This window comes from Arvicola amphibius, chromosome 4 (genome assembly GCF_903992535.2).
Source record: "Arvicola amphibius chromosome 4, mArvAmp1.2, whole genome shotgun sequence".
Lineage (NCBI taxonomy): Eukaryota > Metazoa > Chordata > Mammalia > Rodentia > Cricetidae > Arvicola > Arvicola amphibius.
Genome location: NC_052050.1, coordinates 106,369,000 through 106,509,978, shown reverse-complemented (window position 1 = coordinate 106,509,978; position 140,979 = coordinate 106,369,000). Strand labels below are relative to the sequence as shown.

The following is a 140,979-nucleotide window of genomic DNA, read 5'->3' as shown; positions in this document are numbered from 1 at the left end:
TTTCATTGCTGCTGATTTAATTGCATCTGAATGTTGACAAGTTTCTGTACCACCAGAAGGGGCTGGTCATACCTGACCAGAATCAAAATACACTATGGAGAATTAGTTTCTAATTATAAAGGTAGATCAAAACTTTTTAATCCAGTACTCCAAAAAGAGTTGCATAACTAAATGTGAGAGTAGGAAAAATTCAGAAACAATGAAATGTTTATGAACACACAATAATTAAAAATTAATGCAGCTAGACGGTGGTGACAACACGCCTTTAATCTCAGAACTTGGGAGACAGAGGCAGACAGATCCCTGTGAGGCCAGCCTGGTTTATAAGAGTTAGTTCCAAGACAGGCTCCAAAGTTACAGAGAAACCCTGCCTCGATAAACAAAAAAAAACAAAACAAAAAATTAATACAACTGCCAACTGGAAAAGGGGGGCATTTCAGGGTCACCAGAAACCTGGTGCAAGGAAAACTCCAAGAAATCTTAAAGGTAGACTCTCGATAGGACTCCTAGTAATTTCAGATATGTAACCTGACCTGGTCATCTGTGAACAGGCAAGACTTCTAGTGGAGGGACTGGGACACTAATCTAGCCACATAACCTTCAACCTACAGGTTATACTACCTATGGATATGCTGAAGTAAGGGCACTTCAGAGATCATGGGAGTGGCCAACGAGTGACTGGTCCAGCCTGAGACCCATGTCATGAGAGTGAGTTCACCCCTTGCATTGCAGAGGATCCAAGTTTGGTTTCCAATATACACGTGAGGACACTCACAACTGCCTGCAATTCCAGCTCCAGGGAATGCAACACCCTCTTCTGGCATTCCCAGGAACTGCACGAGCACACGTGCATGTGCGAGCGCGCGCGCGCGCGCACACACACACACACACACACACACACGAGTAAATCTTTAAACTGAGCCCCTCACAAAGTCTCAGAGCAGGAACAAAATGTCCATAAGGTCTTTGCCAGTGTGTCACACAGGTGTGTGTGATGACTTTCTCTCAGAAGATGCAACACGCACCCGTACTCACCATGACAGACCAAAAGTAACGATTGCACCAATGTCCAATTTAGCCAGGCAATGAGTTTTACTGGGGTTACTAATGGGATATAGGAAGGGGCCTACTTACAGGGAACAGGGATGACTCAAAAGCAGCTGCCTCACTAGAAACCCACCCCAATGCAAATGACTGCACCCCACCCCAAAGTAGGTGACCGCACCCCACCCCAGAAAGTTCCTGAAAAATAAAGCTCACTGGAGCTCGGTATGCAGCTCGCAGGCATCTCCACAGTCGGAATATCTTTCTGTGTGCAGTGTGTCTGGTCAGTCTCTGTCCAGCAAATGTTTACCCCTTTTTAAATTGTTGGGTTAAGAGCCCCAAGAATCCCCTAAACTTCTGTTCCTCCTGAGGTGCTTTTGCCTCCTTTCCTTTCTGTATAAAATGTTTCAGTTAGGAAGAAATGTTGCAGTTTGGAGGAAAATTCCATAGAATAGGTAGCCTCTACTCCAACTACAAGCTCCGTGTTTTTTCCCATGTAAAGACTCCTGAGCACAGTAAATTACCTCCTGGGCACAGCCATTACCTCACGGGCACAGCCATTACCTCACGGGCACAGCCATTACCTCACGGGCACAGCCATTATTTCTAAGTGCAGCCATTACTGTCTGAATTCTCATCAGATTCCTCCAGGACCCCTATGACTCTGTGTTAGTTGTGTCTATGAACCTGGGAGTGAAAGGAGGAAGGACTTGCTCTGCTCCAGGTTTCAGAGCATCCAGTCCATGACTGCTCAACCCACCCACTCGATGTTTTACATCGCGGCAACAGCAGCTATGGTAGGAGACTTCTTTACCTCACATGGACAGGAATCAAAGAGAGATAAGAAATAAGAAAGGACAGAGGACAAGACACCCCCAAGAGCCCATCCCTAGTGATCTATGTCTTCCAACTCTACCCTGCCTTCTGAAGTTTCCAGAACCTTCAAACCAGTGTCACCATTGGGTGTTCAGCACGGGCAGGGTTGGTATATGTAGCATGACAGTTTCCTCTAAATTGAAGCACTCCCTCTGGGAAGCTGGGGAGAGGCTCATGAGACCACAAGGTAGACAGGCATCAGGAGTCTGGAAGGTGGAAATGCACGAGCTGTCAAAGCTTGTCCTGGGTAAACAGCAGTTAGCTCATATTTCCCCCAAGTCTCTTGCCAGCACCATGTCCACCCTGGCTTTGGAAGGTAGATTTTCTCATCCCCTGCAGTCCCAGCATCGGAGGCAACCACAAGAGGGAACTCACATGGAGAGATAGTGTGGTCTCAAGACTTGTCCCCAAGGTATCACATATCCCTCCATAGTCTAGGGGGCCCATTTTTATATGACACTTTTCCATCTACGCCTAACAGGATGTCATTTCCAATGCTTCCTGGTAGTCATGGCAACCTCAGCAGAATACTAGAGTAGTAGCCAGGCCAATGGTAATGGTGATAGAGTTTTTAGAGTCCAGAGAGGGGGTCAGGAGACCCTCTTCCGGTACTCCAGCTAGGACTCTCCCCCCAGCAGTAGGTGATATTTTGGGATATGCTAGAGTCTGGAGAGACCGTATCTTCGGATATGCTAGAGTATACAGGAAAAGAAGGATTTTTAAGTCAGGACTCTGTGGTAAGTCAGGTACAGCCTCCATGAAGCTGTCTCTCAGGATGGGTGGGACCTTATAAGTTGTTTGGAGATCACCCATGATCCTATAAGTAAGCCCTCTCCTATTCTCTGTCAAAACACCTAATAAACCTATTGTTCTCACCAAGCTGGACACTAGTGGACCAGGCACTTGAGTGCCTCATTGGGGTGAATACACACTTGTCCACATCTACCCAGGAAAAGCTAGTGTGACACCCATGTAGCCTCTGACTCCTCCTGCTAGGAAGGACTACATTGGGGAACTTGTAGCCTTGGCAGACCCCAAGAGAGTAGAGGTGACCCCCAGGTCTCCACCAGGGTGGCAGCTCTCACCCGTCATCTGGTGATACCCGGCTCTGGCAGAGCAGCCTGTGGTCTAGCTGAACCTCTGCACCCTGGCACCGTGCCATTTACAAGGAAAGCAAATGTCACCAAATCACACAGAGGGAAAAACAGATCTAAGTCAACACTGAAGGTGTGGTGTGGAGGATGGGTTCTGGGAAGGAGTCTGAAAGGGGAAGCCAGTGACAAGCTCATATCTAGATTGAGCAACAGGGCTCATTGGTACATCTCAGTAGAGAAGCCAGACATAAGGGAAAGACACTGAAGGGGGGCAGGAAATCAGACCTCAGAGCTCGCCCAGCCCACCCAAGTCCTGGGTGTGCCTGGGTGGGATTGCAGTTCATTTTTGTGACCAGTGAGAGGCCAGAGATGTGCTGAAAAGATATGACAGAGGCAGGGGAATGGTCCTGATCTCCCCTCGGGAGGCTTTAAGCTGGGCACAGAGAACCTGAGAACACCAGGGTCCTCAGTCTGTGGAGCCCTTGCTGGGAGCCCTGCAGCATGACCATCCGTGGGGAAGACAGCTAGAGATGGATGCAGAGAAGACTCGGGGTGGAAAAGGCTCAAAACCTTTTCCTTGGAATGATGTCATTCTGCTTTCCCCAGCTCCCTGAGCCCATTCCAACCTCCTCTCAATTTCTTCCACCCTGAAACCCACAGGCCCACCTCACTGCCACACTCACCAGGCCCAGGTGACCCAAGAGCCAGTTTCGTTTGGGAGGCTGAGGGAAACAGCGAAGGCGCTGAGAGGTTTCATAGGCAGTGTAACCCTGGACCAGGATGTAAGCCAGGAGGCAAGAGGCCCCAGCCAGGGGTAGGAGCAGCCACAGGGAGGCTACTGCAGGCCCCAGGCCCAGCCAGGACAGGTTCAGCTGTGGCATCCTGCAGGGCAAATGGACACAAGGTGAGATCCTGGGGCATGGGACAGGGTTGGAGATAAGGCCTGGGGAGGTAGGGAGACCCAGGGCAGTGCAGGGGAAGGGCAAGGAGGGGAAGAGGAAGAAGAGAAGGAGAATGAGATGGAGAAGGAAGAAATGGAGGAAGAGAGGAAGATGGAGGAGGAAAGATGTTGGTTTTAGTCCTAGTCATACACTGGTGGCCAGGCACTACGAGCCAGAAATCAACACCTGATGCTGACTTCCTGTGCTGCCCCAGCCTAGGACAGCCAGCCCCTCCCACCCCAGGCCAGGGCCCCTCAGCCCACCGATCCTAGCCTGGTACCTTCTCTGAGGAGCTCTGTGTTCCCAGGTCCTTCTCTCACTGTCTCTGGCTCCTGACCAGGACGGGCTAGAGGAGTCTGGGCTGGGCCATGCAGCCACCACGTGGGGGCGGAGCCAGCCTGGAGCAGAGGGGGAACCAGTCCGGACCCCACACTCAGGGTCACACAAATAAGTCCTGGGTCCCCAGCATTTCATACCTCTCACATATCATAAGTCACATTGATTGGTTTCTTTTCAGTCTTTTTATAGTGCTTATAATTTATCACACAGGGTGTGCACAAGAGAAGTCAGACGTTCAGAGCCTGTTATCTCCTCACTGTGTGGGGCCCAGGGACCAAACTCAGGTCGTCTGTCTGGGTGGCAAGCGCCTTTAGTCGTTGAGCCATCTGCCAGTCCGGATCAGTTGGTTTCCAAATGATGAAAGATGTCTGGAATGGGTCATGATGCATCACCTCTGAGAAGTTTATTGGGTTCCCTCTGCTAATGTTTTGATTATAATTTTTGCACTTTTATTCTTTTTTTATTTCTGCTGGGGTTACTGTTTTTGAGACAGGGTCTCATAAAGTGCAGACACCCTTGAACTCCTGAATCTCTTGTCTCAGCCTCACACATCACGGCATGGCCCCACCTGGCTGCATCTCTGTTTCTGACTGTAATAGGGATGGGTCTGCGGGTTCTCAGGATATTCATCTTGGCGCCAAAGTTGCTGCAGGCCTGCTGGGATGAACGATGAAGGCTTCCCTCTTTCCCTCCACTCTGAAGGTGCTTTAATACGAGTCTCATCCCCCATTTAAGGAACTCTTGGCACTTAGCAGCTTCGGTGTGGGGGGGTGGGTACACTTCCTGTGGAAGTGGGCTGCATGCCTGTGTTCATCTAAGCAACTCTAAATGACTCACTGATTTTTCAAAAGTCAAAAAGGGATGTGACAGTAGAAAGTGGGGCTGGCTGAAAGGGGAAGGAAGGAGATCTTTGGAAATGGGAGGGCACAAGAGAGGGTGACAGGCCAGGGAGATTGCTCAGCTGATAAGGTTGCTTGCCACAAAGCTTGACAACCTAAGTTTGATCCCTAAAACTCACATGATGGAAGAGAAGGTAAATAATGTAAGTATGATCAAACACATTACATATGTGTACAAGAGTGTCTTAATGAAACACGTTATTTTTTTAAATTGTTTTTATTGAGCAAAACATTTTCCCCACTCCCCTTCATTTCCTCCCTTCTCCCTGTCACCCCTCCCCATTGCCCTCCATGCTCCCAATTTACTCAGATTTTGTCTTTTTCTGCTTTCTAGGCAGATCCATGTATATCTTCCTTAGGGTACTCTTGTTGTCTAGGTTCTCTGGGGTTGTGGACTGTAGGCTGATTGTCCTTTGCTTTATGTCTAAAATCCACTGATGAGTGAGTACATATTATATTTGTCTTTCTGAATCTGGGTTACGTCACTAAGTATGGTTTTTTTTTCTAGTTCCATTCAGTTGCCTGCAAATTTCAAGATGTCATTATTTCTTACTGTTGAGTAGTACTCCATTGTGTAAATGTACCACATTTTCCTTATCCATTCTTTGGTTGAGGGGCATCCAGGTTTTTTCCAGGTTCTGGCTATGACAAACAATGCTGCTAAAACAGAGTTCAGCAAATGTTCTTGTGGTGCAATTGAGTATCCTTTGGTTATATGTCCATTAGTGGTATTGCTGGATCTTGAGGCAGATTGATTGCTAATTTTCTGAGAAATCACCATGCTGATTTCCAAAGCAACTCTGCAAGTTTGCTTTCCCACCAGCAATGGATGAGTGCTCCCCTTACTCCACATCCTCTCCAGCATAAGCTGTCATCAGTGCTTTTGATCTTGGTCATTCTGACAGGTGTAAGATGATACCTTAGAGTTGCTTTGATTTGTATTTCTCTGATGGCTAAGGATATTGAGCAATTCTTTAAGTGTCATTCAGCCATTTGAGAGTCCTCTGTTGAGAGTTTTCTGCTTAAGTCTGTACCCCAGTTTTAAATTGGATTGTTTGTTCCTTTTATGTCTAGTTTTTTGAGTTCTTCATATATTTTGAAGATCAGCCCGCTGTCAGATGTGAGGTTGGTAAAGATCTTTTCCCATTCTGTAGGCTGCTGTTTTGTCTTGTTAACTGTGTTCTTTGCTTTATAGAAGCTTCTCAGTTTCAGGAGGTCCCATTTATTAATTGCTGCCCTTAGTGTCTGTGCTGCTGGGGTTATACTCAGGAAGTGGTCTCCTTTGCCAATGCATTCAAATGTACTTCCCACTTTCTCTTCTATGAGGTTCACTGTGGTTAGCTTTATGTTGAGGTCTTAGATTCATTGGACTTGAGTTTTATGTATGAGGATAGATATGGATCTTTTTTAAAATATTTGTTTGTTTTTTATTTGTTTTTTATTATTAATACAATATTCTGTCTGTGTGTATGCCTGCATGCCAGAAGAGGGCACCAGACCCCGTTATAGATGGTTGTGAGCTACCATGTGGTTGCTGGGAATTGAACTCAGGACCTTTGGAAGAACAGGCAGTGCTCTTAACCTCTGAGCCATCTTTCCAGCCCCGATATGGATCTTTTTTATTCTTCTACATATTGACATTCAGTTATACCACCACCATTTGTTGAAGATGCTTTCTTTTTTTCCATTTTATAATTTTTGCTTCTTTGTCAAAATTTAGGTGTTCATAGGTATTTGGGTTGATATCCAGGTCTTTGATTCAATTCCACTGGTCCTCCTGTCTGTTTTTATGTCAGTACCAGGCTGTTTTCACTACTGTAGCTCTGTAATAGAGTTTGAAGTCAGGGATTGTGATGCCTCCAGAAGTTCTTTTATTGTACAGGATTGCTTTGGCTATCCTGGGTTTTTTTGTTTTTCCATATGAAGTTGAGTATTGTTCTTTGAAGGTCTTGAATAATTTTGCTGGGATTTAATGGCTATTGCATTGACTCTGTAGATTGCTATTTTTATTACTTTAATTCTACCTATCCAAGAGCATGGGAGGTCTTTCCTTTATCTGACATCTTCTTCCATTTCTTTCTTCAAAGATTTAAAGTTCTCATCATACAGGTCTTTCACTTGCTTGGTTAGAGTTACTCCAAGATATTTTATGTTATTTGTGGCTATTGTAAAAGATGATGTTTCTCTCATTTCTTTCTCAGCCCATTTATAATCTGTATATAGAATAATCTACTGATTATCTTGAGTTAGTCTTGTATCCTGCTACAATACTGAAGTTGTTTATCAGTTGCAGGAGTTCCGTGGTAGAATTTTTGATGTCACTTATGCATACTATCATATCATCAGCAAATAGTGAAAGTTTGACTTCTTCTTTTCTAATTTGTATCCCCTTGATCTCCTTTTGCTATTGTATTGCTCTAGCTAGAACTTCAAGTACTATATTGAATAGATATGGAAAGACTGGACAGCCTTTTCTTATTCCTGATTTCAGTGAGATAGCTATGAGTTTCTCTCCATTTAGTTTGATGTTGGCTGTGGACGTCCTGTATATTGCCTTTATTATGTTTAGGTATATTCCTTGTATCCCTGATTCTTTCAAGACCTTTATCATGAAGGCGTGTTGGATTTTGTCAAAAGCTTTTTCAGCATCTAATGAGATGATTACGTGTTTTTTTTTTCCAGTTTGTTTTTATGGTGGATTACACTGATGGATTTTCGTATGCTGAACCATCTCTGCATCTCTGGGATGAAGCCTACTTGGTCGTGGTGGATGATTTTTCTGATGTATTCTTGGATTTGGTTTTCCGGTATTTTACTGAGTATTCTTGCATCAGTGGTCATGAGGGAGACTGGTCTGTAATTCTCTTTCTTAGTTGTGTTTTTGTATGATTTGAGTATCAGGGTAACTATAGCCTCATAAAAAGAGTTTGGCTATGTTCCTTCTGTTTCTATTGTGTAAAATAATTTGAGGAGTATTGGTATTAGTTCTTCTTTGAAAATCTTGTACAATTCTGTGCTGAAACCATCTGGTCTTTTCATTTTTTGGTTGGGAGACTTTTGACAACTCTATTTCCTTAGTAATTATAGGCCTATTTAATTTGTTTATTTGATCTTGATTTAATTTTGGTACACAGTACTTATCCAGAAAATTGTCCATTTCCTTTAAGTTTTCCAATTTTATGGAGTACAAATTTTTTTAATATGACCTGATGATCCTCTGAATTTCCTCCGTGTCTGTTGTTATGTCCCCCTTTTCATTACTGATTTTGTTAATTTAGCTATTCTCTCTCTGCCTTTGGTTAGTTTGGATAAAGGTTTGACTATCTTGTTGATTTTCTCAAAGAAACAACTCTTTTTCTTATTGATTTTTTGTATTGTTTTCTTTGTTTCTATTTTATTGATTTCAGCTTTCAATTTGATTATTTCCTGTTGTCTAGTCCTCCTGGGTGAGTTTGCTTCTTTTTGTTCTAAAGTTTTCAAATGATCTGTTAATTCACTAGTGTGGGATTTTTCCAGCTTCTTTATGTAGGCATTTAGTGCTATGAACTTTCCTCTTAGCACTGCTTTCATTGTGCCCCATAAGTTTGGGTATGTTATGTACTCATTTTCATTGAATTTTAGGAAGTCTTTTTTTCTTTTTTTCTTCCTTGATCCAGTGGTGATTCACTTGAGCATAGTTCAGTTTCCGTGAGGTTGTGGGCTTTCTGCAGTTAGTGTTGTTGTTGAATTCTAACTTTAAGTCATGATGATCCAATAAAATACAAGGGTTTAATCTTTTTTTTTTTTTATCTGTTGAGATTTGCTTTGTTACCGAGGATGTGGGTGATTTTAGAGAAGGATCCATGAGGTGCTGAGAAGAAGGTATATTCTTTTGTGTTTGGGTGGAATGTTCTATAGATGTCTGTTAAGTTCATTTGAGTCATACATCTGTTAGTTCCCTTATTTCTGTGTTATTGTTCTGTCTGGCAGACTGGTCCATTGGTAAGAGTGAGGGTTGAAGTCTCCAACTATTAATGTGTGGACTTTTTAAAAAATATTTATTTAATTATTATGAATACAGTGTTCTGTGTGCATGTATACCTACAGGGCAGAAGAGGGCACCAGATCTCATTGTGAATGGTTATGAGCCACCATGTGGGTGCTGGGAATTGAACTCAGGTCCTCTGGAAAAACAGCCAGTGCTCTTAACTGCTGAGCCATCTCTCCAGCCCCAAGTGTGTGGGCCTTGATGTGAGATTTAAGCTTTAGTGGTGTTTCTTTTATAAATAATGGTACTTTTGTATTTGGGGCACAGATGTTCAAATTTGAGACTTCATCTTGATGTCTTTTCCTGTGACTAATATGACATGTCCTTCTTCATCTCTTTTGATTGATTTTAGTTTGAGTTCTATTTTGTTAGATAGTAGGATAGCTACACCTGCTTGTTTCTTAGATCCATCTGATTGGAAAATCTTTTTCCAACCCTTTACTCTGAGATAATGTCTGTTTTTGAGGTTGAGGTATGTTTCTTGTTTGCAGCAGAAGGATGGATTCTGTTTTTGTATCCAATCTGTTAGCCTGTGTCTTTTTATAGGCAAATTGAATCCATTGATATTAAAAGATATTAATAACCAGTGATTACTAGTTCTGGTTATTTTCGTTTTTGTAAGTGGTAGTGTTTGTGTGTTTCCCTTCTTTAGGATTTACTGGTGTGGGATTGTCTATCGCCTGTGCTATCATGGGTACAGCTAATATCCTTGGGTTGGAGTTTTCCTTCTAGTACTTTCTGTAGGGCTAGATTTGTGGATAGGTATTTGATTAAATCTGCTTTTCTCATGGAATGTCTTGTTTTCTTCATCGATGTTGATTGAGAGTTTTCCTGGATATAGTAGTCCAGGCTGGCATCTGTGGATTCTAAGTGTCTGCATAAGGCCTGACCAAAGCCTTCTGACTTACATTGTTTCCATTGAGAAGTTAGTTATAATTCTGATAGGTCTGCCTTTATATGTTACTTGGCCTTTTTCCTTTGTAGCTCTTCATATTCTTTCTTTATTCTGTATGTTGAGTGTTTTGATTATTATGTGGTGAGGGGACTTTTTTTGGTTCAGTCTATTTGGTGTTCTGTAAGCTTCTTGTATTTTTATAGGCATGTCCTTCCTTAGGTTTCCATGATTTTGTTGAATATGTTTTCTGTGTCTTTGAGCTGGAGTTCTTCTCCTTTTTCAATTTGTATTATTCTCAGGTTTGGTCTTTTCATGGTGTCCCAGATTACCTGGATATTTTGTATTAAGAATTTATTGGATTTAACATTTTCTTTGACTGATGAATCTATTTCCTCTATTATATCTCCAACTCCTGAGATTCTCTCAATTATCTCTTGTATTCTGATGTTTATGCTTGCATCTGTAGTCCCTGCTTATTTACCCAGATTTTCCATTTCCAGATATTCCTTGTTTTATGTTTTCTTTATTGCCTCTATTTCAGTTTTCACATCTTAAACCATTTCTTTCACCTGTTTTATTGACTTTTCTTGGTTTTCTTTAAGGTATTTGTTGATTTCTTCCAATTTTTTGTTTTTCTTTTCCTCCACCTCTTTAAGAGAACTGTTCATTTCCTCTTTAAGGGCCTCAATCATCTTCACAAAGTTATTTTCAGGTCATTTTCTTCTGCTTCATGTGCATTGGGATGTTCAGGTCTTGCTGTTTTAGAACTACTAGTTTCTAGTGATGCTGTATTGCTCTTTATATTGTTGAGTGTATTCTTACCCTGTTGTCTTCCCACCTCTTCCTCCAATTGGAAGAGGTAGAGCCTGTGTGTCAGGGGAGTCCCTTTTTCACTAAATGGTGTAGTTGGAAACTGTGGCTGCATTGAGGGCTCCTTCATGTATAGGCAGGGTACAGCCTTTGGGGATCGCTCCTCCAGGTACCTGTTGGCCCTAGGCTCATATGCTCACTCCTCCAGGTGCAGGCAGAGATGAGGTTGAGGCTCCAGTGGTCAGATAATGTCAGCCTGCCACACTGCTGATGCTGCTTTCAGCAGGCTAGCCTGGACATCCTGCTGCGCTGCCAACTCTTCCCCCATCAGCCTGCTCCATCTACTGCTGCACTCATAAAACACATTATTACATGTAATTAATATATAATGATGAAAAATTTATCAAAACTAAACCAAGGGGCAGAGATATGGCTCAGAGGTTAAGAGCACTGGCTGTTCTTGCAGACAACTCCAGTTTAGTCCCTAGCATCCACAGAGCAGCTCACAATCACCTATAACTCCAGTTCCAAGGGATCCAGCACCCTCTTCTGTACTCCATGGCTACTGCATACACACACACACACAAACACACACACAGAGAGACACAGAACACTATAGAAAACTAAAGATAGTGTTAAGCATGTCTCACTTTTCCCATATGTTAATTCAACAAGGAGCCCATATGATAGTGGGATTCATATTTTGTAGGGATAATTTTAGTAGCAATTTCAGTATAGTTCATAGATGTGTAATCATTTTTTATTTCCTGTTGTAAATGGTTTTGTATTATCTTAATTATTATGCCTTAAGTATACATCTGTCTACAGGTCATCAGAATGTCTCAGAGTGTAAACGTTCTTTCTGCCAACTCAAGCTCAATCCCTAAAACCTGAGGTAGAAGGAAGGAATGCGTCCCAGAGGTTGTCCTCTGACTTCACACACGATGTGATACACGCACACCCACCCCTACACACACAAATCAGTAAATGTCAACATAATTTTTAAGCTTTAAGCACATGTGCCTCAAGAGAACAACACAGAGCATGGGATGCTCGAGGCAATGTCCTTCCACAAGCATTAGCCCAGCCCTTAGGAGTTAGATTTTTGTGGGTGTATCCATATAAAATTAAGAAAAAGAGAAAAACCAGCTCTCCTGAGCCTTATTCCCACAAGAAAATGCATAAAGAGTTTTAAGTTGTCGGCTACAATTGGCTTTGAGTCCATCAATGAACTGTTTCCCAGAGTTGAAAGTTGAAAAGATTTTCCAAAATCTTCCAGGAGGAATTTCAGTCTCTAGGGCCACAGCTCCCAGAGCTATTAATTTTCCATCTAAACAAAAAACCCGAGAGCTAAAAGGAAGGGTCCTGATGCAATTGCATCCCCAGGGTCTCTATCTTCAGAGAGCATTTTTAATGGCACCTCAGAGCAAAGAAAGTGATATCGGCGAGGACTGTTTCTGAAAAGGTTCTGTCAGGAAGACATTCTAGAAAAAGTGTGGGCAGGTGTGTATGGACCTGGGCATAGAGGGAGCTGGACAGGGACTTTGGGACTCCTGGGTTTCTCTGTAAGAATAGGAAGGACTTGTTGATGTCCATATTTCATTTCATGATTGGACCAGGTTCGAGGGTATGCAGGCGTTGGCGAGGATAAGAAGATGCATTGACTTCATCCCCAGCTCCCACCAGAGCCTGCGAGCACTCAGTGAGTCTCATTTGATTTGTTTCTGCTTCAGACGTGTGTCTGTGCGTGTGTGCAAGCACATGCCGCGGAACTCACATGAGGGTCAAGGACAACTTGCAAGAGTCAATTCTCTCCTTTGGGTCCCAGGGACTGAACTCAGGCCAACAGACTGAGCAGTAAGCCCTTTCCCCACGGAGTCATCGCTATAGCACTTGTTCAGTTACATTTATTGCAGTCTGTGAGCCAGATGCCATTTTATAAGTCCACTCCTGAGCTTCCACTGAAACCAAGGAGTTGGGAAGATGAACTCTGGACAGCTGCTGTGGAATCCAAAGTACCCTGGGCAAAGGCTAGGCAACCACTGTTGCTTCTGCAGACCACTTTAGGCTCCCAGTAATTTTTGTTTTATTTTTCATTATGTGTGTGTGGTGGGAGGGTTGTGCATGTGAGCTCAGGTGTCCTCAGAGGCCAGAGGTATGGGATCCTCTAGAGCTGTCTGTATGCTGCCCACTGTGGGTGCTGGGAACTAAACTCGGGTCCTCTGCAAGACTGACACAAGTTTTTAACTCCTAAGCCGCATGTCCAGCCTCACCAGAATAACATTTTAAAACACATTTTATTGTTGGTTTTAATTTAAGTACACAGAAACTCCAGGATGGGTAGAATCTTCTTTCTCCACCTGAATTTCAAAGAACTTAAAGCAATTTTGCGGAGCTAAAGCCATAGTTTTAGAGAGCTTCACTTGGACCTCATTATCTAGAGCGCTGGTATCTCCGTGGGCAGAGTGCTTGCCTAGCATGCACAAGCGCTGGGTTCATCCCCAGCACCATATAAATCAGACAGACAGATGCTTGTCCCAGCACTTGAGAGATGGAGCCTGGAAGACCAGGTCCAAAGTCAAGCTTAGCTACACAGTGGTGCGTTAGGGCCAGCCTGAATTAAGGAGACTGTCTCAGAAAAGAAAAGTAGGCAAGGTTCCCATGAATGGTGATGTCAGGGATGAAGATGTAGAGCAGGTTTTACTGGCACAGGGCCAGCCAAGCCTGGCGCCTCTCTTCATCTCTCGTTCTCAGCATCAGATCTTAAACACACAGCAAAGGAGCCGTGGAAGGAAAGATCACTAAAGTCAGTCCACGAAACCTATGACAGCCAGGCCCTGTGACACAGCACTGCCATCCCAGCTGCTCTGGGACTGAGGCAGGAGGATTGCTAGTTTAAATAATGCCTGAGGCACAGAAAGCAATTCAACTAGACTGGAAAAATTTTGAGATCCATTTTCAAACTGTAGGGAAAAAAGGGAGGGGGCATCAAGAAGGCTCCGGGGTCAAGGTGCTCACTGTGCAAACCTGTGGCCGCGGTTAGTCCCCAGAGCTCCTGTGTTGGAAGGAGAGAGCTGGTCCCAGCTAGTCATAGTCTGACCTATACCTGTGGGCTGTGGCACACCTTCTCCCACCATCATTTATGTGAGAGAGAGGGGAAGGGGAGAAAGAGACAGCGACCTGGGGGAGCAGCTATAGATCCAAAGAGCACTGCAGGTGTGGCTCACTGGCAGAGCTCCTGCCTGCCTGTAAGACCCTGGACCTGGGCCTGAGGCAGGGACTCTTCTGAGGAACCCAGGGATGTGGGGGAGGGGCGTTCAGTGAGTAAAAATGTTTACCCGACAAAACCAGCTAACTGAGTTGGATCTCCAGAACCCACGTAAAGGCGGAAGGTGAGAACTAACTCCAGAAAGGTGTGCTCTGACCTCCACACAGGCTTCAAACAACAAGGAAGTTATAAAAAGAAAGCAAGGCCCGGGCCACGCCCACCAGCCTAACACAGGGGTGGACTTGCTGGGAAGAAGCACTAATTTTCTAAGGCAACCTTTGACACACAAAGATAACATCACAAGGGCTGGAGATATGGCTCAAAGGTTAAGAGCATTGCCTGCTCTTCCAAAGGTCTTGAGTTCAATTCCCAAAAACCACATGGTGGCTCACAACCATCTGTAATGGGGCTGGTGCCCTCTTATGGCCTGCAGGCACACACACAGACAGAATATTGTATACATAATAAATAAATAAATATTTTTTAAAAGATGACATCACAAGGGCTGGAGAGATGGCTCAGAAGTTAAGAGCATTTACAGCTCTTTGCAGGGGACCTGAGTTCAGTTCCCAACACCCACATCAGGGAATCTCACAACTTCCTGTAGCTCCAGCTCCAGGGGAATCCAACGCCCTCTTCTGGCCTCCAAAGGTAACACACACACACACACACACACACACACACACACACACGACAGTAAAAAAAAAAAAATTAAATCCTAGTCAAAAGCAATCTGCAAGAGATTCCAGACCCTGGTGGGGGTGCACATTCCTAGATTAGCAGTGGGGCCACCCAAACATTCCAGGAGACAACAGGAAGTCATTGAGACATCCCCAGCTGTTCTTTACAGGCAGGGACCCAACATCCAGAAGCCAGCAGTCCTGAATTCAACTCCTGTTCCTGAGTCTAAACTCTCAGAGGTAAACCAGAGCCCACCTGCACACTCCTTTCTCAAGACTGAGCCTGGACCACTGTCTGTGACTCTGTGACCAGGGATCCATTAGCTGAGAGTATCCCAGGACCGACCCAGGTGAGTCCTCCAGAGAAGGGAGCGGGGACAAAGATGGGGAGGCAGTGTCTGTCCCACAACAGGAAGGATTTTTATGTATCACATCTTATTTAAAGTCACAGCAAACATGGAGGTCAGAGGACAACTTTTAGGAGTCAGTTCTGAGAATCTAACTCAGACTCTCAAGCGTGGAGGCGAAGCCATTTACTTCATGAACACTCTCCCCAACCGGGTAGAAACATTAAACAGAGAGGCAGGAGAGCAAGGGCAGACCTGGGGAAGTGTGCTCGACTTAGTTCCAAGGATTAAACTCAGGTCTTCAGACTTAGTGGCAAGCACCTTTACCCACTGAGCCGTCTTGCCAGCCCTCATCCACCTTAAAATGTCAGTGGTGCCCAGGTTCAGAAATGCCCCAACCCAAACCCATGCATCCTTATTGCGGTTACTTGCTGTGGAGTAAGTCCTTGGTCCTTTATGGTCTGGGGATGGGATCCCGGGCTTCCAGCACGGTAAGCAAGCCCTCATCTACTGAGCTGCATCCTACCAACTATTTGAATGTTTACATTTCTTTAACGATATAAATAATACTTCAGAACTTGATTCAAGAGTGTAAACTCCTTCTCTAAGTGTGGTGGGTCATACCTGTAACCCCAGCTTCTGGGGAGACTGAGGAATTAGTCAAGGTTAACTGGGCCGTACGGCAAGACATAGGGAGGGCAGTTATTGGATCCTCAGTGTCGGTGAGGAAGGGACTTTTTACCATCATCTAACTTTGGGTAAACTGAATCGAAGGGTGTTCATAACCTGCTCAGATCCCAAGATAGTTGGGCTAGCACCACCTAAGCCCAGGGGCTTTCTCTCAGCTGAGCTCACAGGGATAGACAGAACCTCCTTATTCTCTTCCCACATCACTCACTGGCCTTCCAACGTCTCCTGTGACACCATGTGTTGATTGATCTCTAGTCTCTGGTCCACAGTTTTCTCAAAGCACACACACCATGGAAAGTAGAACTTCTTTTCCCTTTGGGGCTTAGAAACGCTCACCTCCCCCACCTTCCTGGCCCAGAACTGGCTGTAAGGACCCTTGACCTACTTTGTGAGTGCCGTGTGCAGTGAGACCCAGGAGCTCGGCCCCTCCCAGTGCAGACACACAGAACCACAGGGTTGTGGGAACCGTGGAGCCCGGCCAGAGCAGGGGAAGACACTGGGTCTGGTGGCTGCACACAAAGCAGCAATCTTGAGTACCGTGATTGACAGCTGAAGTGGGTGCTGTGGGCTCAAGGACTTGTGATTGACAGTTGAAGAGGATGGGTAGGCTTAGGTGCTTGTGATGGACACTGGCAGTGCATGCAGGAAGGACAGCGGAATTGACCGTGTGGGAATGTGCAGTTGGCTGTGGACTGGGACAAGGGAGAGCTCTGGGATGGAACCGCTGTCTCTGGGTCTCTGGCTGCTCTGCAGATTAGGACGTCCCACGTACAGTGTCTTGTAGTGTGGGGACAGAGACTCACCCACCTGGTCCAAGGCAGCTGTCTCCTAGTGTACACAAGGAGAAATGGTTCCCCCTACCCTGAAGAGTTTTGGAACCCACTTATCTGTCAGGCAAAAGCCCGGTGCGGGCCCTCCCTGGGGACTGAGGCACCAAGGTTCCCCCTACCACTGCAACCTTTACTTATCACTAGAAAGTTATTTGCTTACCTACCCGCACCTCAAAAAACTCCAGGAGTCTACAAACCACGTTAAAGGGTCTTTCTGTCATCAGCAGGGATTTTGTGTATGTTTGTGCAGTGCCTGCAGAGGCTGAAAGAGGGCGTTGCTATGCCCAGATCACAGAGTCCCCCAAAAGCCAACTAGATGACAGAGTCCTGTTTATAAAATCAAAAATCAAAGAGCCTTTATTATTTTTATTAAGATTTTTATGTATACAACATTCTGCCTCCATGTATGTCTGCAGGCCAGAAGAGAGCACCAGATCTCATTACAGATGGTTGTGAGCCACCATGTGGTTTCTGGGAATTGAACTCAGGTCCTCTGGAAGAACAGTCAATGCTCTTAACCACTGAGCCATCTCTCCAGCCCAAGCCTTTATTCTTATTCAAGTTCGAACTCAGACTCTCCATGTGTCCAAAGTATTGGTGCCATCTGACAATCCCGAGCTCATTTGGGGTGTGTTTCTTATAATACCAGAGGTTGGGTGAGGAATTTCTAAGGTTCAGGACCCCTGATTGGCTGACATTTGTCTAGGGGTTTCCTGGTGAAAAGCAATGGGTGTGTGCTGGCAGGTGATCCTGTCTACAATGGTTGGAACATTAGGAATTTCCTTTGGATGGTCTGCTCCTGGGTGGTGCCTGGGTGATCTCAGTTTGTGGTCTTTCTCAGAACCAGGTGTTGCCTTAGGGTAAACTACTGAGACTCAGGCCTCTATTGAGCTTGTCATGGCTGGGTCCTATGGATCCACCTCTTAGGATACCCTGGACCTTGAGTTACAGAAATTTGTGAGTAAGTTACAGAAATTGTGATTAAGAGTATATATACTCTTAATCAATGACCCACTCTCCAACATACATTCTCTTCATCTTTTAGGGGCCTCTACTTAGGCAAACCCAGAACCTAAATTTGAGTTAAGGATCTTCTTAAAAATATAAAGAGGCTTGGCGGTGGAGGCACATGCCTTTATCACAGCGCTTGGGAGGCAGATCTCTATGAGTTCAAGGCCAGCCTGGTCCACAAAGTGAGTTCCAGGACAGCCAGGAATGTTACACAGAGAAACCCTGTGTCAAAAAAAAAATAGAAAGAGGTGGCAAGCAAGAAGCTGGGTGGGTAAAGGCATCGTGACAAGCCTGCTGTGCAGTGGCAATCTATGGAAGGAGAGAACAGACTGCTCGACACTGTGCTCAGACCTCCTCACCCTCACAGGCAAGCCCGCACACAGATACACAGCATGTACACACACCAATAATAAATATTTCTCTTTTTAAAAATAGAAAACCCCTTAAGAGAAGAATGAATGCAGACAGGTAGGCGTGGGTGTGGACTTCTCTACAAAAGACACAATTGTAGCACAAATAATAAAAACACATAGACAGATATTACAGTTCAACCCATAAATCAGAAAAGCAAAGCAGCCAAGCTACTAGAGAAAGTCTTACCTCTACCAAGGCTGGGTGACCGCAGACTAAACAGACTAAACAGACTAAACAGAATAAGCAGACTAAACCTCTCCTCCCATTTTATATTCCCTCTAGTGCTGGGATTAAAGGTGTGTACTTCCTAGTACTGGAGTTAAAGGTATGAGCCACCATTACCTGGATTTGTTTCATCATTGATCTTGTGTAGCCCAGGGTGGCCTTGAATATACAGAGATCCATCTGCCTCCGTATCCCGAATCCTTTAAAGGTGTGTGCCACCACTGCCTGGTCACTAATGGCTTAGTTTTGCCCTTCTAATCTTTGGGCAAGCTTTATTTATTAAAACATAAATAAAATATCACCAAACACAATTCACTAAGAGATATTTCTGCCGTTATTCTTAACTATGAAGATTAAGAAAAAAGGGGGAACCTCTCAGAACAGAAATGAGGTGTCTGTGGGGAAGAACTCTTATAAGAGTCTCAGTAAAGCTCCCAGCATTGGCTGTGTAAACCAGTTTGGCGGCTCTCAAACTACAATTCAGAGGGTTGCTAGGAAACTTCTCCCCCCCCCCCCATCTTGATAAGGGAGAGGGCTCCAGGCAGCCTTGGATGAAACTATAATCTGATAAAACCAGGGGCCACTGGGGGTGCACAAGGAAGTGAGGATCGAGTTCCTGGTGAGATTCCTGGAAAACTGAGGTTTCCTGCAGGCAAAGAAGCAGTGATAACTGTGTCAAGGTTCTTGCTTCCAGCCAGACTTCTCAGCCAGACACCCTCCCGCTTCTCACATCCCAGTAACTGCCCCTTCTTCTCCATCCTTCCTCAATATTGCATGTTGTCCAGAGATTGGATAAGACAGACACCACTGTGGAAGCTCAAGTTTTAATAATAATCCCAGGTTTTAGCTTATTTGATCTTTTTAATATTTAATTGACAGATAAGGTTGTATATATTTAAGACGTTCATCTTTCTGATTTATATATGGTCATGGTCATTAAAGCAGTTCAACTAGCACATAGATCTCCTTCTAGGCTGTGCACCAGAGCCCAGAGTGGCTGAGAGAGAATCAGCTAGCCAGCATCAGCCAATTCAGGCCCCGGTGACCTCTGCTCCATTTACTGCTCTGTTCTCATGGTTGGCTACTTGGTTGGTTGGACAGTAGGAAGGTCAGCCAGTTGGTTAGATTGGGGATGTTTTGTGGGTTTGGTTTTTGTTTTTAGGATTTGTTGACTGTATTTCATTTCGTGTGTATGACTGTTTTGCCTGCATTTATATCTATGTGCCATGGTTGTGCCTGGTGCCCTCAGAGACCAGAAGAGAGCAATGGATCTCCTGGAACTGAGGTTACAGATGGTTGTGAGTGTCCTGTGGGTGGGTACTGGGAATAAACAAGGTCCTCTGCAAGAGCAGCCAGCGCTCTAACCACTGTGACACCTTTCCATCTCCGTGGGTTTGGAGGCTTTACTGTTGTGGTTGGCTGGTCCGTAGGTTGGTTGATTGGTTGGTTGGTTGATCAGATCAGTTTGTTGGTTGGTAGGTTGAATTGAGGTTTTGATCAACCATAAGGCTGGTTTATCGCTTGGTTTGGTTTCTCTTCCTTTTGTTTATAGTTGGTTGTTTTGTTAGTTGTTTGGTCACTATCAGCTGTGGTTCTCAGAGACAGAGTCTCACACTGTAACCCAAGTGAGCCTCAAACTCATGACTCCTGCCTCAGCTTCCTGAGTGCTGTTCTTCTTTTTCGGCGTGGGGTGTATCGTGGAGCCGGAGGAAGGGAGACCCAGGACGCGACCACGTGCGTGGGAGGATTGTTTATTAAGAGAAGGGGGGTGCTCCACAGTGTGGGTCAAGGGAGGGAGGAAAAAGGGAGAGAAAGATAGAAAGAGAGAGAGAGAGAGCACATGGAGGGGTTTTTAACTTTTAAAGGGGTACGGTGTTCCTGGGAAATGTAGTTTTTGGGTCTGGCGGGGTGAAACTGCGATCTGCGCTTGCGCGCAGGGGCCTTCTGCTCACAAAGGCCTTCTGGGAGGTGTAGTCCTCATCCCATGAGAATCACACTGAGTACTGAGGTTATATGCATGATCTACTACATTCAACCCAATTTTCTGTTTATTCAGTGGCTGTAATAGTATAAATAAAATGCCACAGGTTCCCAAGTGGCCCATGGGCCATGAGGGCCAGCGAATCCCAGGCAGGCAAGGAGCCACATGGCGGGTGAGAGACAAAGATGGATAGGCACGCCATGCAGAGTGAGGCTGGATATTTATTTAGTGGGTTATGGAAGGGAAAGGGGAGAAGGGGATAATAGAGAAGAGCAGAGAGAGGCAGAAAGAGAAAGAAAGAGAGAACGAACCAGAGAGAGAGTGAAACACCTGGATTAATCCAGGTTCCCCCCCCCCACCTCCAGCAGGAAGAAAATAGCCAAAAATCTAAGCAGGAAGAGAAGAATCAGAAATCTAGGATTAGCCAGTTCAATGGCTGTGTTTCAGGGAACTAACTGAAGATAAAGTTAGATTGTAATCTTGAGAATAATCTTTAGAAACAGGGAGTTTCCCCCTTGTGAGTATCATTGGTATTTTGGAATACTGTGTTTTAGGAACTAGCGGATTATGACCCTGAGAGTGATCTTGGGAGGCAGGGAGTTGCCCCCTTGTGATCATCACTGGTATTTTCGGAATTTTCTACACCCTCCCTGCCCCTTTCAGATCACTGGGCTGTGGTTTCTTCCCTTAAAAACTCCTTCTCCCGGTAACTGGGGGTCGAACTCTTCCCCTGTGTGGGTTATGAGTCTCAGCGCCAGTGCATTGGCTCCCGCCTCATCTCATCATTAAACCTCGTGTCATTGCAGCAAGGACAATCTCTCGTGAGTTACTGGGGGGTCGTGTTATCCCAAGACTTGAGTGAGAGTTTCCCCACACTGGAGGGGGAGAGAAAGAGAGAGAGAGAGAGAGAGAGAGAGAGAGAGAGAGAGAGAGAGAGAGAGAGAGAGAGAGGAAGAAGAAGAGGAGAGGAGCAATGGCAGCAGCTACCTCTGTGGGAGAGAGATGGAAAGAAAGGACTCAGACTGGAAGCAGAGGGAAGATCTGCCTGCCTCAGCAGATGGGGGGAGGTAGTGGGTGTGGTTTGTCTCTTAAAGGGACAGGATAGATCATTACATTCCTATCTCTTTTATAATAAAAAGGCAGAAGGTTAGGCACAACAGGTTAAAGGAATTGGGGCAGTGGATTCTCAAGACTGCTTCCAGCTTATTTCTGGGTGCCGTCTTGAGGGGGAACCTAAGAAAGCTGGGAGCTGGTCAAATCCTGGAGTAACTGGTCTCTTTGCTCCTGTATGGTGTTTGTTGTATGGAAATGTCTGGTGTCTCTTACATCTGTTTAATGTATTGGCAGAAGAGAGAACAAAGTTAAGTTTGGGGGGCAGAATTAGAAGCGGGGAATTGAGAAGGGTATATCTGACCTGTTTAAGGTGGATCCTTCAATTCAGGTCCTTGGAACTCACAAGAAATTTTTTGGGTTTGTGAAAACAGAATTTTTAGACAGTAGCATACTTATATCAGAATGACTGTGACAGAAGTTTTTACATAATGAAAAGTATCTTTAAGCTATGGAAGGTAGAGTGAGAAAGATTTGATAACTTGTACTTGTTGAAATTTGTTTGGTGTGGCTGTCCTTTTAAACAACAAAACCTCTCAACTGTCAAAGTTCATCAGAGATAATTTAAGACTGATGAAATTTTACTTGAGTTATTGATTTAAAAACAACAGAGGACTTATTTGGTTGGCACCTAGAGCTACTCCTCAGGCTTCTCCATGGTCGCCAAAGATCATATTTGCATTTTGCTGTTTAGTGCAGGGCCTGCCAGGCTCTCAAAGATCCTGTGGGCTAAGAAATCTGTTGGAAGACAAGCCTACTTTGACCTGAACAGCTAGGCTGTCAATTCCAGCAATTCTTTCCACTGTCTGGAGATCTTGAGTTTAGATGAAAGGCAGTTTTTCCCAATGGTCAGTGCTTGACACTTGAAGAGAATTGTGGATGATGTTGTTCTGTGCCCACCTGTCTTCTGTCTTCTTTTGAGGAAGCAGTGTGCTGCTGCTAGGAGCCAACCTGTCTCTTTTTGTTATGAAAAGTTTTTTAATAATTAAATATTTAAATGCATATTCCCCAGATCACTGAGAAGGTAAGGACTGTTTACTGGCTATATATCAGTTATAGAATCTGTCTGGAGAGCTGGGTCCAAGCTTGACTGTACTGGCTCTCAACAGTTGATATTTACACTTGTAAAAAGACAGAAAGAAGCAAAAAATGCTTGCAATAGAAGGTTAATAGAACTGACACTAGTAGAGAACAGCTTAATATATATTAAATCAAGGTTGGACTACATATATAGTATTTTTGTAAGAGACTTAAAAGTACATACCAATTTAAATATGAGACTTATTGCTATGTAGTCTGGAATGAGATACAATGAACAGACAATTATAACATTTAACAGAAAACATAGGTACATTTAAGTTACACCTGTGTACACACACACAGAGTGAACAGGAATTGGGTGAAGTGGATGCTCTTGGTGGGCCCTACCAAAGGCATGCAGCTGCACAAAACACACAGGTAACAGAGTCAACACCAAAAAACCAGGCATGGAATAACTCAGTAAAGATGGCAGGACTTGGTCACCTGACCTGGCTCTCAGTTAAGATGGTGCTGAAGTCACCTGACCTCAGCTAAGATGGTGGTAAGGTCACCTGACTTCAGTCAAAATGGCAGCAGTCACATGTTGAATGGAAGAGAGACCTAGAAGTGTGATCTGCCATGCCACAAGCCACGGCAGGGAGCAAAGGCTGGAATTGAAAAGAGCTGTCTTGTGGATCTGACCAATCTTGTCAGTAGCGGTGGCAGGGACAGTTTGGAAAAAAGTGGAGCTTGTGGGACACTGGTGGAGCATAGTTTGAGGATGTATACCTTATCTGAAAACATGAAAACCCTTGAAAAACACCACAGGGTCCATAGAAGAGCATCGTCCTCTCTCTACAGGAGGGGTGTTAAAGCCTGAGTAGCTCTGGTCTGGACAACTTGGAAGCCAGAGAGGCTAGAGGCTGCTCCGAGGAGTCTCTCATGGAAGGGACCACTTACAAGTGGTCAAAAAGAAAAGAACAGAAAAGAAAGGAGAAAGAAAAACCTGAGGGACCCTGGCCCCCAAATTGAATGCACCACACAGCGTGTACAGTGCTAGTGCAGGAGGACAAACCCTGGGTTGTCTGGTCACGTTTTTAGCTATGTAAACAACCAGAGATGAATGTCAGCAGCGAAGGGCTCAACCATAGCTGTGAAGGCTGTAGATGGAAGGGGAAAACTCACCAGCAAAGGGGATGGTGTGCATAGAGGTGGGCATTCAGGCAGATAGAATGCAAAGCTGTTGTAAAGAAACCCATTTATGGAGCCCAGGGTTCCATGTGTCCTCAGCCGGCCCACCTGCAGGAAGGAGGGAATGTGGAGAGCCTGGCCAAGTCACAAGCACCAATGTAATCGTTTAAATAAAATACTGCAGGTCCCTGAGTGGCCTGCAGGCCACAAGGGGCAGCAAGTCCCAGGCACGGAGCCACGTGACAGATGAGAGACCGAGACAGATGGGCACTGAACGAAAGAGGAGAAGAAGAGAAAGGGGAAGAGCAGAGAGTGGCAGAGGCAGACAGACAGACAGACAGACAGAGAATCAGAGTGGGCTGGGAGAGGAGCCATGGCAGCAACTACCTCTTTGGGAGAGAGATGGAAAGGAAGAGCTCAAACTGGAAGCAGCGGTTGTAGGGGGATGGAGTGGATAGGGCTTGTCTCTTGAAGGGACAGGGCAGATCATTACAGTGGCATTAATTGCCTTCCTGTGCCTATGTTATATCACTTAACATCATGTACTCAAGGTCCATCCACACCATTCCAAATGGTAGGGTGTCCTTTCTGTGGCTGAATAATGTATCATTGTTAATGTACATCCCATGCATGCAATTTCCTGTTCTTCCTCATGTGTCTGTGGACACTTCGTTCTTTCCTTCCTTAGTTCCTTTGCCTGGAGACACAGTGATCTTGGGAGTTCAGATATGTCTTCCACACACTGATTTTTTTCTTTGAATATTCCACCACTACCAGCGCTCCGAGATCCTAAGGTGACTCTACTTATGTGAGGAAGTTCCAGAGTTAGCTGCACACATGGCAGACAGGCCCTGCTACCCTTGATACCACTGGATGAATCCTGGGGCAAAGCTGGCTCATACAGGAGTTCTAGCTGTAGTTCGAGACCCCCTGACTGGTTGCTGTGGTGGCTGTGCTGGTTTGGACTCCATAGTGTGTAAGGGTCTTCTCCTTGTCACCAGCATCTGTTATTTCCTTGGTTAGAGCCACTCTCTCTAGGGTGAGTCTCCATGTTACTCTTTCGATTTCAGTTTGGAGTCAAGGTCTTGCATGGCTGAGACTGGTTTTGAACTCCTGATCCTCCTGCCTCCATCTCCTGAGAGCTGAGATGAGAAGCATTGTGTGACATTATTACTGGGTACATGAGCAAATAGTTTCCTGTCACTCCAGAGAGGAAACTGACAACAGGACAAATTGCAGATACCACCAAAGTCCAACTTGTTGGACCATGAGTTTTATTGAGGTTCCCTGCAGGAGCAGAAATGACTCACAGAGAGCTGCATCACCAAAGTCCACCCCAGCATGGGTGACAGCTCACAAAGCCAGGGGCCTGGAGTGCACTGCACAGCCTGCAGGCAGCCTGACAGGTTGGAGAGAGTCCTTCTAGGTCCCTCAGATGGGAACCTCTTCCATGAGCTCGGCTTGTCTCTATAACTCAGCAGGTCTAAATATCTTATGCCCACTTGAAGAAGGAAGGGTCTAGTCAACCTTGTCGCTTTGGAGGACTTCCTGAAGCCTTTGAGTTGTTTACTTCCTGTGCTTGACTAAGGGTTTCCCAGCCTTTAGGTTGTTTACTTCCTGTGCTTGACTGAGGGTTTCCCCTGGGTGCCAGGAAGTTCTAATCTCAGAGGAACCTTCCAAAGGGCAACCATCTTGCTGTGCCTCCATGCCCACTTCTCAATGGACTTTTGGGATATGCATTTTCCAAAAGGCTAAATACCATTCTCACAAATGTACTGATCTCGTGTCTTCTTCTGAAAACTAACTGTTCATCCCTCACGCCTGTGTGCACTGGCTGCTTTGCTTTTTTGTTTGATTGTTTGGAGTTCCTCATATATGTCAGGCAAATGCTAACAAAGACTTCCCATGTCGTGGGCCACTTATTCCCCCTGCAGGTCTGTTTCATTTCCTCAGCTGTATGAGTACTTTCCAAATTGACAAGCCTCCTTTGTTGTATTTATGGAAGAAGACATTTATTCATTTATTCCTTTATTGCTTTCTTGTTCTCATCTCCTCAAAGGGGTTCTGGGCCTTCTGGAATCATCTCTGTCTTTTTCACCCCCGGGTTTCCTTTATGTTTTAGATTTATTTTGTATGTGTATGTGGGTGTGTGCACATGTGTGCAGTGCCCCAAGAGGCCAGAAGAAGGCATTGGGTTCCCTGTAGCTGGAGTTGCAGGCAGTTTGAAGCCACCGTGGGTGGTGGGAACCTAACTCCAGTCCCTGACAAGAACAGCAGGCACTCTTGACCAGAGGATTATCTCTCCTGCCTGACCCCAGGGTTTCCAGACCTCCTTCAGTAGCTGAGACATTGTAAGAGTAAACAAGTGTTACCAAGAGAGAGAGAGTGATCTGGAGTCTTAGTATAGCAATAGCACGCAGTGGGGAAGAAGTCTGAAACATTTCTAATCTTTATATACCTTCAATCACTCTCTTATGCCTTTACATTATATATTTATGTACCTTAAATTACCTTCTTTCTTTTTTTAAAGATGTATTTATTTATTAGGTATAGTGTTCTGCCTGCATGTATGCTTCCAGGCCAGAATAGGGCACCAAATGTGAGCTGGGATGTGTTCGCTGGGAATTGAACACAGGACCTCTGGAAGAACAGCCAGTGCTCTTAACCTCTGAGCCATCTCCAGTAATCTAAAATTACTATCTTAGACCCTTACAACTTACATAATTTTAAACCTTTTCTTTCCATCCAATCATTTATCATGAGAGACAAGTGGTTGATTGTTGACAGAGGTTTGTGTCCTCCCCAGTCCTGCAGCCATTCAGTCCCAAAGAAAGACACAGAGGCTTACATTAATATAAACTGGTTGGCTTATTAACTCAGGATTTCTTTTTAACTAACTCTTACATCTTACATTAACCCATAATTCTTGTCTGTGTTAGCCACATGGCTTGGTACTTTTATCAGTGACAAGGTTTCATCTTGCTTCCTCTGCGTTTGGGTGACAACTGCAGACTGAGCCTTTCCTCTTTCCAGAATTCTCCTCCTCTGGTCGCCCTGCATATACTTCCTGCCTTGTTATTGGCCAATCAGCATTTTATTAAACCAATACAAGTGACAAATCTGTACAGGGTTACAAGAGCATTGTCCCATAGCAAGTTGATTACTGAGAGTAACCACTGTGAAACAAGTACCTTTTTTTAAAAAAAGAAATAAAAAAAACCTATATTGAACCAGGTGATGGTGGCACACACCTTCAATCTCAGCACTCGGGAGGCAGAGGCAGGTGGATTTCTGTGCATTCAAGGCCGGTCTTGTCTACAGAGCCAGTTTCAGGACAGCTAGGGCCACACAGAGAAACCCTGTCTCAAAAAACAAAAAAAACAAAAAAAGAGAGGAGGGAGGAAGAAAGGAATAAAAGAAAAAAAGGAAGGAGGGAGGGAGGGAGGGAAGAGGGAGGAAGGGAGACAGAGAGAGAAAGAGAGAGAGAGAGAGAGAGAGAGAGAGAGAGAGAGAGAGAGAGAGAGAGAAAGAAAGAAAGAAGAAAGAAACCAAAACACAGACTTAACATTTCTTGGGGAATCAAACCTAAGTATAGAGGACTCAGGCAGCAGCGTTTCCGGAAATCCTCACCCACAGTGGGTGGCACCTCTCTGGAGGTGTCATTGCTATGTCGTTTCCTGTGACTGTCATCGTCTGCCCCGCCCTGTCATGTGTGTCATGCCTCCCCTCACACAGCGAGTGTTAACACTTCACTGCTTCTAAAACCTTGCAATGGGGCCTTGTCAATCTTGGCTGTACTTCCTGGGCTTGGGAGTGTCTGGGGGAATGTTTCAATTGGGAAGATATAGCTGCATGACAGAATGGCTTGGGAAAGGGGAATCAAAAGGCCATTGCCTTCGATGATTTGAAGTTGAAAGTACAAATAAAACAAGACAAAATAGACAGAAGTGGAGAGAGGACAGCAGTTAAGCAAAGGAAAATGCTACCAGAGGCTTTGGTGGGGGATACCCACCTTGACAAGGGTGTGAAGTCCGAAGACAGCTTGCAGGAGCTGGTTCTCTCCCGCTACCATGTTGTTTCTCAGGGCTTGAACTCAGACTTGTCACCAAGCATCTCCATCCTCTGACTCATCTCACTAGGCCTTTGCCAAAATTTATTATTATTATAATCAATTTATTCATTTTATATCATATGCATGTGCGTGTGTATGCACTCAGAGACCAGAGGTGTCTGATCCCCTGATGCTGGAGATACAAGGGATTGTGAGCCACTTGGTATGGGTTCTAGGAACCAAACTTGGGTCACCCAATATTGACATCTAGCCTACACACACACACACACACACACACACACACACACACATGCATCCACACACATACACATACACACAACAGAAACTTAATAAGCAGGCTGATATTGTATCTCCTCTATCACTGGGAACACTTAGCCCAACCTGCTGACTCTCCATCTGTCTTGAACCATCACAAATATCCCATTTCTGGCTGTTATTGATTTTCAGATCTTCTCTCTGACAACGGTATGGAAATGAGGCTTTCTTCACGGTTCCAGACATGTCTTGATCTACCTACATCATCTTGGACAAGGTCTCCCACTTGGATTCTTGACCTCTTCAAAATCTCACACCTGATTCATCCCCAGGGCGTCTGGTAAGCTGTGTCCCTGATCTCCCACTGGAGCTATCTTGTGCTCTTTACCTTAGAGACAGACTTCAGTTGTAAATATTGTTAGATTGCGCTTGCTTGAGAGGTACCATGATGATATCTCTCAGATACCAGGGTGGAATTAATTATCTGTGTTCTGATCACAGGTGGATTTTAGGCAGAGGCTCTACTCCTGAGCCACTCTACCAGCCCCTGACTGGGGAAATCTAGGCAGGGCTCCACCCCTGAGCCACGCCCCCAGCCCCTCACTGGGGAATCTTAGGCAGGGGCTCCACCCCTGAGCCACACCCCAGCCCCTCACTGGGGATTCTAGGCAGGGCTCCACCCTGAGCCACGCCCCCAGCCCCTCATTGGAGCTGAACCTGGATTTATTCATAAATTTTCATCCCCTTCCAAGTGAGACTCCGGTGGGGACCGGGAGGGCCTCCACCGAACAGTTGCAGTATGATGTAAAATTATCCCACTGGGACCCTTTATCAAATCACCTGTGCTTCCATGGACAGTGATGCACTCTGGGAGAATGGGGGCATCCAATGTGTCAACAACCTCAGATTTTACCCTCGTGGGGCTCTTCAGCCACACAGGACCTCATCTCATCCTCTTCTTCCTCGTGGCCACCATGTTCACCACAGAACTTCTAGGCAACACCATACTGATTTTCCTGATCGCCACAGACTCCAGACTCCACACACCCATGTACTTCCTGCTCAGCCAGCTCTCACTCCTGGATATTGGCTTCCCACTGATCACCATCCCCAAGATGGTGGCTGACTTCCTGCAGGAAAGAAACGTCATAACCTTCGGGGGATGCGCCACCCAGATGTTCTTCCTCATGCTCATGGGTGTCTCTGAGGGTGTCCTTCTTTGCTTCATGTCTTATGACCGCTACGTGGCTGTGTGCCACCCCCTGCATTACCAGGTGCTCATGAGAGGCCAGGTGTGTCTGGTGATGGTGGGCGCATCCTGGTTCTCGGGTGCACTTGTGGCCTCCGTCCTGACCTCCATCACCCTGACGTTCCCCTTCTGTGCCTCACACACCGTGGACCACTTCTTCTGTGAGCTGCCAGCTCTCCTCAAGCTGTCGTGTGCGGACACTTCCGCCTATGAGTTGGCACTATCCGTCTCCGGGGTGCTGATCTTACTATTGCCCTTGTCTCTCGTCTTTACCTCCTATGGCCATGTTCTGGGGGCTGTGCTGCGCATGCGCTCAGCCGAAGCTAGACACAAGGCTTTCACCACATGCTCGTCACACATGGCTGTAGTGGCTCTCTTTTACGGGGCAGCCGTGTTCATGTACATGGTCCCGGGCAGCTACCACAGCCCACAACAGGACAACATGGTATCCCTCTTCTACAGCCTCATCACACCCACCCTCAACCCCCTCATCTACAGCCTGAGGAACAGAGAAGTCCGAATGGCCTTCGTCAAGGCCATGGGCAGGGCAGACTTCAGGGTGAAGCAGTGACGTTCTGGGATGCTGGTTTTCCCAGGAGTCCTTCTGTGAGGCTGTATACATGCGTGGTTTACTGCAACTGGCCAGCTTCCTCCTCCAGGGTGCATGTCTCACTTCTGTGTGAAAGCTAGGAGTTACACTCCAGCTCGGGGTGCATGCCTGTCATCCCTGCACTCGTACAGGGGCACCAAGGCAGGAAGGGCACCTCAAGTCTCAGCCAGCATGGGACACATAGCAAGAAGCTGCCTCAAAAAATACATTTAGCCAGGCAGTGGGGCACATACCTTTAATCCCAGCACTCAGGAGACCGAGGAAGTTGGACCTCTGTGAGTTCAAGGCCAGCCTGGTCTACAGAGTGAGTGCAGGACAGCCAGGGCTACACTGAGAAATCCTGTCTCAAAAAAACATAATAATAATAATAATAGTAATAATAATAATAATACATTAAGGGGAAGGCTGGTGAGTCAGTCGTTTAGAGCACCTGCTGGTCCTGTATAGGACCTGTGTTGGGTTCCCAGCACCCACGTCATACAGCTCACAACCGTCTGTAACTCCAGCTGCAGGAGATCCAAATTTCTCCTCCAGCTCCACACACATATGGCACATACACACATAATAAATGTTTTGTAAATTATTTAAATAGGAGGGCAGGTGTTTTAGGCTGTGCATGGTGAAGCACCTGTCACCCCAGCACTGGAGAGGTGGAGGCAGGAGGATTGGGATTTCACAGTCAGCCCGCAGAAATGGCTGCAGCCCTGAAGTACTTGCCACATAAGCAGAATAATGTGAGTTCAGATCCCCAGAGCCCACACAAATGCTGGCTGGTCGTGATAGCCCACCTCTAATCCAGCCTCCAAAGGCAGAGATGGGATTCCCCAGAGCAAGCTGGCTAGACAGACTAGCCACATCAGTGATCTAGAATAAGGTGGAGGAGTGGAAGAGGAATCCTAACATCAACCCCACATGTGCACACACACATACATATATGCAAAAATACATACACACATTAAAATAATGGTAAATACAAATTAAAAAGCCGCCAGGCGGTGGTGGCACACACCTTTAATCCCAGAACTCAGGAGGCAGAGGCAGGCAGATCTCTGTGAGTTCGAGGACAGCCTGGTCTATAAGAGCTAGTTCCAGGGAAGGCTCCAAATCTACAAAGAAACCAGGTCTCAAAAAACCAAACAAACAAAAAACAAAACAAAAAATTAAAAAGCCGTCTAAGGTCATTCTCGGGTACATATTGAGTTTGAAGCAAATCTGGACTGTTTCCAAAAAAGAACCATTAACAGATGTGGGCCTTCAACCTTGTATTCACAGAACCACAAAGCAAAATAAACCTCTTTTCCTTATAAGTTATCAGTCTACAGCACTGTGTTATAGTCACAGAAAGTGAACAGCGGCAGCTCTAATAGTGAACCTTCCTCACCCATGACTAACATTTCTGCAGTCGGGGAGAAATTGTTGTCTGATGATTTCCTCCAAACTCCTGGAGAAAGGACGAAGGTTCATATCATATGTGAAGGAAATAAACAAAATTTACAAGTCTCGGGAAACTCCTCAGATTTGCAGTATTTGCAAGGCCCCTCCTCGAGGTTATAAAGCAGTTGGAACTTCTGGGGGGGACTATAAGATGGAGCTGCCTGCAAGAGATGCAGCCTTTGAGAGTCGACCATCATCGGGGTGAACTTGGGGAGCTCCCTTGAGTCACCCATACTCTCTAGGTGACCCCAGGGAACGCATTGGTGCCATAAACTAGACTGGGTAGAGTGATTTCTTTGGTCTGTGATCAGTGTCTATCAAGACTGAACAAACTTTTCTCTCTTCATTTCTTTCTAGGAAAGTCACAGGGTGTTGGGGAGGCTGACCAATCCCTTGTCTGAGGGGCGTGGCCGCTCTAGGGAGAAAAATACCTTTAAAAGAACCAGGTTTTGGTAAGCCCTTCCCGTCTGGTTTCCCTGCTCTTCACTGTAACCTTGGCTCTGTAAGCATACCCCATTTTCCTAACTTTATTAAAGCTGATTAATTCGGATAAGGCTGGTTTTGATTATTTCCCATTGCCGCCCGATCGCCACGCTTCAACAGGGCATGCAGGGTATGGTGCACACACCTTTGATCCCAGCAATCTACAGAGAGAGGCAGGTGTGTATCTGTGATTCGAGGGCAGCCTTGTCTACTTAGTGAGTTCCAGGCCAGCGAGGGCTACACAGTGAGATCCTGTCTCAAAGAAGGAGGAAGAGAAGGAAGAAAAAAGAGGAGACGGAAAAAGAAAAAAGAGGAGACAGAAGAAGAAAAAGAAGAACCAGGAGGATGAAAAGAGTGAGGGGGAGAAGGAAGAGGAGAAGGAAAGAAGTCATCACAGGCCAGGACTCCAATATCCAACGTCTAAAATCCACAAAGAACAGCCAACAAGACTCTGAAACTTCCAGCCTCTGCTGACCTTGGCAGTAATTTTGCTTAGGTCAGATTTTACCTAAGTAGAAGACAGTGAGTCAGGGTGACCCTAGCTAGCCAGGCCATATACGAATTATTCTGCTGTTTTGATAGTGATCGAGCTGAGTGGGGGAATGAGAACTCACCAAGGGCTATCAGCTCTGTCACTAATTGATGCTGCCATTTGTTTCTTTGTTTGTTTTTCAAGTTGGGTTTCTGTGTAGCCCTAGGTGTCCTGGATATAACTCTGTAGACCAGGCTGGCCTCTCCTTCCTGAGTGCTGGGATTAACGGCATGTGCCACCACTACCCAGTGGTGCTGCCATTTTTAAGCTTCTGTTATCATTGACAGGAGACCCAAGGCTTCAGTAAGATTGCTCAACTCAGGATTTCAAGTGGAAAGTGTCTGTACTGCTATTAGTGGCTTAGACAGGGGCTTGATATGTGAGCCATGGCCCAGTCACTCACTGGGGGTTATAGGCAGGGGCTCTACCCCTGAGCTACATCCCCAGTTCACCTTTTTTCAATTTCTTTTGGGACAAGGCCTATCCTTGAATTCACTCTGTTTTGTGATTCTTCTGCCTCAGCCTCCCAGAAAACTGGAATAACATGTCTGCATCACCATGTTTAGAAAAAGGTCAAAGTGTCTTGATCTCAGTGGTGGAGTGTTTGTACACATTAGCAAATCTTAACAGTCAAACTAAATAGGTTTGTTTTAAATTACTTATTTATTACTAGTAATGTATTTAGCTGGTGTGCGTGGGGTCAGAGAACAACGTTCGGCAGTCAGGTGTTCCGCCATGTTGATCCCAGGGATCAAAATCAAGTCAGCCTTGATGGCCAGCCTCTGTCCAGCATGTCCTCTCACCAGCCCTAAATTTGTTCTTATGTCCTCAGTGTCATGAAAGATGAGCATCCACAAGACACACGGTGTCCTGGTCACTTTGCTCAGCTTGACCCTAGCTAGAGTTGTCTGAGCAGAGGGAACCACAACTGAGAAAATGCCTCTGGATGAGCTTGTGGGCAAGCCTGAGGCACATTTTCTTGACTGATGTGGACAGACAACATCAATCCTGGGCTGGTGGTCCTGAGTTCCATAAGAAAGCAGACTGAGCAAGCCATGGGGAACAAACCAGGAAGCAGCACCCTCCATGGCCTCTGCTTCAGCTCCTGCCTCCAGGTTCCTGCCCTGCTTGCGTGAGTTCCTGCCTTGGATAAAACCCAAAAGTATAATGAAGCAACCCTGTCACCATGGTACAGCTATCATGCCACGACCAAGGAGGTTAAGGCAGGAGAATAGTCCTGCCAAGCCAGCCAGGGTTACATAGTGAGACGTACACACTGAACGTCTGCCTTGAGCTAAGACTCTCAAAATCTCAACGACTTTGGAAGGAGTTGTAGCTGTGTGTGTGGTTCAGTAGAAAAGTACTTGCCTGGCTTGTGATGGGTCCTGGGTTCATCCTCTACACACGAAAAGGGGAGGAGAAGCTGGGAGGAGAGGAGAGAAGATGGAGGAAGGAGAGAGAAGGGAAGAAGGAAAGAAGGAGGGATAGAGGGAAGGGAGGGAAGGGTGGGAAGAGGAAGAGGGAGCTGTGGTTGAAGCATCTGTGCTCTGTACGGTGCTTCTCACTGTGGCCGCTAGGGGGCGGGGTGTCCCCTCCAATCCGCACAGCCTCAGTGTGGCTCATATCCAGAGTTGGGGTGATGCCTGAAGGTCCTGAAGTTTCCCTCAAAACGCTGGAGACCTGGGTGGGGAAAGGTTTAAAGTGACACAATTTAGCGTTTTACAACATCAAAGCACGCAACAAAATAACATTTATGAAGGTACTGGAAGGCCATGTGATGGGGGCAGGCCTCCGGATACCCCTGCTGGAGGACCAGTGTGCAAACGCCATGCCTGGCTGCTCAAATCCCTTTCTTCCATTTTTTCTTTTAAAAAGAGTTGTTTTGTGGGGCGGTGGTGGCGCATGCCTTTCATCTCAGTACTCAGGAGGCAAAGGCAAATGGATCTCTGAGTTTGAGGCTAGTCTGGGCCAGTGCAACACAGAGAAACCCTGCTTCAAAAAAAAGCAGAGTTGTTTCACTTTTTGACGTATGTGTCTGTGTGTTTGTCAGGGGGAGGGCACATACATGTGTGTGCAATGTCCTAAGAGCCCAGAGCAGGAGCTAAAATTACAGGCCATTGTGAACTAGAAGCTGGAACTGAACTAGGAGCCTCTGCAAGAGCAGAAAATTCTCTTACCTACCAAACTGTATCTCCAATCTCTCCATATTCTCTCTCTCTCTCTCTCTCTCTCTTGCTCCCTCCCTCCCTCCCTCCCTCCCTCTCTTCCTCTCTCTCCCTCTCTTCCTCTCTCCCCCCTCTGTCCCTCTCTTCCTCTCTCTCTCCCTCCCTCCCTCTGTCCCTCTCTTCCTCTCTCTCTCTCTCCCTCCCCTCCTCTCTCCCTCTCTCCCTCCTCTCTCTCTCGCTCCCTCTCTCTCTCTCTCCTCTCTCTCCTCCTCCCTCTCTCCTCTCTCCTCTCTCCCTCCTCTCTCTCTCCTCTCTCTCTCTCTCTCTTCTCTCTCTCTCCTCTCTCTCTCTCTCTCTCTCTCTCTCTCTCTCCCAGGGCTGGAGCCCAGCACCTCACACATGCTCGTAGGCACCTATCCTTCCCCATCTTAGACACTTCTTGAGGTACCCTGTCTGAACTCCAACCAGTTCATATTGGGTTCATTGTGATTTTGAGCAGAACACATGCTGTTCAAGCCACAGTGCCTCCAACCAGAAGCTCCTGTGGTCCACTGGGAACAAGTGCAGTTTCCCAGGTCACTCTCCCGAAGGCTAGCTTGTTCCTCACAGCAATGGGCCCTCTCCTGCCTCAACACCCAGTCCCAGCTGAGCAGTGTTTGGACAGCAGAGAAAGCTCAGCCCAAGCCCTGTGCTTGAGAAACTCCAGACAGTGAGAGCAAGAAACACAACAAACATCTGCAGGTTGTGGGTTTGCGGGGAGCCCAGAACCAGGTCCCCAGCATGGGAAGCAGCTCAGAGAAACGGGTGCCCTGCAGAAGGGACTTGGGATAAGCCAAGAGAGCACAGCTCGATAACAAACATGCAGAAGATGTGGAGGAGTCCCAGCTGCAGGACCCAAATACGTGATCTGGGGTCTCAGAAAACCTGCTTTAGAAGAGACTGGGAGACGGGGAGTGGTTATAGTCAAAGCTAGTGAGGTCGGTGGGAACAAGACCTCACATGAGGGTGGGGTACACCCCTCAGCAAGGAAACAGAGACAGCTGCTGTCAAAGGAAGGCAGGAAGCCATTCCCGGAAGAATGGGGTCAGGCGGAGAGGAATGGAAGGGCATTAACCACAGGAATCATGCCCACTACTGACAGTGTGTCCCTCGTCCCCCCAAAATATAACAAATGTTATCTTTGTTAACAAGGTTTGAATAGGCTATTGGTTCCAGCAGAAGGAAGCCACGAACCTATGCCAGGGTCTGGGCAGGACTGTCGGTGTCAAGGAAATCCTACTGAACCACGCTCTTCAGGGAGCCACCCAAAGAGACACTGGCACCACAGGTGTGGAGGGAAAACCTGGAAAGCAGCTAAGGTGTCCTCTGCCCCTGAGAAGCTGGCCTGATAGGAACAGAACACAGAACAATTAACCAGCGTCCTAACAAGACCATGGGGACCAAGCCCAGGATGTGAGGATGAAGGTTAAATCTTGCTCTGCCAAGGCCTTGCACACTCCTTTGTGGGGATAAAGAGCTGCATCCACAGGCCACACAGTGTCCAGGACCCTTTCCTAAGAAGCGCTGGCTCAGCTCCCACCAGGAACCCCAAGGCCAGAGGGACACTTCCCATAGGTGAGTGGAGATAGATGAGCTCAGCAGAAGGAGAAAGAGGTCACGCTAGGCAGCAGGCTGTGGAGGGTACAGCCGAGCCCACTGTGCGACCCTTTCTAAGGCCTCGGTAGGTTGTGGCTATAAAAAAGACGACAAATGGGCGACTCTGCTCAGTGGACACAGTATGGGCCCCGCATGGCATTGCTGTTCCTTTTCTGCTCATTTTGAGACAAGCGCTTATGTAGCCCAGGCTAACCTGGAGCTTGTAATCCTCCTGCTTCGGCCTCCTGAGTGCTGGGGTGACAGATGAGCCCACCATGCTCAGGCTGTCTAGTGTTGTGTTTATCACGTGCTGAGCCACTCATAGTTTCCAAGTCCCCTCAGTGCACAGATGCAGATAAAGAGACCTCAGCTGCAGTGCTGAGTGTGATGAGGGGCTCCATCCATTCCTCTTCATGACCTTCTGTATCAGCAAGCGTCTCATAAACGGTAGAAGCCAGTGAAGGATTTTACAGAGGAGAGGCAGGTCCCCTCACCCTGATCCGGTATCTTTGTACAGAGTGACCCAGAGTAAGCCTGGTGCCAAAGAAACCAGTGAAGGGGTAAGGTTGCTAGTCAGCAGAGTCAACAGCGACAAGCTGAGAATCAGCACAGGGAGGGAGGCTGGGTGTGGTGACCCACGCCTATCATCCCAGCATGTCGGAGACCGAGGCAGGACTGCGCAGATTTCCAGACCAGACTGGACTAGAGTGAGACCCCAGTCTCAACAAACCAAAGTGGAGGGTGTGGCACAGTGGAAGAGGCCCAGGCAGCAGAGTATCCACCTCCAGCACCGCAAACAATAACGATCATCTTATTTAAAAATTGAAAAAGAGGGCAGAAGTGGAGAAAGAGGAGGGGGAGGAGAAAGAGCAGGAGGAGGATGAAGAAAGAATGAGAAGGGAGAGGAGGAAGCAGAGGGTGATGAGGAGAAGTGGCAGACAAGATGGTCAGCACCCTTGGGCAGCCAGTGGCCACCACTGTCCACCTGAGCCCTGCTGGGCAGCTCTGACTGCAGTGGGGATGAGGCTAAGCCAGGGAGCCCAGAGTCAGGCCAGACACTGAGATAGGGTTGACATAGCCTCTGGGGATCTGAGCAAGCCCAGCAAAAATCAGGACACCTGAGGAGTTAAGGGCCCTTGGGTGACAGCTCACAGGAGTTACGACCTTGAGCACAGAATGGTGCTAGGGTCTGAAATCAACTAACCAATTCAGGCAGGTGGGGCTGGAAAGTGGGTGAAGATAAGAAGTGGGTGAAAAAAGGGTGTGTGTGAGGGGGGGAGGGAGAGACAGAGAGAGAGAGAGAGAGAGAGAGAGAGAGAGAGAGAGAGAGAGAGAGAGAGACTGACTGATTTTCAGGCATCCAAGAAAACATGGATAATTTCAGACTGTACAGTTTTAGTGGTGCACACCTTTAATCCCTGCACTCTGGAGGCAGAGACAGGCAGATTTCTGTGAGTTTGAGGCCAGCCTGGTTATATATCAAGTTCCAGGACAGTAGGACAGCCGGGGCTACATAGAGATCTTGAATTAAAATTAAAAAAAAAATCGGGTGGATAACCGATTACATTCATTATTCAAACTCAGGAGGAGAAAATAGTCCAAGGAAAGCCAGTGCTGTGTGATGTGTTCCCCACATCCATCTGCAAAGAGCTCATTCTCTCTATCTACCTATTTATCCATCTATCTAGCCTCTCTCTCTCTCTCTCTCTCTCTCTCTCTCTCTCTCTGTGTGTGTGTGTGTGTGTGTGTGTGTGTGTGTGTGTGTGTGTGTGTGTATAGGGAGATAGGTAGGTATGGAGGTCAGAGGAAAATGTGTAAGATTCTTTTCTCCCTTCACTGTCTGGGACTTGGAGATCGACCTCAGGTTGTCAGACTCGGCAGCAAGCTCCCTTACCCCCTGAGCTGTCTTGCTAGCCTGGATTCCCTTCTATTTTAAGCAGACCTGCTTCTGGTCACACATCCAGGAAATGATCAGCAGGGCTTGGAAACACATTCCTGTCATCCATGCACTGGGAGGTGGAGGCAGGAGAATCAGGAATCCAAAGTCAGCCTTGGAACATAGAGTTCAATACCCATCTGAGTTACAAAAGTCTCTAAAAGACAAAACAACACCAGCAAAAGAGCAAATGAAATCATTGTCCATTAAACCTTGGATCTGGAACTCCCTGCACAGACCCAGGTGTTAGAGGCTGGAGAAGAGGCTCAGTAGAGCTGAGCTGATTTGTGTTGCTCCTACAGAAAGCCCCTCCGTTCCCAGTGCCCATGTCAGACAACTCAAAAACCACCTGTAACTCCAGCTGCAGGGGAACCAATGCCCTCTTCCGGCCTCCTAAGGTTCTGCATACACACACACACAGAGAGAGAGAGAGAGAGAGATCGAGAGAGAATGAGAGATGCGAGGAGATGAGGAGCGACGATAGAGAAGACCGAGAGAGAGAGAGCTAGCAGAGATCTATAAGCTCGTGTCGGTCTTAGAGCAGTATTTAGATGAGAGATAGAAGAGAGACTGAATGGAGTGGGAGGAGATGGAAAAACAACACTGGAGCCAGACAATGGGTGGTGCATGTTCTATAACCCAATCACTGTGAGCTCAAGGGAAAAGCCAGTAACTATATAGTGAGACCTGTATCTTAAAGAAAAAAAAATAAAAACAAGCCAGGCAGGGATAGGCAAAACAACTTTAAATTCCCAGCACTTGAGGCATAGGTAGACAATGGGTCTCTGGGTTACAACAGCCAGCCTGGTCTACAGAGGCGAGTTTCCAGGACAGTCTAGGACTAACGTAGAGAACCCTTGTAATCGAAATCAAAATAATAGTAAATAATAATAGTAAATAAGATGTTAATAAAAATACTCGGTCATCGCCCTTTGTCACATATCGGGAAACAGTGACACATTTAGGGGGCAGAGCCTAGTGGGAAAGGCACTGGGGCACTGGCCCCCTTCCTTCTCCTCTCTTCCTCGCCACAGCCCACCACAGCAGACTGTTTTCATCCACACTGCCCCAGCCAGGCACAAAGGGCTGGGACGGAGCCGCGGGTGCTCTGAACCTAGAAAGCTGTCCTGCTGTGCATTGGTTGTCTCAAGCTTTTTGTGACAGTGTTGGAAATCTGATAAACGCGCTATCTCAGACAAACGTACCCGCTCCATACATAGCGCTGCTTGTACCTTTTCCCCTTCAGGAGCCTTGTGCATGCTAAGAAGAACACTCTGCCACAGAGTCAATCCCACTCTATTACCTGTGGGAACTCTAAGGCAGAGGCTACTACTTGCAGAATCTCCAAAGAGGGGGGCTGGGGGCGTGGCTCAGATGGTGGAGCCCCTGCCTAGGATCCCCAGTGAGGGGATTGGGTGCGTGGCTCAGGGTGGAGCCCCCTGTCCTAGAATTCCCCCGTGAGGGTTCTCAATCTTGAGTGCAAAGAAAGGGATACAATCTAGGTTACCTAAACGGGGGTGAGGGTTGGTGGGGGGGCACGAACAGACAGAAGGACGAACCTCGTCAGCACCGTGGCACAGATCCAGTTCTCACTTATATCTAGGACTGCAATGGAAGGCGCACAACCTCAGCGGGGGTCTCCGAATTCCTGCTGCTGGGCCTGTCACAGGACCCCAGGCAGCAGGAGCTGCTCTTTGCAGTCTTCCTGAGCATGTACCTACTCACAGACCTGGGGAACCTGCTCATCCATCCTGGCCATTGCCACTGACCCCCAGCTCCACACCACCCCATGTACTTCTGGTCACTTTCCGGCCAACCTGGCCTTTGTAGACATCTGTTTTGTCACCTTCTTACCACCCATCCCCAAGATGCTGGCCAACCACGTGTACAGGACACAAAGCATCTCCTACTACTCTGGTTGTTCTCACACAGATGGTTTGTCTTCATCTGGTTTGCCGGCAATCGACAGCTTCCTGCTGACTGCCATGGCATAGTGACCGCTACGTGGCCATCCTGCCAACGCCTCTACACTTACCTATACTACGTCCATCACCGCACCGGCCTCTGTGGCCCTCCTGGTTACGGCCTCCGGAGGGGGGGGGGGGGCTGGAACTCTCAGGCCTTTGCAAATGCCGCGGGACGCCACAGCAGGCCTGTCGGACTGCCCGCTCATGCGGTACCCGCAACCAGATCCCCAACTTCTTCTAGTGAGACGCAGCCCCGCTGCGGAAGCTTGGCCTGTTCAGATACGTCGTCCTCAACAACATCATGGGTGTACAACCGTGGGCGCACTGCCACATCAACCAACCCCATCAACCCCCTGTCGTGGGCATCTTGATCTCCTACACGCACAATCTTTGGCAACAGTGCTGAAGAGCCCATCATTGCGGGGGGAAGAAGAAGGCATTCTCCACCTGTGGCTCTCATCTCTCCGTGGTATCCCTGTTCTACTACGGGACACTCATTGGGGTGTACTTCCAGGCCCGACATCCTCCCACACAGCCCGAAGGACACAGCAGCTGCAGTGATGTACACCGTGGTCACCCCCATGCTGAACCCCTTCATCTATACCCTGAGGAACAGGACATGAAAGGTGCCCCTGGGAACCCTATTTTCCGAAGGAAAACAGTCTTTGTTGGGTAGCCTTGGGTTGGGAGTTGTTCAGAAGGGGCAGAAGTTAAGCCCCTTTCTCCTGAACTGCCCAAACATTCACCACATGGCTTTAATTCACCAATTTTATTCTCCCGCAGTTGTCTACAAAACAGTTGTTTGCTTTAGGCTGTGTGTGTGTGCGCACATGCAATGCATGCATGTGTGCGGTGCCCATGGAGCCTAGAACAAGGCATTAGACCCTTAGAACTGGAGTTACAGGAGACTGGAGTCACCTGAATGTGCTGGAAACCAATTCAAGTCCCCCAGAGGAGCAGTAAGTACTCTTGGCTACTGAGCTGTCCTTCGCAGAATGGCCCTCAACCCTGGTGGATGAGAAAGAGCAAGGCAAGGAGGGAGCAGAGGAAGAAAGGAGGGAGAACAGACAGCTTTAACAGCTAGCCTCCCCCATCACATACCACATTTTTACAGTGATTGGGTCACTCCTGTAATTCTAGTTTAGAATTAATCATTTCTCCCTAACTGTGCTATTCTGGACACACCAGATCTTGGTCCAGTCTTGGAGCCAAGCAGGATGGACAGAGGTTAATACTTGGGTGAAAGAATTAATTTTTAAGAATTATTTTTTTTACCTGGGTATCTGGTATATTGTGTGTATGTGTGTCTGTGTGTGTCTGTGTGTGTGAGTGCAGTTTGTCCAAAGGAGCCAGGAGAGGGCAGCGTTAGATCTCCTGGGTGCTGGGAACCAAACGCAGATCCTCTGCAAGGGCAGCAAATACTTTTAACCACTGAACCATCTGCTCCAGCTCCAAGATGGAATCAATTATCCATTCAGTGTTGTGGACCTGATCACCTCTCACTGGCCACAACTCCCGTGTGATCCACTGGGGGTTCCGAGCTCCTTCCTTCTTGCTTTCTCCTCCAGTCCTAGTCCTGCCCTATCTGTGCCCTGGGCCCTGGCTTCTGTCTATCCTGCACACTACACAGGTGCCAACCTCTGGTCTTCCCATCACACTCCTGCTTCCTGCAACTTCAGTCAGTCAGCAAGCAACATGCATGGCCCAAACAATGTCAAGTAGAAAATTCCAGACTCTAGGCTGTCCACCCAAGCTTGACCACCTGGACTTTGGTCCCTGGGAACTCGTATGGTGGAAGCAGCAAATGGACTCGTCTTTGCATAACCTTGCTCTGAGTCCACATGTCTGCCACAGCAACCACGCCCACATGTGCACCACAAAATAATTCATTAAAATGCAAAAGAAGCGCTGGGCCCGTGGTGGCGCATGTCTTTAATCTCAGCACTGGGGAGGGCAGAGGCAGGTGAATCCCTGTGAGTTCGAGGCCAGCCTGTCTACAAGAACTAGTTCCAGGACAACTAGGGACTGTTACATAGGGAACACTGTCTCGAAAAAAAATAAATAAAATAAAAGCAAAAGAAAAAAAGGAAAGTTCAAAAAACAAAACTCTAAGAGTTAAATTATTTTATTTTATTTGTACGTGTATGAATGCTTACCTACATGTGTGCCTGAAGCACCACGTGTGTACAGTGACCGTGGAAGCCAGAAGTTTGTTGGCTCCCCTAGAGCTGGAATTACAGATGGTTGTGAAACTCCATGTAGAGATGCTGGGAACTGAACCTGGATCCTCTACAAGAGCAGCCAGTCAGTGCCCTTCACCATGGAGCCGTATCTCTAACACCCAAATTCCCAATCATTTGGCATTCTCCCACGTGATTATATCTTATGCTGTTCCACTCCATCCCTCCCAGGATGGGAGTGCCCTCTCTTCAGTGTGCCCATGCTATACCACCCATGACTTAACTATCTCAGTTTCAGGCTAAGCATCTAGGCACTGGTGCTTATTTTCAAATAGCATCTCCATGCTCTGTCTCAGAACCTATGCCAAGAGCTTCCTGTGGCCACAATACGCATCCTGTCATCTCCTGATATCCCAAGATGGACAAGAACAATATGGGACATAGCTGAAAGCTAAGCAGATGGAGCCCACCTGGGGGGAGTGCACACCTGGGAACGTAAACACCTGGGGGGTTTACACATGAGGGGAGTGCACACCTGGGGGATGCACACCTGGGGGTCCACACCTGGGGGTGCACACCTGAGGGTGCACACCTTGGGGGTGCACACCTGTTCACCTGGGGAATGCACACCTGGGGGGTGCACAATCTGGGGGCTGGCTGGGAGAGTGTGGAGTTTAAGGCCAGCCTGGGATACAGAGTGAGGTCTTGAAGAGACAGAGAGTGGAAGAGAGGTAGGGAGAGAGGAAAGAGACAGGGAATGGAAAAGGAGAGAAGAGGGAGGGAGAAAGAAGTAAAAAAAATGGTAAGGGGAAGAGAGAGAGGAGAGATCGTGTTCATAATAACTTTATCACTGTTTATTCTGTCACTAGTTATTTATTGTAGGGCAGTGGTTGTGCCCTGACTTATAAATTCATCTTTAACATTTTTTACAGTGTGTACGTATGGAAGTACACCTGTGTCAGGACACCTGGTTGGAGGTCAGAGGACAACTTGTGGATGTTGTTCTTTCCTTCGAAGTCAGGTCATCACAAGCACCTCTACCCCGCTGAGCCATCTCAAATGTAGTCCCTGGCTGCCCTGAAACTCACTCTGTAGACAGGCTGTCCTTGAACTCACAGAAATCCTCCAGCTCTGCCTCCGGAGGGCTGGGATTAAAGGGGTACACCACCACCACCCATCTTAGATTAATCCTTTTTTAAAAAACATTGTTTATTCTGTTTGTGTGTGTGTGTGTGTGTGTGTGTGTGTGTGTGTGTGTGGTCCCATTTGCAGCTGGAGTTTACAGGTGATTGTGAGCTGCCAATGTGAGTGCTGTGATTTGAACTCTGGCTTCTGTGCTAAAACAACAATCACTCTCAGCCACTGAGCCGTCTCTCTAGACCACTGTTATATTTTGTTCTTGATGAAAATAAAAGCCTAATTATGAGCCTGGCTAGTCTGGAACTCCTCTATCTAACCAAGCTGGACAGACTGCAGCTGCCAGGTCCCAAAGAACACCTGAGACAAGTCTTGCTCAGTCCCTGTGACTCCCCCTCTCCCACTGCATTCTCACCCCGCCCCTACCCTAAGCCTCTCCAGTTCCCCAGTGTCCCCTTCACTCAGCCACTTTTTTCTCTCGGCCTTCCTTTGTGTCCCTTCTGTCTTCTCTTCCTCTCTCACTCTCACTGCCCCCATGGCCCAGTTCAGTCTGGGCCCTTCCGATACTCGGCCCATATTCTCCCACCTGTCTGAAATAAACCTCATCCCCAAAGCAAGCCATCATGCCCTCTAGGATCCCTGAGAGCTGAGATTACAAGTGTGTGAAACCATACCAGTGACATTGTTGGGAGGGGGGCTGGTGGCAAAGATTTTGTTGTGGTTGAATGTAAGATACTCCCACACAGGTTATGTGTCTGAATTCTTGGTACCAGCAGGTGGCAACTATTGGATAGCTTTATGCATCTTTAGGATATGAGGCCTAGCTGGGAGAAGGTAGGCCACAGGCCGAGGCCTTGATAATAACACCCACTTCCTACTTCTCTGCTTCCTCATCTGCTTATGTTAATAAGTAACAGCCACAAGATCACACCTCCCAGATGGAGACACTCCTCCATGCCTCCCCTGATCACACCTCCCAAACAGAGACATGTCTCCCTGCCTCCCCTGATCACACCTCCCAAACAGAGACATGTCCTCCATGCCTCCCCTGATCACACCTCCCAGACAGAGACATGTCTCCATGCCTCCCCTGATCACACCTCCCAGACAGAGACACTCCTCCCTGCCTCCCCTGATCACACCTCCCAGACAGAGACATGTCTCCATGCCTCCCCTGATCACACCTCCCAGACAGAGACATGTCTCCATGCCTCCCCTGATCACACCTCCCAGACAGAGACACTCCTCCATGCCTCCCCTGATCACACCTCCCAGACAGAGACATGTCTCCATGCCTCCCCTGATCACACCTCCCAGACAGAGACACTCCTCCATGCCTCCCTGTTATGTAGACTGTATCCTGCAAACTATGGGCTGAAATAAATGCTTCCTCCTCTCCCATGTCAGTAACGAGAGCAGTCACTACACACATTGAATCAAAATGAATGTATTTATTTATAAAATCATTCCTGAGATGTTTTGTTGTGGAGAACTGACTGGCATAATCTTGAAAGTCTGAAGGTGGAGAATGGGCTGAGCGCACGGAGCAGCAGTTCAGTGGATGAGAGCACGGGCTGCTCTTGCAAAGCGCCCGGATTCCATGCCCAGCACCCACTTGGGTGGCTCACAAACACCTGTAACTCCAGCTCCAGGGCATCCAAACCCCTCTCCTGGCCTCCTGATCACCTACACCTGCACATACTTCTCTCCAGACATACGCAGCAGGGCCCAGGACCTTAGGAGGCCCCCAACCTTAGCACAACTGACTCAATGGTAGAAGTGCCACTCAGGCTAGAGAACCCAGCCAGAAGCCAGCACCCACCTGCTAAAAGTGAAAACAAAGACCCTAATTCACCAAAGTTCTGGGAAAGTCCTGAATGACTAACCTTGCTCTTTGGCTTCTGGCTAATTGTTCATGCTAAACTGAAGTCTATCAACCCAAAACATGGTTTTTGTTCTTAAAAGTTCTCCCTGAGAAAGGTTCAGGGCTGCACTGGAATCCTGACCACCCAGGGTAGTTGCCACCTGGCTAATAAAGAACTCTATTGCTTAAGCTGGTGTCTGATGTGGTCTTCTCTGGTAGGTACCCCACAACACATACATGTAATTTTATCAATAGAAATTATTTTATGTGCATTGCTGTTTTGGCTTGAAGTATGTCTGTATGACAGTGTCAATTCCCCAGGAGCTAGAGTTACAGACAACTATGAGCACCATGTGGGTGGCTAGAACTGAACCCAGGCCATCTAGAAAAGCAGCCAGTGAGTGGTTCTCAACCGATGAGTCATCTGCTCTATCAGAGACCTGGCTTCACACCCTGTAACACACACTCAGAAGGGTCACAAATCTGTAACTACAGATCTGAGGGATTTGACACCCACTCAGCATTCCTAGGGACCTATACGTACACACACAGAAAAAACACACAGGTACATTAATAAAAATAACTAACTGGGTGACTTTCGGGCTCCTAACCTGGAGTGTCTGTTTTTTGCTTAGGAAGAGTCAAAGGGAAGCTGCATCCAGTGGCTATCCCCCAAGCATGCCTTTTTGGTCTCCCTTCTCCTGTCTGGGCGGGGTTTTGGGAGCCCCTCAAGCACAGCCTGGATTTGGGGTCAACACACATACATAGATGTATGTAACAGTAAAAAAAAGTCCTGAGAGAGAGCAAGAGAAGAGAAAGAAGGCCACAGACCCCCTCCCTGCAGAGACAAGGTGTGGTGGCATGGAAGCAGCCCCTGGAATGCAGCTCTGCCAGGAGAGAGCCCAATGCTACAACGGAGACTGTTCCACACAGCTGCAGGACCACGCAGTCCATGGTTCCGAGGGAGCCACCAGGGAAATGCCAGCCCCCTCCCACGTGTTGCTGGATCCCGGAGAACCCTGAGGCTGCAGAAACCAACAGCCCTTGCTCATTCTTCCTCCACACAGCACAGAAACCAGCTGGAAGCCGGAGGGATCGGAGGACTTCACCTTTAACTCAAGAAGCTGCCAGTAATTATCTCTGTAAATGAGCAAGGCTCTCAGCCTGGACAGCGGGGGGACCTCTTTCCAGAGTGGGCTGCAGTTTCATACTCATAGCTGGCCAAAGGTCTGAGATTAAAGTGACCGTTAAGTACTCAGCCAGAAATGGGCCATCTCCATTGCCACCTCTCTCCTGGAGTTCAAAGAGCACCTCAGAGGAGGGGGACAGAAAGATTGTAAGAGCTGGAGGATGGAGAGGATGGGGAGAAAGGAGAGGACTGGGAGGACAGGGAGGATGAAGAGGATGGGAAGGATGGGGAGGTCAGAGGGACAGGGAGGATGGGGAGGACAGAGAGGACAGGTGCCACGCACCGCGTCCACCACCCCCCCCCCCCAGTCTGCGCTCTATGCGCTAGAACCTAGTTCGCGAGCTTCAGGCAAGGGGCTGGAGGTTGAGAATATACACGCAGAGACAGACCGACACACAGACCTTCCAACACTGGTACCAAAAGCCCCCTTTTAATAACACCATGGAGGCTTAAATACCCTGCAGTCAATGGCCAACAGGTGAAAATCCCATCCTCTGATTCTCTAGGCAAAGCACAGCTTTTAGTACCTTCAATTAGAAGGCTCTAGACAGGGAAGTGCAGCTGAAGGCCAGGACACATTAGTCCCAACAGACAGGGAGGATGGGGAGAACGAGGAGGATGGAGAGTACGGGGAGGACGGAGAGGATGGGGAGGACAGAAAGGACAGAGAGGATGGGGAGGACAGGGAAGATGGGGAAGATGGGGAGGATGGCAGGATAGGAAGGATGGAAAGGACAGGGAGGATGGGGAGGATGGAGGGGACAGGGAGGATGAGAAGGACAGGGAGGATGGGGAGGTCAGAGGGAATGGGGTGGATAGGGAGGACAGGGAGGATGCGGAGGACAGGGAGGATGGGGAGAACAGAGGGGATGGGGAGGATGAGAAGGGTGGAGGATGGGGAGGACGAGGAGGATGGGGAGGACAGGGAGGAGTGCTGGGAAATGCTGTATTTTGGACACAACAGGTCCATTGCACTCATGAACTGACTGCAGCTGCAGGAACTACTCAGGATCAAGCCAAGAAGAGAGTTGGCATTTCAACAGGCAGTGTTAATTGCACTACGGGTTATAGACATACATACATACATACATACATACATACATACAGAGAGAGAGAGAGAGAGAGAGAGAGAGAGAGAGAGAGAGAGAGAGAGAGAGAGAGAGAGAGAGATATTGCAGGGAGTAGGAGGGAGACATGTTGAAAGGTGGCCAGGGAATAGTAGAAGGGGATTCATGGGATCAAGCTATATTGTATACACATATGAAGTCAAAAAGGGCCACCAAGATGGTTCAGCAGGTAAAGGCACTTGTTTGCCATGCCTGATGACCTGAGTTTAATCCCTAGGAGCCACATAATAGGAGAGAACTGTCTCCTCCAAATTGTCTTCCTACACACACACACACACAAATAAATGTAAAACAATTGTCTTAAAGAAACTGGAGAAAGGTAACCATTAACCCAGCTACAAAACCTGAGATCTACTATGGTGACCTGCCCACATGAAATGCCTGGGCAATAGTGGCACAAAAGTTGTGGAAGTAACCAACCACTCCCTGATGGATTTAAGGTCCATCACATGAGGTGGAATCTGTTCCTGACACTGCCCCTATGGCCTGAGACTAGATAGGTCATGAGGCTAGGGTAAAACCAAATGCTGTTGGTTCGTTAAAGAAACACAGCAATATAATGTCTTTTAATGACATTCTACTATAGCCATAGATCAGTGTCTTGCTTAGCCATCATCAGAAAACCTTCCTCTTGAGTGGGTGAGAACTAACACAGAGACCCACAACTGTACAATGTGTGGAGTGTGGGAGACCTTGGGGCAACTCAGTCATAAATGCAAAGTCTTCATCAAACTCAGGCTTCAGAGAGCTCTGCAGAAGAGGAGGCAGAAGGGATGGAGGGCACCAAGGAAATGGGTCTTCTAGATGGAGCAGGACCGATGTAGATATGAACTCACAAAGACTGTGCCAGCCTACACAGCGCTGGATAGGTCTAAGCCAGATGGGGTTCCAGCGCTGAAGGGAGAATGAACATGAACCCCCATTTCTAGCCCAGAAACTACCTCCAGTTGACACCTGCTTGCAGAGGGAACACTTTGTTTTCCCCGGGGGAGTTTCGCTGGATACACAAACCACACTTAAGGGAGGCCCTGCACCCAGCAGTAGATGGCCAATGTGAAAACAACTCAATGATAATTTTCAGAATTTTTACTCATATTGCTTTGGTTTTAATCATTTTGTTTGTTTTACTAGTCTTTTGTTTGTAAATTATGGTTGCCAATTTGTGTTTTCATGGGACTGTATATGTGTGTTTCTTGTGCTTTTTTTCTTCATTTTGTTTTTTATTTCTGGTTTGTTTGCTTTTTTTGTTTGCCTATTTGTTTTTGTGGTTGCTGTTTTCTAAAGAAAGAGAGAAAGAAGGAATGGAGTTGGTGTGGTAGAGAGGCTCTGGGAGGAATTTAGAGGGGGCAACCACAATGATCAGATATGTTGAATGGAAAATTTTCAAAGAAAAAAATAAAACTATTCTTTACAGAGTAAATTCCAACTTTTATGTTGGAAGGCAGACATTCTTCGCCCACCCTCAGGTCCCAAGAGGAATATTATTATCTCTACAGTAACCAACAAACCTGCCTTCTGCTTCACAAGGGGAGGCTATGCCCCATAGGCAACACACTGCTCCAATCAGGGGAAGCTATACTCCATTAGGCAAACACCCTTGGAGCTAGCTGGAAACCTCGGGGCAGGCTGCCACACCCCTGGGGCCAGATATTAGAGTCATGAATGGAACTGTCCTCTGATAGCAGCAATGACACCCCTTGACTGACCACTGTGAATAATCTTAGCTGGCCCTAGACCAGAAGAGGCTGTCCATGACATTGGCTAGTGCTCTGTGTGTGGACTCTGAAGTCAAGACCCCCATGTTCAACATCCCAGCTTTGACACTTGAGTAGACTACTAGCTGTGAAAAGCATTGGCGCTCCTACAGAATCCTGGGTTCAGTGCCAACACCTACACTGGGTAGCAGGCTCAACAGACACCTGTAACTCTGGTTCTAGGAGATCTGATGCCCTCTTCTGGCCTTCAAGGGCACTGCATGCATGTGATGCACAAACTACACATAGATACACACACACACACACATATATATATATAAATACTAATACGTACATATTTTATATTTTCAAAAGTAAAACACAGTGTCTGTCTCTGGGAGATTGTAAAACTGCATGCAATTCAATTGAAGGCACTTGGCAGAGAGCCGCAGGCACAATGGGGCCAATCAATGTTAACTGTAATTATTATTAATTACCCCACTATGCTGCCAAGCCTGTGGCCCTGCCTGTTTTGTAGCTCTCTAAACCACACAGTGCTGCTCAGCATTTCAAGGACATCAGACCACACCCACACAACCTATGTTGATCCTCTCAGCCGTGCTGGAAATGAAATCCCAGGGCTGACACTGGGGACAGAACCTGGGGTTCACATGCTACTCCTGTGCTCTGCCACAGATCCAGCATGCCAGTCCCTCGGGTTCTTCTTAATAAGAAGCATCACGGTTTCTAAATCAGACACTCCTGTTCAAATCCCAACTTGCTACAAACCTGCTGACTGGCCCTGGGTGAGCAGTTTTCAGATGTGGAAGTTAGGTAGAGCCCATGAGATGATAGCCTTAGGTACAAAGCAAAGCCAGAAGCCAGGGCAGATGAAGAGGGTGGCCAGCAGCGTTAGCGTTAGCGAGAAAGTGCAGTGCTGGGCCCACCCATTTCACCACCATGGCGGCAGTGAAGAGGGGGTGCAGTAGCTCTTGATGTCACCGGGAGAAGGCTGATACAGCTAGCTTCTTCCTTTCATGAATATGTAGTGGGTGGAACAAGGTGGGTGACTAGGGTCAAATGACGTAAGAGAGTCTTTTCCCTACCTCAAAAGTGGCATGTAGGGCTGGAGAGATGGCTCAGTGGTTAAGAGCACTAGCTGCTCTTCCAGAGGTCCTGAGTTCAATTCTTGGCAACCACATGAAGGCTCACAACCATCTGTAATGGGGTCTGGTGCCCTCTTCTGGTTTGCAAGCATACACACAGACAGAATATTGTATACATAATAAATAAATAAATACTTTTTTTAAAAAAAATGTGGCATGTGGAGACCCGGGGGACAACCGACTTGATGAATCACACCTGTGTTATCATCCCAGCACTCAGGAGTGAGGGCAGGAAGAATGCATGGGGGCTAGCCTTGGCTGCGGAGCAATACCCCGTCCCATAAAAACTAAAACACAGGCCACACATGGTGGCACAGTCCTTTAATCTCAGCATTTAAGGTGGAGGCAGGGTGAATTTCTGTGAGTTCAGGCCAGTCTGGCCTACATAGTGAGTTCCAGGCTCACTTGGGCTGCATAGTCAGATGATGGGGAGGGGGGGTCTCAAAAAAAAAAAAAAAAAAATTAGTCACAGAAAACGCTGGCCAATCACAGATCACAAAGAACAGGGACTTGTGGAAAAGACGTGCTCTCTGGCGCCCCAAGAGTCTGGATGTCGTACTGCAACCCCATTGAACCTGGTAGTAACTGGTTATTTGAAGGTTGGGATCTCCTGGCCTCACTGTTCCTATGTCTTTGGATCACCTCCCATATCCACCCCTGATATCTTGTTTCAAGATTGCTTCTGCAACACCCAAACTGAGACAGTTGTTTGCACTGTTGAAGTGGTCAGCCTCACCCCACAAGACTGAATCACTCACTGTGTCTACCATGTGACCCAAACCTCACACTGGGCAGGAAAGATGGCTCAGTGGGTAAAAGGGAGAGAGAGAGAGAGAGAGAGAGAGAGAGAGAGAGAGAGAGAGAGGAGAGAGAGAGAGAGCAGGAGAGAGAGAGAGAGAGAGAGAGAGAGAGAGAGAGAGAGAGAGAGAGAGAGAGAGAGAGAGAGAGAGAGAGAGAGAGAGAGAGAGAGAGAGAGAGACAGACAGAGAGAGACAGAGACAGAGAGAGACAGAGAGACAGAGACAGACAGACAGAGAAAGCTGACCCAGCCTGGATCATAATTCTGTTCCTCTAACGACTTCAAGTCTCATGTCCGAAGTCTATCCTCAAGTGGAGTAAAGGGGACCACACTCTTTTTGAGCTATATAAATGATATCTTCTAACTGGCCCTTCGTCGGTGCACACAGACTGGACAGTCACCCAAGACTCCCCTCGGAGACCAGGAACTCCAAATGTCCCTCCACCCTTAGCCAGGACTTCCCAAATGTCCCATGGGGCAGAGACACAGAAAGGCTTCATGTTTATCCTAAGGCTACAGGGCAGAGGACAAAGAGGACACGGCTGGGGGACAGGGGGCTCAACCCCCTAGTCCATTTCTTGGCATAGGTTCCACCCTGGAGCTCCCTGAGCAAGGGACAGGTTCAGACACCAGGGCCTGCTCTGTGAGGCATACCCAGGAAAACGGGTTCTCTGCGGAACGGATCCCCTTCCTGAGCCGCTGCTGTCAGACCAGGAATTAGCCACAGCACCTGCGGTGGCAGGCGCCTGGGGCAGTAGGGACCGAGCCAGGTTACCTTGGATGACTCAGTTGTTCAGCCACTTCGGAGTGGGCGGGAGCTAAAGACTCTCATGTCAGCCCAGAATGAGTCGAGTCACTGAAAGCTGGGTGGTCAGGAGGGAGCTAGACCTCAGGTCCCTGTGTGTACACTGGGGAGAGGCAGGATGCCATGTGGCCCATAAGCAGAACCCCCTGGCTAGAATCCCCAGTGTAGTCATGAGTGGGCTGAGAAACATTTACTGAGTGTGGGGTAAGACTCTGAGTTCCACACAGCACTGCAAAAACTCTGGTGAAGTGTATGTAGTGTGTAGCCAGGGCTGTGGTGAGGTGTGAGACCCCAGTACTCCCCCAGACTCTGTGAAGTGTATGTAGTGTGTAGTCAGGGCTATGGTGAGGCCTGCATCCCCAGTACTCTGCTAGACTGAGAGGAGAGACTCATGAGTTCCAAAGTAGCCTGCACTACACTGGAAGATCCTGTCTCAAAGTGGAAGTGTCTCCCTGTTAGGCCTGTGACAGATATGATGTGCCAGCAGTCTCCTTTGGGAGCCTTGGTGATCTGCCCCTGAAGTTTTTTCCTTGACACTCTGAAGATATATTTAACACAGTCTGCTTTTGTCACAAAAGAAAACTGAGTCTGTGTGGTGAGAACACAGATCAAGGGAAGGGGTAGAGGAAGGACTTAGGGGAAGGTCTGGGCTAGGCCTACCTAGGTCCTGGACCAAGAAGGTCTTGCTGCTGCCGGGCCGGGAGTCCAGGGTCTGGCTTTTTAGGGGACTGGCACGGGTGGGAAGTGTGGAATCTAAGCCATTTGCTGTTTCTGTAGGTACTGGGGAGACACAGCAGGTTCTGAACAAGGAAGACAGAGTTTGTAGGAGATAACCCATGGCAGCTGATGGACCAGGCTTCTCGCTTTGGTGAACTACGTCTGAGAAAAACCACAGTGACAGGAGAGACAGGTAATGTAAGAGAGACAGAAAGGAAATGGAAAAGAATCAGAGAAGGAGAGATGGTGTGGGGAGATGGGAGTAGAGAGTAGAGACAGGTGCCAGGCAGGGGACCGAATAGAGACAAACTTGGCCCTAAGAACCCTCAGGCATACTCCAGGACGGGATTGCAGACAGGCATCCCTCCACAGCTGAGGCAAAGATGAAGCCTATTCACAAGCTTTGATTCTTCCCTGGAGCCAGGGAAACTGAGGCTTGCCAGGGCTACCCAAAAGAATCTCCAGAGACTGCCTGTTGCCCGCAGTCTCAGTGGGCCCCATACCTGCGTCACCACGTTATAAGTAAAGCCTAGATCCAAATAAGGTGAGAGTATTTGGGCCGGTGAGCTGGACCAAGTCCTTGAGAGTGGAGCGGAGTGGTGGCTGGCCCGGCAGTTAGAGTTGGGCCTCCTCCAAGACTCGCCCGCAGTAGGGCGGGCACGCACACAAAGGCTATAAGGCCTGGTCCTCTACCCTCGGCTGCTCACTCAGCCCTGTGCCCACACCACGTAGAAGCCATGTGAAGCCATCAAGAAGAAAATGCAGATGCTAAAGCTGGACAAGGAGAATGCCATCGACGGGGCTGAACAGGCCGAGGTCAGACAGGAAAAATAGCTGAGGACAAGTGCAAGCAAGTAAGAGCCCTGTGCCCCGCTGGCTGGCTTCCGGGCTTCCAGGAAACTCTCTGTGCTGATTCTTTTCTGTCTCAGGCTGGGCCTGAGAGTGAGCATCTCAGGAACTCTGGGGGCCTTGCCACTGCGGGAGGGGGTGGGGGTTGATACTGGGGAAGGAAAGGCAAGGTGCCAGTGGGGAGATGGCTCAGTGGTAAAGGGACCTGCCTCCAAGACCGATGACCCGCGTTCAGCTCCCTGGGATCCACAGAGTGGGAGGAGAGAAGCGCCAGCAGTCAGCTGCCCTCTGACCTCCGCACTTGCACCATGACACTAAGAGGCCGTAGTTTTCCTAACAAAGAAAAGCTGAGGGGAGCCCCGTCCTTCCTAGGAGGCTGTGGGCATATCGGCCCAGGTCGAGCTCTCATACAGCACGGGAGTCAGCGCCTTAAGCCTGCAGTCTTCCAGAGCCCCCACCCGGGTATGGCGCTCTCTGAGGAAAGCGAGAAAGGAGCGGGCCCCCGCAATGGTCAGGGTGTGAGTCAGGGGCCGCTGTGTGTGGAGGGCTCCTCTCCCATGTGCGTCACCATCCATTGTGTATGCGCACTTGGGTGTGGTGTGCGAACGTCGTGTATTCCTCACTACAGGGTCGAGGGGTGAGGACGATAAGACGGTCTGTCTGTCTGTCTGTCTGTCTGTGTGCTTCTGTCACCGCCACAGGATGATCATATCTTGCTGGGGCTGTAGTGTCTGGACTCGCGTCCATGAGGTCTTATCAGCATGGCCATTGTGCCACAGTGTGTGACAGCTATTGTGGAGAGAGGTGACCTGTGACCCGCTACAGTGTGGCCACAAGTCTGGGTCCAGGGAGAGGAGCACTGAGCACCCCGTTATAACCACCTGCCTCCCGGTCCGTGACAAGGTCAGAGATCACTTCCACCCAGACAGCTTTGGAGCTGACAGGAAGTTTGGGGCGCAAATGCCCAGGAGGCCTTAGGGGATTCCCTGAGGAGCCGATGGGGGAAGAGGGGGTAGCAAACACTGGCCAGGCTCAGCACTCACAGATAGCCACTGCAAATTCATTTGTTCCAATGTCCTGTCCAGAGCCACAGTGGAAGGAAGGAAGGCAACTCTGTCCCCCACTCCGGGAGTGCCCCACTCTGCCCTCAGGGTGTACCCACCACATGGTCACCTGAGAGCCCACAGAAGCATCTGCAGCCTCAATAAACCCAGGGATCCCTTGCCCAGACCAGGGGTTAGTTCAGACAGAAGCCTTCCTCACTGTGTGAAGCACAGGGACAAGCACAGTTCTCTGTGCCTTTGTGGCCTCCCTGTAAGGTGGGGAAATGACAGAGCCACCTCCCCAGCTCACATGGAGGCTCATGGGTGATGGTGCAGGTGAAACTCTTGGCCCAGTGCCACGCTCAGAGTAAGCACTCAATAAATGTGGGGTTATATCCTGTCCCGCCTGACTTCCCCGTAGGCCTCCCATCCCCCACTGTCCCAGAATTGCCTGGAAGCCTGTGTGTGTGACACATATGTGTAGGCCAGCTCCACCCCTCCTCCTTCCCTGGTCCTCCCTGACAACCATAGTGGCCCTGTCCTAGACGGCCTGCCCGTATCTGTGTGGTGTGTGAACACCCTCAAGTCCTCGCCATGAAGGGTTTGGCTTGGGAAATAGAAAAGTAAGTCTGCAGCTCTACTTCTTATTAAATTGTGACTGGTGATCTAGTGAATCTCCCAAGGGAACCTAGTACTCAAAAGAGAAGATTCTCACAGTCCCCAGCCAGCTATGTGACCAAAATAGTGGCTGTCTGTCCTGCTTCTTGCTGGATTTTTCTGTGTGTGTGTGTGTGTGTGTGTGTGTGTGTGTTGTACACATGTCTGTATCCCAGGCGGCAGAGGAAGACGCCTGGTATCCTGCTCTAGCACCCCTTGAGGCAGGGTCTCACTGGCCTTGGGGCTAGCTTGGTGGCCTCCTGTTACCCCACATAGTGCTGGTCACAACACATGCACAGCCATATTGGGGTTTTTATATGGGTGCTGGGGATTTGAACTCAGATTGTCATGACTGTGCTGCAAGTGTTCTTGACCACTGAGCTATCTCCCCAGTCCTGGACTACTACAACTACAACATCTTCTTCTTCTTCTTCTTCTTCTTCTTCTTCTTCTTCTTCTTCTTCTTCTTCTTCTTCTTCCCCTCCCCTTCCCCTTCTTCCCCTTCCTCCTCTCCTCCTCTTCCTCGTCCTCCCCCTCCTCCTCCTCCTCCTCTTCCTCCTCCTCCTCCTCTTCCTCCTCCTCCTCTTCCTCCTCCTCCTCCTCCTCCATCATCATCATCATCATCATTTTCCAAGTCTTTTTCTCAAGCAACCTGCTAGGAGTGATCTGGGTTCAAACCCAAGTCTCTCTCATTTTATTTGCATTTGTGTTGGGGAAGGGCACATGTGAAGATCTGAGGACAGTTTTACGGGTCAGCCCTCTCCTTCCCCTGATGGGCTCCAGGTCTGAACTCAGGTCTCCCCGGTTCCTGAGCCCCTTTAGTCACCGTGTCGTCTGGTTTTCTGACACATGATCCAACATGTAGCACAGGCTGGCCTGCAACAGAGGTCCCTCCCGTCTGAACCTCCCAAGTGCTGGATGACGGGTGTCCACCACTGTACTTGGCTTGCAGGCCACCATCTCTGCTCTGAGCCCTTAGTGAAGTCTTGGGATGCTGAGGCTAAAGAGTCACTCCTGCCTGGTGATGGAGAACTGCAAGGGGTGGGTAAACACTGTGTGAGGAAAGAGAGAGCCATCAGGATCCACCATCAAACCAACCCCTGCCCCTGTGCCTACCGGGGACCTCCAGCCATATCCGTTCCTGGCTGTGCCTGTCCAGGGTGGAAGTTAGAATGGAAAAACTGGCCTGGCTGTTTCCTGCCCACCTCCCAACTCAGGGCAGCAACATCCGTGGGACTGCTGCCTTTTTGACCTCGCATCCTGCCTCTACCTCACTAAACTTTGTATCCATGACCACTTTACTGGAGGGAAACTGAGGCCTGAAGTACAAGTACTTATCCAGGGAAGGCTGCACACCCACATGCTTTGTGCATGAAATTTAGACAGAAGTAAAACAACCCAGGTTCCTGTTGGAGTTGTTCATTCTTCAGACCAACCGCCTCCCACCGGAAGGCTTTTGGGATGTGTCACCAATCCAGTCAACACACTCCTGAGGGGCTTGCGGACAGCAGGGAGGGGAAAATGCCTGCCACACAAGCAATGAGGACCTGAGTGTGGGTCCCAGGTCCACATAAAGCCGAGCACAGGCAGAGCAAGCCTGTAACTCCAGCACTGGGGGATCGGGGGCTCCCTTGCCCTGCCAGGCTAACACATTAGTGGACTCCAGTTCCCGTGAGCGACAGAAGTAGATTGCCTGATGTTAACTCTGTCTTCCACCTGCACACATGAAACAACGGCACGCCCTGCTGTGTTCTGATGCTGGGGCCCATGGTGACTGTCAGCTGCAAACCTGGGTGGCAGACTCCAGATGCCAGAGGGAGGAGGCTGGGACACTAGAGATAAGTGGGCCGGACAAGCAAAAGATGTGGCCAGCAGAAACCTCACATTCAAACCAGAGCTGACATCCAAGTTCTACCATGGACCCCTGGAGTCCAGTCCCCTTTCAAGGGTCTCAGTTTGGCCACTCTGTAAACATGGGGCTTCAGTGAGCCTGTATGTCTGTCTCAGTTCTTGTTCAAATGCTGTATCCCAAAACATGAGGAACTCAGTAAGGGCCCAGGGCAGGTGAGGGGATGCATGCCTGTCACCTCAGCACTTGGAGGTGGAGGCAGAAGGGTCATGAACTCAACCTCATCCCCTGCTGCATAGAGAGCTGGAGGATAATCCTGCCTCAAAAAACAACGGATTCTGGAGGCAACGGGAACTGTTGCTAACAGCACTGACCTGCTCTCGGAGGGCCTGAATTCAGCTGCCAGCACCTGGGTCAACAACTCCAATTCCTGGTAAGTCCAGCTTCCGGAGGATACAATTCCTCTTGGCAAGTTATCCTGCACTATATGTTCACATAGACACACACACACACACACACACACACACACACACCTCTTTTTTTTTTTTTTTTTGGTTTTTTCGAGACAGGGTTTCTCTGCAGCTTTAGAGCCTGTCCTGGAGCTAGCTCTTGTAGACCAGGCTGGTCTCGAACTCACAGAGATCTGCCTGCCTCTCTGCCTCCCGAGTGCCTTGATTAAAGGCGTGCGCCACCACTCACATGCCCGGCCCACACACCTCTTTTTTAAAAGCATAACAAAAACCCCCTCAGACTCTCTTTGCAGGCTCTGAGTCCAGTGGGGGTCCTATCTGTTTCACACTGAGAGAATACCCATGTGTGGTATACAGTAGATGCTCAATAAATACCCCACAGGTCCAGAAGGAAGATGGGGATGGGTGAGGGCTGGCCTTGCTCTGGGAGTTGTCTTTAAGGAAAATGACTCACTCTTAGTCAGCTTCCTGCCTGAGTGGTTCAGAGTTCACCAGACCAAGGTTTCCATTCTGCAGATGGGGAAACCAAGGCCAGAAAAGGGGGCCAGGAGTCACATATCTAGGTCTGGGAGCCAGACTCCAGGCTCTCTGCCTGGGGGTCAGGGCCCTGGCTCTAGCCTCAAGTGCTAAGGAAGATGGAGTGGCCCAGACACATCCATCACAATGGCAGATGTCACACAAGCCAGCTGAGCCTGCTCTCCGCTGTGTTGTCCCGGACTCCTGGGTGACTTCAGGCCTGGCTCTTCCCCCCTAGAGGGTGGGCTTTAATTCCTACCCACTGAGGAGTGCCTCGGGACCTCCTAGGTGGCCCCTCTTACAATGCACTCCCAGGAGGGAGAGAAGAGAACAAAGTCTTAACCCCACTGGAGGGAGACAGATGCAACAGATCTCTGAGAGCTCGGAGCCAGCCTGATCCACACACTGAGACCTGGTTTCCCCCTCCCCCCAAGAAAAGTGGACAGCAGCCAGCCTTTAATGCCAGTTCTTGGGAGGCAGAGGCAGGTGAATTCTTCTGAGTTCAAGGTCAGCCTGGTCTATAGCGTGAGTCCCAGTACAACCAGGGTCACACAGTGAGATCCTGTCTTGAAAAACAAGGAAAATAAAAAAAAGAAGTGGGCGGCATTTAATGTTCTCTTGCCTGCTTGGTGCACGCACGTGTGCACACACACACTTGCACAATGCATGTTCAGCTGGTTATCATTTTAGTTAACACTGTCCTCAGCCATCAGTCTTGCTGGGAGCATTCAGTACCCAACAAGGTCATCTTGAGAACTGGGTTCCAGTCCTGCGCTGGGTAACTAGGGGAGGCAGCCACCCTCTGTGCTTCCCGCTGAGGGAGTCAGAACAGGATGCCCCGGTTAGGGCTGCCCGCTGGGGATCCACTAGAGTAGACACAGGAGTGGCCCTGGCAGCTAGGAGGTGACGAGGCTGGGTGGCTTCCTGAGCCGACCGTGAAGAGCTGGGTGACTTTGAGAGGAACGGATGGAACGCCTCAAACGGGAAGTGGGGGACAGACCCTCGGGACAAACAAGACTAGAGTCTGGAGAAGGTTAAGGGACGTGCTAATTAAAGCAGATACACGACAAATGTGCAAAAATTGGAGGAGAGCGAACCTGAGTTTGGAAGGGAATTGGTCTCTGAAAGGCGAGTCTCCTTAGGCACAGGAACAGGTTCAGGGCTCTCCAGGGCAATGGAGAGCCACAGAAGGTTCTCGGCAGGGAGACGGGCCTGCACAGCAAACTCGGCAAGAGCCCCAGAGGCTCCACTTTGCTTAAACAGCGATCACCTGGAAGCTGTAGTCCGAAAATGGAAATGCAGGATGGAATTTGTAGTGTTTACAAGCAAAGGGAGGCTCTGACTTCCTCAAGAGTGGGGATGCTGTGAGTTCAAGAAGTCAGTAGTGCACAATTACTTAAATGTGTGTATAATTTATTTTTATTTTATGTGTGCGGGTGTTTTACCTGCATGCATGCCTGTGCGGTGGTGTCATGGAGGCCAGAGGAGGGTGTTGGATCCCCTGGAAATCCTGTGTTCTCTGTAAGAGACCTGTCGACATATACTTTTTACTTTCTGCATTAATGTGGGGGTGCGTGTGTGAGGTCAGAAGGCAGCTTGTGGGAGTGGGTTCTGTGGATGGCCTCCGGGTGGTGTCTGACTTGGTGGCAAGCGCCTTTACCCGCTGAGCCATCTCACCAGGCTTTATGTTTCTTGGCAGAGCCTCAAACTCCCGATTCCTCTGCCTCAGCCTCCCAAACACTCACTGGGCGACAAGCGTGCACAACTAACATCCATACTTTACGGATAAGGAAACTGAGGCCCAGAGAGCTGGGACCCAGAAGCTGACTTGTTCTCCTCTGTGTCCCCAGGTGGAAGAGGAGCTGACGCACCTCCAGAGGAAACTGAAGGGCACGGAGGACGAGCTGGACAAGCACTCGGAGGACCTGAAGGACGCGCAGGAGAAGCTAGAGCTGGCAGAGAAGAAAGCCTCCGATGTAAGCACGGCTGCGGGTGCCCGCTCGGGCAAGGCGGGGCGGGCCGCGCGGGAGGACCAGGAGCCCTCAGGGCAGCGGTGGCCAGCGGTGCCGACGTCAGCCCTCTCCCCCCCTCCCCCGGTGCTGACGTCGCGGGCCGGCCGGGGTGACCTCATCGGCCCGACGGCAGCGGCCGGGGGGCGGGGAGAGGCGGGGGCGGCCCCGGCGTGGCCAAGGCTCACGGGCCCGGGCGCGGCCGCCCAGCTGTCGCCGGAGCCCAGCGGAGCGAGCGCGCCATGGCCGGCCTCAACTCGCTAGAGGCGGTGAAGCGCAAGATCCAGGCCCTGCAGCAGCAGGCGGACGACGCGGAGGACCGCGCGCAGGGCCTGCAGCGCGAGCTGGACGGCGAGCGCGAGCGGCGCGAGAAAGTGAGCGACCCGGGCCGCGCCGTCCCCGACCCCCGCGCGACCCCAGCCTTCGTCCCGCGCTGCAGCCCCGCGCACTCCGGGGCCGCGCAGCGTTTCCTTTCTTTCCGGCTCCGCGCGCTTCCAGCTCTCCCTCCGTCCGTCCCTCAGTCCTCCGCCTGGGTCATCTGCACCCCGGGACCCAGAGCGGGCGCTGTACGGGGGGGGGGGATGGGGCGCGGAGCAGTCTCGCGTGGGTCTCTGCGGGGCGGCCGGGAGGACGCCGCGCTCCCATTGTCTGCGGCCGGACCGCGGTGGGGGCGGGGGCGGCGCGCGCTCTCGCGCCTTCGCGCCCGAACTTTTCCCGGCGCGTCCCTGGGGTGCGGCGGCGACGTGTCCGCCGAGGGTGGGGTGGGGTGGGGTCGAGTATCTGGGCGCAGGCGTATCTGGGCGCAGGCCTGCAGCACCCTTTCACCTTGTCTCCTCCAAGCCCCTGAAAATATCCACTAGGGGTCCTCCGGGGTCGGAGCGCCCACTGTGTGCGCCTTCGCAGGAGTCCGGGGACCCGGGTGCACGAATACCTCCGAAAGAGGAAGCAACCTCCTCTTCATTCCTGGATCAAGCCCCGGGCCGGAGGCGGATCTGGGTTCTAACCGAGCTCGGGCACCCACAATTCGATTCGCGTTTCTCTCCCAAAAGTCCGGTGGAGATGGGTGGCCAGACAAAACCAGGGAGGTGAATTCGGGACGGTTCTGGGACTCCGAGAGTCCCCAACCTGGGTACTAGAGCCACTTTTGCTGGCTAAGGAGCCTCTCAGACAAGGGGGGGATGTTGAGGGGACGTCTAGGGACCCTGAAAGCCTGAGTGTAGGGACTAAGGACGGATCCTAGAAACTGCCAGGCCAGATAGAGTTGGAAGCGCAGGAACCGCCTGGACTCCTCCCAAGGCTGCTGGCCTGAGTGGCCACCTTGAATTCCTCAAGGGCCGCTTTGGCTGGAGGAAGCCTCAGAACCGGGTGAGAGCTCCACACAGTAGCTGTTCTGGCCTTTCACACTCCAGTCCCACCCTAGACAGCTCCAAAATGGCCCCGAGCCTCCAGCCAAGCCAGGAATTTGGCGGCTCGGGAGTAGGGTGCGGGGGATGCTTTTTGGAAAACTTGGGGTTTCTTTAAAAGTTTGTGTAACAAAGTGTGCTTCTCTTCCTTGTGGGGAGACGTCTCAAGTTGACTACAGGCCAGAAGCACCCGGACCAGAAATGGGGTGGGGGAAGCATGTGGTAGACTCTGGGCCTGTCTCCCAACAGCTGGTTTCATTTAGATTTTTGTGTGATTAACCGACGTCTTCCTGTTCCTGGGCCACAAGTATCTAGCGAGCCTCTTTTACCTTATAAGGGAAACCCTTTGTAGCCCGTGGAAAGCTTTGATTGCAGGAAGGGGCGGAACTCAGGATGACTAGCCTGGAAGGGAGGAGTGAGTGAGAGAGAGGGAGAGAGAGAGGAGAGAGAGTGTGTGTGTCGCGTACCCGCATGTGCTGCCGTTAATGGATGTTTATGAACGAAAGCTCTTTCGATTTTTAAGCAGTTGAAAATGTGCCAAGATTCAGAATGTGCCTCATCAATCTAAATTCTTTCTCTTTTCTTTGAAACAACTCCTGACTCAAGAAACTCAGTATGGCTGTGAAAGTTGATTACCACCCCGGGTGTGGCCTTGCACCCCTGCAGACTCTTCTAGAGGCTGGGGCTGTCCCTGAGTGCTACAGTGCTTGCTTAACGTGCACAAAGCCCGGGTCCCATCTCCAGGACAGGGTGAACTGGGTGAGGTGCTCCCAGCACTTGAGGTTGAGGCAAGGAAATCAGAAGTTCAAGGCTAGCCTGGACTACAAGAGACCAGGACTTAGAAAAAACACTAGTGACTGCAGGCTGCAGATGGGTACAAGGTTCTTTGGGAAACAACAGAAGTTAACAAATCAGCTAGTAGTCCTAGCTGCATACTTTTGCTAAATATACTAGAAACTCAAGTAGGCAGGAACCAATCGTGCCCTAGTTGTTGGAATCTGATCGGCACTGAGATGGTTCAGCGTGGTACAGGTACTTGCCACCAAGGCTGACCCACATGGTAGGAGAGACCTGAGACACACAGGCACACATGTTGACTTGTGACTATGTCTGCGTGTTGACAGGCAGCCTGGCCCATCTGTTACTTTCCCCCGCTGTGTGAACAGGGGCAGGGAGGACCCAGACTCCCACTTATTTTTATGGCTGTCCCCATGTAGTGGTTACCCCTGAAAGGGAACCGATAGCCTAACTTCTTCTGTGTCCCCTTCAACTGAACCCCATGCACCCGGACACACATATGTGTGATGGAATTCAAGTCAGGTCTTTACGCTGTGCAACAGGAACTTGCTATATAATAAGTAGTCCAGGTTTTATCCTTTGGCTTCATTCCCCTAGAGCTGGAATCACAGGCATGTGTCACCATGCTCTGCTAATTGAGTCTCATGTGACCAACTTTTTATGTTCCTTCTTGAGGTGGCCACCCCTAGGTAACTGGCCTGGCCTCCAAGCCTCTGAGGGATAAAGGAAGAAGGGCCTTACCAGCCCCAAGTCACTGAACAAAACCACTGCACTGGTGGGGCCTTGTGTCTCCACCCATAAGATGGGTGAGACTTGAAGATAAAACAGTACCAGGGCCAGGAAGATGGCGCAGTTGTTAAAGGTGCTTGCCAACAGCTGGGCTGCCTTGAGTTTGAATCCCAGGCCACAGTGGAAGGGGAGAACTAACTCCCAAAGCTGTCATCGTGACTATTACACAGGTCCCTGCTTACACACACACACACACACACACACACACACACACACACAGTGAATGTAATTCAGGAAAATAATGACAAAGCAGAGTGGTCAGAGCCCCCGCCCCCACAGCCTTTCCCTGTGTTAGGGATGAGCCATCTCATCGCCTTTGGGCATAGCCCTTAGCCCTGAGAAGTTCAGTCTTTGATAGAGGCATAGACAATGACACACACACTTGACCCCAGAGCTCCTGCTTTTCTGCATGCTATGAAAGGGCCTCCAGGAAGCCTGCTAACAGGGCAGCTCTGGGGCAGCCTGCTTCCTGAGTGTTCGCAAGGCCCCAGGTCCCTCTCCCACTGGGAAACAACAGAAAACACCAAAAAGCCAGTAGTACTACTTGGTCTGCCCCATGCCCTTAGCACAGCCTTCCTTCCGTTCTCATCCTATCCAGTTTCACGGCCTCTCAGTGGGACTGGACTGAGCCTGTGTAGGGGAGCCGACTCGGAACATGCTGAGCCGGGTCCCTGTAAACCCGGTGACTCGCAGCCTTTTTGAGAGTCCTTGAGCCTGAGAACCTTCTGGAACTTACCCTAATACTGAGTCTGTTGTAGGTTGTGGGTAACCTGGATTTCATAGTGGGTTCTGTAGCTGAAACTGGCCTCCATCTGGCTATCCTTCTGCCTCAGCCTTCAGAGTGCTGAGATGTTGGGCTGGCGTGAACTCACAGAGATCCGCCTGCCTCTGCATTCCAAGTGGGCCACCAAGGCTTGGGTTTCTTTCCCATTGCAGTTAGATTCTTAGTCAGCACGTGATAGCTGCACAGGTGGGCTCTCCTATGTTGACTTGCTTGGCCATCAGTCACAGAGTGACTCCCCCGAAGTTCTCAAGGAGACTGGGTGCTTAGACTTGCCTATGGTGTCACAGCAGCACCTGAGAGACTGAGGCAGGGGGATCCCTGAGTTGGAGACCAGCCTGGCCAGTTTGTGAGGCCCTGTCTCACAGATAATCATTTTTAAAAATCAAATTTAAATTCAGATGAGAGTGAATTCTCTTGAGCCACCCCTGGGGTGGGCTGTGGCTGGGTGTCAGGGTCATGGAGGGAAGGTGGTGGGGGCTGCTGCTCGCCAACTTGCCATTTCTTAACCCAGCTGTGCCTTTGACTTCCCAGGCTGAAGGAGATGTGGCTGCTCTCAACCGCCGCATCCAGCTGGTGGAGGAGGAGCTGGACCGGGCTCAGGAGCGTCTGGCTACAGCCCTGCAGAAGCTGGAGGAGGCCGAGAAGGCTGCAGATGAGAGCGAGAGGTAGGCTAATGCATCCGGCTTGCCTCCCTGTGTAAGGGCTGAAATCAGCAGCGTCCGTGTGAAAACACTACTGTGTTTGCACAGGACACTGGGGCTCGCTGGCTGCCAGCCGACCTCCAGGCTCAGGGAAGGACCCTGTCTCATAGAGCAGGACACCGGATGTCCTCCTCTGGCCTCTATATGTACAAACAAATTTTAGATGGAAAAAAATTGTTGACTGGTGACCTCAAAGCTAAAGGGAAAGACAATGGGATTTTACAGATGCGTGACAGCCCTATAAACACCCCATTTGTGTGGTGACTTTTGGGATTTGTTTTGTTTTGTTTGTTTGCTTGCTTACTTTTAATTCCCTTTTCTGTTTTATTTTGTTCGAAGCAGGGTCTACCTACGTAGCCTAGGTTGGCCTCAACTCCTAGCAACAACCTTCCTGCCTCAGCTACCTGAGTGCTGGGTTGACAGATGCTCTCTCATGTGCCCATCTTGGGTTTTTTGTTGTTGTTGTTGTTTTGTTTTGATGGTGGCCTAGGAGAACACATTCTAACAGGCAGAGAAAAGCAAAAATGAGCAGGTTAGGGCTGGGGCCTCAGTGGTCTGCTGCTTCCTGGGGAAGCCACAGTGGCTCATCCCCATTCTAGAAAAAAGTTCCTGGATGACGATGAGAAAGGGGCAGGGGCAGCAGTGCGCGCGTTTTATCTGTTGTTTGGTTTGGGTTGGTTTTTTTTTTTTTTTTTTTTGGTTTTTGAGGTTTTTTTTTTTTGTTTGTTTGTTTGTTTTTGAGACAGGGTTTCTCTGTGTAGCCCTGGCTGTCCTGGAACTCACTTTGTAGACCAGGCTGACTTCGAACTCAGAGATTTACCTGCCTCTGCCTTCTGAATGCTAGTATTAAAGGCGTGTGCCACCACCGCCCAGTTAGCAGTGCACATTTTTATTTCAGAACCAGGGTGATCTCCGTCATTTGCATAAATGGCTGTCCCCATGACTGGCAAGCTTCAGGCTTCCGGATGATGACAGCTGTATTGGGGGACGGTATATAACCAGCCATCGCTGTGTGCAGCTGATTGTGCTGCTGTAGTGGCATCTCTGCTTCCACGGGGAGCTCTGTCCCACTGTTCCCCGGAATGAGTGACTCTGGTGTCTCTGCTTGGAGGGATGAGGGCACACTGCATGGCTACAGAGGCCCAGCACTGACGGTTTACCAGTGCAGGCTCCTGCCAAAGAACTGAGTTCAGACTGCACTGCTGTGAACACAAACCAGACACTAGACACCAACTAGGAGCTGGGCTGCTCCTGCCTAGCATGAGAGAAGACCGGGCTCTGTGCTCAACACTGGGAAAAAGTCCACTTAGGCTGGCGGGGTGGTCCGGTGGGTAGAGGCCCTTGCTGCCAGATCTCATGACCCGAGTTCAGTTCCTGGGTCTCACATGGTGGAAGGAGAAAACCAACTCCTGCAAGCTGTCCTCTGCCATCCACATTTGTGCCATGCACACCCTTGAACACACACAGCACCTATGCTGGGCAGCTCACAACTGTCTATAACTTCAGCTCCAGCGAACACAGTACCTCTGACCTCTGTGGGCATCTGCACTCATACACACACATAATTAAAGATAATAAAATAAAGCTGGGCAGTGGTGGCACACACCTTTAATCCCAGCACTAGGCAGAGGCAGGCGGGTCTCCGAGTTTGAGAACAGCCTGGTCTACAGAGTGAGTTCCAGGACAGACTCCATAGCTACACAGAGAAACCCTGCCTCGGAAAATAAAATAAAATAAAATAAAATACCAAAATAATAATAAATGATAATAAAACCCAAAAGCAATAGATCAGTGAGATTGCCCAGTAGGTAAAGGCACTTGCTGCCAAGTGTGACATCCTGAGTTCACTTAGTGCGCCACAATGTTGAGGAGAAGCAACCCCTGCAGGTATTTTCCAATTTCCACACTTATGCTGGGGCACATGCACTCACACACAAATAAATGTAAAATTATAATAAAAAATAAATACGGTGTTTTATCATATTCCAGATTTTAATAATGTGTGTCACCAAGCCTTGTGCCCAGCTTCCATCTGGTTGTTTGGTATGTGTGTGTGGGGGGGTAGGGAGTCCAGTCTGTCCTGGGACTCGCTATGTAGACCAGGCTGGTCTAGAACTCACAGAGAGAGATCCACATTCCTCGGCCTCCTCAGTGCTGGGATCAAAAGGCGTGCTCCATGCCCCACAGCACCCGGCCTCTTTTTTTTTCTAGTTGATTATATTTTGCTTGTGTGTGCCAAAGAAGATGTGTAGAGGCTGGAACATCTCACAGTACTAGTGGTGACAAGTGTTACCTCACTGAGCTATCTCTCTGGCTAGCTCTCCTTCTTGTTTTTTGAGACAGGGTCTCTCAATGAGCCATACATCTGGTCAGCAAGCTCCAGAGATACTGTCCCCATCTTCTTGGCAGTGGTTTTTATGTGGTGCTGGGGAGCGGGACCAGGTCTCATGCTTGTGTGGAGGAGACCTTGACCCACCGCCAACTCCCTAGCCCCATGGCCTCTCTGTTCCACTCCAGCTGAGTTGTTCTGACCGCCCTAGGACATCCTCCTTTCTGACCTGGGTGTACTTATGCGTCATTTATCTGAAATGATTGGGGCAGAACGTACTTAGGAATTTGGTTGTTTCTAGATTTGGAGATATTTGCATATGCATAATGAGATATTTTAAACGGGGGCGGGGGGATCCAAGTCCAAACAGAAAGTCCATGAGTACCCTAAGCCCCTTCTACCCAGGGGCCAGGGTCATTTCATGCATTTCTACTGTTCACTCCTCTTAACAGCAGCCTGGTGCGTGAGGGGTTTTCCATCTGTGCTGTAACTGTACTCACAGGTTCAGGTTGTGGGTGGGCCTTAGTGGAGAACTCTTGCTTAGGCTTCACAGTTTATTTTGAAAGCCAGGCATGGAAGTACATGACTTTCATTTTTGAGCACTTTGGGCTGTGCAGGTTGTGCCTGCCTTTCCTGTAGTCTTTGTAGTGCAGCTTGTCTATTTTGTTTCCATTCAGCCCTGGCTCTGGAAGCTTCCAGTAATTCCCTTCCACCCCAGCATAAACATTCTGCCCATCCCGGGCATGGACATGTTCTTGCAGTTCTGTGCCTCTGTGTGCTTTTGGTTTTTGTTTTGTTTTTCTGGATGTTCAGTTGGTTGGTTTGGAAGTTGTCTCTTTGTTTTACACAAAGTCTCACCCTGGCTGACCTGGAGCTCACAGGCCCCTTGCCGTCCGCCTCGAGGGCTGGAACTAACGGGGTGCTGCTCTGGCTTTACTGTCTGCTTTTTCTTCTTCTTCTTCTTCTTCTTCTTCTTCTTCCCACTCCTCCTCTTCCCTACTACTCCTCTTCTCCTACTTCCCTCCTCCTCCTCCTTCTTCTTCCTCATCCTACTTTCTCCTTCTCCTCACTCTCCTCTCTTCTCTTTTTTAAACTTTTGTTTTATTGAAACAAGATCATGCTATAGAGCCAGGCTTGCCCCGAACTCAAAGGCCAGTCTCAGTCTCCCAAGTGCTGAGACGACAGACATGGGCCACTCACCTGCCAGGCTCCTCCAGTTCAGTTCTCTCCTCACCCTTAGCTAAGCCTCGTGCAGATAAGGGCTCTAGAGAGCCACCGGTGGCTCCCAGTTCCGACTACACCTCCTCCTCACCATTCCTGTAGGTGTCACTCCATAGTGACTGCTGATGCTCAGGCTTGTCTTCAGTGAGAGGAAGAAGAAAGGGGTGCACCCTGAGGAGCCGGACCAGCTCTGCTGCTTAGCAGCTTCATAACCTTGAGCCTTTCTTTGCCTCAGTTTCTTTTATCTGTAAAGTGGGGATAGTATACCCGCCACATGGTGTGATTGTGAAAGATAGGGTTTTGCTAGTGTCTGGAAGTCCACCAGACGTGGTAATGACGTATGCCTGTCATTCTAGTGTTCCCCAAAGCTGAGGCAGGTGTAGCCCAGGCTAAGTAGCAAACCCTGTCTTCTAAGAGCTAATAAAAGGGGTGTTGGGGGGTAGGATTGGAGCTCAGTTGGTAAGAATGCTTGCACAAAGCTGGTTCAATCCTCAGCACCACATAAGCCAGGTGTGATGATGCAAGTCCATCGCCCCAGCACTGAGGAGGTCAAGGCAGGGGAATTGAAAGCCATCCTTGACTGCTCAGTGACTTTGAAGTCAGGCTGGGCTGTGTGAGACCCTGGCTCAAAAAATAAATAAATGGCCGGGCGGTGGTGGCGCACGCCTTTAATCCCAGCACTCAGGAGGCAGAGGCAGGCGGATCTCTGAGTTCAAGGCCAGCCTGGTCTATGAGAGCTAGTTCCAGGACAGGCTCTAGAAACTACAGGGAAACCCTGTCTTGAAAAAACCAAAAAATAAATAAATAAGTAAATAAGTAAGTAAATGAATGAATGAATGAATGAATGAATGAATGAATGAATGTGAGTCTGGGGAGGTTGTTCTGGGTTAAGTGCTCGCTGCCCAAGCCTGAGCTCCTGAGTTAGTATCCCCATCCTCACACAAAAGCGGGACATGGGTGTGTGTGCCTGTAATCCTGATACTGGAGAGGCAAAGGCTGTAGGATCCTGGGGTTCCATGGCCAACCAGTCTACAGAGAGCAGCAGGCTCTAGGTTCAGTGAGAGACCCGGCTCAAAAAGATACCATGAGCTGGAGAGATGACTCTGCAGTCGAGAACACCGGCTGCTCTTGTAGAGGCTCTGGGTTCAGTCCCAGCAGCAGGTGGCTTCTCAATGAAATGAATATGGAAGTTGATAGTAGGTCCTCATCCTTGCCTGACCTGGCTCTGACACCTCACCCCGTTTGCAGAGGCATGAAGGTGATAGAGAACCGAGCCATGAAAGATGAGGAGAAGATGGAGATCCAGGAGATGCAGCTCAAAGAGGCCAAGCACATCGCCGAGGAGGCTGACCGCAAGTATGAGGAGGTGAGTGAGGCCAGTGGGGGCGGCCACAGGAAGTGGGAGGAAGTGGTGCTGCCGATAGGAGCCCAGGGGAAGGCACTCAGGACGATTCCCTCTGTGGGAACATCTGTGTCTCCAGACACGGCCGCTTAGCTGGGAAACTATCTAGACGGGTGCCCAAAAAAAGTCCTGTGACCACTTGTCTGAGTTACTGGAGGACCAGCTCATCCGCTCACTCCTCTTGTTCCTCAAGCTCGATGTGAGACCAGTAGCAAATGCTGGGGCCATGGCTGCCCGTCAGGCTCTGCTGCCCCTTTTTTATCCTGGACATGGGATCTCACACTAGCTCAGACTGGCCTAGAATTCCTGATGCCTGGGCTAGCCGTAAACTCTTGACTCCGTGTCCACTGCCTCAGCTTTCCAAGTGCTAGGATTATAGGTATGAATCACTATGCCTGGCTATCTTGTTTTTGGTTTTCCAATTTTTTTTTTTTTTTCTGAGAAAGGTACTTCTGTAGTCTAGGCTGTTCTCCCTATGTAGAAGAGAATATAAGAATGGCCTCTGAAGTCCTGATCCTCCTGCCTCCATCTCCAAAGTTAGAGAAGGGGTCTAAGGTATCTCAGGCTTGCCGCTAACTACCTTTTATATAGCCAGGGGTAACCCTTAATTCTTGTGTTTTTTTTTTCTTGCCTCTGCATCCCAAATGCAGGGATTACAGGCTATCATGCTTGGTTTTGTTTTTTGGGGGGCCTCCCAAACAGGGGTGAGCGTGTCCACCACACTGGGCTCTAGTCCTCCTCCCCCCTCCATGTTCAGTGACTCAGCTCTACCTTCCTGCCTGCCTCACTTTGGGGGACCTGACATTTTCCATCCCTTGCAGGCTCCAGAGCTCTTAGATCTGGAGGGAGCGGCATCTGAAAGGAATGGCCCATAGTGGGGTGAATCTCACCTGGCCCTTCTGTCTCTGTAGGTAGCGCGGAAGTTGGTGATCCTGGAGGGCGAGCTGGAGAGAGCAGAGGAGCGTGCGGAGGTGTCTGAATTGTAAGTGGCAGAACGGGGCTGAGCTGCTCATCCGGCTCCGGGTGGAGGAGGGAGAGTGGGCTGTGCTAGTAATTGCCTGCAGCTGGGGCCTCTGCTCAAGGGCCTGGGCATCCAGGGTTCAGGGTTCATCCCTCCTTTTTTGCTTCATCAGCTGACAGAACATGATTGATGGTTCTTACTACCAAGGGAACGTTTGCCCACCAAGAGACTGGGAAACTGAGTTGAGACCCCAGGACAGCCGAGAGGCCCCGAAATTTCCTTCTCCCAGCCAAGACTACTGTGTTTTGCTTTGCTTTCTGTTTCTGTTTTAGATTTTTTGATACAGGGTCTCTTGTAGCCTGGAACGCCTGATCTCCCTGCCTCTGCCTCCCGGCTACTGGGATGACAGGCACACACTACCACACTGAGCTTGTAATTTTTTTGCTTTTTTGAGACAGGCTTTCTCTATAGTTTTCAAGCTTTAAAATTTTTGTTCTTCACAGTTTATACAGATATATATATACAACACACACATACATTTTACTTTGATCACATCACACCTCCTATACCTTTTATCCCTCTCCCACTGACTGCCCCTCCCTTTCTTCTTGTGTGTGACCTGCTACAGTTATTAGATACATATATTAGTATGAGCATGGGTGGGGGTTATTCACCTGAGCAAAGCAACTTGCTGAAGAGCTACCCCACTAAAGACTGCATCTCCTCCGCCCCCAGAGACCGTTAACTACTGATAGCTACTTGGGCAGGGTGGGCCTCGTGAGCCCATGCCTCCTCCATGATGGAATGTTGACAGCCCCATCCTGTGCATCTTGTGCAGAAGACAGTATTTCACAGCTCTCCCTCCCATCCTCTGGCTCTTACACCCTCCTCTCATTCACCTCCTCAGTGTTCCTTGTTGGCTGGTTTTGTTTTGTTTTTGTTTTTTTGTTTTGTTTTTGAGGCAAGGTTTTACTATGTAGCCAGGCTGGCTTGGAACGTGGACTTTTCCTACCTTAACTTCACTTACCCAGCCAGGCCAATGATCTTCACAGAATGCTGTCTGTAGATGGCAGGTGCCCCACAAGCGGTTCAGGGCTTTGCTTCTGATATTGGTATTGGTGCTTGACACATTCCCGTTGGGGTAGCTCAGCTAGAATCCCACAGGTTCCAACAAACAAAACACCTCTCCCCTTGGCCTTGGAAGAGGGATCCAGCTCCTCAGAGAGCCCGCAGGGCTGGGAGCACCCAAGTTTCAGAGATGCATTCTAGGCTTGCTTCCTGGAGTGTCCAGTATGAACTCCAAATGCCATCTCCCACCTCCTGGCTTCATCTCATTTGCACACCTTCCTGGGAAAGCCTGGCCAGTCACAGATTTCACAAGTCCCTATTTCCTCATCCCTGGCAGGTGCCCAGTTTGCTTTACAAACCCTCCAAGTGCCCTCCTGCCCTGCCGCTGCCTGTACCTGGCAGGAGAGGCTTTGATAAGCTCCCAGCATTCCTTGGGGAGTGGGGGTTTCTTGGAAGAGAATTGCCTGCTGTAATGTGAGAAGAAACATAGATCTTTTGTCTTGATGCAGAAAGTGTGGTGACCTGGAAGAGGAGCTCAAGAACGTCACTAACAACCTCAAGTCACTGGAGGCTGCTTCTGAAAAGGTCAGATGGAGGGGAGCTTGCTGCGCTTTGTTCTGTTCTTCAGTCCAGGCGACCTGGCATGTGCCGGGGTGTCGGCACGCAGACCTTTGTTAATGGGAGCCTTGCTGGGGCAGGCTCTCTCACTGAAGCTCATCTATTTGGCTAGTCTAGGTAGCCAGCTTGCTCCAGGAATCCCATCTCCACCGCTGGGCTGCCACAACCGTCCAGCTTTTATGTGGACGCTGGGGTCTTCACTGTTCACTGCCAGGCTACTCTTCACTCACTTGAGTCATTGCCCGTTTTGAAAGTCTTTATTTAGTGTGCATAAGTGTTTTGCCTGTGTGTATGTCTGCACTGTAGGGTGTCAGGTCTCCTGGCACTGAAGTTACAAATGGCTGTGAGTGTCCGTGTTGGTGCTCAGAACTGAACACCGCCCCACCATAAAAGCATCAGGCGCTCTTAACCTCTGAGCTGTCACTCCAGTCTCCTTTCCCCTCTTTTTAAGACCTGCCTTTTGGTTTCTCCCACAGTATTCTGAAAAGGAGGATAAATATGAAGAGGAAATTAAGCTTCTGTCTGACAAGCTGAAGGAGGTGAGTGTGGCTATGCCCAGCCATGGCCTACATTTTGAGGGGCTGATCTGAAGCAAGGTAGTGACTCTCTTCTTTCCCTAGGCTGAGACCCGAGCTGAGTTTGCAGAGAGGACAGTTTCCAAACTGGAGAAGACAATCGATGACCTGGAAGGTAGGAATCCCCACCTCCTTACGCGACACGGGAAAAGCTGGGCGAGGGACAGAGCTGGCCTTTGTTTCCAGGGAGGTCTTCAGAATTCTCAGAGATGCCTTGCATTTTTCAAATGCCTCCAGTTCTTGCTGGCCTGTCTCCCAGAGGCAACGCTTATCTTAGTGTGAAGAAAAGGAAAAAAGGGGGCCTACAGGGCCTCGGTTCCCTGGGGCAGCACATAACTCAGCATTTATTATTTTTTTCTTCAAGATAGAGCACGGAAATTCCAGACACTTGGGGTTGGGATCCTCTAGGCTGTCTCATCCAGGAAGGGAGGGAAACTCACGCTTCATTCTTCATATCCCTTATCCATATAAGGGAAAACACTCCCTTCCAAAGGGTGACCTATGGGAGGGTGACATCATTAAACGGCAGAAGTCATCTTGGGCCCAGTGATGATGGTAGTGGGGGTTATTTATATTGAGATAGGGTCTTATAGTATAGACGAAGCTGGCCTTGCCTCTGCCTCCGAAGTGCTGGGATTAGTCGTGTGCTACCAGGCCCAGCTCACCATTATTTTAAGAGCTCATCTAGGCTATTCCAGTTGAGAGACCTCTTAGTAGTCACTCCATAGATCTGTTTGTTTGACACGGGCTCAACTCTGGCTTAGTCACACCGTTTTCTCACTTTGCTCCTCCTGTTTGTTTCATCTCAACCCTCCATCACCCTGTAGACAGAGTGCCCAAAAGCTCAAGTAAATAGTTATCATGAAGGATCTGAACCAGCCCTCAAAGACAAGCCTCTCTGAGGGCACACTGTGTGCCACCCTGGGTCCTAGCCATCTCCAGGGACCCACCTCCTGGTATGAATGTTAACCTTTTCCCATGTGTCAGACTCTGATCGGAATGACAACAGGCATCTTCATCTTCTGTCCCTGCCATCTCATTTTTGAGCTGGAGCCATGTGCCTTTGACCATGGCTGGGATGAGAGGTAGAGGCTTTCTTTACTCAAAGGAAAATGAGGCCCACGTGGTCCTTTTCTGAAAAGAATTCCAAAAGCCAATCTGGTAGGGGTCCTCAAACACAGCAGTAGCTAATCAGAGTGGCAGCCCAGTCTTTCTCTCTTTCTTTCTCTCTCTCTCTCTCTCTTTCTTTCTTTCTTTCTTTCTTTCTTTCTTTCTTTTTTTCTTTCTTCGTGTTTTTTCGAGACAGGGTTCTCTGTGTAGCGTTGGAACCTGTCCTGGAAACTCACGCTTCATTCTTCATATCCCTTATCCATATAAGGGAAAACACTCCCTTCCAAAGGGTGACCTATGGCAGGGTTCCTGTTCAAGACCAGGCTGACCTTGAACTCACAGAGATCCGCCTGCCTCCGCCTCCCGAGCGCTGGATTAAAGGCGTGCGCTATCACTGCTCAGCAAGTCATTGTTTCTTTCTGAAGAGTGTCTGACGTCAGCAGGTGAAAGGAGGCTGCCTTGACTGGGGTTAAGACTGTGAATCCTAGTGGTTGCAATAGCTGTGGTCTCTGGATTTGACTCTTGTTCTCTCTGTTAAACTCTGAGGATGATGACCAGGGTCCCCTTGTCCCCATGTCTCCACTGTCCAGGGAACAGTCAGTCAATGCCCTGTCCTAGGGAGAAGATCACCTCCACACCCTGCCATTAGAAAGCCACTCAAGGGATATAACACCCATTAGCAGTACAAGGAAGTTGAACCAAGGTGCTGGGCATTTGGAGGCTGAGGCAAGAGGATTTTGAATTTGAAGTCTGACAACACAACCAGACTACCTATCTCACACATACCTTCCCAAGGAGAGTCAGGGAGGGAGATGACTCAGTGAGTAAGAGTGCTTGCTGAGCAAGTAGGAAGATCTAAGTTCAAATCCCCAGCTCCCACATGAAAACTGGACATAGTCCACAGTCCTATAACTCCTGCAGTCAGGGATGTATAATGGTGAAGTCAGGGTCACTGGGGCTCCCTGGTGGCCTACCTAACTCCAAGTTTGGTATGAAACCCTGTCTCAGGTAGAAAATTAATTGATACACCCTCTGTCCTCTGTACATGCACAAGTGGGGGGGGGTACAATAAAGTGGGGTTTTCCTCTGAGTTCCAAAAGTATTTTCTCCTAATCTTATCACCACCAATACTTCATAGTACCCCTGAAACACTGACTTTTGTTTGTTTTGTCAGTGAAGTGCTAGCTTTTCAAGCATAAGGATTTGCATTCAGTTCCTGTAACCAAAGTAAACAGACTGGGGTGTGACTGGGTTTGTAGTGCCAGTACTAGGGAGAAGGGATTTGCTGGCCATCCAGTCTAGTCTCCCGCGTGAGTTTCTAACCAGTGACAGACCATGTCTCAAAAGACAAGGTAAGGAGGCTGGAGACATACATTTCCAGCATGCAAATGAAGTAGTTCACAACTACATGTAACCCCAGCTTCAGGGGATCTGATACCCTCTCCTGGCCTCTGCAGGTACCTACATACATCTTCATAGACACACACACACACCAATTTTTTAAAAAGGTGGATGGCATCTAAGGAAGAGCAGCCAGTGTTGACCTCATTTCTCCTACACTGCCCTCTCCACCTTCAGCCTTCCCATTCTTACTGCCATTTACCCTAACCCAATTTGAAAGCAGGATGGTGCTTGCGCACGCCTTTAATCCTAACACCCAAGAGACAGAGATAGATGGAGCCTGGTCTACAGAGCAAGTTCCAGGGTAGCTAGGGCTACACAGAAACCCTGTTTTGGGGGTGGGGTGAACATTTTGTAAACCCTGCCCTATATACCTTGTCTTGCATACGCCCTAGGATAGTTTATAGAGACCTTGCGAGTGGGTGGGGTGCTTTTGTTGTTTGCTCTGTATTTCACCAAGATTTTTCCAGACATGAATCGCCTCCACCCTTTGAAATAACCATCCCTTCCTGTCTGTCTAATCTTTCCACTAGAGCCCTGCAAGCGCTTCTACAGACTTGTGCCTTAGAGCTCAGCTCTTCCTGTTGTCTGAGCAGTATTGAGGGTCTCAAAGACAGGGAGCACTTTGGGACTGGGGCGTGGGGGCCTCTTTCATCTCAGACCTAACTAACAACATGCTAGAGGAGGGGTAAGATTGACGGTAGAAGACCTGGGTTGTATCCCACCTTTATTACTGGAGCTGTGCTGCCTTGAACAAGCCGCTTAGCTTTTCCATTAAACAAACCTGCAGTCTGGATTACCAGGTTGCTAAGAACATGGGGCAGCTAGCTCCCAGGAGCACCCAGTTAACAAGTCTTCGCCCAACCTGGGTGTCCAGTCACGGTTGTTTGTCACAAAAGCTTCAGAGGCTCTAGAGAGGCTGCCATCTTCTGCAGTCTGAGGTGTTTTTCTTTCTGAGAATTTCCAGGTTGAGCCTATCACAGTTTAGGAGAGGCCTTTCACTTTCTTCCAGTATTTTAATGGCTCCTGGCTAGGTCACGTGAAGCAGTTTTCTCTCGTGCTTGGTCACGTAGCGCTCTCAATGGCTTTTACAAATTATTGTATTGATTTATTTGGGGGTGAAGGGAGCACACAGAGGGATCAGGTTTATCTTACCGTGTGGGTCCTGGGGATGGAGCACAGGTCTTCAGGCTTAGCAGCAAGGAACCTTGGCCATCTTTTTATTTTCTTTTTTAAAATTTATTTAACCAGCTCAGTTATTGAATAGTTTGCCTGCAGTCTGACTTAGGCATCAGTCTTATGTCATTTATTTACCTGGGATTTGACTCCGTTGCCAGAGGCTTACAGACAGTGAGCACTGTGCCTAGGATTAAAACAGTAATCCTCAGACACTCCAAAGGAAAAATGGGTTACAGGATTTTACATTTTCTTAACAAATGTTCTGAGTCACCTGTGCCTGGGACCAGTATCTTTTATGTGTACAGCACCATCTGAGTTCTGAAGCATGTCCAAGTTAGTGCTCCTAAAGCCTGGATCACACTCACTAGCTAGTCTACTTCACAGATGGACAGACTGGGACCTAGAAAAATTAAATGGCTCACTCTAATGATACAACTCAGGGCTTCAGCCCAAGTGCTGCGGCTCAGGAACTGCTGGGTTTAGCAAAGGAAAATACAGAGCAGTAGGTCAAATTTGAGTTTCATCAAGGCAAAGAATTTCTTTTCTTTTCTTTTTTGGTTCATCTTATGAAACATTTGGAATGTTGAAATTTTATTTGTAGTTTATGTTCATGGGGGAGGTGCTCATGTAACACAGTATGAGTCGCTTCTATATATGAATCCCGGGGATAAAATTGATCATGGAAGCGGGGACACACACCTTTAATCCCAGCACTCGGGAGGCAGAGGCAGGTGGATCTCTGAGTTTGAGGTTAACCTGGTCTACAGAGCGAGTTCCAGGGCAGCCAGGGCTACATGGAGAAACCCTGTCTCAAAACAACAACAAAACCCTGATTATCAGGTCTGGCAGCAAGTGCCTTTTCTTGATGAAGAATCCAAACAACCCAGGATTTTGCTTTGGGTTGGGGTGGTGGTGAGACAAAGTCACATGTAGCCTAGGTTGGCCTTAGCCCAGGATAACCTTGAACTCCTTAACCTTCTAGGTGCTGGGGTGTACAACAAATCCAGGCATTTTTATTGTTTGTTTTTGAGACAGGATCTAACTACACAGCTCTGACTAGCTTGGTACTTGCTGTGTAGTTCAGGTTGATCTCAAACTAAGAGATCTACCTGCCTCCTGAGTGCTGGGATTAAAATAATGCACTACCATGCCTAGCCATATTTTATCTTGTCTGGTCCTTGATCTCTATTCCTCCATGGTATTCTGTGTGATTAGAACATAAAGTACTTTCTTAGCTGTGACTTCCACTGACAGTTTGAAGTGCCCCCCCCCACCCTTCCCTTCCTTTAACAAAAATACTTATTAATTCATTTTTCTTTCCTGTCTTAATCCTTACCAGAAAAACTTGCCCAGGCCAAAGAAGAGAATGTGGGCTTACATCAGACACTGGACCAGACACTAAACGAACTAAACTGTATATAACCCAGAAGAAGAGTCCTGTTCTGAGACCAACTCGACTCCAGACAGTGTGCTATGTCTTCCTTTTCTCTCTTGTCAGAAGTTCCTCTTGTTACTGTGTCTCCACCTTGCTGGAAATGCCAAGCAGATAATGAATTCATGACCAAATATTTTGTATCAGACAAGCTTTGAGCACCAGTTAAGTTTCTTTCCTTTTCCTTTCAAATGGCACCAGCTTCTTCAGCTACTCTTATTCTTAAATTGCATTTATTCTTAAAATAGGTAAGGAATTTCACACCGAGTGTAGTTGCTTACGGCTGAGAGCATTTGGTTCCTGGGAATTAGTCAGCCCCACACTTTGAAGCACAAAGGCTCATGTATCTGATAGGATCTGGTCACTGTTGGGGAAGTTATGGGAGGCTGGGGGTTGTCACATGAAAAAGTGTGAATATTTTCCACCCAGAGCAAAAATTAAAGACGGGCTACTCTGAGAAGTAAAGCCATAGCGAGATTAGCCCAATCATGCTGAGTTAGCTCCACATTCCACTGTGCAGGACAAACTTCCTTTAAGCATTCCAAGTGAGGATGCTGGAGTGATTGCCCATGTGTTTTCTGATAGATCCTTGATGCTGTCCCATGCACATTTTCCTTTCTCTCCAAAATTGTCCTCTGAGGAGCAAGCGTCCTATTCCAGGGCTTGTCTGCTGTGGTCTAATGACATGCTCGCAAGAGAACATGGCAGAGTCCAGTCCTTTCCAGATCAGTCATGTCAAAGGTTGCTAGCAAAGCCAGGCACAGTGATGCTCACCCTTAATCCCAGCACTCGGGAGACAGAGACGGTGGGTCTCTGAGTTTAAGGCCAGCCTGATCTATAGAGTGAGTTCCTGGGCTACACAGTGAGATTCTGTCTCAAAATAAAAAGATTGCTAGCCACCAATACATTGAGCAGACATTTTAACAAATGTTGGGCAACAAAAAGTGTCTCCAGCAAAATGATAGAAAAAGAAATTGGTTTAACTTCATCTCCATTGTTCAGGGAACAACAAATAGGAGCTTGACTTTGCCAAGACTTGAATTCCTTCGGGAATGACACTAATAAAAGACCAAGAAACTCCTGATTGAACTGGATGTGGAGTGTTCTGTAGGCTGCACATTTTTTGGCTCTGTTGTAGTTTTGCTTTCTCAGTTAACATCTCAGACTGAAACATTCCACATTCCCTAGCAGTGTGGGGACAACTCAAGTTTACAATTCCAACTGAAAAACCACCCTGCTTCTAGCTTAGCTGAGCCCCTGCCCCTCACTCCTATTTATTAAGCATCACACTACCAGGGAGACGAACTTTTAGCAAACTGTGCAATTGAATAAGACCTACTCTGTTCTTTAGATTCTTGCAGTTGTATCATATGTGATAATATCACTTTTTCTACATTTTGGTCAAATAAATTTTTACATAAACAATGTGTATGGGTTTATTCTTTTTAGTTCTTTGGCAATTTTGTGGTTATATGTAATATCTTGTTATCACACACACACACACACACACACACACACCCTTATCTCCTTCCCACACCTTTACCTCCTACTTCCATCCCTACCAGTCTCTTAATTAAACCAAGGCTGTCTGTGATTGTTGGTTTGGAACTTTCCACTGGAGCCTGGTGGGATCATCAGTGGGTACACAACTATTTCCCCTTTTCCTGAATCTATCATCAAACTAGTTCCATACTGAGGGATGAGGTTCCCAGGCCCCTCTTCCAACACCTGGCTGTTGATTGTCCCATTTTTGTGCAGATAAAGTATGGACATAGCAATTCAGTTACGATGATGGCTGTATCTTGCCCAGACGCTGTCATTTCCCAGCCCTCCTCCATTCTGGTTCTTACATTGTTTCCAACCTCCTCTACAGTGATAAGCTGCCACGGACCGGCTCAGGAGAGCCACTCAGACTGTGGGAGAAGCAGAGTCTTGGTAACAGGAAGGCACAAGTTCGGCGAATGACAGACAAACACAACACACAAGAGAGTGGTTGGAATCTGCTGCGATTTTACTGAATTCATGTTTTCATTATATACAAACAAAGAACAAATCAGAAGGTCATGTATCATTGGTTGGCACAGTATGAAAGCTCCTTTTAGTCACATCAGCAATATTTAAGAAAAGTATATTATCAGGAACAGGTGTTAGACATAAAGCATCCTTAGAAGAGGAAATCTTGTCCTTGGGAATGTAAACCTCAGACAAGTGGTTTCATCTTATGAATAGAAAGTTTCTGTCTCATTATCGCTATCATGGCCCTTCCTCTTTCTAACCCTTTCTTCATTTCATCTAGTGACCAAATATGCCTAATCAGTTCTCTGAGCTTGTTGAAATATACTTTTTAGTACCTTCTTATGCAGCAGACACCATGGGGGTTGGGTTCTAGCAAGCCTATCCATAAAGTTCAAAGTATAACATAACAGTCTTTGTCCATCAACATTAACCCATCTATTCCCTTGCTCATCATACACCCTGTGTGTGACAAGGGTTCTGCTGTAGTCTTGTACATTTCCATACTGTGCTTCCCTATCTCAGAGCTGTTCCTGAAGAGAATGATCCTTGTCTTGTAGATATATAGAATATCATTATTATAAAAGAGTTTGTGCAAAGCCCATATCCTGCATAGCCAGCTACTCGAGGAACCTGTCTATGCTTCAGCGGTGGCTAATACTGGGCCATCTGCTATTGACCTCCAGGAAGCCTAGTCCCATAGGACACGTAGCTCCCATCTGGCATAATGACATACGTTATGTCACACAGATGACACTGGAGTTGGTGTGGCAATAAGCCTCTTTTTGTGTAGATTTTTTTAAAATATCTGTGTATTGTGCGTGTACTTGTGCATTGAAATGTATACCATGGACAGTATATGAAGGTTAGGGGACAACCCAGAGTAGTTGGTTCTCTACTCACCATCTGAGTTTTGGGGTCTTCAGGCTTGGCAGAAATTGCCTTTTCCCACAGAGCCCAGCTGTGTATTTTAAGACGTGCAGGTGCACAAACCATCTCTGTTCAACAAATGTTAGAATGTAAAATGAAAGAGACTGCCATGAGCTCTTTTTATAGCTTCTTTGCCTTCCGCGGTGACTTCACGGTACAAAGATGATAACCACACTTCAGGTGGGAGCACACGGCTTGTCACTCCGGATGTCCCGTCCTTTGTGATTCCTGATCCTGCCTAAGCTGGTTTGAGCAGAGTGGGAAGGATTTTAATAGATGGTGAGAGAAAGGTTTCTACAGTCCTAGTTAGGAAGGTGCAAGGCCTGTTGGGACCAGGCTTCCTGTGGCACACGCAAAGCCAAGCAGAAAATAGAAGAGTGAATGGTAGACTGGGTCCACGTGATAAAAACTGGAACTTAGTTTGGTCAGAAATGGAAATAAACAGCAGTATTAGGAAACCTGCTTAGCATTTCATTTCAGAAATACTGTGACTGGTTTTACAGGCAGGAAGGCAAGGTGGGAGAACATCACTGGTGCAGGTAAAAGTGCTTTCTGTGTAAGGCTGACCACCTGAATTGGATTCCTGGATGCCACTGTGGAAGGTGAGAATCAACTCCCCAAAGATGCCCTTCCAGGGCTGGAGAGATGGCTAGGCAGTGAAGAGCACTTGCTGTTCTTGAAGAGACCTGGGTTTAGTTCTCAGCATCCACACTAAGCATCTCACAACTATCTGTAAACCTGGTTTCAGAGAATCCAACAACCACTCTGGACTCAAAAGGGCATTTGTACTTATGTAATACATATACAGATAGATAGGCATACACACATATACATGAAATAGAAATAAAACTTGTCCTCTAAACCAGGCAGTGGTAGCACATGCCTTTAATCCCAGCACTTGGGAGGTAGAGGCAAGAGGTTCTCTGAGTTCAAAGCTGCCCTGGTCTATAGAGTGAGTTCCAGGACAACCAGGGCTACATGGAGAAACCATTTTGAAAAACCAAAATAACAGGGGGCCTTTGACCTCAACTTATAAACCACAGTATGCATGCACCTGTACTCACACGAGATAAGACATGTTTGTAAAGGGGAATATCTGCAATAGCAGTTGCTAAGAAGGGGAAGTGATCTTCCTGTTTGGCTGGGTGGCAGGGGACATGGAGTAATAGCCTGTCATTCACTACAGTTTCACTACTGCAGTTATTTTAATGTTTTGTTTCAAAATCTTACCTTCAAGGGGATCAAGAGAGTGAAGAAAATGGAGGTTTTGGGGGGCTGGAGACATGGCTCAGTGGTTAAGAGCATTGCCTGCTCTTCCAAAGGTCCTGAATTCAATTCCCGGCAACCACATGGTGGCTCACAACCATCTGTAAATGAGGTCTGCTGCCCTCTTCTGGCCTGCAGGCATACATGCAGGCAGAATATTGTATTCATAATAAATATTTTTAAAAAAAGAAAATGGAGGTTTTGTTGGTATATTGCTGCAGGCTAGCCTAGGCTAGAGTGAGAACCTGACTCCCCAAGAGTTAGATGGGGAAAAAAAAGTTAGATGGGGTGGTTCACACCTTTAGTTCCTGCACTCAGGAGATCAGCAGGCAAGATCTCTGAGTTCCAGGCCAGCTAGTAATGTTTGAGACCCTCTATCAAGACAGAGAAATGAAAGTCTTCAAAACTTTAGTACAGAATGCAAACCATTTTCTTAACCAAATATAATTAAGAGCTTCCCTAATCAGTGTGAACACCATGAGTTTAGATGGTACAGATTTCTTTAAATAACATAATCCTTTCCTCTGAGTACCATACTATTATAAGATCAAAGTTCTTACTTCATGTGGTCTTTGCTCCTTCCTCATCCCACTGGGTTGAATTCTAACTAAACTCAAGATGGTTTCAGTCACTTTTGTGCCTCAGCACTTGAGGCTTTGCTTACCATCACAATGGGAGAATTGGAGCCAGTGAGGTGTGACTGTAATTGAATTTTTTTTTCTCTCTGGTGATGACTTAGAATATACTTAGGTTTGGCAAGTTTTGACAGACACTAAGGCTAAAATAACAACAAAATGGGTCTGGTGTTTGCTGACTTGTCCCAGTCTTGAGGGGTCCCCAATCCTCTGAATTATGGATAGAAGAGAGTGAGGTTAGGATCAGATTGTGAGGGGTGGACAAAGGCAAGGATGGATTGGGTGACCATTAAGAATGAGCACACAGGGTGCATTCTAACATGGGCAAGAAGGGGTATGATAATGTGACTATAGTAATGGGAATGGATTTGAATCTCTAAGAACCAGAGTGTGGGCTAGGGAGATGACTCAGTCAGTAATGTGCTTGTTGAGTAAGCATGAGAACCTGAGTTCAATCTTTAGCACTCATGTGAAAAAGCCAGGCATGGTGGTCTGCAGCTCTAAGCCTAGCACTGGGGAGATGGAGACAAGGCTCTCTGGCTAGGAAGTTTAGCCAAATTGGCAAGCTTTAGGTTCAGTGAGATCCTGTCTCAATATGGTGGAGAGTGACTGAGGAAGACAGCTGACAAAGTGAACCTCTTGCCTACACACACAGTCACACACACCAAGATAGAAATACACAAAGAATCAGGATATGAGATTTTTAAAAGTTTCAAAAATTATTTCAGTTTCACCCACAAGGTAATTTAGAACAAGCTAGTCTGGATAATGACCAGAAAGCAATTAAACCTGGGCAATGTATGAGTAATTTATTTTTTTAACACTATTTACTCATTTATTATGTATATGTATGGGTCTGGGTACATGCTGCATGCCATAGCATGTTTATAGATGTCAGAAGACAACTTGCAGGAATTGAGTCTCCTCTTCCACTACTTGAATTTTTTCATCAGTTTGTTTACTAAAAATATAGAATGATAGTTCTGTGCTTAAATGTCATTGTGAGTACATGAAGAATTCCATCAGACTCTTCATAAACACACTCTGAACAGAAGTAGAGATGTAAACAAAAATGACTGCCAAGACAGTACCAATGCAGACACAATCATCTTATACTCTGATACTACTTACAATTCCATCAACTCACAGGAGACACCACAGGGCTAAGGACGGACTATCACCACAAGATAACTTTTTGCACTTCCCAAATGGTTCTATATTTCAGCTGTTAATGTCAGTTCCCACAGCCCAACTTGTTTTTGTTGTTGTTATTTATTTATTATGTATACAATATTCTGTCTGCGTGTATGCCTGAAGGCCAGAAGAGGGCACCAGACCTCATTACAGATAAGTTGCGAGCCACCAAGTGATTACTGGGAATTGAACTCAGGCAGGACCTTTGGAAGAGCAGGCAATGCTCTTAACATCTGAGCCATCTCTCCAGCCCCACCCGACTTGTTCTTAACAGCAGAATGTTTATGTCTGTTGAATCATTCTTACACCTTTCTAGGCCACATCATCTACAGGCAGGAGAAACTGTCACTAGGTCCTTCATGTCAGGCATCCACATGTGACTTCCAATCTGTATATGCTTTAAGATACATGGAGAGACTTGCAGTAGAGCCACATAGATGTGGAAGTTCAGACTGGAGGAGATCATATCCGTATGCATCTTCTGCTTCAAATCCCTAGTCCAGCTTCGGCCCAACACTCTTGATCCAGCACATCAAGGCTTCAGCTCCACAGCTTACAGGTACCCCACCCTGCTTCCCCTTCCATATTGGCCACCTTGAACCCCCACCACACAGATCTTAAGACTCTAATTCAAGTTGTCAAATTTGGTGATTCACAAAGTTATCTCACTGGTCCCTGGATGAGGTATTCAGAATTATCACTATGGAGATATTAGAAGCTACATGAAAAATCATCCAGAAAGAGTCATATGGAAAGAATCATACAGAACACCAATATTGAAACACAAACAGGAATCTACAGACATCTGCAGTACGTAGTGAAGGGGAGATGGAGATGAGAGAAGAGAGAGGCAGCTACCGTAAGAGAGTACCAAGAAAAAAGAATTTGCAGAGGTAGTCAAGAGAAGCAACTATCACAGAGGCTGAGGCCTAGAAAGTGGGCATCAGTTCTGATGGAAACTTCCCAAGCAGAAGCAGATGACTACAGTAAGCTGAATGAAAAGGGAGAAGAGGCAGAGGCCAGCTTCCTGCATGTCCGTAGGTCAATCTCTGCCTTTCTAATGTGCCGCAGTAATCTAAAAGTAGACTACCTCTAAGGAGCGAGAACCCACAGGTTACTCCATGGCGGTCTGAGCTCAGAAACTCAGTTTCCAGACTGGGAATGGGTCAGCATCAAAGCACTTGCCTGGCATGCAGAAGGCCTCCTTGTTTTTATAGGTGCATCCCAGGCACAACTGCTTGGATTTCCAGGCTCATGTGTATACCAGGACAAAGGATTGCACCAGGGACATAAAAATAGACAGTAAGAAAGAGATAGTGCTTTTGAGAATGAGAGTAGACTTGTGAGCAGAAAAGAGGCATCCTCTCAAAAACTACAAGACTCATGACCAGCCTCTCCCAGATATGTATATGGTGGCCTTTTCTGTACATGCTGTTTGTTACAGAGAGTCCAGGTAGAGAAGAAATTCCAGTTCTCTCCCACTTGGCTTTCTGTACATCATCCTGTTGAGGTGTGTGTGCCCACATGTATGTGAAGGTCAAAGGACAATCTCAGAGTCGGGCGGTGGTGGCGCACGCCTTTAATCCCAGCACTCGGGAGGCAGAGGCAGGAGGATCTCTGTGAGTTCGAGACCAGCCTGGTCTACAAGAGCTAGCTCCAGGACAGGCTCTAAAGCTGCAGAGAAACCCTGTCTCGAAAAACCAAAAAAAAAAAAAAAAAAAAAAAAAAAAAAAAAGGACAATCTCAATCTCAATTGTTGTGCATGCCTTCCATCTTGTTTGAGACAGGGCTTTTTTGTTTTTTTGTGCACTGCTGCCAGGCTTACCTTTGAGCTTCCGAGAGTCTCCTCCCTGCCTTCCATTTGACCTTAGGAGTATTAGCATTACACATGAGTGCTACCACACTCTACCTTATGTGGGCTCTAGGGATGCAAACTCAGTCCTCATCTCATTTGAGCTTCCAGGGGATACCGAGACAGATTATCCTTTCAGGAAAGAGATTTATTAGAAGAGTTATTAACACATACCAGCAGGGCAGTTCAGATCCTATGGCCATAGGCAGGCAGCCAGACAGCATGGTAGAACTCAGGATCCAGGCCAATATGGTGGAATAGGGTGGCCTTACCTACAGGTTTTATAGGGAGGGGGTGGTTCCATTCAACGAGGTTGAGTAGTCTACAGGAAGAGCTTGCAGCTGGTCTGTCTCTGATTCCCAGCTGGCATAATGTAGGGGAAGTGGGAAGAGGTCCATTTTAATTAATGGTGTTCCTCTGAGGAGGCAGTATCAGATAACTTGGTGTGTATTAGCCTGGGGCCTACATACATAATCAGCTATGAGGGTAAGGAGAGACACATTTGGAGACAGACTTGACCTAAGCTGCTCTGTGAGCTAAGATTCAGCCAGTGTTTCACCGACTGAGCCATCTCCTCAGCCCTCATACATATAATAAACATATAATATTTTAATTGCATTTGTTTAGTTAGCATAGGTCTACCTGTGGAGGCAAGAGAACAAGCTGTAGTAACTGGTTCCCTTCTTCCACCATGTGTCTTCTCAGGGATCAAACTCATGTTGTCAGGCTTCACAGTGAGCATCTTGACCCGCTGGGCCATCTTGTTGGTCCCTAGTGTTAATCTTTTTTTTTTTTAATTATTTTAACTTTATTTTATGTGCACTGGTGTAAAGGTGTCAGCTTCCAGGGAGCTGAAGCTACAGGTAGTTGTGAGCTGCCATGTAGGTGATGGGAATTGAACCCGGGTCCTCTGGAAGAGCAGCCTGTGCTCTTAACCGTTGAGCCATCTCTCCAGCCCCCAACTTCAGTGTTAATCTTGGTGATGCTTTCCACAGATTTTTATCTTTTGGGGAGAAGAGGAAGGGTGGCACAGGACCTACGTGTAGAGGTCAGAGGGTAACTTACACGAGTTGGTTCTCTCTACTCCGTGCGTACCAGAAATCGAACTAAGATCCTCAGACTTGACAACAAGAGCCATCTCTACATTTTTTTTTTTGAAGCACATATGAAAAACAGAAGGGAAAAAAGTGCCACTCTGGGGGGCTGGAGAGGTGGCTCAGAGGTTAAGAGTACTTACGGCTCTTCCAGAGGTCCTGAGTTCAATTCCCAGCAACCGTCTGTAATAAGATCTGGTGTCTTCTTCTGGCTTCAAGGACACATGCAGGTAGAACACTATACTAAATAAATAAATAAATCTTTTTTTAAAAAAGTGCTACTCTGAAGCCTGGGAAAGTCATTTCACCTATAGCGTCAATGCCCTTAGCACAGAACGTGGAACTGTCACGGTGCTATCAACCCCTGCCCGCGCTGGGTCCTCGCTGGGTGGCGGGCTCGTCACCCACGCGGCGTTAGCCTGGGCTGTACCTAAATGTGTCCAGTGGTGCACGCCATGGCCAGGGAGCGAGTCTGGAGCCCGCCCTAACCAGCGCCACTTTACCTCTGCCGAAAACCTCCACGGAGGAATCAGCACAGCCATACGGCGACTTCCCGCGCTTCGCCTCAGCGCCTACTGCGACTGCGCGGGCTGTAAAGGCGGGAAACTTGAGGCGCCCACCGCGCGCGTGCGCCCTCTGCTGGAGCCAAACCGTCTTCCCAGTACGCATGCGCATTCCTCACCAAGCCCGCCTCCAGCTCTACCTCAGCAGCTAGCCCGCGGAACTGTTGGGGTTCCCCCTCCTTCCCCGCGGTCGGAGGCAGGGCGAGGCTACCGAAGGGGGGGGGGGGGAGGTAGAGGGCGGGGCCAGGATATAGCCACACCCACCGCTGGTCATTTGAGGCCCTCACCCTTCAACTCTCCACCATTAGCCAATCACAAGCCTCCCTATCCCAAGGGTCAGCCAATGAGCTAAGCGATCCGGCTGCTTCCGGCTCTGCGCCGGATTCGCCTCTTTCCCCTGGGCTCCCTGGGACAGGCGGGGCTCGGGAGGGCGGGCGTCGGCCTTGGTGACGCGCTGCGGGCCAAGGGCCAATAGGGGGCGGGATCTGCGATGATGGACGGGTTTACCGACCAGTGGCGAGGCGCCGGCCGTACTTCCCGTCGGGGAGAGAGTGTAATATGGCGAAGACCTACGATTACCTGTTCAAGCTGCTGCTGATCGGGGACTCGGGGGTGGGGAAGACCTGTGTCCTGTTCCGCTTCTCCGAGGACGCCTTCAACTCCACGTTCATCTCCACCATAGGTAGCGGGGCCTCGGGGCGGCCGGGGTCTGGGCTGGGCGCGCCCCTGTGGGGCTGGGCTGAGGGATCGACTCAGGATCCACCCGGGCCGAAGCTCCGGGAGGGTCGCGGTCCCTGACGGACAGCCGCAGCGGCCTTCACCTCCCCGAAGGGATCCCAGGCGGTGGCGGGGCGCCGGGGAGCGAGGTGCAGACAGGAACACGCAGGCTGCTGTCCTGGGCTGGGGTCCTGGCGCCTGTCAACGCCGTGTCCTCACAGCAGCCCTCAAGACTGTTCTTTGGGGGAGATCTCCGTCATATAAAAGTGGAAACTGAGGCATGGAGGTGACCCCTGGCCCGTGCATCACTTCGCTCGGCCTGTGCAGTATCAAACATTGTGGTGCTCTCGTTGTTGGGTGCTGTGTCGCTGGAGGAGGAATTTGAAACTGAGGGAGGGTGTGGCACGCACTGAAGGGCACAGTCTACAGGTGTCAGGGATGGGATTTGAACCCAGGTGTGCCTGACTCCAAAACTAAGGCCTAGCTGTCCTAGCTGTCTTACACCTTCACGGGGCCAGCACCGTCAATCCACCTTTAATCAGGACTCCAATCCAAAGTAGCACCTGTCATCCTGTTGGGGTTATGAGGGGGAAAAGTTCCAATGGGAAACTAAGATCAGCCGTGGCCACGTGCAGCCTTGACTTCCCTATCACAGGCCGTGGACGCCACCTGCCACTCTGAACAGCTTTCCCCCAGGGCTGCCTCACAGTGCAGCTGAACGGAATTGGCTTGTGATAGCCCAAGCCGTGACGTCAAAAATGGCGCAGACCTTGCTCCTTGCCTTGAGTAGTCATGGCCCAACTTGAGAAGGCTGGGCCTGAAAGTAACTCTGTCAGACACAGTGATCTGCGTGCTCTATGTCCGTGGATCAAGAGGTTGGTCCCTAGGCCTGGTTTATCCCAAGCCAAACCGTTGTTCAGTTGTTGCAGCTCTGGGTTCCATCCCCAGCACCCTGGAACCAGATGTGCTGGTGAGCAGGACAGCCCTAGGGAGGTGGAGGTAGCAGGGTCAGGAGTTCAAGGTCATCCTTGGTTACACAGACCGGTCAAGGCCAGTTTGAGCACAGGGGACCCTGGCTCAGAAAAGGAAAACTTTAGGGAATGATGTCTATGTGATGTCAACTATGCTGTATTGTCTCCCTGCCCTAGACCACTGTGTGCTAATGTCCTCGAAGCTCTCCTTCCTGGTGGGCGCTAAGGCAGTCGTATATCTGGTGTCATACCTGGACTCCAGGTGCTGTTCATCCTTGAACAAGCTCTAACCCTCTCTGATCTGACTTGGTTTAGAGGAGATGTGGCACTGTTTGTCTTGGCTGGTGCCCTGGGCTTTTAAGAATTAGATCTGTACAAGTGAAGAGGTTCATCTGGAGGACGCAGAGGGTTTAGGCACCCCTGTGCATGGGTGCATCTGAAGCTTCTCTCCCCACCCAGACATCCAGCTTTGGAGTCACCCTTGAGTGAGGACCAAGCAGGAAATGCAGTAGCTGCCCACAGGCTCTGACTGCTCTCAACACAGATCTCAGTTTCCCGGCCTCAGACACTTCCTCGTCACTACCAGCATTGGTTCAGGATGTTTTGTTTGCTTAATGTGTGTGTGTGTGTGTGTGTGTGTGTGTGTACACGCGGAGAGAGACAGAGACAGAGAGGGTGTGTGCGTGTGCACACTTTCTCATGCATGCATGTGCACATGCACACACATGTATGAGTGTGAGTGCAGGAAGCTGGAGGTTGACAATGGGGTTGGCTTTCACTCACCACCTTTTTTTTTAATTATTGGGAGGGTACATGCGTGCTGGTGCACATCTGGAGGTCAGAGGACAACTTATGGAGTCTGTTCTTTCCTTCCACCATGTAGGTCCTGGGGACTGAGCTCAGGTTGCCAGGCTTGTCACCAGCTCATCTTTGCTGGGTCTCACTGAACCTGGATCTCACCAAGTGGTGAGGACCCTTTCTCTGTGTCACCAATAATAGGATTGTTAAATTCATGCCATCATGTCCAGGTGTTTTTACAGGGTGTTAGGGGTCAAACTCACGTCCTCATGGTTATGTGGTAAGCACTTTATGGACTGAGCCATGTCCCTAGACTTTGTTTGGTTGGTTTGTTTGAGACAGGCTGACCTAGAGCTCACTGTGTAGACCATGCTGTCCTGGAACTCGGGGAAATCTTCCTGCCCCTGTCACCCGAACACTGGAATTACAGATGTGAGCCACCCTGCTCCACTGGTTTTGTTAAATTTATTTAGTGTATGTGCACATATGTTATGTCAAGTCAAGAGACAGCTTGTGGGAGTTAGGTTTTTTTCTTCCACCTAGTGGGTCTCAGGAATTAAACTCAAGTCCTCAGTCTTGGTGGCAAGTGCCTTTCCTGCTGAGCCTTTTTGCAGGCCGGTAATGTGTACTTTATGTCTCACATGTGTTTGTTCAGTTTTTCTTTTTGAAGTACTGAATATGGAGCCCAGAGCCTCACATTGGTTGGCCGCACATCTGACCACTGACCATCCATCTGGATGGTTTAAAACTCTCGGGCAGAAAACCAACCTAGTTCTTCAGGGTCCCTGGGAGGCAGCCCTCCTTTCCAGTGAGGGTGTATCTCAGTCAAGACCATCACCCAGTGAGGCAGAGGTGGCCCTTGAACCAGGACCCCTCCTCCCCAGTCATCCTCCCTTCCCACAGACTTCCATCTTCTAGGACATTCGTCTCCTTGGCTCTGAAGTTAGAGCCTGATTCTGGAGCCTCATGAAGTTACAGTTCCAAACTCAACTCTTGTGTTAATAGAAATAGGAGAGCTCATGGCCAAGCAGGACTCGTGGCCAGGGCTGCACAGTGACCCTGGACTTTCGTGTGTCACTGGACACGTGTGACACCTTGGGGACTGCCTCTGGGAGAGTCTACCCTGGCCACTTAGTCCTGAAATTATGCCGGAAGGTGCATCTATACTGAGCCAGCTCTTCTTGCTGTGTTCATTAATGGGCCAGGATTGAGTGCTGTTTCTTTTCTGGAAGCTGTGCCCCTGTGAAAGATTCTTCTCCAGAGCCGCATGAATTATTTGTGATGTGAACCTGGTCCTGCAGCGCCCTGAAGTCAGTTCTCAAGCCAGGCTCAGAGCCTGGCCACTTCCTCGGGCCCATTCATTTGGTTTCGGCAGACACTGTAGTGGTGTTACCATCTGACCATCTTTTGTTTGAGATGGGGCCTCGTAGCCCAGGCTGACCTCAAAGTCCTTATGTAGCTGAGGATAACCTTAAACTCCTAATCCCCCTGCCTCCATCTTCTGAGTTCTGGGATTGCTGGGATACACCAGCACACTCAAGTTTTTGGGTCCTAGGGGTAGAGTCCAGGATACTAGATAAGCAGTCTACCAAATGAGCCCCATTTTTTTTTAACTTTGACCGCATTTATTTACTTGTGTGGGGCGTTCCTGCCATGGTGCATATGTAGAGGTCAGAGGACAACTTGGCTGAAATCAGTTCTAGCCTTCCATCATGTGGGATCCTGGGCCTTAACTCACTGAGCCGTCTCACCAGTGTGAGTGAGTGTGTGTGTGTGTGTGTGTGTGTGTGTGTGTGTGTGTGAGAGAGAGAGAGAGAGAGAGAGCGCATGCGCTCAGGCTAGCCTAGGACCCTTAGGCTTAATCTTTCCTCCTACCTTAGCCTCAGATTGTTTGTAGCCAAGGCTGGCCTTGAACTCCTCCCTTTTCCTTCTCCCTCCAAGTGCTGGGGTGACAGGTGTGCACCTTCACCTCTGGTTTATGTGGTGCTAAGGGTGGAACTGAGTGCAGACTAGACAAGCCTTCTGCCAGCTGGACCACAGCCCCAGCCCCAGCCCCATATTTTAAAAAGATTTTAAATAACATTTATTCAGGCCCCAAAGCTACAGAGAAACCCTGCTTCAAAAACAATATATATATAAAACATTTATTAATTTGGTTGGGGTGTGTGTGTAGACATGTGGCCAATGTGTGGGAGTAAGACATCCTGTAGGAGCTGGTTCTCTACTTTCACCATGTGGATTCTAGGGATCCGGCTCAAGTCATTGAGCTTGTTGGCAAGCATCTTTACTCATTGCCCTTTGCCAGCCTGAACAGCGGGTAATCTGTGTCTCCTCTAGACAGAACTGAAAATGTACAGAGGACCCAGGCATGGTGCTTGTAATCTCGGCACTTGGGAGGCTGAGGCAGGAGAATCACTGAATTTCCGGTCAGCCTGGGCTGCGGGGTTTGCTGTGGTGCTACCCTCTTAAGTGTAAGAGCCACCCCCTGCCCAGACAGGGTCTCTCTTTGTAGCCCAAGCTAGTCTCAGATTCACACCTGGCTATCCATCTTAGAGCCCTGATAACTCGACTGTTGGCCTTCCCTGAAGGTGGGCTAGGGAGGCTCAGTGTTGGCAAAGCCAATGCTGTCTGCTGCTTCCGCCTGCACCTCCTCCCAGCGCTCAGTAGTTGTGTCCCTGCTACAGGAAGTCTCAATGAGTGCGGAGTACATAGTGTGTAAGGCTAAATGTGGATTCTATTCATGTAGCGGTGGAGGTCTGTCCTGCAGCTTTCAGTGACCCCCTTACTGTGCTCTTGTTCACCCAGCTGGGCTTGGGTGGAATTTGGTCTATTGTTAGACTTGAAAAGAGGCCTGTTTGTATCTCCAGGAAAGTTCATGAAACTGAGGTCCGGTCTAAAAGGAAATGTAGGCCAGTGAGATGGCTCAGCAGGTGAAGACCCTCGCAGCCGAGCCTGACAACCTGAGTTCAGTTCCAGGTCCCCACACAGTGGGAGGAGAGAGCTGCTCCTGAAGGGTATCCTCACCTCCCAGAAGTATGTATTAAAGAGAACCTGTGGAGTATGGTCAGAGTTCCTGTGTAAACAACATGGCATAGCATGAGAAGGATTTGAATACCATCAGGCTTTAGTGTAGGTAGAGGATCCATAGCCAGCTCTCTTGCATGCCATGGAATGGGTGTTTATAGTATGTCTAGTGTTGGTGTGGTAATGGTGGAAGGTCCCCACAAAGCCATTTTGAACAATTTGAGCAAAAGGGGGACTGGTGACTATGTAAGCAAAGAACATTCCGGAAGAGAGAAGAGCCCCTAGAATACTTAGGATGTGTAAGGTACTGCCAGGGAACCAGCATGGCTGCACAGAGGGCCGCTGTCATAGTCATTGTTGTATTGCTGTGAGGAGACAGCATGGCCAAACTGGGACTGGTGTACAGTTTTAGAGGCTCAGTCTGTTATCATGGCAAGAAGCGTGGTGGCATGTGTGGCACTGAAGCAGTAGCTGAGAGCTGCATCCTGATCCACAGGCCAAGAGAGAGAGAGAAACTGGACTTTTTTTTTATGTGAATGGGTGTCAGGTCCCTGGGACTGAAATTATACACAGTTGTGAGCTGCCATGTGCGTGCTGGGAATTGAACCTGGATCCTCTGGAAGAGCGGTGGTGCTCTTAACCACTGAGCCATCTCTCCAACCCTGATTGGGCTTTTAAAGGCTCAGAGCCCAACTCCAGGGCCACACCTCCTAATCCATTCAAACGGTTTCACTCTCTGGTGACCAAGCACTCGAATACATGAGCCTATGGGGGCCAGTGATGTGTGGGTTCCAGAAATCAAACCCAGTTGTGAGGCTTGACAGCAAGTCTGTATATATGCTGAGCAAGTCTATATATATATATGCTGAGCCGTCTTGCCAGCCCTTAAATTAAAAACAAAACTTTATTAGAACTACATCTGATTGATCTGCCAATTTACAGTAGCACCTTTTAGTATGCTTTGAGTTGGACATCCATTACCATAATAAATTTCAGAATGTCTCCTTATGCCAAAAAGAAACACCAACACCCTCATGCCCCCTGGCCTGGCAACGTCAGGCACTGTCCTCTTCTCCAGATTTGCATGCTCTGCCAACCTAGTCACTCCGTATGTGTCCTTCCTGTCTGGCTTCTCTCACGTAGCATTGTGTTTTTGAGGCTGCTCTACAGTTATCTGTCATGTGAGTCCTTCATTCAGCTCAATGGCAGAGTAATATACCACCACAGAGATGGTCTGTTGCTGGGCATCCTGCCTGCTGCTGGGCCCACTGGAAGCTCTGGGGTCGAGACCAGCTTCAGTATATACTTAGACTTAGGGTTGTTTTTGGTTTTTTGTTGATCTTGAGGATGGCCTCTGACTCATTATGTAGGCAAAGGCAATCATGAACTCCTGATCTTCCTGCCTCCACCTCCTGGGTATTGGTGTGCTGGCACAGTTCACCATATTGCCCTCTACCCTGCGGCTCTGGATGGAACTCCAGGCCTTGTTGTAGATGCTATGCAATAGCTCCATACCTGAGCTGCATCTGAAGACCAAGGCTTGTATTTTTGAAGGCTGGAAGGGGCAGAGAAGTAATAGTGGGCACCAAAGAGCTTCCAAGTCGCTCTCAGCAGAGGGGAATACAGAGGTAGAGAGTTAGCACCATCACAAAAGGGGTCTTAGGAGGTGACATTGGTGCAGGGCTTTGACAGGTAGCTGGTAGACCATCTGTACAGAAGAAAACCTTTATCTGTATATACCAGATTTGGAGAAACATATCTATAATCCCAGCCGTTAGGAAGTGGAGGCAGAAAAATCAGGAGGTTAAGGCCAACCTGAGCTACATGAAATTCTGTCTCAAAAATATAACAAAAAGTAGGTACGTGAACCTGTGCTGTGGCTAGGAAGGGAGGATGTGGCCTGTGTGTGTGCAGTGCACTGTGGAGTGGTATGGGTGCTTTGGTGTGCAGGACCTGGTCTGTAGAAGGCTTTAGGATGCCCACTGTGAGGCCCAACCACGATGCAGGAAGGTGGTGCCAGCGTGAGATGGGCCTGCCCACCTCCCACCAGCTATCGGCTTCCTCCCGGCTCCCTTAGCCTCTACAGCCTCAGGCTCTGCTCCGAGCAGGGAAGGATACTTCCAGAAGCTTCCAGTCTTGATGGGGTAGAGAGAGCCCTGAGCTCCTGAGGACCCAGCACCCAGCTGCTGCTCCATAAGCCACAGCCTGTCACCAGCCTAGGCTGGCAACTCAGGAAGTGGCCTGACCTTAATAACACCTTATATTCTTGTTTTTCTTTCAGGCATTGACTTTAAAATTAGGACCATAGAGCTCGATGGCAAGAGGATTAAGCTACAGATATGGTGAGTGCTGTTGCCTTGTGCAGCCCGCAGCTTGGGCTCCACGGGGCTCCACACTTGGAGCAGAGCCATTGGCTTCCCTTCCCCACACACTCTATCCTTTGGTTTTGGGGGGTTTTGTTTGTTTGTTTGTTTTTGTTTTCTGTTTTTGGGGATTTTTTTGCTCTCTGTGCAGCCTCTGCCACCCAAGTGCTGGAATTAAAGGGGTATAACCACATCCAGTTCCAAAGATGACTTTGTATTCCTGATTTTCCTGTATCCCCTTCCTAAGTGTTGAGATGACAGGTGTATATCACAGCACATGTATGTATGGGTTTTTGTACTGATGGGAATGAACCCAGAGCCCCGTGCATGCTAGGCAGACACTCTACCAGCTGGGCAAAATTCTTTGGCAGCAGACCCTGGTGCACAGTCCTTTTCCTCAGAAGCTTCCAGAGTTTCATACCCAGCCCAGGCAGCCATGCTCTGCTGGCCCCTGGAGCCTGTGGGTGAAGAGCTATCTGTCCAGTGAGGCTCCGTGACCCTCTGTGCAGGAGGTAGCAGAGACAGCAGAGATAGGGACTACTTCCAGAAGTGTTCAAGTGTGGGGCTGGAGGGGATCCTGAAGGCCCAGTGCTCTGCAGATAGCGGAAGCCATGGCTCCTGTCACCAGCTCAGTCTGGTGGCTCTGCCCTCCTATGATCTTGGAGAGTAGGCATAAGACGCCTGGCCTATAAATTTCCTCTTTCTCTTTTGTTACGACAGAGCCCCACCTTGTAGCCCAAGCTGGCCTGGAACTTACAGTCTTTAGCCTCGGGTTCCCAGGGCCTGGAATGACAAGTGTGTGCCACCGCACCCACCTGGGGGTTTCCTTCCGAGCCCACAGCCTCACCCCAAATTTTAAAGGCCTCATACCACTTCCTGTTTTTTTCCCTTGAGAAGAGAGCCCAGGCCTCGCCTCACTTCCTGATGTGTGGACCTGAAACCCACAAACAACCTTGAAGAGAAGGTCAGGCCCAGAAGCCATGAGTGTTCACATTCCTCAGCCCTGAGGGGGGCTCCACTGCCAGAGTCAGTCAGGGAAGTGTGAGCATCCAGGTTTCCATCATTGGTATGGACTTGGGGGTAGCCCAGCATCCTTGGAGGCTGAATCCAGTCGGCCTTGGGCAGATAGACCCAAATCACTTGAAAAAATATGCTCCAGTGGGAGATGTCATCATCCCAACCCTCATGGGGCAGGCAGGAGGGTCACAGCAAAGTTCTAGGACAATTTGGACTACACAGTGAGAACCTGTGTCAGAACCAAACAGAAGGGTGTGGTCAAGCATTCACCAGCCAGGCACCCCTGGATGGGAGCAGAGAGCCTAGGTGCCCCTCCCCCATGTTGTGGTCAGTTCCCTTTAATCTCAGCATGAACCATTACCCGGCTTGCCAGTATCTATGGGGGAACCTCCTGGGTGCCCTTGACTCCTACTAGTCATCACCCCAAGTCTGACTTCAGACTTTGAACCTGTGTGAGAGAGTCCTTGTCTGTGCTCAGGGCTCAGTCATCAGCCCTGGCCACATGGTAAGTGGACCCATAGAAGGTCTCCACGTCCAACAGAGTGGCCATGTGGCAGCCTTTGTGCCCAGGTCCAAAGTGACACAGTCCCAGCAAGCCAGGTCACCTGCCCTGGCTCCTCCCTCTCCACTGCCCTCAGCATTCTCACCGGGGAAGACACTGGGAAGCTGGACTGGGCTGCCATTGACATTTACCGTACATGACCCCTGCAGGTCATCTCAACTAAAATCACAGTAAAATGAGAGCTTTTGGGCTCGGTGACAGAGCACTTGCCTTAGTATACACGGGACACTGACTTCCATCCCTGTGCCACCATAAAGTAAGATTCAAAGCCAAGGGGCCACCAAGATGGCTCAGCAGGTAAAGGTGCTTTCTGCCAAGCCTGGTGACCTGAGTTTGATCCCCAGGACTCACACTGTAGAAGGAGAAAACCAGCTCCTGCAAGCTACTCCATACATGTGCTGTGCACTCACAAACAAATGAGAAAACAGTAAAGGCAAGAGGTAGAACTTGGACTTTGCACTAGACCTTTTTGTGTAATTCAGGTGTCCAGAGCTCTTGGGAGGAACCATGGGCTCAGGGACGAAAGACATGTCCTCGCAGTCCTGGAGATGAACCTGAGACCTTGTGTGGATTAGGCAAACACTGTACCACCAGGCACACCGTCCCTTTTGTATTCTGTATTGGAGTCTCACAGTATATACCAGACTGGCCTGGAACTCAGTCCTCCTGCCTAGGCCTCCCCAGTGCTGGGATAACAGGCAGGTATGTAACTGACACCTGTTTGTAAACCACACATGACATACCCCATGTGCCCAGTACTGGTCACACCAACTCAGGCACCACCTCCCTGGACACCGCCTCCTTCGCAAAGGTGCTGACAGAGTGAGCCGCAGCACCAACTTGGTCCCCATGACAATACCTGGAAGCTAAGGCATGAAGGGGACTTGGAAAGGCCTCAGCTTATCACTCCACAGTCCCCTTTGTGTCGTCATGGGGATAGCCCTGCTTCCTGAGCAGGAGGGCCTCAAGGGAAAGAGATCCAGCAGACTATACATTAATATATATATTAACTAATCATTAATATCCTTCATCTTCCTTTCTAGGGACACGGCTGGCCAGGAGCGGTTTAGGACGATCACGACAGCCTACTACAGAGGCGCCATGGTACCGACTTTGTTACTGTTTCTGTTCTTGATGTGGAAACAAGCATCAGCAGTTCATAGTGCGAAAGCCTGTGTTTTGTTTTGTTTCATCTTGTTGAAACAGTCCCAGATGTAGCCCAAGCTGGCCTAGAACTCACTTCGTAGGCTGGGATGGCCTAAGACTCAAAATCCTCCTGCCTTAACTTCCCAAGTGCTAGGGTAGCAGGTGTGTACCCCTGCACCCAGCTTGTTCTATGTATTCTAAAACTTGTGTGTGCGCGTGTGTATGTTCATGTAGATGCACATGCATATGTGTGCATGAGTGTGGAGACTAGAGATGAGTTAGCTCATCTTCCAGCATTGTTCCTTGAATGCTTCTGGCTTGGAACTTGGTAGACCAGGCTAGCTGGCGATGAGCCCCAGGGGTTAGCCTGGCTCTGCCCCCTCAGTGCAGGGATCAAACTCAGGCTTGTGTGGTAGGCACTTTATGGACTTGAGCTTATCTCAGCCCCCTTTTTTGGTTTGAGTTTTAGACAAGGTTCAGGAACTCAGAATTTTCTTGCCTTAGCCTTCCTAGGCTGGGATATCATAGGTGTATGTCACCACACCTACCAAGACTTAAGTCTTGTGGAGCCTGTGTTCAACTCCTCAGGCAACCCAGCACCCAAACTGGCTCCAAAGAGGTCAGCACGCCCTACATCGTCTGCATATACAGTACACTCTCCCAGGCCTCAGACCCAGGGAAGATAAATGGTGAGAATATCCTTTTTTGAGGGCTGAGAGGAGCACGAGAAAGCCCATCCTTACATGGAGGACAAACCCTGGACTGACCTCCCAGTACTGGGAAGGGCCACATGGGCCACATCAGCATCTCTGGAATTTGTTAGAACAACTTGAAGGCTGGATTTACTTGGGGTTATCATTGTTCCATCTTCTGCCTGGGCCTGCAGCCAGATGACATGTCAGCAAACTCACCCCACATATTCCCCCATGGAGATGAGGGGACAGCGAGAAAGGACGGAGTCCACCCTAACCAGGTCCTGCTTGTGTGAAACTATGCAAAACAGGGTATCAAGGGACAAGGTGGGCAGGAGCTACCCCAGTCCTGCCCAGAACTCTGGATCACACTCCCAGCTGTCTCCTCTGAAAAAGTGGAACATGCCTCAGGCTGCTATGAAAACAAATGACCATCTGCCCAGAGTCCCATTTTCTCTATCACACTGTCCCTTCTGTAGCTCACCTGTCATTCAGGGCCATAGACCCCAGTTCCTCCCAGCAGGCTGTCCACACTGTGAGGGCAGCTTGAGAACTCACAGGGACACCTGAGGAACCTGGGAACAAAAGACATGAATGGTGACATTAAGTATTTAGAGCGTCCAGGAAGTGCGGCTAACATTGGAAACTCAATCCTATGGCCTGCAACCTTAGTACCCTCATTAAAATTAATCCTGTTTTGCCTCTCAAGAGCACTGGGGTCTGGGGATACCTCTGCCCTCTGGACCTCTCTGGGCTGAGATAGTCACGCTGAGCCTCTCCTTTACCCCCCACCTAGCACCTTTGGCTTTAGCCACATATCTCCTTGGATCATGACTATGCCCTGAGTACAGGTGTGGACATGAGCCCTGCTCAGCAGCCAAGACTTGACAGTCCCTGAGAACTGGGCCTGCACCAGCACCAAGATAGTAGTGGTCTCCTTGCGGTCTCCTTCAGTGCTGAAGCACATTTGCTGTGTAACATAGGCTGGCCTGGAACTTCTGATCCTTCTGCCTGGAACTTCTGATCCTTCTGCCTGGAGTGCTGGAATAAACAGGCCTTTGCCACCATGTCTGGTTCACAAAAGTGCCATTGTAGAACCCAGGACTTCATGCATGTTCTCCCTACTGAGCTTCAGTCCAAGTCCAATGTTTTTGTTGTTTTGAGACAGGGTGTTACTATGCAGCCTGGCTGGTCTGGAACTCAATATATAGACTAGCTTGGTTTTGAACTCAGAGATCCACCTGACCCTCCCTGCTCCTGAGTATTGGTATGAAAGACATGCACCACCATACCTGAGCTAGCTTTTCCCTTGGCACCACCTCTGTACCTCAGACTTGGGGTAAGCCTCTGCTTCAGCTTCCTGAGTACTGAAATTACAGGCCATGGCAGCTCAAGTTACTGTGTGTTTATTCTCATTTCAGTGCTGTGAATGCAACCCAGGCCCTCAAACATACCTGTCCCTTGCTGATTGTTCCTCTTCCTTGGCCAGTGTGGGTGGCCTTAGAGAAAGGTTGTTGTGTTCTAAACAGGACTGTACCAGTAGCCTGAGGGAGAGGAGAAGCAGTACCCGGGCTGGAGCCAAGTTGTGGGCCTTGTGATAGTGCTACCACCGGGCCATTGTAGGCACCGCATAAACCCAGGACATTACGGGGCTATCAGAGGGTGGCTGCTCTCTGTCTCAGCATCTTTTGGGGCTCTGGGGGGGTGGGGGATGGGGTGGGGAGTTGAGAATTTTACTATTTGGTCCAGGCTGGTCTCAAACTGCCTCAGCCTTCTGAGTGTTAGGATTTCAGGCATGAACCAGCACTCAGGTATCCTGGACTTCAGTCTTAATCAGAAAGATCTTATCTCCTATGCCTTGGTTTCTCCTCTACAGTAGCAGTGGTGTAGTTTGCTCAGGCTGCCTGAGGCCACTTTTTGGATCTCTTGGGACCTGTGGACTTTGTCAGGTGTCCCCTCACATTCATTAGGGCTCTGACTAGACCACTCATCCTGGGGTGCAGACCCTTCCAAGGTCAGGGTCCAAGTGTACATCCAGCCTCAGGTTCCTTCCTGCTGTAAGCCTGGCACATAGTAGATATGGTGGCAGGTATCCTGAAAAGGCACTCACTGAGTCTGGAGGACTTTGGGGAGTACGGGCCCACACTGGTGCTAGCATAGGGAGCCAGCAAGGCTCGAAAAGAGGGTGTGGCAAGGTCTAGCTTGGGAGTCAGAAAGGTCACCATGGAGATGGGGAAGCTGACAGGCTACATTGAGACAGTGGTTCTCTCTGGCAGTGGCCACACCCACTCCTGGTGGATACCCTCTGTGGACCCCTCAAAGCCCATCTCTCTCTCTCTTTTTTTTTTTTTTGTTTTTTGTTTTTTGAAACAGGGTTTCTCTGTGTCGCTTTGGAACTAGCTCTTGTAGACCAGTTTGGCCTCGAACTCACAGAGATCCTCCTGTCTCTGCCTCCCAAGTGCTAGGATTAAAGGCGTGAGCCACCACAGCCCGGCTTACTCATGTCTCTCTCTTCCCACCCAGGGTATCATGCTGGTCTATGACATTACCAATGAGAAGTCCTTCGACAACATCCGGAATTGGATTCGGAACATTGAAGAGGTGAGGGCCCCTTTTTGCTTCCTCTCCTGAAACTATACCTCAGAGCCAGGAACATAGGGGACAGGCAGAGAGTGGGGCGTGGGAACAAGATGCCTGCCATCTGCCCAAAATCTCCATTGGCCCAGGACCCACACAGTAGTGTTTAACTGATCCTGCAATCATCTCTGCTTAGTTAGGGTCACATGAGCATTTGGCTTTTTATAGAGAGAGGGTTCTAGAGCATTCGAGACTTGTATTTGGACGGTGTGTTTCAAACATTTTGAGCTATAGCCACAACAGAGTGTGAGCCTGTCTAAGCCCATATTCAGGCCAACAGCTAGTCAAAGGAAAAGATCCTGAACTGTGAAGGGACAAGGAGGCAGCCAGCCCAGCCCAGCCTCCCCTCCTGCAGCTAACTTTGTCCTCTGATCAGTGCCCAGGTGCTGCCACACCCCATACCTTCCTGGCCAGCTCCACCTGTGGCCCTGATGACTAAGCAGGTGGAGCATTGGGTCTAGGATGTCTGGAACTTCACCCATCTATAAAGCCACAAAGGAACACATACACTGCAGACCCAGGGCTGGTGGACACGCAGGCCAGGCTGAGAGGCAGGCCCTTTGTTTATAAGCAGTTGCTTTGGGCTTGTGTGCCAGGCCTTGCCCTGGCTGCAGAAGCCATCTTGGTCAAAAGAGGAGTCATCCTTAATTTGGTTTGGGACACCCTGCGCGGTCCTCTGGCAGGCAGGAGGTGTGGCCAAGTGGAGAAGTGTTTCCCTCACAGCAGAACTGCTTTCTGGTGTTTCTTCTTCAGAGGAGCCGCTGGAGGGAACTACAGTAGAGCCATTTCTAAGAGAGGTCAGGGTTGGGCCAAGCCTGGGTGCTTGTCAAAAACTTAGCCTAAAGTTTTGGCTGTTCTAGACACAGCCTTGTTTCTAGATCCTAGAGAGAGGAGAGAGTAAAAAGGTCCAAGCAGGCATTGGGGCTTTAGCTGGCAAGTTGCTCAATGAGTAAAGGCACTTGCCAGCAACCCTAACCTCTTGAGTTCAAGTCCCAGACCCCACAGAGTGGAAGGAGACAGGTAGTCCTCTCCATGGTCTGTGCATAAAATGCACACACACGAACCAACACAGAACAGCAAGGAGGGAGTGGCTAAGGTCTCTCGGTGTCCGTTCTGGGATCCCTGGCCCTGGAATGTGATGACCGTGACCTATAGAAGCTATTTACAGTCAAGAAGGATTCAACAGGGGGCTGGAGAGATGGCTCAGCGGTTAAGAGCATTGCCTGCTCTTCCAAAGGTCCTGAGTTCAATTCCCAGCAACCACATGGTGGCTCACAGCCATCTGTAATGAGATCTGGTGCCCTCTTCTGGCCTGCAGGCATACACAGACAGAATGTTATATACATAATAAATAAATATTTTTTTAAAAAAAGGATTCAACGGCTGGGTGCATGGCTGTCAGCCCTGAGTAATCCCCATCCTGCCGCTTTGACCCTGTTCACCCTGTTCTCCTCAGCATGCCTCTGCAGATGTGGAGAAGATGATCCTGGGGAATAAGTGTGACGTGAACGACAAGAGACAGGTGTCCAAGGAGCGGGGAGAAAAGGTGGGTGCCAGAGCCAGTTCCACCCCAGGGGACCCATGTGCCCCTTCATAGTCTGTTGAGCAGAGCATAGCATTGCCATCCTGGCTTGCTTGGGATGGAGGAGAGAGCCTTATGAGGTGGTAACCCCCCAGACAGGGCTAGAGGATAGGGTGCCTGTGGCTAGCAGCAAGAACTTGGCAGTGAACTCCAGTCATATTACCAGAATCCACCAAGGCCAGGCACAGCAAGGAACAGAGCTGGCGCAGGCCTCCTCTCCTCTGCTCTCTCCCGTGTGGTGCAGTACCGTCACACAATGAAGGTGACACCCTTAGCCTGTCCTGGCCTGTCACTACTTGAGCTTTGTGCCAGCCCCACCCCAGCTCCCATCCCTTAGGGAGCACTGAGCTGACTGTGTTTGTGTACCCATTACAGCTGGCACTCGACTATGGGATCAAGTTCATGGAGACCAGTGCGAAGGCCAACATCAACGTGGAGAATGTGAGTTCCCAGCTCCGGGGAGACACGGGCTTGTGGGGCTTGTGGGGTCAGTGCTGGGGCCTTAGAGGCCTTTCTTTGGGAGACTCAGCCTGGAGTATCTGAGGAACTGGCCTCTGGCTCAGGGGCCCCAGTCCAGTGTTGCTGATGGGGCCTCTGCAGTGCCCTCTGCTGGACATTCGGGGTACACGCCACTGAAGCCAACCCAGGGGATAGCCACACTGAGAATTCACAGCCCCATTTCTGTGACCGTATCCTCATGCTGTCTCCAGGGCAGTGCCAGCTTGGCACCTGGCCTGCAACCTCTCCCTCATACGCCTAATGACACTCAAAACAGACCTACAGAGTTCAGGAGGCTGATATAGAAGGATTGCTGGGGCCAGCCTGGGCTACACAGCAAGACTGCTTCAGAAAATAAACAAAAAACTAAATCGTCCACATCACCCCACACGGTACCTGGAGGATAGTGTCCAAGACCCTTGCCCCCCTCACTGGGCTTCACCCCCACTCCTCCCATAAGCCACCTGGGTAGGCCCAGCCTCCACAGCCTTTGCTGCATCTCTTCCCTTTTCGTGCCATCAGATGCTTCCTTCCCTGTCCAGGCCCACCACCCAAGGGCAACAGCTCAATGCCCTTTCCCCTAGCACCACTTCCCAAGTCACCAACACTGCATGGAGACGCTAAAGCCAACCTCCCTCTGCATGTTCTCTCTGTGGGCAGTGGGCAAGTAGGTCAAGACAGGAGAGGCCAGGCTTGGTGGTGACACACATCAGCCCTGTACTTTGGAGGTGGAGGCAGGAGAAAAAGGAGTTTGAGGCCAACCTGGGCTATGAGAAAATCTCTCCAAAATAAAAGGGTAGGGGGTTGGCATGGGCAGACACAGCCAGGGATACCTTCCAGGTCCTCCAGACCCTTCTGAACCAGTTAACCACTTGGGACCTTTGGGCCAAGGCTCACATGGTATCCTGTGAGCCTCTGTGTATAAGACCCCCTCACACTCACAGGATTGCTGGTCTAGGGGAGGTGCCCACACAGCTGGCCTCTGTCCACAAGGTGCTCTACAGAGGGTGACAGATGGGAGTGCTTAATTGGGAATAGGAGGAAGTGTTAGCTGGAATCCCTCCCTCACTGCCTGCCAGCCACATCCCACCACTAGAGGGCTCTGACCACCTGCTCTTTCCACAGGCATTTTTCACTCTCGCCAGGGATATCAAAGCAAAAATGGACAAAAAATTGGTGAGTCTGGGTTCTTCCTAGGTCTCCACGTGGGGTTCTGTAGGATGCAGCCATCCTTGACCAGGGTGGCACATCACTGCCCAAGCCTACTATCCTGCTCTGTGTGTGTGTGTGTGTGTGTGTGTGTGTGTGTGTGTGTGTGTGTGTGTGCGCGCGCGCGCACAAAAATCAGCCAGAAGTCAATGATGTCAGGTTATCAGGTATCTTCTTCCTTTTATTCCTACCTTAGATTTTGAGGCCAGGTCTCACTGAACCTGAGCCAGCTGCTTAGGCTGGGACTCTGGACAGTTAGTTGCCTCAAGACCTTCCTTTCTCCCCGCCCGAACACTGGGACTAAAAGCACCACCATCGTGACTTGTTTTGTTGCTGTTTTATGATTTCATTGTTTGTTTGTTTTAATGTGTTTGATATTTTGCCTGCATGAATGTCTGTGCACCATATCTGCACACCATGTGCATGCTTAGTGCCCGCAGAGACCAGAGGGCGTGAGCTCAACTGGATCTGAAGTTACTGGCAGTTAGGAGCTGCAGTGTAGATGCTGGGAATTGAACTCAGGTCCTCTGAAAGAGCAGCCAGTACTCTAAATTGCTAAGCCACCTCTCCAATACCTGTCTGTCTGTCTGTTTGTTTGTTTGTTTGTTTGTTAAGGCAAGGTCTCATTATGTAGCTCTGGCTAGCCTGGGACTTCCCATGTAGACTAGGCTATCCCACATAGACAACCATCTGTCTCTCCTCCTGAGTACTGGAGCTAAAACCATGCACCTCCATGCCTCACATCTTATTTTTTAAAGATTTATTTTTAGGGATAAGGGGAGAGAATATGCACATGTGTGCTGGTACCTGGGAGTCTAGAGGCATAGGATGCCCTGGAGCTGTATATCATGGGTGCTAGGAATCAAACCCAGTTCCTCTGCCAAAGCAGCCGATGCTCTTAACTGCTGGGCTGTATCCCCAGCCCCACATCTGGCTTTTTGTGTGGGTGCTGGAGCTCAGACTCACTGAGCTGTCACCCCAACCCTTTAAAGCCTAGCAGGCCACTGCCGAGCAAAGAGAGCAGGGCTCTCCAGAGTGAGCCGAGTGTGCCACTAAAGCCTGGGGGCATGGGGCACATAATGTGACCCTGCTTCCTGAGCCTCAGTTCCAGCCCCTTCCCGTCCCCAGATCCACCTGTGTGGTTAGAGGGCAGAGAGTACTCGTTCCAAGGCTCTTTAAAGTCTGATCACTCACAGCTCATGTGAAGTACAGCCTGCCCTACAAGTCTCACAGTGTCCATCCTGAGCTGTATGAGTTCAGCCACTGAGGCCCAAGGTTTCTCCGCAGCATCCCCTCAATGCTTACATCCAAACAGCAGCATTTCCTGTAAATCAGTGTACCAGATAGGTGCAGCATGCAGCTCCTACAGCTTTGGTTGTATACTTGTTTGTGTATTTGTATGTTTGCTTTTGCGTCAGCATAACATGGTCAGAATTGCAGTCCTGGGTGGGTAAGATAACTGAGGTAGATACCCAGAACCCACACTGTGGAAAGAAAGAACTCACTCCCACAAGGTGTTCTCCTAACTGCATGTGCACACGTGTGTGTGCAAGAGCATGCACGCACACACATGCGGACGTGCACACACATGCACGCACAAATAAATAAGTAATTTTTAAAAGTTTTCTTTATAAGAGAAAGGTTAGAGTTTAGGTTCTATGTCTCTGGCAGCCCCTGGACCTGGGCACCACTGGGGCACAGGGTCAGAAAGCTCTAAGCCCATACCTCCAAGCCCTAAGGGACATTGTCTCTCTGACTCTTGGCTGCCTCCGTGATAGACGTAGGGATGTTTAGCATAGAAGAATGGGTAGACAGATGGAAGCAACAGGGACAAAGGAAGAGCCGAGCAGACAAGATGGTTTGTACCACTGGGGATGTGGCTCGGCAGCAGAACACTTGACCAGTATCCAGTAGGTCCTCATCTCTGCCCAGCGGGGACAAGGGACAAACAAGTGTGGAGGGAGGGGAGGGAAGGGTGAAGGCCTGAGGGATCGTGGAAAGCAGATGAAGATGGCTCTGTGGGTTTGTGAAAGGTGATTGAACTGTCGGGATAGTGGGATGGTTGGTTGGAAGAGGGTGGGTGATGGCCGCAAGAGTTCGTGTGGGTGGGATCCATGGTAGATGAGCAGGAAGGATGATAGGTGGGCACTTGAGCGGTGCGTGGGGAATAGTTGGATGGACAGTGGTGAGTGGACCTGGGTGGCGATGCTGGAGTGGTTAGCTGGACAGTGGTAGGCGGACGGACTGGATGACCGATGCTGTGTGCAGGTAGTAAACGGTGCTATAATCCACATAAGTAACAAGGCACACTTGTGACTTCAGGAAGGGAACAGTCCGCAGGGGAGCAGCCATGGGGTCAAGATCACAGTAGAGCAGCAGAAGAGGACCAGCTTCTTCCGGTGCAGCCTCCTGTGAGGACAAGGTCACCGCCCATCCTGAGCCCCCCCGGGCTCAGCCCGACTGACTGTGCCTGCCCTGGGTGAGCCTCCACCTCTGCTGCTCGGATACGGCCGCCCGGACACAATTGAGAAATTGATTATTTTAGTAACCGTCTGATCTTTTCCACCTTCAGAGATGGAACGAGTTAGAATTTTGCTGTTTTTCCTGTGTCATCTGCCAGTCAGGCCTTTCCATTTCTTGTCGTATTGCCACAAATGGAGAGAAGTGGGGTGGGGGCGTGGCAGCCACCATCTCCAGCCTCTGTCCCTTGTCCCTCCACCACAGAAGTGAGGCCGCTGCCGGTGGTGCCCAGCCTGCCTGGCCCCATACCCTGAGCACCGCCACAAGGGCCACTGCAGGCAAAGCCTGACACCTGCCTTCACCTGTTCTCAGTTTTGGACAAGTGACAAAGAACCCTGTCCCCTGTCTCCTTACGTGTCAAACCAAAGGGAAGCACAAACTAAGGAAAAATCTGTGTAGAGGATTTGGAAGAAGTGGACGGCTCTCATGGCCACAGCGGGATGGGAGCCTGTGGTCCAGCCCTGAGGGGACACTGTACCCACAGCAGGTGATCCTGGCATCACCACCACTCACCCACGACCACTGTCACTGGGCCACCTGCCTCAATGGCACCAAAACCGCCTCCCCGCTCTTCTCATCCTCTGGCTGGCTCCAATGGGACATTCCTTTTCTAGCTGAGATGATTTTTTATTTTTCCAGATTCCTAACACCATGAAATGATTCCGTCTTTGATTTTCTAGCAGCATACCCAGGCGATCAGGAACCAGCGTGACTGCCCTGGCCCCACAGGAGCACCTGGTCCCTGAGGCCCAGACAGGCATTCCATGGCACAGTGCCACCTTGCAGTCTGGTGGGTTGTCGCTGTCTTTACCCAGTTGTATTTTGACAGCTCTGTCCTCCAGAGAGACTGATTGGGACCAGATGCTCTGGCGGGAGGGGTGTTGCCTGGGAGCCCCTTCCTTTTTACTCTAACCCTTCCCCAAGCTGCTGTCAGTCCAAACTGTCAGCATCAAAATTCCTCCTTTTTTTGAAATTAAAACCAACATACCAGCAATAGTCTCCCTCTCCTGAAGTCTCCAACGTTTCCTGTTTACACTGACCAGTACACCTGAAAACAGATTAAAGTGCATTTGAAAAGCAGTTCTGCTCACCCAGCACCCACCAGGTGGCCTAGGGTCTGCAGAGAGGCTCAGCAGCTGAGCACTTGGCAGCTCTCCCCAGGGACCCAGCAGCCATCCATTGCCAGTGGCTCCTCAGCTAGGGGTGGGACTTCATGAGTCCCTCCCCCATCCACGCTAGCATTTTGGTTGGTGTGGTTTTTACTGGTGTGGTCCTGTGACAGCCTTGTGAGTGCAGCCACAGCAGCTGTGAGTTACTTGCCGCCTGTCTTGTCTAGCAAATACTGTTCTTCGACCGATCGTAGGCATCCTCCCCTCTGGCTCTCACTGTGGGCTTCCCACCTGGGTGCACTCTGCCACACTACCCGAAGACCTTGCCCTTTAAAAGGTCACCTCTTTTTTTTTTTTTTTTTTTTTTTTTTGTGGTTTTTCGAAGCAGGGTTTTTCTGTGTATCTCTGGCTGACCAAACTCAGAGAGATCGCCTGCCTCTGCCTCCCTGAGTGCTGGGATTAAAGGCAAGCACTGCCACTGCCCAGCAATAAATTTCTTTTCTTTTTTCTTTTTCTTCTTTTCTTTGTTGTTTTTTTTGTTTGTTTGTTCATTTTGTTTTGTTTTGTTTTGTTTTGTTTTGTTTTGTTTGAGACAGTTTCTCTGTGTAACAGCATTGGCTGTCACTTTGTAGATCAGACTAGTCTCGAACTCATGGAGATCCGCCTGCAGTGCTGGAGAGATGACTCAACAGTTAAGAAAGAGCACTGGCTGTTCTTCCAGAGGACCTGGGTTCGATTCCCAGCAACCACGTGGCAGCTCACAACTGTCTGTGACCCCATTTCCAGGGAATCTGATACCTTAAAAAAATGCACAAAAAGTCCACCACCTCTTTAGTTCATAGAGAGCTCAACTTCTGGCACACAGCCTTTCTCATCACAAGCTCCAGTCAAACTATAGCACACACTCGGCTAAGATGATTCACTGTTTAGAAAAGCAGTCAGCAAATGAAGCCAGGGTGGCAGTGCACGCCTTTGATCCCAGCTCTCAGGAGGCAGAGCAAGTGGATCTCTGGGTTGTGGCAAACCTTGTCTACAGATCTAGTTCCAAGTCAGCCAGGGCTACACAGAAAAACTGTCAGGGGTGGGGGCAGTTAATAGAATGAGCAAGGGAGCACAGGGGGAACTGGGCAGAAGCTTCCAGAATCCTCTTCCAAAGCAGTTGCATTTCACATGCTCCATCCCACAGGAACAGACTGCTAACTCGCGAAGGAAGGTCAGACTCTGCACCCAGGATTGGGGCAGTCATGGAGACCCCATGTGGCGACAGCAGGACTCCCTCCCAGGAGCACGTGTGTGCTAGAGCACAGACCAAGCATGTGTGCAGATGGCTAGCACCACACTGAGCCACCCAGATAAGGGTTTGTGGTTTGGGGGCAATGATCAGTATGAAGCCCAAGCTGCTCTAGGGTTCAAAGCAGGCCTCCTGTCGTAGCCTCTGAGTGCTGGGATGACAGGCAATCTTCACCAAACCCTTCTGGCTTTGTTCTGAGCCCTTAATGTGTTGTGGGTAAGGGGAAGCTGCCAGCTCATCACTCCCTTACCATGTGTGCCTTGGAGGAATCCCAGCTCCCACCTCACAGGACAGTAGGGAGAGTTGGGAAAGTGGGGTGGGGTGGAGGCTGCAAGGAACAGCTGAGCAATGGCTACAAAGGCACACTAAGGTCCTTCCTACAGGGCTGAAGGGATGTGCCAGGGATTAAGATCACTTGTGCTTGCAGAGGACCCTGGTTCTATTTTCACTACACACCTGGTGGCCCACCACCATCCTTAACTCCAGTTCCAAAGGACTCTTAACACTAGGCATACACACGGTGCACAGACACGTGGCTGGCCAAACACCCATAAACATAAAAGAGCATCCTATTGGCATCCCTGTAGTTTTATTTGGCCCTCAGAAGGGACTCCACACATCGGGTCCTGCCAAGCACATGTGCAATCTGGGTTCCATACCAGCATTCACAGAACAGGCTTCAAGTCCGAGGTTTGGTACCCAGACTGCAGGAAATAATAGCACAGAGATGCTTTTCAATGTAACAAGAAGGTAATGACAACAGAAAGAGCCAAGCTAAAAGGGGAATTAAGGAACAGAGCATGAAGGCCAAGCAGGTCTTCCTCAGCACTAGAGACCTTCGGAGGGGAAGGAAAGGGATGTGAGGCTAGGCGGACTATTTACAGGGCTAGGGAAGGCTTTTTCCTTTTTCTGTTTTTAGTGTTTTGCCTGCATGTATGTCTGTGCACCACATTCATGGAAGCCAGAATATACATCGAATGAATCTCTTGGAGCCAGAGTTACCAAATCCTGGTACTCAAGCAAGGGCTGTCTCTCCAACCTTTGGGCAGGTTTTTAACACAATTACAGACTTAAAGTATCTTCCCCAAAGTCAAGTTTGGAGTATGCTTTATCACACAGTCCCCATGAACAGGCGCTACTTCCTGTTGTCCCCCTTGGTGAGTTGCCCCTGGCAGCATGACATCTCTCTGTGGATTTGCCTTCTCTGGCTGTATGCCAGTTGTAATGACACACACCCTTCTGTGCCTGGCCACTGTTGGCTCAGCAACAGCTTCTGGTGTCTTGTTGAGATAGGGTCTCATGTGGTCCTAGCTGGCCTTGTCTAACTGAGATCTACCTGTCTCTGCTTTCCAAGGGCTGCCATTCAAGCCAAGGCCATCATACCTGCAGCAGCCAGTTATTCATTTATACACGTTATACACCTCATTCCAGTGTGTGGTGCCATGTTTTATGTGTGCCTTCCAAGGTTCCTGGGCTCACAGTTCAAGCCCAATGTGGTAGTAGAACCTTTTTTTTTCAAACTTAAAAATGTATTTTTTTTTCTGTGCGTTTGTGTGTTCAGAGGACAGTTCGTAGGAGGAGTCACTCCGTGATTCCTAGGGATCAAATTCCGGTCATCGTGCTTGGCAACAAGTGCATCTACCCCCGAGCCATCTTACCCTTGCACATCCCACCCCCTTTTTTTGAGATAGGGTACAGTCCAGACTGGCCCAGATCTAGCCTTTCTCCTGCCTCAGCCTCTCAAAGTGCTGGGATGACAGATACGCCATCATTTCTTCCACTTCAACCTTAACATCCAGTATGGTACTTTTGTGAAATGAACAAATGAATGAACAAAAGCAAGAGTAGAAGCAGATGCCCCAGGCAGAAAGAAGTATAAAATGGACACCCTGCCCCTTCCCTACCTGCCCCCCCGTCCTCTGAGTCTGTGGTCTAAGCTGATGGAGTCTGGCAGCAACTACCTACCCAGAGGATTGTCCACTCCAGCTCACCCTATGAGGTCAACAAGACAAGCGGGCACAGAGTGGGAGGGACACTTCCATCAGACATCCCTCTTTATACTGCCTTAGTGGCCATCACTGCCCCCTTCCTTCCTTTGGGAACTGTGTGTCCGTTTGTGAACCACAGACACGGCGGGTGGGGGAATTCTACTTTGACTGCTGACAGGAAGATGTTATCTTGTGGAAGACCGCAGTCCAAGAGCCAAGCTGAAACGGCTCGTGTTCTCTGAGACTGAGCCCTATGTACACAAAAACCCCAAAGTCCTGATTGTCCGGGTGACACTACGCTGGTCTAGTGCCTTCTGAACCCTTCTGTTCTTCACCATGGAGGCTGGGGACCACCCCAAAGCAAGTATGCATGAGAAGGATCAGAGAGGTTGGCCCAGCCAGTGAAATGAGCCCATCTCACCTGAAGCCAAGTCAAAAGGCACCGATTTAAGCCACAGTAACACACCCCAACGATCTGACTCAGCTGAGACCCTGGTCCCATTGCTTGAGTGGCTCTATCATGGGACCAGCGCTGGTCCCCTTCTCTGTTGGGCCTTTGTCAACCCAAAGACTCCCAAGCCTACACCACCTGGGAAGAGTAGGGCTTCAGAAAGGCTCCCAGCTCCATCTTAGAAAGTATCAACTTCCAGATGCCCTAGAGAGGAGAAAGCTTTGTCACTTGGTGTAGAGTCAAGAGAGGGTGGGGCAGGCAGCTCACAGCCCTGTCAGCTTTGCCTGTTAGGCACAGGAACACATCACCCAGGACCCGGGGTATGCACAGGATCACACACACACACACACACACACACAATGTTTCAGTTCATTTTAAAGTCAGAAGAGGACTCAGGCATAGACTGGACCTGTGCTCGGTCGGCAGGGTACTTGCCTATTGTGAATGGAGCCCAGGGTCCCACTCCACTACCACAGGAAATATGGTAACACCTACGATGCCAGCCTCCAGAGCTCTGCAGCAGCCTCAGCTATATAGTGGGTTCCAGGCCAGGCAGGGCTCCAGGAGACCCTGTCTTAGAAAACCAAACAAAATAAAATAGATGGATACTCTGGTTTTGTTTTTGTACTTTGGTTTTGTTTGGATTTTGAGTTTCAGTCTTCCTTTGTAGCTCAGGCTAGCCTGGAGCCCTAAATCCTCCTGCCTCAGGTTTCTGAGTGCTGGAACTACAAACCCGAGCCATCACACTTTCACACTGGCCTAGAAGGCCGCGGTTGTAGAACGTCATTTCAGGTGTGCGAGAGTGAGCGTTTGTCCTTCAGTGTCTGTCCAGCCTCAGGGCTTTGGCACGTGCTGATCCCTGTCTGCACACTGTTCCTGCACCCCATACCCACCAAGCAGTCCCTACTGGCCCCTTTCCTGATAGACGACTACTTTGGGATTGCAATAAGGGCGGGAAACGCGGCTCGGTTAGCAGAGTGCTTGCCTAGCAAACCAAGTTCTGGATTCCACTGCCAGCAGTGCATAGTGAAGGCAGGAGGATCATTAGTTCAAGGCCATCCTCAGCTACATAGAAAGTTCCAGGCTAGCCTGGGATACATGAGACTGTTTCAAAAGGGAAGGGGAGGCTGCAACTGTCTTGGGGGTTCCAAGGAGCTGATAGCTGAGCGAAAGGCTTGGCAGGAGCCAGTATCAGCTTCAGCTACAGACACAAGCCTTGCCTTGGTCCCGCCCTGGTTCACCTGCTGGAGGAAACAGGAACTGCCTGGGGCTGCCCGCCCTGCCCCTCTGACGTGCAGACTCTGAAGTGAAACTTCAGCTCTAGCGGCAGCTCAAGAGAGGTCCTGCGGAACACAGCCCAGGCTCTCCAAGTTAAGTAAGTATCCTGCATCCTGAACCCAGCATCCCTGCATCCCAACGTTCCCCAGCTGCAGAACCTCTGGGGCTCCAGCACTGCGTAAGGTGGGGCTGGGAGATGCAGGAAGGGCTTACCAGAGGAGGGAGCCGTTGCAAGCTCTGTCAAGGTTATCCACATCTGCCATTACAGCATGCTGATGGCCAAGGCAGGCTAGATCATGAGTTTGAGGCTAGCTTCAGCTATGTAGTGAGACCCGTTTCAGAGAAACCAACGACCCACTGGCCCTGTGTCCTAAGAAAGTAATGAGGATAAGGCAGAGAAAGTCCTCCAGCTCCCTGGGGTCCAGCCTTAGCCATCAGAGGAAGGAACAAAGGGGAAGCTCCAGGGGAGGGGAGGGAGAAGGAAGGCTGGCTGGAGGAGGGGACACTCATATTGGGTCTTAAAGATGTGTAGAAGTGTTCTGAGATAAAGAGAGAATTCTGTCCCAGCTTGTGACTGGGTTCAGCTCTATTTTATACTGAAAAAGAAGTAGAGTCCATTCATGATGGGATACATTCTGGGAGATGTGCTGGTGGGTGATTTTTGTCACTGTGTACTTACACAGCCTGGACACACCCTGCACCCCTGGGGCCAGGACTGCAATCTACTTGAGCAGTGTGGAAACTGGAGCACCATGGCAGGTGTCTGGGCCCAGGAAGCAGGGCGAGTAATGAAAGAAAAAAGGGAAGGACTGGCAAGATGGCTCAGTCGATAAAGCACTTGGCAGAGGGTCACGAGGATCTGAGTTCAGATCCCCAGCACCCATGTAAAGTCTGGCCTGGCAGGCAACGGCCGCCTGCCATCCCGGCATGTGGGAGGTGGAGGCAGGAGATCCCTAGGGCAGCTGGCTAGTCAGACTCCCCGAAGCTGCCGGCTCATTCAGTGACTCTGCTTAGATACATAAGGGGGAGAGAGAATGAAAAAGACACCTGATGTCAACTTCAGGCCTACACACATCTGCACATGCGTGTGTCCGCACATGGACACTCCCACATACACACTAAATTTTTTTTTTTTTCGAGACAGGATTTCTCTGCAGCTTTTTTAGAGCCTGTCCTGGACCTAGCTCTTGTAGACCAGGCTGGCCTCGAACTCACAGAGATCCGCCTGCCTCTGCCTCCCGAGTGCTGGGATAAAAGGCGTGTGCCACCACCGCCCGGCCACACTAAAAATTTTTAAATATCAGCATGACACTGGAGAGAAGGGTCAGCAGTTAAGAGTGCATGCTGCTCCTGCAGAAGAGCTGAGTTCAGTTCCCAGCAACTGCATTGAGAGGCTCACGACCACCAAGGACCCAGAGCCGTGTTCTGCCTCCAGTGGTACCTGCACACATGTGGCTAATAAACATTTATACATTTAAACATTTATACACAGAGAAGCACATACATACACATAAAAACATTTTAAAATCAAATAAGCAATAAAATAAAAGCCAGGTAATAGGAGAATTTCAGCTCCACTATTATTACTTTGAAGAGTGGCCTAGAAGCTCCTAATCCTCCTGTCTCCACTTTGTAAGTACTGAGATGGTGGATGTATGCCACTACATCTGGCCTTCTGTTTTTAATCCAGGGTCTCCCAGTGTAGTCCTGGCTAGCTCTGAGCTCATAGCAGTCCTGCCTCAGCCTCCCAAGTGTGGGGATTATGGATATACAGCATATATCCTGGAGTCCTGGCACAATGTAAACTGGGCTTGGTCGAGCAGGCTGTCGCCCCAGGACTTGGGAGGATCAGGAGTTCAGGGTTATCCTCAGCTACACTAAGGTCAGCCTGGGCCACATAACTCTGTCTCAGAATAGAAAGGAAGGAAGGAGGAAGGGAGAGAGAGAGAGAGGGAGGGAGGGAGGGAGGAAGAAGGAAGGAGGAAGGCTGCCTGTTGCCTTTCCATATACACAGGTGTGTAAGCGATCTATATATTGTACTGACTATATAGCATTCTGTCCCAGCCGTTCCCTTCCAAAGATAATCACTTCACGATATCTTTGCTCGTGACTTTACACAACAGCTAGGCAAGGAAGAATTTGAACCCAGTTAATCTGCCTCTAATTCCACATGCTTTGATGCCTGTGATCCCAGGCCTCATCCTGGGGAGCCCAACCCCAGCCTGGAAGAAACGGTTTACCTCTGTGGAACCCCTGCTGAGAGAGGGGCAGGAAATGGGGACAGAGACATTATGCAGCTTGGTTACCAAGTGTTCGTTAATCAATTCAGTTAATGACTTTCTTCTGAGTACCTTTAGGACGCACCCGAAGAAAGCACCGCCACCCTATGTCAACAGACCTCTCCTTGTGGAATCAACCCATCTTCCGGGGCTGGAGGTGGGGATGCACAGCTCAGGTCTAGGGCCCAAATGACGAGTAATAGAGGAGCCTTGGGGAAGAGTTTTTTGCTAATTTTCCTTCAGCTTAACACTTAATACTGTTTTCCATTTCAGGGCCAGGTCTTTTATGTCACCAGCCTACAAAGCCCTGTGGTACCCTGAGTGTAAATCAGCCAACACAAGTGTGAATTAACAGTGTTCAGGAAGAGTTGTCACCTAAGGAGGTAAAGGCAGGAGGGTTAGGAGTTCAAGGCCATCCTTTGCTACGTGGTGAGTTTCAGGCTACCCTTTCTCACACACTAAACCAAGAGCCCGCTTATTCCATAAAATGGTTCTGTTGTGAGCATAAAGCGTAAAGGCCTGAGTTCAATTTGCCTTCCAGCAGGCATGGAGACAACAGAGCAGAACAAAGGTCCCACACAGGGTGGGGGGTCCGGGAATGGGGATAGGAGGACCCTGGAATTCTGTGACCAGCCCCAGTTTTAGTGACAGACCCTTCTCAGAATCTAAGGTGAGGTATGAAGAGATGTCTCAACCACTTGCCGCTGCTCTTAAAGAATCCAGTTCAGTGCTCAGCACCCACATGGAGCAGCTCACAACCACCCATAATTCCAGCTCCAGGGGATCTAGTGCCTTCTAGGAACCAAAGGCTCTTGCTCATGCACACACACATACACATACACACACACACACACATACAAACTCACATCAAAGCAAAACCAAAAAAATCCAAGTTTTAAAAATAGGTCAGTTGGGTCAAACGGTGTTGCTGCATTCCTTTAACCCCAGCACTCAGGAGGCAGAGGCAGCAGATCTCTGTGCATTTGGGAAGAGCCTTGTCTTCAGAGCAAGTCCCAGGATAGTCAGGGCCGTACATAGAGAAATCCTGTCTCAAAAAAAAAAAAAAAAAAAATTGGTGAACGTCCTAATCCCAGCACTTGGGAGGCAGAAGCAGGTTGAGTTCCATGAGTTCGAGGCCAACCTGGTCTACATAGTGAGTTCCAGGACAGCCAGGGCTATGTAGAGAGCCCCATCTAAAAACCCAACAAGAACAACAACAAAATCTTGGTTTGGCTGAGGATGGTTCAGTATGAAGGGTGCTTGCTGCCAGGCCTGAAGACCTGAATTTTAGTCAGGGAACCACATGGTGGAAGGAGACAGCTGACTCCCAGAAATCGTCTGGACTTCCCTATATATACACTGTGGCCCATGAACACACACACACAATCAGTAAACAAAACCATGGTGTGGGGCACTAGAGGAAGACATCTGACCCTCCTTCACAGTCATTCGTGAGCTAGCAACAGCCGTGACACAACAGTCTGTGTCTGCAGGAACCGCCCTTGCTCTGGCCACCAGGATGGCACCAGCGTGTGCAGTGTTAGAGCCAAGAGGCACCCACCTCTCCCCGCTCCCTCCAGGTGACCCTTCTTTGGATGCCATGGCAGAAGCAGAAGCCTGGAAGCTGCCCCCGCCACTGCCGCCTCGGCTGGACTGGTTTGTGCACACCCAGGCAGGCCAGCTGGCCCAAGGCGGGATCCCAGAGTGGTTCCACGGCACCATCACGCGACAGTAAGGATATAAGGATAACCCCCATCCTGCTCTATCCTGCTTCTTGGTCCATCACCCCTAACCACAGTGGACACTTTGGGGCAAGGCCCCTGTTCACATTATTCTCATACTCGCTCTGGGCCATGGGAAGCTGAGGAGCAGGTAAGGTTAGACCCCTGCCTGAGTCACACGGCGGATGTGCAGATGCGCAGATGCGTAGCATGGCTGGACTCTAGACTCAGTGCATAAGCCAACCATAGCCTCTGCTGTGGATACTGTGTGTGACCTCAGAGGATTTCAGACCTGGGACAGACAGGAGTGGAAGCTAGGAGGAGATCTACTTCAGGGTCAGCATCAGAAGCCTCCAAGTGACACCTGTCCAAAGCCCAGCACTTCAAACCACCAAAAAAGACGGGGTATTGTTTATTCAGAGGCTGTGGCTATGGCTCGATTGCTAAAGTGTGTGTCACTTAGTTGATAAAGTAGTTGGGAGAGTGCTTGCCTGGTGTACACAAAGCCACTTTGTGTAAACCAGGCTTAACCTCAACTCAGGAGGTGGAGGGTGGTGGTGGTGGGGGGGAATCACGAGTTCAAGGTCATCCTCAGCTACCTGAAAGTGCAGGCCTGCAAGCTCCAGGGCCTTCCTGGTGTTACAGGGTCTGGTGTTTCCAGGTTCTTGGCTTCTTATATTAGGGGCTCAAGGGAATTTGCAAAAGCAGCAAAATTGTGGAGTTGGGAGCAAAGCAATAGTGCGGGTTAGAATGGCCTCCGGGCTAAAGGTGCTTGTAGCCAAACTCGACAATGCAGCTTCAGTTCCTGGGACCCACAAGGCAAAAGGAGAAAACCAACTCTGTGGACTGTCCTCTGATTACTGAATGTGTCAGAGCACATTTGCCTGCCCTAGCTGTCCCTGGAAATGGGCTGGCCTCTAACTCACGGGGATCCACCTGCGTCTGCCTCCCGAGTGCTGGGTCCAAATGTGTGCGCTCCAAGAGAAGGCGTCAGATTGCTGAGGGAGGGGACAGTGGGTGGTTCCGTTCTGACTCACAGTTTGGATTGTGTAGATCTCACGCACATGCCTGCCCACACAGGTGTAAGATGGGAGGATACATTTTGCATGAACACACGTGCACACTAGACCAGTTGAGGCTGGGTCAGAACTTCTCTTTCTTAGTAATAAGATATTTACATTTTTATTATCTTTAATCTCTTACTATGTGTGTGGAGGTTAGAGGGCAGCTTGTGAAAATCGGTTCTCTCCTTCCATGTGAGTCCCAGGGATTGAATTTGGGCCGGCAGGCTTGTCGGAATCATCTGGTCAATCTTGGATCAGCCCTTCAGTTCTTCCTCCTACATATCCTGGGAATACATTGAATAGAAACTAAATTTGATTGTTTTTAGGGGTGGGAAACTTATCCCATTCTTAAGTGAGAGTTGTGCAGGTAGCCTGATGCACATGGGAGTCCAAGGTTGCTATGTGCATTGCTCAGAGGGGTGGGGGTGCAGGTGCAGGCACAGAACAGACAGGTCAGAGAGCTAGGCTGCCAAGTGCAATACTATAAGAGCACCCCGTGCATAACCAGAGCCAAATGGAACCCCAGGTTGCTAAGCCATCCCCTATGCTTGCTTGCTTGTCTCCGTATCAGCCAGTCTTCCTCTGTGCCTCTCCAGAGCTGCTGAGAACTTGCTGGAGTCTCAACCACCCGGAACCTTTCTTATCCGAGTCAGTCACAGCCACGTGGGCTACACCCTTTCCTACAAGTAAGGCCATGGGGGACGTTAGGCCCAGGCTTCAGGAAGAGGGCCAAAGGCACCTCAGGCCTGAGGGCTCTGCCCAGTATGCAGGTCGGCTATATCCAGCAGCTGTGGAACACGGGGGGGAGGGGGGAGGACCTGAGACTTGTGTCTGAGGGTGGGGTAGGCAGGAATCCGAAGGTGGTCCCTGCCTCCTTCCAGCTTTCACCTTCAAATGAGTGACATGAATCTGAGTCAGGAAGGCCAGTGCCAAGAGCTCCTGGGGCCTCAAAGCCTGATTTTGGCAACTTGAAGCATTCAAGGGAAAGTTTGCCTTCCTTCCTCCCCCTCTTCCTTCCGTATCTGTCTTTCTCCTCTCTCTCTCTCTCTCTTTCTCTCTCTCTCTCTCTCTCTCTCTCCTCTCTCTCTCTCTCTCTCTCTCTCTCTCTCTCTCTCTCCCTCTCGTCTTCCTATTTGGGAGAGGGTTTCATAGCCAGGCTGGCCCCAAACTGGCTATGTAGTATGGGGGTGCACATCTGTTAACCTAGCACAGAGAAGCTGAAACAAGAGAATCTGGAATTCAAGGTCATCCTTGGCTACATAGAAAGGTTAAATAGTGTCATTAAAATGAGAAGATTGCTATTTTGCTACTACTATTTGGTTGAGACAGGCTGGCCTCCAAGCCTCCGTCCTCTGGCCCTCAGTCTTCCCAGTGCAGGGATGACAGACAAGCACTACAATTAGCTTGTATCCCTTATTCCATCCAACCAAGAACTTTTGAGGTGGGCCTTGGAAATCCTGTGTGGTAACTGGGGAAACTGAGGCACAGTGTCTACATCCCAACCCCAGCAGTGTCTCCACAGAGCTCAGACTTGCTGCCGTCACTTCATGGTAAAGCTCTCAGACGCCGGGACTTTCATCCTTGCTGGGGACCATAGGACCCATGCCTCTCTGGACGCCCTGGTCTCATTCCACCAGCAGAAACCTATTCGGCCGTATGGGGAGCTGCTGACCCAAGCCTGCGGGCAGGTAGGGGTGAGGGGACCCCAGCTGCCTGCCAAGGAGTGCCAGAGACCTCCTGCATGGAATTCACAGGGGTTCATCTGCAGGAATGGCTTTCCTCTGAGGCTGGTGGGCATGGCTTGCCGGATGTGCACTGGGCTCTTTCAGTTTATGAATTATGAGTGTGACCTAAACCTGCTGTGGGAGGGGCTCTTTCCTCTGACGACAGATGGGCATCGCCTAAGATCTGCTGTAATTGGAGCTCTTTCTAGCATCTGAGACTTGTGAGCAGGGTGCTTTCATCTGAGTCTGATGGTTGGTCTACACACTGTGGGCGGGGCTCTTTCCCTGAGACTCAGTGTCTGTTTTAGGAGGCCCCCACCCAGGGTTCTCCCCACCCCAGCCTTTCCCATTGCTGGGTCTGAGCCCTATATCTCTTCCGTACCTTGCAGGAGGATCCAGCAAACGTCGACTACGAAAATCTCTTCCTGTACTTGAGTGCCCTGGCTCAGGGCGCTGAAAGCCAAGCTGGTGGCCCCACGGAAGGCCAGAGGCCTGCTTCCTGCCCACCCGAGGAGGTAGGTAGGCCCTGGGTGGCACCTCCAGCCTGGATCAGGGACTGTAGAGAAAGATGCTAGAGCAGACCCTTTCCAGAAAATGCCCTCTTCTGTAGCTGTATAATTAAAGAAAAACATCTCCTGGTGAGTTCCAGACTTGGGGATTAGACTCCACAGCTTGTGAGAGAGCACTTGTCAGGGGTGCCTAAGGCTCGGGGTTCCATCCTTGCCCAGTCAGAAGCAACCAAGAGCCCTGCAACTCCAGGTTCTGGCCCTCAGCTGCCGCCTGCATTCAGACACACTAGCCACCCTGAGAATCTTTTGTGGTCTTCTGCTCCAGGCTGTTTCTCCTCCAGTACCTCCACAGAGCCATTGCACTTGCCAGGATCCTTCTTTCAGAACTCACTCCAGTGTCTCCCTCCCTAGTCCCTGGATCTAGAGTTTCCCCACACATATCACCCTGTGTAGTCAGTGCAGAGAATAGTTTCCAACTTGAGAGGTTTTTGTTTATTCTAGGTGTGTATGTTTCCTGTTTATTTCTCTCATCAAACCTTGCAGTCCGGGTGGCTCATTCTGCACTGCTGCCTCCACCCCTCCAAGAGGACCTGGCATATTTTTTGTTAGTTTCTGTTGAGACAAAGTCTTTCTATGTAGCCCTGGCTGACCTGAACTCCATATGTAGTCCAGGCTGACTTCAAACTCACAGAGGTCCTCCTGCCTCTGCTTCCTGGAGTGTTGGGATTAAAGGTCTGCGCCTCCAGGACCGACTAGTACCTCACCATCTGAAGGAGCTAGGCTAATGAATCTTCAGTGTAGATGAATGAATACATATAGATACATGAACTGGGTGGTGGTGGGGCACGCCTCTAATCCCAGCACTCTGGGAAGCAGAGGCAGGCATATTTCTGAGTTCAAGGCCAACCTGATCTACAAAGTGAGTTCTGGGATAGCCAGGGCTGTTATATAGAGAAACCCTGTCTCAACGCCCCCCCAGAATTATGGATACATGTACTGTAGCTCCTTGAAGCTAGTGGAGCCTTTAGGTTGAAGCCTTGTACTTCAGGCTTCCTGTCTGGTGGGGAAGTTCTGACAGTGAAGCAAACTGATGTTCAGACATGTTTGTGCAGGTCAGAGAAGACATCCTGGAGGAGGGCTCAGGGAGCTGGAATATGAGAAGGATGAGCAGCCAGACACAGAGATGCAGGGAGGGTGTCACCAGAGTGGGGAGACATGTGCAAAGTCCTGGGGCTCAGAGTGTCTGCAGAACAGAGTGACCACTGTGGCTAGGGACCTCCCCTCCGAGATGGAGAAGGGTGGGGCAGATGCTGGCAATAGACACAATCCCCAGAAGCAAGTTGGATAAATTCACTGAGCCACACCTCCAGCCCAGCTGTAACTCTTGAGAAAATTTACCAAACCTTGGGAGCGGTGGTGAAGCCACACACAGAGATGGGCAGGATGGGGCAGGGATCAGGCTTGGGAACTCCAGCGCCCTGGGACGAGGTTGAGGGGCTGGCTGCATAGAGCTTTTCTGATCAGCCAGGCCCCAGGCCTCTCCTCCTCTGTTCCACGTTTCCTGTTCCAGGCTCCAGAAAGGAAACCTTCCACCACAACTGATGGAAAGCTCGCATCAGCCCCCAGCTCCCCAAAAGCACTTTTTGGGGAGGCGAGACAGAAACTGTGGAAGAACCTGAGGACACTGCCAGAGACCAGCCGGAGGGTGAAACAGCGGCTCACTTCACACCTGTCCGCCACAAGCCTGCTGGGGGACGCCAGGTCTGTGGCACAGCATCACAGACCTGTAACTCGAGCATCCAGCTGGGACAGTGCCCGCCATTCCGCAGGTGCTGGAGAAGCCACCTTCCCAGCCTCCAGACCTGCCAGCTGGAGGGAGGCGGTCTCAGGGGTCAAGACCTGGCGTGAAAAGCTGGTGAGGGCCCTGTCAGTCCAGGCAACCAAATCAGAGCCTGTAGACTTGCCAGAAGCCCGGGACTGGCTACCTGAGGAATACCTCCCACCACCGCCTTTCGCCCCTGGCTACTGACAGCACCCCCTCTGTCTTGGGAGTCCTCACCGCTGTCCTCCCAACCAGGGAACTGCGCTAAAGAAAGATGTTTGGGGGCTGAATTCTGCAGTTGCCAGCCGAGGGACCCGATTGTCCCAATAACAATAGAATTATCGCTTTAGGGACTCGGGTGAGATGGCCCAGCGGTAAGGGGGTAAAGGCACTTGCAGGCAAACCTGACTTTCTGAGATCGATCTCCGGTACTCACATAATGGAAGGTGAGACCCAGTTCTGAAAGTTGTCCTCCGACCTCCATATACATGTGTTGATACACACGTTTTGACACATATATGTAGTAAGCATAACCTTAAAAATACTACGGTGACTTTGTGGGCAAAACACATGCCGGGCCTGTATCCCAACCTCTCTGCTCGTGGGTTAGCCCTCTGTATCCATGGGCTCCACATTTCACACTCAGCCACATTAGCCTACTTAGGGAATTCCAGACCAGTATTAAACACATCTGAGCAGGCGAAATGACTTGGGTACGGCGCTGGCTGCTAAGCCTGAGGATGAGCCTGAGCTGTGGGACCACGGTGGGAGGAGAGATCAGACTCCCGCAAGCTGCCCTCTGACCGCCACACACGCCATGGCACACGTGTCTCTTCCCCACTAATAATATTATAAAAAAAATTAAAGCCACCTTGGACAGCCTCTGAGGAGCAACAGCCAACGTTGTCCTCTGACGCCCACTTGCATGAGAGCACACGTGCACATGCATGCCCCCAACCCAAAGGCACCTGTACAGGGCGGGGACTGGCAGCGGACTCCGAAGTGCCGTGTGAACTGTGATGAATGTAGACCTCTCTGGTCTTCATTTGGGAGGTGGAGAAGACAGCGGTCCCTTCTCAGGGGGAGCATGCAGAAAAGAGACAAGGAGGACCTGGGGCTTTTAGTTATCATCATCGTTATTATTGTTAATTGAGACAGGATCTCATGTATCCCTGGTTGTGCCAGGACTGACAGAGATCCGCCTACTATGCCTCCTGGGTGATAATATTAAAGTTGTGTCCCACCAATCCTGTCCTATTTTCATTTGTATTTTTTTGTTTTGTTTGAAATAAGATCTCTCTGGTAGCCCTGACTGTCCTGGAACTCACTATGTAGACCAGGCTGGCCTTGAACCACAGAGATCTGCCTCCAGAGTGCTGGGGTTAATGGCGTGCACCACCACCAGCCAGCTATAACTGTTTTCATTTTTAGATGTGTATATGTGGGTGGGTGTGTGCACATAAGTGCAGTTGCTCAAGAAGGCCAGAAGGTGGGGCCTTAGGTCTGCTGGAATGGGAGGTTCAGGCAGTTGAGAGCCACCACCACGTGGCTGCTGGAACCCAACACAGAGACCAAGTCCTCTGCAAGAGCAGCGGGTGCTGTTAATACCTAAGCCATCTCTCCAACCCCAGAACCTGATGTTTTGAATCACCAGAGTGAGGGGGCTGGGAAGATTCTGGGTGACCAGGCTGTGTGGTGGGATATATGGGTACCCTATACAAAGGCCCAGGGACAACCTTGGGCTCCTGGAATTCACAGGACACGGAGGTGTGAGCTGGGAGGTGATGGCACACACCTTTAATCCCAGCTCTCGGGAGGCTGAGGCAGTGTGAGCCCAGTCTGGTCTACAAGAACTAGTTCCAGGACAAGCTCCAAAGCTACAGAGAAACCTTGTCTTGAGGGCTCAAGCTGGCCTCTGGAAAGGACCTTTGGCGTCACCTTGGACTTCCTCTGTATGTTAACTGTGAAGTTCCTGCCCCTCTAGGCCTTGAGGTGTAGAAGCCGGTCTGTTTTATGAATGGAAAATGGTAACCCAGAGTGGGTTTGGCCGCACAGGAAACCGCGAAGATGCCGAGGTAGGTTTAATTCCTGTTTATTCGGAGAGCTCGGGTGGAGATGGGGAAGGATCAGCTGTGTCCTCCGGTGCCGTCAGATGCGGATGTGGAAGGTGCTGTGTGCCGAAAGCAGAGACATCACTGAGAGTTCCCAGTGGACACCCCATGGGACTTAGGCTAGAGGTCAACATCGGGGTCATCCCTCAGGTGGCTTCCATATTATGTTTTTAAAACACCTATCTATTTATTTATTATTTGTGTGTGTGGAGTGTGCCTGGGTCTGTGTATATGCAGCATGTTAAATGCAGGAGCCTAGATCTGGAGTTAGAGACAGTTGTGAGCCACCATGTGGGTGCTGGGAAGAGAACCCAGGTCTCAGTCGAAGCAGGAATTACCCTTAATCACTGAGCCCTCTCACCAGCCCCCGGACTTGTTTTCCATTTGGTTAGCTTTGGGTTTTGAAGTCCTTGTCTCATTCTGTAGTTTGGCATCCTGGAACTCACAACAATCCTCTTGCCTCAGACTTCTGTATGTCTGTCACCGTGGCCAGATCTCCGTGGGGATTTTAAGCGCCTATCTGGATAAGCAGTACCTCCCAGCTCCTTCCCAGACTGGCTATTGGCCCTCTCTGAACATCAGTTTATTACTCTGACAAACTGAAGTGCTTAGGCTTAAAGTGATGACACCGGACTTTAATCCCAGCACTTGGGAGGCAGAGGCAAGTGGATCTCTGTGAGTTCAAGACCCATCTAGTCTACTTAGAGAGTTTCAGGCCAGTCAGGTCTAAATAGTGAGACACTTTCTGAGAAAAAGCAAACCAAGCAAACAAAGGATGGATGTGGCCTTGGGCCACAGAGTCTACCAACTCTGTGTCAGCCATGCCCCCCCCAGCCCTGCAGTCGGGGCTCCATGTCAGCCATGCTCCCCCCAAGCCCTGCAGTCGGGGCTCTGACCCTACTCCAGGATGCCGAGGACAGCTGTGTGACAGTTCACAGCAAAACTGTGGCAGGTGACAGATACACTGCTTCTGTCCACAGATGCCCACAGCCTCCTGGTTATGGTCCTTGGACAAAGTGGGCTGAAGCCACAGAATTTGGGGACGTTCCCTGAGGTCTCAGACGGTGCAGCAGGAATTCTCATCCCTGCATCTGAACCTGCACCTGAGGAAGTCTGGTGCCCGCAGGATCATGTTTTGGAAGTCCTCCAGGGACAGCCGCCCATCATGGTCGCTGTCTGCTTCATCCAGCACCTTCTCACAGACCAGGGTCACCTCCTCAGCACTCAGCTCCCCACGGGTAAGCCTGGTCACCGTCTGCTCCAGGTCCCACGCACAGATGTAGTCATCATTGTTGAAGTCTGTGAAGTGAGGCCGGCAGTAGGGCTGGGGAGACCAGGCGGCAGGAGGACGCCCAGGCACTGAGAGCAATCCCAGCCATTGTGACAACTGTTTCTCTTATACAACACTCATTACATGTCAGGCACCATGATGACTGATTTTCTCTTACGTAAGCAAGCATTTGTTGCGTGCCTTCTGTTTGCCAGCCGTTGGGATAACTTTTCATCTATCCATCCGTCCAGCGAACTGATTTAGCCCTCACTGTGTGTCAGGCACCATGTCCACTCATTTAAGAGATAGTTACTAGGTACTTACTGTGTGTCATATGTGTTCTTTCTTTCTTCCTTCCTTCCTTCCTTCCTTTCTTTCTTTCTTTCTTTCTTTCTTTCTTTCTTTCTTTTCTTTTCTTTTCTTTTTTTTGGCATTCATTCATCTAACAAGTACTAAGTACGAACTGTGTACCGGGCATCACGATAGCTGCTTTTTATTCATTCGCTGACTTTACTGAACAGCTACTGCTTGCCAGCCACTGTCGTCATAATTTGTCCTTCATCAACTCCCCCATACATGCTAAAAGAGTGTGAAAGGGTGTTTTAAGTGTTTAGACCTGCGCCCACGCATGAGCTCCGCACGTGCTCCTGATGACCTTCACAGCAGACGTAGCTGGAACAGGGACACCCAGGACATGCCCAGGAGCACGAGTGGATCATCACCTATGGAGTCTGTGAGCTGTTGGGGCCTGGGAGAGTTTTACAGGTTCATTTACTGAGCGCCTGCTGTTTTTCATTGACTCGCTTGCCTATTGAGTGCCTGTTACGGGCCAGGCCCTGAGGAAGTGCTGCTAGTCCACATGCCCTCATTCAGAAAATACCGAACACCTATATGCACTCCGAACAGAGACAAATAGGGATATGGCTCAGGATGGAGCCCCTGCCTAGAATCCCCAGAGTGAGGGGCTGGGGGCGTGGCTCAGGGTGGAGTCCCTGCCTAGAATCCCCCCCCCCCCGTCCTTGTAAAGGGCTGGGGGCGTGGATCAGGGTGGAGCCCCTGCATAGGATCCCCAGTGAGGGGCTGGGGGCGTGGCTCAGGGGTGGAGCCCCTGCCTAGAATCCCCCAGGGAGGGGCTGTGGGCGTGGCTCGGGGTGGAGCCCCTGCCTAGGATCCCCCAGTAAGGGGCTGTAGATGGTGTTACAAGCGGAGAGCACAGCAAAAGCAAATGTCCTGAGGCTGGAAGCATTTGATAAATTCCAGAAAGGATGAACCTAATGAGACTGGAATAGTGTACAAGGAGGTCTAGGATAGGGTGGAGGCCAGGGCTGTGTGGGCATTGGAGTCCCTGGGGATGTGAGCATTAGATGGTCTCTGGTTCCCACCCCAGGGCCCCCACGCACCATAAATCTTAAAGGCGTAGTAGGCCTTCAGGTCCCGAGGAGCCACCTCGCTCATCACTGAGAACATATCGAGGAAGTTCTCTAAGGTCATGTGACCATCCCCATCTTGAGAGAAGACCTGTGCAATCCTCTGGCGGAAAGGGTTATCCTGGCGACAAGAAGGCAAATATCTGCTCTGCAGGGCTCCCAACCCCACAGGTATCAACCCTGCCCCATTCCCCAGGACCTACGGGGTCTGGAACAGGAAGTCAGGCTTCTACATCTGGGCACCCCAGTTCCAATTCCACAAGATGCTTGAGGGACACGTGACTCAAACTAACCAATCATATACTTCCTGAGGTTTGTACCTCTTTCCAGAGGGGAGTTTTCTAATCTAATTTGTGTGTGTGTGTGTGTGTGTGTGTGTGTGTGTGTGTGTGTGTACATGTGAGTGCAGGTACCCTCTTATATCCCCTCTTGGAGGGAAACATCTTTGTTCCTTTGTTTTTTTGAGACAGGGGTTCTCTGTGAATCCCTGGCCTCGAAATCACAAAATCCTCCTGCCTCTGCCTCCTGAGCGCTGGGATTAAAGGCAAGAGCCACCACCGCCCGGCAGAAAGAAACTTCTTAAGGCACAGATGTAGAAAGGGAAGAGAATGACAAGATGCTCTAGGACTGTGGTTCTCAGCCTTCCCAGTGCTGTGACATTATGACAGTTCCTCATGTAGTGACCCCCCCCCAACCATAAAACTAATTTCATTGCTACTTTATAACTGTAATTTTGATACTGCTATGAATCATAATGTAAACATCTGTGTTTTCCAATGGTCATGGACCCCTGTGGAAGGGTCATTTGACCCCCAAAGGGATCACAACCCACAGATGGAGAATCGCTGGTCTAAGGGAAGGAGAAACATTTCACCCTGCAGGGTAGTTCATTAAGACCTGAAGCGCCCGACTCAATGTAGCCTCAGGAAGTCCCTGAAACTGACCAGATTCACTGGCCCCTTCTTTTCCAAGAGCAGAGATCTCTAAGGACTGCTGATAGATGCTCTCAGACAAGCGGGGCTGCTTAAAAGAGGCTCAGCCATGAAGAGGTTTAGACCAACTGAGTCACTCGGAAGGGATACCCTCAAACCTGCTGAGCAGCCTGCAGGCTGCGCAGGGCACTTCAGGGTCCCAGCTCTGTAAGATGTCACTTGTGCTGGGGTGGGCTTTGGTGATGCAGCTGTCTGTGAGTCATCTTTGCTTCTGTAAGGAACCAGGGATGGTTGGAATAAGAACGACCCCCGTAGGCTCATATATTTGAATGTTTAGTCATCAGGGAATGGCGCTACTTGAGAAGAACTAGGTGTGACCATGTTGATGGAAGTGTGTCACAGAAGGCGGGCTTTGAGGTTTCCAAAGCCCAAGCCAGGCCCAGTGGCTCTGCTTCATCCTGCTACCTGTGGATACGGATGTAGAAATCTCAACCTCTCCAGCATCATGTCCGTCTGTGCGCCACCTTGTTCCCTGCCGTGGTAAAGGACTAAACCTCTGAAACCGCAAGCAAGCTCCAATAAGAGCTGCTGTGGTAAAGGTGCTCCTTCACAGCAATGGAACAGTGACCAAGACAGAACTCCACTGGTTCACCAAGTTGGGCTTTGGTAATACTGTGCATTGGTCTGCCGTCTGGGTGAGTAAATGTCTATTCATATTTCCCCAGGATTGGTGTCACACCACCTCTGAGTGACACTACAAGACAGTGTCAGATCCCATGGAGCTGGGTTACAGGTGGTTCTCTCTACACACACACACACACACACACTCTCCCCATCCACATTCATATTCCCGACACACATCATCCCCCCATACACACTACCACTGCACACACACACTGCCCCTACACACACACACACACACACACACTACACACACACACACATTCTCCCCTTCCACACGAGCCCCTCCACATCCATATTCCTGTCACACATCATCCCCCAACACACACTGCCCCTCCATACACACACACACACACATACTGCCCCTCCACACACACACACTATACACACACACGCACACATTCTCCTCTTCCACACGAGCCCCTCCATATCCATATTCCCGACACACATCATCCCCCTGACACACACTGCCCCTACACACACACACACACACACACACTGCCCCTACACACACACACACACTGCCCCTACACACACACACACTGCCCCTACACACACACACACTGCCCCTACACACACACACACACTCCACACACACATATGCCACCACCATCACACAAACACATCCCTCCTTCTCCACACAAAACACGGATTCTGCATCCACACATACACATACCCACACATTTTGCCCATACGTACATACATTCCCCTCAGAACACACGTGCATAACCTCCCTGCATCCCCTCCACACACATCCTCACACACATACACATGACCCCACACTGCCCACACACACATTGCTCACCCACACATCCCACACACACATACTCATCCACACACACATCCCCAACATGCACCCATCCCCCCCACAGCCACACACATCCCCTGACACATACACATTTTCCCCACATTCCTAACCCACACATCCCCCACATTCTTCACCCTCGGATACCCCCACATTCCCCCACACCCCCCTCCCTACCTTATCGTCCCACACCCTTAGATGTCTCCTTCCCAACTTTCTGATGTCTCCTTCTTTCCTTCCTTACTTTCTTCCTTCCTTCCTTCCTTCATTGTTTTTCTTTTCTTTTTCTTTCCTTTCTTTTCTTTTTTAGGTAGTAGCTCACTGCGTGGCTGACCTGGAACTTGCTATGTAGTTCAGCCCAGCCTCAAACTCAAACAGAGACCTGCTTGCCTCTGCAGGAGATCTGTGTGCCACCACACTCCAGCCCATGGCCTCGTCTCTCTCGTGGTAGCTATGTGTCTCTCTGAGCCCCGTTTTCTTTTCTGTAAAACGGGGTGCCAGCAGCTCCCACCTCACAAGAACATGATGCAGACACCTCTGTCCCCACACCCAGGCCTACCTTCAGCTCTGGCATGCTGCCAATCAGCTCGTAGGGAACCTTCACCTCAGGACAAGTAGTATAGTCGAGGGGCACCAACTGGGGAGCCAGGTCCTGGTAGCGATAGAAGAGTCTGATGCGGGGAGAGAGAAGCCAGGAAAGGCTGAGAGCCTAAAGGCAGTAGGGACTTATCCCTCCCCTTACACACTTGCAGTTCCTCCACAAGGAAGGACACTGGGTCCCCAGGAGCCCAGGCCGGAGTCTGACCCTTGAGCAACAGAGCCAGAGATTGGCACCTCTATTGCCCTCCCCACAGACAAGGCCAAGGTGGAGAGAGGAAGCAGAAACAAGGGAAGGAGGAAGAAGGGCTTCCTGGAGGAGGAGGCTCTGGTGTTGGGCTTACAAGAAGGATCAGGAGTTGACTTGGAAGATGGAGCTAGAGGGAGGTACCAATGACTGATCTATCATTCCAGAGCCAATATTTGAGGGACCTGGCTATAGAACCTATACAATTGATTATTACATCAGCAGGATCCTGCCTCCACTGACTCCTCCACCCAAGTCTCAGGCTTCCTTCATTCTCTCCACACTAGGAGGCAGGTTTCCCCAAGGGGCAGGGCACAGACAAACAGTTTTTGAAACAAAGTCTCCCTATGTAGTCTAGGCTATCTCCCTACATAGTCTAGGCTATCTCCCTATGTAGTCTAGGCTATCTCCCTATGTAGTCTAGGCTATATCACTCTTCCTGCTTCAGCTCCCTAAGGGTGAGAATGGCAGGCTTGTGCTACTACTTCTGGTTGGATTTTTTTTTAAAAAAAGAGAATCTACAAAACACGGGTGATGTCGTACCCTCCTTAGGGTGCACAATAAACCTCAAAGAGACCATCCTTAACATCTCTGATGTCCCCAAGTTGCTAAGAACTTTCTCAGAGAGACAAGGATGTCCCCGGGTTTTCTCATGACTACATACCTGAGAACAGCTGGTGAGCCTCAGTCCTAACCCCATCCCCTTGTATGGGCTGCTCTGGGGCATGCCCCGAGTGTGTTTATCTCTCCTCTGAAAATATTTTTACAGTATGTTATGTATTTATTTGTGTATTTGTACATATGTGTACATATTACAGTGCATATATCAAGGTCAGAGGACAACTTATGGGAGTGGATTCTCTCCTACCGTATGAGTCCTGGGGTTTGAAATTGGCTCTCAGGCTTGGCAGCAAGTCTCTTTTTTTGCTGAGCCATATCGAGGACCCACAGAGTTCGTCTTTCTTTGTGGCATCCAGCGAGTCCCTCTCTCCTCCCAGTCATGGTTTTTCTGTTTGACAATCTGGAAGTTGGGGCCAGTCGAAATGCCAGACTCACCAGGATTCTGCCTGTGTGCCCTGGAAATGGAAGTCCTCCGTGCCCAAGCCTCATGTTGGCCAACGTGACCGTGCCAACTGTCCTCATACAGATAAAGGGCTGATGGGTGAGAAGTGTGCCCATCAATAATGGATGCTCTGTGTCCACACAAGAGGGGCTCGGCCCTGAGCACCCCAGAGCTGAACCCCAGCCAGCTTGGGTTTCATGGCTCCAAGTCACGGATAATGGTCCAAGAGACAGAAGGATGACACAAGAGGTTCATTTGGGCTCAAGCCAGGGACCTGCAGTCACCCAGGAGCCACCCACCCACAGCCAGAATCTCCTTTACGCCACTCACAGCTCAGAGCTGGATCTCAACTCTGCACTGAACTCCCAGCCTCAAAATGTCAGTGAGCCTCTCCAGGGCTCCAGCCCCTTCCTTGGCTCTCTGCTACCTTTGTACAAAACTCTGCCCGTGTGACTGAATGTGACTTCCCAGCCAGCCGTCTCTGACCTGGAGGCAACATCCACGTCAAAGCTTTAACCCTGACGGTGCTACAGCTTGGCTCCCTTCACACCACAGAAGATACCGAGCATGATGGAGCATACTTGTGATCCCAGAACTCAGAGGGAGAGGCAGGCAGATCTCGGTGAGTTTGAGGCCAGCCTGGTCTATAGTGCAAGTTTCAGGACAGTCAGGGCTACACAGAGAAACCATGTTTTGAAATAAAAACAAAAAATGAGCCGGGCGGTGGTGGCACACGCCTTTAATCCCAGCACTCGGGAGGCAGAGTTAGGCGGATCTCTGTGAGTTCGAGGCCATCCTGGTCTACAAGAGCTAGTTCCAGGACAGGCTCTAAAAGAGCTGCAGAGAAACCCTGTCTCGAAAAAACAAAAAAAAAAAAAAACACAAAAAAAAAAAAAAAGAAACATAACAAAAACAAACATAAGCAAAAAACAGAAAACAGAAAAAAAAAAAAAACACCAAGGGGAACCAAAATGACGAAATGGATCATCTGGTAAAGACACTTGCTGACTTGCCACCAAGCCTGATGACCCGAGTTTGACCCCTAAGACCCACATGGTGGGAGGAGAACATCTGAGCCATCTGGATTCCATCCCCAGCACCCAAGGGGGTAGAAAATAACCAACTCCACAAACTGTCATCTGTCCTCTACACATGCATTCCGGCACGTGTGTACACACATCTGCACGCTCACATCATACTCCCTGAAGGGCCCAGACCTTCACCCAACCTCCTACCTGCTTTGACAGCCATGACAGGCTGCAGAAAAGACCCAGCAAGATGTAGGCCCCAGACTCCGCAGGATGTGCTGAGCCCCAACCTTGCCCTAATTACTGGGAAGAAACTGCCAGGTATCCTCCATGTGGTAGGGCACCAATCAGAGGTTGGTGGAATGCAGTACCACTTCCACCAGGTATAGCTACCTTTCGGCAGCTGACCAATCAGCTCAGGACGGGTTCCCCCAGCCCCGAGGTGTGCCAATCCTGAGACTGTTACTCTGCAACTAGAAGACCCCAGACCTCCTCCTTGCTCTACCCCCAATATATACCCTGCCCCATTGCAGCTCGGGGGGCTCTCCTGCTCCACCCACTGTGTCGGATAGACAGAGGGCTCGAATTAACTCATAATTAAAAAGACTCTTTGCTTTTGCATCGGATCTGGTCTCTTGGTGGTTAGGGGAGGGGGAGTCCATACTCTGGGCACAACACTCCCTACCATAATATTTAAAAACAAAACAAAACAAACAAACAAAAAACCTGCAACCAGCTACAATGGCACACACCTGTGATTCCGGGACTTGAGAGGTAAATTTGAGGCTAGTCTGAGCTCCTTCTCAAACAAAACAGTGAAACCAGTGACTAGAAGGTTGTTTTGGGGTGTCACCTCCCCCACTGACCTCATGATCTCCTTCCTCGTGAAGAAAGTACAGTCCTGTGGAAGAGAAATTGGCTTGCCCCAGTCCTGCCTCTGGACTGTGTCTCCACGTACCCCTCCAGTAACTCTGAACCCACGCAGATGTCACAAACGAGGCTCTGCAGAGACTCTTGGCTCCCTGGAACCCAGACCAAGGTGCGCCAGCTGGCAGGACCCGCCACCCACACCCACCTGGTATTCCTCCAGCTGCTCGTGAGTGAACACAGTCTGCTTGTTGCCCATGCTGGGGACCACAGTCTTGAATCCACTGGAACTGAAATTACAGGTGGCTCCTCAGGGGCACCCAGGCACATAGTGTATGAGCAGATGTCCCTGCCCTGGCTGTCACCCGCCCACCCATCCAGTCACCCCAAGCTTAGTGAAGCTCAAGTTACAGTCTGGCTCTCTGGGCAACCATTTGAATGTGTCCCCAGGTGAGCAATGAGGGCTGTGGGAGGTCACAGCGGAGCCAGGCTCATCTCCATCTGGTGAGACTGGTGGCCCAGGACACCTTCAGGGGAAGACCAAACACCAGCTCAAACACCAGCTTTCCCCCTGTAGCTGTGTGGCCCTGGCTAACTGTCCCACTTCTCTGAACCCTGTTTGTGAAATGGAAATTACATTAGCTTCTATATCATAGGATCAGTCTAAAGATGACAGACTTTACAGTGGGTGTGGCTGAGACAGGAGGGTCCTGAGTTTAAGGTCAGCTTGAAGCACCATAGTTAGACCTTATGAGAGAGGAAGAGAGAGAGAGAGAGAGAGAGAGAGAGAGAGAGAGAGAGAGAGGAGGAGGAGGATCCAGGCCATGGTGGCGCACACCTTTAATCTTAACACTTGGGAGGTGATCTCTGTGAATCCAAGGCCAGCCTGGTCTACAGAGCAAGTTCCAGGATAGCCAGGGCCACACAGAGAAACCCTGTCTCAAAGAAAAAAAAGAGAGGAGGAGGAAGAGGCTGGAGGGATGGAAGGAGGGAGGGAGGGAGGGAGGGAGAGAGGGAGGGAGGGAGGGAGGGAGGAAGAAAGGGAGGGAGGGAGAGAGGGAGGGAGGCAGGGAGGGAGGGAAGTAGACTAGGGAGATGCCTCAGCCAATAAAGGTCTTTCTGTGCACATAAGTAACCTTACTGGTGAGGTGTGGGTGGGGTGAGAGTCTGGGGTGGAAGAAGTCAGGGCGCTCTCTGGGGCTCATGGGCCAGCCGACCTGGCCAATCAGAGAGCTCTGTGTTTAGTGAGAGACCCTGGCTCAAAAAGAAAGGATGGTGAGCAATAGAGGAAGATACCAGGTTGTACACAAACACTACACAAGGAAACAGGAGAGCCAGTTGTAGGCCCCAGGAATGTAGGGACGGATGCAGCTAGATGAAGCATGAGGTGAGTGCCACAGTCCTTGTAATAAGTGCTGAGTTAGATGAAGAAAGAGACCCAAAGTCTAAAGCTGAGAAACTGCCATGCTGCTTGTTGTCAGTTTGATAGGAGCCAGAGTGATCTGGGAAGAGGGAACAGCAACCGAGAAAATGCTGTCATATGCTTTTGACCCAATTTACAATGCCAGGCAGGAGTCCCCCCAATGCAGCACGGCACATCTGGCCCAGCAGGTCAGCAGTGCTGCACACCACAGCCGCAGCTCAGGAAAATGAAGGGTGCCTGCTCCCCCACACCAACCTCCAGTCTGGAATGGTGAGTCTGTCTCCTCAGCAAGAGGGTCTAATGTTCTAGTTCTGCTGGGGATAATCAACAAGCCATTTCTAAGGCTGTTTGGGAGTATTTTATACTGAAAGTGGGGGATATGGTAAAAGGTTAAATAGTTCATTTTTCTTTCCTTCCTTTGAGATTACAAAGTAGCAGGTTTCCAACTGTAGTCTACACCCATAGCTCATTTTGGGTGGGCGTCCACACTGCCCCATTCCTGATCCACCGGGCCAGGCTGTCAGAAGCTGCCTTTGTCACGCTCGGGTACAGGGAAGAAGCTGGATGTTGTGCCTCTAGTTGTGGCCATTCCTTTCTACACAGCCGGCTTCAGTTATTGCTGTGTGAAGATACTGGATGGTTCTTGCTCCTTTCTTCCTCCCAGCATCTCCTCCCTCCTTCTCCTATTCTACCCCCTCTTCCTCTTGTCTCCTGTCAGGGACCAGCCCTGACAAAAACCATCTCTCACCACAATAGCCACAAATAAAATATGATATCTTGAAGTAACTCTTTTTTTTTTTGTTGCTTTTGTTTTTCGAGACAGGGTTTCTCTGTGGCTTTGGAGCCTGTCCTGGAACTAGCTCTGTAGACCAGGCTGGTCTCGAACTCACAGAGATCCACCTGCCTCTGCCTCCCGAGTGCTGGGATTAAAGGCGTGCGCTACCATCACCTGGCCCTTGAAGTAACTCTTAACTAAACAAATGGAAAAACCTGTATGACAAGAATTTTAAAGCTTTGGAAAAAGAAACTGAAGACACCAGAAAATGAGAAGATCTCCTATTCTCTTGGGAAGGTAGAACCAACATAGCGAAAATGACAATCTTACCAAAAGCAATTTACAGATTCAATGCAAATGCCCATTAAAATTACAGCAAAATTCTTTACAGACCTCAAAGAACAAACTTAACTTCATATGTAGAAACAAAAACTCAGGATAGCCTAAACAACCCTGTACAATAAAGGAACTTCTAAGGGCATCACAATCTCTGACTTTAAACTTCACTACAGAGCCACAGTACTAAAAACAGCTTGATATTGGGATAAAAACAGACAGGGAGACACAAGGAATTGTTATCAATCCACATACCTACCAACAGCAGATTTTTGTCACAGAAGCAAAAAAATGTGCAGTGGAAAAAAGAAAGCATATTTAACCTGCTTATTTTTATTCCTAACTGTCCTGAAGCTGCAATTTCCCAAGGCTACCGTTTTTGCAGCCTTTCTGTTTAGACTTGGCTCTTAGCTGAAGCCTAGCTGTGCATCAAGAGGCAGGGCATGGCCCCTCGGTCCTCCGCTTGGCTTGGCCTTTCTGCTGTACTAGGGAGAAGGGGGGTGTCCATTTCTCATTCCTTGTTCTGCCTGGGCATAGGCCATGCTTTCTAAGTTTAAAAGTCCCATCAGAGGTCAGTGGTGGGGCAGCTAGGACATATACAGGTTCTCTGGTGTCTGCCGGTGTGACTACTCTAAGACCGTAGCATGCGGTCACAAGCTCCCGTAGGTGTAGCTGCGCCAATTTTTACTACCTTGCCTTTTTATTTTAACTTGTAATCATAAAATTAGGAGAATTCTTGAATCCTCTCCTCTGTAAAAGCTCTATAATTGGGCTGGAGAGATGGCTCAGAGGTTAAGAGCACTGACTGCTCTTCCAGAGGTCCTGAGGTCCTGAGTTCAACTCCCAGCAACCACATAGTGGCTCACAGCCATCTGTAATGAGATCTGGTGCCCTCTTCTGGCATGCAAGCATACATGGAAGGAGTGCTGTATACATAATAAATAAATAAATCTTTAAAATAAAGCTCTATAATTATCCGTATAAGCTCCTTGGCTCATGGGTCAAATTTTAGCTTCTATGCATTTCTATTGACCTGCTCTGTGCACTGACTGGGACTTAAAAATTAGCTCTCTAAACTTTCTTTGTCTCCTGCTTGCCTTTCTGGCTCCTCTGTGCAGGCCGGTTAGACTCAGCTGGCTACACCGCTTGTGCATGGCCTTCCGCAATCTCAGTGGTAACCTAGGTGATTCTTGGGCCAAACGCCCGTATTCCTTTCGTTCTTCCCACCCTTTCAGCAGCAATAGAAGCTACAGGGTTTAAAAAAAAAGCAGCAGCATAGGAGAAGTCGGGCCTCACCCTGGCCTCTCAGGATAGCCCAAAGGTGGCGCCTGTGGGTACACGGCCAGCACAAGGGCAGGAATATGCTGTTTTCAAACTCTAAATATCTCTGCCTTTGTTTCTTCTGGTCCACTTTAGCTCCTTTAGCTATCAACAGACATAACTGAATATGATCTCCTTGTCCCATATTTATAACTGTATACAGCTTTACTCCAGATTTACTCTCCTGCTTCTCTTTTGCCTTTTAAATTCTACTACTTAGATCTGAGCGCTCATGACTCACTCATCCACCTATGGTGCAGTTTTCTCTCACAGGTTCCTCACATTCTCCTCCGTATGTCTGGTCATTCTTTCATGTTTTTCAGGGTTCACCGGTCAGCCCCATGTTGGGCTGACATAAATCACCCTGACATAAATCATTTCTTATACCAGAGTGGAGGCATGGGAATGAAGACACTATTCAGACAGCATCGGGAGGGAGTTCAGGGATCATTCAGATCCGGAATATCTGAAATCACATTCTGAAAAATCACCTGCATTTATTTTCCAAACAGCTTTTATATCAAGGTGAGGGAGCAGGTAATACAAACTTCCTTAGCATTGTTTCCTAGCCGGGGGAGGGGATGACTTTGGTCACGTCTATACCTGTTGTCATGTCTATGCCTAGTTTGTCATATAGACTGAAAAACACCTCTTCCATCAAAAGGCTAGGCGACCACCTTCTGTGTGGCAGGTGCCAATTGCACCTTGTCGGTTACTCAGAATTCCCTGACTACCAGACAGTGTAGGAATATGGGCTTTCATGATTCGGCTCCTACAGTCTCCCCTTCTCTCCCCCTTCTCTCCGCCTTCTCTCCCCCTCCTCCTCTCCCCCTCCTCCTCTCCCCCTCTTCTCCTCCTCCTCTCCTTCTCCTCACCCCCTCCTCTCCCTCTTCCATTTCCTCCTCTTCCTCTCCTTCCCGTTGACTCTATCCTAGTCATTGTGCAGTCCTTACTTTATTGAGGGCACTGACAGAACTAGCAATGCATCACTAAGCAGAGGCTGGATAACATTTGTGCCTCTGTTTCCTTATCTGTACAATGAGGATGTTCTATGTAAAGAAATGTCTGTGACTACGAAACGGACCAATCTGAATGAATCCATTCAGAGCATCAATTACTGTGCCGCCATCTTGTCAGCATTGAAGGTTTATAAAGGAGGGACCAGAGCTCAGAGATGTCACACAGCTTCGGGTGTTCAGGTAAGGATCTCCAAAGTCAGTCACACTCACCTCTGAGGCCACACTGCTTGGCTGCCTGGGAAAGAGCAGGACTTTGTTTGTTTGTTTGTTTAGAGAAAGTGTATGTGCATGGGTGTATGTGCTGTGTGTGAATGCCAGAGTCTGTTTATGGAGGTCTACCTTTGTTTTTAACTGCAATAACTACCATGACAAAAAGCAACGTAGGGAAGAAAGGCTCACGTCATCTTAGAGCTCACCATGATAGGAAGGACACCTTACAGTTCACCATGATAGGAGGGGCAGACTCACGTCATCTTAGAGCTCACAGTTCACCATGACAGGAAGGACGGGCTCACATCATCTTACAGTTCACCATGACAGGAAGTGAGGGCAGGAACTCAAGACAGGAGCCCAGGGGCAGAAACCAGAGCAGAATGCATAGAGGAACACAGTTTTTTGGCTCATTCCTTATGGCTTGCTCAATCTTCTCTTTTCTTTTTAGATTTATTTTATGTGCACCATGTGTATGTGTGTGCCTGATGTCCACAGAGGTCAAAGAGGGAATTAGATTCCCTGAAACCCGAGCTGTAGAGGTCTGTGAGCTACCATGTTAGTGCTGGGAATTCAACCCTACTCTCTGCAAGAACAAGCACTCTTAACGGCTGAGCCATCTTTCCATTCCCTCAGCCTGCTTTCATACAGCACCGAGGACCACCTGCCCAGGGTTGGCACCACCCACAGTGGGCTGAGCCCGCCTGTATCAATAGTACATTAAGGCACTGCTGTTAGGATTCAGGCATTATGCTGGGCCCATCACCTGGCAGGATGAACCCAGGCAGTAAGTACCCTAGTCAGCTCAGGGTCCTATGGCCGCTATGTCATTACGCAGTTGCAAAGGTTGCTTTAAGAGATAAACTCCGAGCCGGGCGGTGGTGGCGCACGCCTTTAATCCCAGCACTCGGGAGGCAGAGGCAGGCGGATCTCTGTGAGTTCTACAAGAGCTAGCTCCAGGACAGGCTTTAAAAAAAAAAAGCTACAGAGAAACCCTGTCTCGAAAAACCAAAAAAAAAAAAAAAAAAAAAAAAAAAAAAAAAAAAAAAAGAGATAAGCTCCGCCCACTCCCAATCTCTCCCGACGCTCTTCTGAAAGGGCAGGCAGAACTTTCCCTGTCTCCCCTCCCCTCCTCTCCCCTTCCCCCCCTCTCTCCCCCTCTCTCTCCCCCCTTCTTCCCCTCTCTCCCATCCCTTCCCCCAATAAAACTTCCCACTTAAGTTCTATCTGCCAGGCGTGTTTGTCCCTCACTCACCATGGTGGGCTCACCGGCCAGAGTCCCACTGGGGCCACATTCATAACAACCACCTCACAGATTTCCTTAGAGGCCAGTCTGACAGGGGTGGTCCTCTCTCTCTCTCTCTCTCTCTCTCTCTCTCTCTCTCTCTCTCTCTCTCTCTCTCTCTCTCTCTCTCCTCTCTCTCCTCTCTCCTCTCTCTCTCTCTCTCTCTCTCTCTCTCTCTCTCTCTCTCTCTCTCTCTCTCTCTCTCCTTTTCTTTCTTCTGTTGTTTGTTTTGTTTGTTTCGTGACAGGGTTTCTCTGTGTAACAGCCCTAGCTGTCCTGGAACTTGCTTTATAGACCAGGCTGGCCTCAAACTCAGAGATCCACCTGCTTCAGCCTCCCAAGTGCTGGGATTAAAAGCACATGTGACACCACTGCCAGGCAAAAGATTTCTTTATGTGTATAGGTGCTTTGCCGGCATTCACGTCTGTGCACCATGTGAATGCAGTGCCCGTGGAGGTCAGAAGAGGGTACCGAATCCCTTAGAACTGGAGTTGAGCCGGGCGGTGGTGGCGCACGCCTTTAATCCCAGCACTCGGGAGGCAGAGGCAGGCGGATCTCTGTGAGTTCGAGACCAGCCTGGTCTACAAGAGCTAGTTCCAGGATAGGCTTCAAAGCTACAGAGAAACCCTGTCTCGAAAAACCAAAAAAAAAAAAAAAAAAAAAAAAAGAACTGGAATTGTAGACAGTTGTGAGTGCCATGTGGGTGCCGGGAACCAACCTGGGTCTACTGCACTAGCAACAAGCTCTCTTGACCAGTGAGCCATCTCTCCAGCCCCACCCCCACAGTATTTTAGTCCATTTCCTACACTGTAACCAAATACTTATCATGGACTTTCTATGAAGATACATACAAGCACACAGACACACCAGGTGTACAGACTAACCTCAGATTCACTATGCAGCCAGTAATAACCTTGATTCCTGATTCTTCTGCCTCTACCTCCCTATTTTATGTGGTATATTCTACCAACAAATCCCAGGCCCACCCCTTCCTACTTTCGTTGGTTTTGTTTTTTGAGACGGGGTCTCACTCTTGTAGCCCAGGCTGGCCTGGAACTTTCCAAAATCCTCCTTCCTCTGCTTTCTCCGTTCTAGAATTAGAAGCAGGTGCCTATTCATTCCCTCGCCCTACTTCTGAAAACTGCTTTACATATATGCTTTAAATGACCTGACCGTTCTTACAAAACACTCT

The 140,979-nt window shown here is 49.3% G+C and overlaps 5 protein-coding genes across 7 annotated transcripts; 4 read left to right on the top strand and 1 right to left on the bottom strand.

The window, feature by feature from the left end:
* Positions 1-28,894: 28,894 nt before the first annotated feature.
* LOC119811083 (olfactory receptor 2Z1-like) lies at positions 28,895-29,839 on the top strand. The gene has a single exon (XM_038324652.1). It carries the CDS (start codon positions 28,895-28,897, stop codon positions 29,837-29,839), a length of 945 nt encoding a protein of 314 aa, XP_038180580.1.
* Positions 29,840-60,277: 30,438 nt separating this feature from the next.
* On the top strand, positions 60,278-79,297 carry Tpm4 (tropomyosin 4). The gene is made up of 8 exons (XM_038325936.2): positions 60,278-60,475; positions 64,407-64,540; positions 69,375-69,492; positions 70,440-70,510; positions 72,067-72,142; positions 72,652-72,714; positions 72,796-72,865; positions 77,780-79,297. The coding sequence occupies exons 1-8, from the start codon at positions 60,344-60,346 to the stop codon at positions 77,860-77,862; spliced, it is 747 nt and encodes a 248-aa protein (XP_038181864.1). The 5' UTR covers positions 60,278-60,343; the 3' UTR covers positions 77,863-79,297.
* An 8,657-nt stretch (positions 79,298-87,954) lies between these two features.
* Rab8a (RAB8A, member RAS oncogene family) lies at positions 87,955-108,151 on the top strand. Its single transcript, XM_038328568.1, has 8 exons — positions 87,955-88,101; positions 95,211-95,271; positions 97,915-97,975; positions 101,233-101,310; positions 102,803-102,892; positions 103,304-103,369; positions 104,552-104,602; positions 106,958-108,151. The coding sequence occupies exons 1-8, from the start codon at positions 87,978-87,980 to the stop codon at positions 107,048-107,050; spliced, it is 624 nt and encodes a 207-aa protein (XP_038184496.1). The 5' UTR covers positions 87,955-87,977; the 3' UTR covers positions 107,051-108,151.
* Positions 108,152-113,035: 4,884 nt separating this feature from the next.
* Hsh2d (hematopoietic SH2 domain containing) lies at positions 113,036-123,551 on the top strand. 2 transcript variants are annotated; one of them, XM_038327917.1, is made up of 6 exons: positions 113,036-113,369; positions 117,132-117,282; positions 118,933-119,022; positions 119,859-120,024; positions 120,450-120,575; positions 122,140-123,551. In XM_038327917.1, the coding sequence occupies exons 2-6, from the start codon at positions 117,152-117,154 to the stop codon at positions 122,596-122,598; spliced, it is 972 nt and encodes a 323-aa protein (XP_038183845.1). In that variant the 5' UTR covers positions 113,036-113,369; positions 117,132-117,151; the 3' UTR covers positions 122,599-123,551. The 2 variants fall into 2 exon arrangements, with proteins under 2 accessions (XP_038183845.1, XP_038183844.1); XM_038327916.1 differs by lacking the exon at positions 113,036-113,369 and having other exon boundaries at positions 116,888-117,282.
* Positions 123,552-124,539: 988 nt separating this feature from the next.
* On the bottom strand, positions 124,540-133,678 carry Cib3 (calcium and integrin binding family member 3). Of its 2 annotated transcripts, XM_038328454.1 has the most exons (6): positions 133,628-133,678; positions 133,419-133,453; positions 130,177-130,288; positions 127,173-127,320; positions 125,606-125,801; positions 124,540-124,561 (listed from the first exon to the last, which is right to left on the bottom strand). In XM_038328454.1, exons 1-6 carry the CDS (start codon positions 133,676-133,678, stop codon positions 124,540-124,542), a joined length of 564 nt encoding a protein of 187 aa, XP_038184382.1. The 2 variants fall into 2 exon arrangements, with proteins under 2 accessions (XP_038184382.1, XP_038184383.1); XM_038328455.1 differs by lacking the exons at positions 130,177-130,288; positions 133,419-133,453.
* Positions 133,679-140,979: the final 7,301 nt, after the last annotated feature.

What these genes read in the sequence shown, in the direction of transcription:
- Rab8a (XM_038328568.1), top strand. Translation starts at nt 87,978, where the DNA reads ATGGCGAAGACCTACGATTACCTGTTCAAGCTGCTGCTGATCGGGGAC. An exon ending in CCTACTACAGAGGCGCCATG is followed by an intron (nt 97,976 to 101,232) that starts GTACCGACTTTG and finishes CTTCCCACCCAG; the next exon opens with GGTATCATGCTGGTCTATGA. An exon ending in GGATTCGGAACATTGAAGAG is followed by an intron (nt 101,311 to 102,802) that starts GTGAGGGCCCCT and finishes TGTTCTCCTCAG; the next exon opens with CATGCCTCTGCAGATGTGGA.
- Hsh2d (XM_038327916.1), top strand. Translation starts at nt 117,071, where the DNA reads ATGGCACCAGCGTGTGCAGTGTTAGAGCCAAGAGGCACCCACCTCTCC. An exon ending in GGCTACACCCTTTCCTACAA is followed by an intron (nt 119,023 to 119,858) that starts GTAAGGCCATGG and finishes GTGTCTCCACAG; the next exon opens with AGCTCAGACTTGCTGCCGTC. An exon ending in CTTCCTGCCCACCCGAGGAG is followed by an intron (nt 120,576 to 122,139) that starts GTAGGTAGGCCC and finishes TTCCTGTTCCAG; the next exon opens with GCTCCAGAAAGGAAACCTTC.
- Tpm4 (XM_038325936.2), top strand. Translation starts at nt 60,344, where the DNA reads ATGGCCGGCCTCAACTCGCTAGAGGCGGTGAAGCGCAAGATCCAGGCC. An exon ending in TGGAGGCTGCTTCTGAAAAG is followed by an intron (nt 72,143 to 72,651) that starts GTCAGATGGAGG and finishes TTTCTCCCACAG; the next exon opens with TATTCTGAAAAGGAGGATAA. An exon ending in GACAATCGATGACCTGGAAG is followed by an intron (nt 72,866 to 77,779) that starts GTAGGAATCCCC and finishes AATCCTTACCAG; the next exon opens with AAAAACTTGCCCAGGCCAAA.
- Cib3 (XM_038328454.1), bottom strand. Translation starts at nt 133,678, where the DNA reads ATGGGCAACAAGCAGACTGTGTTCACTCACGAGCAGCTGGAGGAATAC. An exon ending in GCAGCATGCCAGAGCTGAAG is followed by an intron (nt 127,321 to 130,176) that starts GTAGGCCTGGGT and finishes TCTTGTCGCCAG; the next exon opens with GATAACCCTTTCCGCCAGAG. An exon ending in CGGGCACCAGACTTCCTCAG is followed by an intron (nt 124,562 to 125,605) that starts GTGCAGGTTCAG and finishes TTCGGCACACAG; the next exon opens with CACCTTCCACATCCGCATCT.
- LOC119811083 (XM_038324652.1), top strand. Translation starts at nt 28,895, where the DNA reads ATGGGGGCATCCAATGTGTCAACAACCTCAGATTTTACCCTCGTGGGG.